Here is a 144,179-nt window from a genome sequence, read left to right on the forward strand (position 1 = left end):
GCATAATGTTAATATGCGAGAGGCTATGGTGTGTGCACAAATCTTTTGTGCCGTTGCTCAATGGCCACCTCGATGAGTGCAACACTAAGCTTATGTAGATGGTAAGAGTGTGAAGGCCACCTAGTTTAGGAGTGTACATTAGGTCATGAGCGCCACATGGAAGGAGGCGGCATAAGGGACACCTAGTTTGTAAGACCCACATGGGTTATGAGGTTGCACAAGTGACTGATTGTGAGCTCCACCTAGTTGAAGGGGTACGAGGGATAGTGTAGAAGAGTCATGCAGATAAAGCAAAAGCTGCTACTTTAGAGGTAACAAAAACATACCTAAAAAGGGGCGAGGGATAGCTATGAGGAGAAAGCGCAATTTGGGATGTTCCAATTTATCTATAGAGCATAAGCGCCAACTAGTTAGTTGTGAAACTACAAAGTCCATCTAGCCGAAGGGGTAAAGGTCACCTAGCAACATGAGGTCTACCTAGATTTTGAGGCTATGAAGCCCACCTATACATGCGAGATGGAAGGCCACATGGTAAATGTAGAAGTGTATTCACACATGAACTTAACCCATTCATAACATGATGTTCACCTAAATGAGCATTCTCCTTGCATGATGGAGGAAGAAGATAAGAGAAAAGAGAAGATACAAGGGTCGGTTTGGGAACATGCACTTAGCCAACCCTGAGAGGGTTAACTCCTTGCCCGCTAGGGCCTCACTCCACCTCCAGTTGTGTCACCCAAGCGGAGCTTTCCTTGAGCTAGGTAGAGAGAAATGAGAGAAGGAGCTATGGAAATATCAACTCCCATCTCAATGCCTTCATGTGTGTGAGAAGGCAGGGAGAGAGATAAGGGAGAAGAAGAAGATGGGGAGAATCACCTACAAGCATACACTCACAATCAAGCAAGCATGCATCAACACATAAGCTTACCACCATAGTCTCAATTGTGATAAGAGGGAAGAAGAAGAAGACTCAATTGTGATAAGGGGATTGTATCCTTTTCATATTTCATTAAGTCACTTATATACATGAGCTCATTTTTTACAATGGTTGGCCGTCCATTAACAATTGGGGGCTCAAAACTGGTTCTCTAGCTCTATGTACACCTAGACTTTGTAGCTAATGGCCAGCATTACACATGTCATAAGCTCAATCATCCCATATCTTTTTACATGAAGCGCTCACCATGATTTTGTAAAAATAAAATAAAATTATTACATGTAACCACGCGTTGATAAAAAATGGTAGGAGTAATGTTAACCATTATGGTTAACATTCCCCTCCCTAATTTAGGTTCATCCTCGGAATTGACAAGAAATCTTAGTAGCAATTGTAGAGGGAGTAGATGTGGAGGAAATCGTATTGCAATTTTGGATATTGGGGGGAACGATGGAGAATTTTTGTAGCTTGTCTAGAATGTTGTCTCCATCATGTCCTCAAAGGTCTAGAGGTGCCAAGTGGTGGGCATCCACCCCACTGGATGTGTTCATAGTGGTCGAATAGTTGCTTGAGTGTGGGGCCTTTGTTGATGTCGAAGGCGAGGCCTTGTGCTCCTTCATCATAGTGGTTCCAAGTCGAGAATTTGGCCAAGATGATTATGATCAGGTTGAAGAAGCAGATAATGGCGGGGGCAGGCACTTGCTCATACTTGGCATTGAATGCATGCATTTGTGTGAACATGCTTTCTTCTTTGTATGTACCACTGGAAGTGGGGGTTGAAACACCGGAAGTTAAAACTGAAGCTTCGGGTTCTACTATTATTCATTGCAGAAAATGTCCCATGCCCATTGCAATGGCGAATGGGGAGATTAGCTCGATTGATGTGGAGGTGGCGTGGGGCCTTGCAGTATTTTGCCGAGATGTGAGACTTGAGGAGGAAGGGGCACTGCCTATTTTCCCATAAGATCAAACATGATGGGCCGAGCATCTGGGTTGGGCCGCACATAGCCTCTGCGTTGTCAATGCAGGTGCTGTCTTTTCCAAGTATCCTACTTGGTGTCAATGTAAAGTCGAAGGACATGAATATCCAAGAAATCAGTGAATTTTGTCAAATACTTTTATTGGAGTTAGCAGCCAAGAAGGATTCGGATTACATATTCGAATTCAGTGTGATCCAAAGGGTCCTACCAATTGAGGGGGTTGAGTGGAGGATCCACCTCATCCTTTTCCTATGGGGGTTGAGGGGGGAGTTTGCCTTCCTCCATGGGAATAGGGGTAGGGAGGGAAGAGGGTTGGGATTCCTAGTGGGAGGGGTTTTTAATGTTGAGGGTGTGGTGCCAAGGGAGGCATCAAGAAGGGTGGGTGGGCATGCTGACAACAATGAAGGTTGGTCATGGGGAAGCAATGACATCAGACCCAATCCAAGATAGAGGAAGGAATGTGGTGAGGGTGACGTCGGAGGGGGTGGCAAGGGTAATGAGGCAGTGTGGTATGTGGTGAGGAATATAAAGTCAAGGAGGATGCCCATGGGATTCACTCACAATAAAGGGGGACGTCACCTGCATGCATAAACATCAAGAAAGCCCCCTATATATGGTTCTCATAAGATGATAACACCCCCCTATTTAAGTTTATAAGAATACCTTTAAAAATTACTATATCATCCCCTCCCTTATATCTATGTTTTTTCTAGCATTTACACACCCCATGTCCCTTATATCTATGTTTTTTCTCTAGCATTTACACACCCCATGTCCCTTATATCTATGTTTTTTCTCTAGCATTTACACACCCCCTGTCCTTAGATTAAAGTATTTACACACCCCATGTCCCTTATATCTATGTTTTTTCTCTAGCATTTACACACCCCCTGTCCTTACACACCCCCTTTCCCTTATATCTATGTTTTTTCTCTAGCTTACACACCCCCTGTCCTTAGATTAAAGTATGTTACTTTGAACCTTATTGAGCGAACATATGACATCCCTCCCAGGCCCCCTCCGCCTAGCTTAAATTTAATTTAGTATTCACCTGAATACATGGAATTACCCCTACCTTATAAGCTTATGCCTCATTTCTAAAAACCCTCCTCTTGTACACTCACGTGATATCATAAGTTTTCTAAGAGTGAATCCCTCGGGGGAGGATGCTGGATGAGGGAAGCTGGTGCTGGAGAGGACTTTGGCATGGAGAGTGGGGGGTTCGAGGGGATGTTCGTGGGCACTAGTTGGCGATGGGGTGGGTGGCAATTTAGAGAGGGAGCCTTTGTGGTTAGGGGATGTTGAAAATACAAGTGAATAGAGTGTGTGCGGGAACAAGCCCTTGGTTAGAGGCTGTAAAAGAGAAGATGTAAATGTGAAAGAACCTGTGAAAAGGTGAGAAGAATCTACTGGGAGAGAATAAAGGGTAGCATGAGAAGATTAAGGAAGTGTGGAGATATTTTGGGAAGTGTGGAGTTATTCAGGGAGATATTCTGGGAAAAGTGAAGAGGTGGAGAGAATCAGGGAAAAGAGGTGGAGTGAATCATGGAGAAGTCAATGGGATTTGATACTTGATGTAAACTCTATAAATTGAGGCATAGTCCTAATGAGAATTTGCTGGTTTTTGAGTATCCATGCCTACATTAAACTATTTGCTAATTATCCACTAATTATATCTTAATTATTATGTAATTATCCACTAATTACATCTTAATTATTTGCTAATCACTTTGTTAATGATGTTGATTTTAGTGTTTGATCCACCATAGCTCATCACAATGCTCAAATTTCAACATGGTATCAGAGCCATGCCTAGAATCCATCAGGTTTATGAGCCCATTATCTAATTAATTAAGATTAGTAGATAATTAAAAAATAATCAAAATTTTAGTTATTTTTCACTTCACCCCTTCACCCCCAGCCAGTGGAGGAGTCCATTCATCTTGCACACTCACAATTAGGGCAAAACCTTCTAGCATATGGTAGCCAACACACTTGGCTTCAAGCCCATCAAAACGGCACAGCAAACCGCCAAGGCATTTAGGAGAAATCGCGAAATTCGCCGATGCCTTTTTTTTCTGAGTGAAATTGACATTGCAGCTTGCACAGATCAAAGGTCTCTAATTCCTCTTAGCCCAAGGTGTATTCAAGCATGCTCTACAAGCTGGTGAAGACAAAATTCAGTTTCATCAAGTCTACAGTGAGATCCAAGCTCTTCATCAAATCTGCAGGTGACTTTGGTAAAACAGAGATTAAGCTTTCAATATTTCGTCAAATCTTATGTTTCTTGGCTTAATCCTCTACTAGACTCATTGCTATTGATGCCTTTGAAAGCATTTGAGCTCATTTGAAGTCAAAGGCACCAGATCTGGACTCCCCGCATACTCTGTTTTTTGCACACAAAACAGAGCATTAATTTGCTAATCAGTGCTAATCACTGTATTTTGGTGCAATTGAGGGTTCAAATTGACCATTAGGTATCTGATACAGATCCCTATAACTTCAGATTGCAATTCGGAGTTTGTTTGATACTCCAACCATTCCGTACAAATTGGTTACCCTTGATTTAGTGTAATTTCTGGTGATTTTATGCTGATAAATTTGTTGTAATCATCTATTAAACACCAGATTGAGTTGTAAAAGGGTAGACACTGTCCTTGAATCTTGAAATTGGATCAAGAGGTAAGACCCCCTTCACATCACCATGAGTTCAGCACAAGAAATAGCCAAATTTAATGAGGAGCAGTTTTATACATGGTAGACAAAAACCATCTATTTGCTCATGAGGAAAAATCGGTGGGGACTAGTGTTGAAGGGAGAGATGAATGCCCAGAGAGAGGAGAAAATGAGTGGAAGAGCAGGAATGAAAAAGCATTGGGACTTATTGCACTCAGTTTAAATGATGAAATCATTCATCACATCACAGGGATACAATGGGCAAAAGATGCATGGGATGAACTCAATAAATTATTTGGTACACAAGCAAAAAATTCAAAGATAAATCTGTTAATGCAATTCTACAAATTGAACATGAAGGAAAGTGAACCTTTAATCACACACTTGAACAAATATAAAAGCATTAAGCAGCTATTGGCAAAAAGGTAGAAGATGATGAACCATTAGCTGTACTTCTGAAGAGTGTGGACAAAGGTGATTATGAAAACATTGTAGCAACACTAAAGAATGTACCTAAATTGAAGCTACACGACGAGATAGAAGAAACTCTACTAGAGCAAGAGAGCAGAGGCAAAGAGAAGAAAGGGCTCGACTCAACAGCAGGAGAGGAAAAAGCATTCTTCACCCGAGGAGGATTCTCTCAAGGACGAGGACGAGGAAGAGGCAAAGAAGGAGGAAGGACCTTCACTTGCCACAAATGTGGAAATCCAGGACACATTGCGAGAGACTGCTACAGCAAACCCACTGGAGAAGGAACGACATCGGCAAACTTCATGGAGGCTCCAAAGGAAGTGGAGTCGGATCATCTTTTCTGAGAGAGAGAGAGAGAGAGAGAGAGAGACCCCACAACCCAATGTAACCTGCCCCAACAAAGTAAAACCACCTCTGAGCCACCGATGATGTAGGCCAAGTGGTAGATGTATGTGTGAGCACTTTAGTCAAGGTCGCGGGCACTTATAGTAGCCTTGGACACATGGAGAGAGAGAGTGTCAAGGACTATGGAGTTTAGGGACTTGAGGCATTGGTCGTGGGCTATCAAGTAAGAGGGAAACTTGGTATAAGGTCCAGGTGTGCTAGGATTATTCACTTGAGGGGAGGTGTTGAAAATACAAGTGAATAGGGTGTGTGCGGGAACAAGCCCTTGGTTAGAGGCTGTAAAAGAGAAGATGTAAATGTGAAAGAACCTGTGAAAAGGTGAGAAGAATCTACTGGGAGAGAATAAAGGGTAGCATGAGAAGATTAAGGAAGTGTGGAGATATTCTGGGAAGTGTGGAGTTATTCAGGGAGATATTCTGGGAAAAGTGAAGAGGTGGAGAGAATCAGGGAAAAGAGGTGGAGTGAATCATGGAGAAATCAATGGGATTTGATACTTGATGTAAACTCTATAAATTGAGGCATAGCCCTAATGAGAATTTGCTGGTTTTTGAGTATCCATGCCTACATTAATCTATTTGCTAATTATCCACTAATTATGTCTTAATTATTTACTAATCACTTTGTTAATGATGTTGATTCTAGTGTTTGATCCACCATAGCTCATCACAATGCTCAAATTTCAACAGGGGAGAGAGGGGCATGGGGGCAAGGTTGATGGGCATGTGGGTCACCACACAAGTGGGGGGATCATTTCTACTATCATCATCGTCATCACTTTCGTCTCTCCATCATTTCCCTCGGGGGCTACAGAGCAAGTCTTTTAGAGAAGAAGGCGGCTTTGGCTTGTCGAGCCTCTTTGATGGTGAAATCTTGGGGAAAAGCCATATGTGAGTCATCAAATTGGATTATGGCGATGGCAGTTATGATTTCTAGTTGATGGTAGATGTTGTTGTATAGTACAACGAGGCCTTAGGGGAAGTATGGTTTGATGGTGAAGTGAAGAAGGGATTTGTAGGCCATGTAGGTATTGGACCATCCTTGTCGCTCCATGTAGGTGAGGACAGTGAGCATATGGGTGCGGATAGAGACGTGGGGGTACGGTGAGCTCGATGGAGGCATCGATATTTGTTGCTTGTCCATACTCCAGGAGATGAGCCTAAGTGGAGAGGTTAGCAGTGAGAGGATGGATGGGGAGGGTGAAGAGGATTGTGGGATCGTCGAAAGAGATTTGGCTCTCGAGTAAGTTAATGGAGGGGGGTGGAATTTTGGTGATGAGGTAGGAGAGGGTAGATGTGGTGATGGGATCATCGAGAAAGATATTATGTTGACCCCTATTATAATAGCAAGAGTGAAGATATCTTACCCGGTTGATATAGTCCTGGATGGATTCTCCCTCCTTCTGCTTCACATTATGTAACTATTCAACCGAACTCCATCGAGTGCCTTGTCTCAAATATCCTACTTTGAAAGCCTCTTTCAAGGCGTCAAAGGTAGCCTTGTCCTATTTTTTTAGTGATCGAAACAATTGTCCCACTTTTCCATCGAGAGTGAGGCCAAAGGTAGCCTTGTCTTATGTTTTTAGTGATCGGGACTATTGTCCCACTTTTCCATCAAGGGTGAGACCAAAGGCACTCACCTTAACCTGATCTTCCACATGGTTGAATGCTTCATAGATCTAGTTAAACATCTCCAGATGAGGTATGGGATACCTTGACCCATCAAACTTAGTGATAAGTTTAGAGAAATGGGCCGATTTGTTCCTTTCTAGTCTTGGCCATTGTATCAGTTGCACGAGTGCTGGTGGTACAATTCCTGAAGTTACCCCCTTCCTATTTCCATGGCTATCCTCAACATTTTGGGCATCAATCCTGCCTAAGCCAGAGTTAGTGTAGGTCAGGAAGTTAATCCTAGAGGGTAGTATCCTATCCATGGCCGTGCCCCAGTGGTGGGCCGGTGTGTGCTCCATAGGGATCCGTATGGTATCTAGGATACACCCCACGAGGTGGATAGTTACTATACATGGGTGCCATGTGTTGGCTGGGGTGCTGCGGGTGGACTCTTTCCCCTTGGTAGGGGGTTTCAGGGCTTTGGTGAGCTGGTTCTCGACATAGGCTTGGCACAGGTCTAAGTTCTTGAAATGAATCTACCGATACGGTAGTCAATATAGCTCCCCAAACTGTTGGATTGGTTTGAATTAGATTATTTGGGCCCTACTCCACCTCCAGTCTCGGATCAATCGTGGTGTGGTAATTCTCCCAGGTTGATGGTCCTCCATGCTCCTTTCTCTGGTATGAGGCTCTTCTAATTGCGTATTTCCCAAGATAAAGTTTCACTCCTCTGTGAATTTTGCAGGGGATCCTAGGGCTTGCTCTTGAGATAATGGTTTTTCCATACAGTGGGTAACCAATCCTCCTGCCTCCAAGTCAGGGATTGCTCTTGAGACAATGGTTTTTCCATACACTGGGTAACCAATCCTCCCGCCTCCAAGTCAGGGGTGGTTTGTCCCGTGCTTGGGTGCTCTTCACTTTCAGTGGTGCTCTCAAAGACCAATACTCTTTGACTCCATGTGGTGTTGACCGACACGTCAGATCTAACAAAAGTGATTGTGCATAGGAGGGTTCCGTATCGTTAAATAAGGGGTTGTTTCGCACCGATTTCCCTGAGCGTAGGTGCATGAATGTGTTGAGTGAAGGTGCATAATCACACTCTAGAATAGGGAGATATTTGCCCTCTAGAAGTTAGGAACGGCTGTTCGTTCTCAGAGGAATGGCCGTTCATCTGTTGTGAGTACAAGCGTGGCTTGACTGGAGTTGTGATCGTCATCTTAGGTAAGGTCATGGACTTGAAACAGGAACGAATGTTCTCTCACAGAGGAACGTGCGTTCATTTGGGAAGCATACGGCCATGGCTAGATAGAAGAGCGGGCATTCTTCCGCAGAGAGGAACGAACGTTCGATTTTGAGAAGCTGCGGCCATGGGTAGTGTGGGGGCTGGTGGGGGAACGGTCGTGGGCTTGTCTAGGTACAGCCGTTCACTTGTGGAAGAACGAACCTTTATTTGTGAAGGTACGGATGTTCACTCACAAATTGGCAGGCAAGTGTCTTAACTACACTAAAACGACGTATCTCTGAGGCAGCCGTCTCTAAATATTCTCTTGAATACTGCACAACATTTATGCTCTTTTAATGCCCATTTATTCTCATTTATGAAAGAGATTCTCCAACTGGAAGTGAACAAGCGTGGCTAAGGAAGATACGGCCATACCTCTGTGAAGTGAACGGCGTTCACTTCTCAGAAATGCAACCCAAGAGTGAGTTGCACGTGGTTTCCTCTTGGGTTTTCCCTAATTTCTTTTCCCCTTGGTGAGGTTTTCTTTTTATGCATAGCTTAGGCTAGTCCCAAGCTACCTATTGTCTAGTTTATCGTAATAACTTAGGATTAATGGTGTAATTAAGCCAACATGCAATTTTTCTATCTACTTGAAGAAAAAACCAAAAATCAATGGAATTAATGGCAAAATTAGAGCAATTACTTATAGCTTTCGCTTTTGATGTAGCCTCTAAAGCTCCTATTTCTCCCAATGCTTCATTGTAACTCCATTGCTCCAAGGAAAACAAAAACAATACAAATCAAACAAGCAACTCATTCCAAACTCCTACAATCATACAACCGGTGAATTTGCATTCCTTAGAAGAGATTGTGAAGGACCCTCATTTAAGTGCTACCCCCGACAATGGCACTAAAGATGTTCACCTAAATGAGCATTTTCCTTGCGTGAGGGAGGAAGAAGAGAAGAGAAAAGATGAGATGCAAGGGTCGGTTTGGGAACATGTACTTAGCCAACCCCAAGAGGATTAACTCCTCGGTGTGAAGCCGCTAGGGGCTCACTCCACCACCACTTGTTGTGTCACCCAAGTGGGTAGAAAGTAATGAGAGAAGGAGCTATGGAAAGCTCAACTCCTATGTCAATGCCTTCATTGTGCAAGAAGGGAGGGAGAGAGAGATAAGGGAGAAGAAGAGAAGATGGGGAGAAGGTGGGGAGCATCAGTTACAAGCACACACTCACAATCAAACAAGCAAGAATGCATCAACACACAAGCTTGCCACCATAGCCACAATAGAGCAAGAGGGAAGAAAAAGAAGACTTAATTGTGATAATAGGATTGATTGTATCATTTTCATATTTCATGAAGTCACTTATATACAACCTATTTTAGTAATGCTGGCCATAAGCAACAACCTACTTATATTCCCTACATGGTATCATGGATGCCTGAAAAGCCCATATTTGTGGCTTTTTCAATCGCACTAGAGGCTTTTACTTAGCTACCCTATCAGTACGGGCAAGAATTATTCAAACACGTACTGCTAGTGGTGCGTAGGAAGTATGCCTTTTGATTGCATTTCTAAGAGGCATGTGTGTCTTCCCCTTTGAACCCCCCATACCCTTGTCTTCGCCAAAAAAACCAGGAGCGCCCGCGATGCGTAAGTGAACCGGAAGGATGGAGGAATGGCAAGCCTCCTCCGCCTTCGCAGAGCGTCTCTGTCCTCTGCTTCTGCATTTGCAAGAAGAAGGCTCGTACTCTCAACACTGCCACCATCATCAGTGTCTTCGTCTTTTTCATCACCATGGCCTTCTTGGCCTTCCTCTGCAGCAACGATGGGGCCAGTAGCAGCATCACAAGCTATGGCAAACAGAGGAGGCAGAAGAAGCTATTGCTCCCTGCGGCCCAACTATCGCTCCCGCTGCATCCACCGGCATTCCCGTACAATCCTGCGCATCATGCACCTGCGCAGCTGGGACGCCACCCTTGAACACGAGCTCTCCACCTCTGGCATAACCCTAACTCAGAACATTGTGGACCAGGTCATCGGATGCATCCCCAGCCCCAAACTGGCCCTGCAGTTCTTCATCTGGGCTGGTGAGCAGATTGGCTTCCCACCGCCCACCTCCAAAGCGACATATGACATCACAGAATGGTATGCTCACAAATCCCAAACCCTTTCATTTCTCAGTATTCTTCGATGCCTCAGGCGCCCCCACTATCACCTATCACCATCGAAGATTAATGTGCTGCTCCAAGGCTATGGATGGGCGGGCATGCTGGACAAAGCATACGACATCCTCTCAGACATGCAGGGCTTCTCCAATGCCATGTTAGTTAACTGTTTCCTTTTCTCCATCATCAAAGAGCATAGATACGACATGGTTTACAATGTGTATATGGAGATGAAGCATTGTGGAACTCCTCTCCATGTATGTTACAACTCTCTCATTTATGGAATGTCGCTGGCTGGCGGTGAGCAGTGGCAGGAGGCAGACGTTCTTTTCAAGCAAATGGTGGACACTGGGCAGGTTCCGCAAGTGGAAACATGCAATGCACTAATTGTCTCAGTAAGCAGAGCAGGAAAACATGACCGAGCCTGTGAGCTTCTATTGGACATGATGGGTCGGAATACTCTTCCTGAGAATGCCACTTGTAATGCCGTGGTTGAGTGTTTATGCCACGCCAGACAGCTGCAGAGAGCATCAAAGCTTATTGAAGAGATGAAGCAACATGGTTGTACTTTGAACTCAAAGATTTACCGTACCTTGCTTGGAACCCTCTAAGACCATCGAAATGCAGAGGAGGTTCATCAGTTGCTGAGTACTAACTCTTGTATCCCTTGCATTCAGAGCCAAAGCTTGAAAAGGGGGTCCCTTATATATTAGACTGATGAAATTGGTGCAATGTCCATGATTAACTCATTAGATGGTCTCTGCACCTCCATTACCTGATGAGTCCTTTGATGAGGTTCTCAGCTTTCAATCATGATGTAATTCGCAAGGTAGCTAACCATTTTGAACAGCATTATAATTTGGGCCTGTTGAGTTACTTATGGTTGTTCTGATCTGCTGGAATTGCTATGCTTGGTATGATCTACTCTCTCTCTCTCTCTCTCTCTCTCTCTCTCTCTCTCTCTTTTCAATCTCTTACATAAGGCCCAAACCCTGTCAAAAGGACAAATTGTATTTGCTTTCCTTTTGAGGCCACTTAGTATTATGTTCTCATGGGTCATATTTGGCCCCTGCGGACGTTAATCTAATCTCTCTCTCTCCTCCACACCCTTCCCCCCTCTTTTCCCCTTCTTCCCTTTTCTTTCCTCTTGCCTTTTTCCTTCCACTTTTTAACCAGCATAGAGGAGGACTAACGAGAAGCATATAATGCTCTATCTAAAGCGTCATTCCTCAAGAACTTGGGCTAACTTGTTTTTCTGGTTGCGGCACTTAAAAAGGAATTTTCGGGGCCTTGCACTTTGTAGTGTTAATGATGGCAGCTTCTCAACCATCATTTTCAGCAGGTTTTTTTTGGAGCAAGGCTTTTGAGGCTATGAAAGGCCACAACAAGTGTCTAGGTCTGAAGCTGTTGGAGAAGGTATTCATTAATAGTAATAATACTTTTTTCTGTTCTAACAGCTTGAACCAGTGTGTTGTGCTAGTGGTGCGCACTCACTACATGCAAAGAATGAGCGAAGCTCTATGTCTGGGCATTGCTGAACTCATGGCAGCTCTTATGTCGACGTGATAGGACATTTAGAGGCACTTTCTCAAGCAATGAGATGCTTGAGTCAGGGAGACAACAAATTGTACTCCCAAAACACTAGCATATGGTCATTTAGGCAGAAGGATGCCCTCTCTCGCACCCAGTATGGGCTTGGCATCATTACACTTGAAGATATTGTACACTGTGCAAGGGAAGAGAACATTCCAGGGCCACTTATTGGACCAGTAGTCAATTATGCCAATGTTGTGATTCTTATGACTCCCTTTATGGAGGCTACCCAGAAGTTGGTTGCTGTCCTAGAACAATCATTCATTCAGTGGGCTAATGATCAATGTATGAAAGACTACAGAATTATGAAAGGGCCTCTCTCAGTGGCACTCTGTTTATACTAGCAAGTGGAAGTGTTGGACACACCTTTAAATACCTTGGTCAAAAGGGTCCTCAAACAGCAACAATACACTAGAGGCAGGCAAAGGGACATACTATGCATTTGAGAATACATGCAATCAGGATAGTACAAAGAGCTCGCCTCGTAAGAACTAACTTTTGTACACTGGTCACACGTGTCTTACATTATGGAGTGAAAGTGTGTGGGGGGCAGCATCTCAGCAACCACCTGGAGAAATCATCAGGATTCAGGTCTTCACAGACTCATCCAAAGTCAAACAACAGATTCCATATTTCCTCTTCAAGTTTGGGAGCCGACCCATCAAGTTCTGAAATGCATGCTCAAACTCTCGCATCACACCTCTTGAAGGTTACCAAAGGTGGCATGGGAAAAGCGTTGTGAAGTGTTGAAAACACTATGCAGTAAGTTCTTGGATGACATAGCATCGCACACCCTATTTCCGCAAAGATATAAAGCTTATGGGTGAGCCTGATCTGTGAGGTGTAGTGGTATTTGGAGCTATTCTGTTTTTTAATGAAGTTTTACTTAATTAATAGAGAGGAAGCACCAAGGTGTGAGGCATCCCATCTATATGGGCACACACAGAACCTTGAAATGCATATTGAGCTGCCGTGGTGTACCCTTAGATTCTATGTTGAGCAGATCTGTCCATTTCTAATTGCACTTCTGTTTTTTAATTTTTGGACTTGCTGAGTTGTCAAAATCAGAGTATCGCAATTTGCTTTGTTGCTGCAAAAAAAGCAAAGCAATAGGCCAAATTTTGATGGCATTTACGAGGCTCTCTTTCTCTCTCTCTCTCTCTCTCTCTCTCTCCCCGGATTGAGCCCATACAGTAGGTTGCACCCCTCGCAAGGCACGGATATTAAGGGTATGCACAACAAGACAAAGGACTATCATTGGATCAGGACATCTAGGACAAGTTTCTTGAGCATCTTTGGTGATCTTGCTCCAGAATTTTTAGTGCCATGTGTACATGGCGGGTCCGCGTGCTTCTTTTCATTTCATTTCCAATATTTTTTGTTTCCATAGTCTCTCTCTCTCTCTCTCTCTCTCCCCTCATAGACCCATCGGGCCTTTTTGGTAGGCTACACATGGAACTTCCATACTCATAGACCCATTGGGCCTTTTTTGAACTAGACCATATGCTCTTCAAACAATTAGGACCACACAAAGATGTCCTTGGGTTGGAAATTGCCCTTGGCTTTATTCAAAGGGATTGATTTTTGTATAGAGGAGTAGTGTCTACGACAAGTATCACTAGTTTTCTTACCCAAAAAAAGGTCATTCTCCAACATCTTTTTTTTTAAAGAATGTGAAACTTGTTTGCCTTGCTCTTGACATTTGTTGATCATGCTAGCTTCTACCCTCGAGAGTGGCTAGCCTTCCACAACCTTATGTTGGGGGCTTCTACCCCTTAACCATCTTGACTACACAGCTCTTGCAAGTTGATCCCTCCTAAACTCCCCAAACTAGCTTGCCTTAGCCCCAAGATCGTCCGGGAGTTACCATTTTTTCACCGCCCATAGGTGCTTTTTATCCACCAGTAAACGATGCCACCAAGGAAGTACTTGGAGGGTTTTGAGCCCAGGACAAGAATGTGAAACTTGTATGCGCTAATCACGTAGACTTCGACCCTCAAGAATGGCTGGCCTTCCACAACCTTATGTTGGGGGCTTCTACCCCTTAACCATCTCGACTACATGGCTCTTGCAAGTTGATCCCTTCTAAACTCCCCAAATTGGCTTGCCTTAAGCCCAAGATCCTCCAATAGTTGCCATTTTTCACCGCCCATAGGTGCTTTTTATCCACCTATAAACGATGCCACCAAGGAAGTACTTGGAAGGGTTTTGAGCCCAGGACCACCTAGTCCTAGGCAAACACCTGCACCATCTAGACTATCATCTCATCGGCTTGCCACCTCCACTTTTAACCTCCTAGCTTTCCACCTTTGTATGTTACGGAGCAATGCCCCCTCAATGACACGACATTATACAAACTAATATGCAGAGATCTTAGAAGAACAGAACAACAACCTTCACTACTAAGTTGACTTGTAAAATGTCACGACAAGCCAACTTTACATCATTCACCAATGGCCAAACAATCCTTGGAACTACTTGAAATTGTTATTACGATCTTCTCTCTTAGTCTTCATTATCATTTAAAGTTGTGTGAAGAAGATTTTAATTTTATTAATGCCTATATATATTATTCACAAATGTGCTTGAAAAAATACTTCTTATTCAATGCATTTGTTAAGAACACATTACTAGCGTGAGAGACTATGGCTAAAGACATGAAATTCTCCACATTTACAGTTTTATTTAAACATTTCTCGAGGATTTAAAAAACAGAATATGCAAAAGCAAGTAATGGTAAAAAGAAAATATTTCCTACTTTTAACTCTCACGGTTAACTTTGATTATTTTCAATCTACTACGCATATTGAATTTGTGGTCTTGTATTTACCATCTTATTTTTTATGCTTAGCTATTTGCCCATAAATGTGGGCTATTGCTCTTGTGACTGCAGATGGGCTACCTTACTAAATACAGATTTGCAGGCATACATAGAGTGAAGCTTATTGAGCAAGAAAACTTTTGTTTGTGTCTTGCTAGCTAGAGAAAGTTATTTTAAAACAACTAGTACACACATTACAAGCTTGTGTGAGACCATGTGTTCAAGGGTATACATGAAGGCAATGACAATTTTAACGTGTATATACGCATGGGGCATACTAGTATAGGTCAAAAACGTTAATCCATCAAAGGGATTAACTTGTTATACATGGACTAGTGTGGTGCTAATTTTCTTTGTATTGGTCCGATTTCTTACACACACTGTTCCATGCGGCTTAAATTATGTACTTGCATCCTCTTGGAAGAGTAAAACAAAGAACTTGGATTATCTTAAAAAGGATGTGCCACATTTTATTTTCCATATTCTACTGATTCACATGAAGTGCACTTTTGCATTCAAAGTTACAAACTTTTAATTGATTGAAACACAAGCAAGATTCTTGAGGGATGGAAAGCTTGGGTGGTACGGTTCAAGGAACAAGGTATAAAGCTTGGGTTACAGTGCACTGGTTGAACTTGGCACAAACAATGGCCACATACATTACTATCTATATTGTAATTTGCATATATTACATACACTAAGACTGGTGTTACATTCCAAATCCAGAAAAGACTCTGAAGACGCAGACAGGACTATGCAGGTCTGCTACAAAGGTGTGTGACTCATCCAAGCAGTGCAGAAAGACGGACTCCCTTGCTGCCTCCACCATTCCGCTTTGAGTTGCATACTCCAATGCCATTTCCATGTCCATCTGCAATACCAAGAATGATGTCATTTAATCTGAGAATGAACTGGGCTATGATAAATGGGTCTAACCAAAGATACTCCCCAAGGTGCCACCACAGACTTGAATTCAAAGCTACCAAACTAGGGCCCAATACCCACCCACCAACCCACTTGACACTAACAACAGTTTCACGAAATATTTAAGGAAAAAATTTGCCATGGAATGTGTCCGCCGTTCATAACACATTGAAGGTTTGGTAATAGGAACCTGGCAGTAATATGCAAGCAATGCCAAGGGGTCCTGCCAACATTGCATCTCAACTTTCCATACACACACAAGCCTTCCCATTAATGTTCACTCATAAAAGCAGTATACAGTTTTTGAATACTATAAAACAGTTCTTATGGATGGATGTAAAAGTAGATTTGTTGCAGGCAGGCACCTGATCTACATGTTGAGTGAGCTTTTGCAAAAGTGTGGCCTCTGTTATATCGCGAGATGCAACCTTCTCAAGAAGCTCATCATATTCTTCTCCATACTTCTGTCTCTTGGACTTGTGAGGTTCAGTAATCGTCATCAACGTATCATATATAGCTCGTGAGACACCCGGTATGTACCTACAGCAATAGAGTACCCCCCCACCCCAAAAAAAAAACAAAAGAAGTAAGAAAAGCTATGAATACCTGAATAGTATGGCTAAAATTTGAAAGCAACACACAAAAAAAGAAACACAAACTACTGTTTCTCAACAAATAAAAACCAATCAATAAATCATATACTTTGCCAGAGTTCTCTTTCTCTCTTGCTTGTCCCATGCAGCTTGTTGCCTCGAAATCTTTACTTTCAGCTGACTGCAGCACTGCTGAATAGCCAACTGCAGGAAATCCCAAAACATCTCTTTGAAATTTGATGGGTGATCCAATACAACCACAATACTGCTAGTCTTTTTTTCCTTCATGCTAGCCTATCTGTCTTGAACCAGAACTGAGAGAAGGTGGAAGGCAGCAAGTGGAAGCAGAGGAGAGACTAGGAGCAGCCAACAATGATCCAACACTTGAGCAAAATGATGAATGAATTAAATGGCAAAAAGCATGTTCTTATATACAGCACAAATAGCCAAGTCGGCCAATAGAAGAAACCCACGATTGGTGCAAAATACCTACAACTGGGAAAAATGCCTAAAAATGTGGGAAAAATTACCCAGGACTGAGTAAATACATTGGTTAAACCAACACAATGGACCGACTCCCATACGGGTCAGAAGCTAATCAATAGAACCTCGAGGAAGAGGTTTAGTGAAGAGGTCAGCTAGGTTGTCCTGAGAGGGACAATACTCTAAAGAAATGATGCCATCAACGACCAGCTCAAGAAAAAAGTGAAAAGGGACCTCAATGTGTTTGGTTCTGCCAAGAAAAGATGACTTTCGAGCCAACGCTAAGGCACTCTAGCTGTCTGTAAGAATGTGAACAGAGGCGTCCGAAAGAATGTCAAGATTACTCAGCATCTGCATCAACCATAACAACTCCCAGCAAGTATCTAAATAGGCCCGGTAGTCAATCTCAGTAGATGAAATTGAGACTGTATCCTGCTTCTTGGATCGCCAAGAAATGAGGCCAAAACCTAAAGTGGACCGCCTGGTATCCTAGTCACCTGCCCAATCAGCATCAGAGTATGCAACAAGCTCAATGCCTCCTCTGAAAGAGAGACCATAGTCCAAGGTACTAGATAAGTGTCGAAGAACCCTGAGAGCGGCATGGCAATGAGAATGTTGAGGAGTGGAAGAGAACTCACTGAAAACACTAACACTTTAAGAAATGTGGGGCCTGGTATAAGTCAAATGAATAAGAGAACCCACAAGCCTTTGGTACTGCGTATTGTCCTCAAAGATGGGAGTAGAATCTTCTCGGGAAAGAGCATGTAGTTAGGATCCATCAGACAGGAAAGAGGACGGTATTATGTCATCCCAAATGTCTCCAGGAGCTGCCGTAGATATCTTTACTGGCTAAGGAAAACTCCATTAGGATTATACACCTCCATATCAAGAAAGTAGTGGAGAAGTCCTAAATCATTCATCTCAAAAGTGAGAGCAAAATCTAACCGGAGCTGTTGAATCATGGCAAGATGAGAGCCAATGATCAACAAATCATCAACATATACGACGATCAAATAGCATCTTGAGCAAAGACATAGAGATTGCTGTTTGCAAAGCATCTTTGGAAGCCAATGGAAAGAAAGAATGTATCAATCTTAGAATACCATGCCTTGGGCGCCTATTTCAAACCATTAAGGGCTTTGTGACACCTTACCCTCGTGTCCAGGAACTTGAAAACCTAGAGGCTGTTCAAGATAGACCTCCTCATGTAAGTCGCCATTGAGAAATGGCAGACTTCCATCTAATAAACCGGCCAGTGAGAATGAGCGGAGAGAGCAAGAACTATCCAGATAGTGGTGTATCTAGATGTAGGGGGAAAAGTTTCTTCGTAGTCAATACCCTCAATTTGAGAATACCCCTTTGCAACTAATCTGGCTTTGTGTTTGTTCAGAGAACCATTGGCATGAACTTGGTCTTAAATGTGAGAATATGTGAATATGAAGCGGAAGTACATAGAGATCACACGAGAGAGCAGCAGCTAAGAGAGATCCAACACTTGAGCCAAGAACTGAAAGTATTCAATGAATATGAAGGCACAATGGCCACGCTTATATACATCATATGAAGGCACAATGGCCACGCTTATATACATCTCATGGAGAGCAGTCCGCTAGTAGCAAAAGGCACACGACTGTAGCAAAAGTGATAAATGCCTAAAAATAAGCTATAAAATAGTGGGAAAATATGGGAAAGTCCCTAATGACATTAGATAAATATCTGGATAAAAAGGGACATAAAATGGAGTAAACGAGAGCTAGAGATGACATGTCCAACACCTCCTCTCAACTCCAGCACGGGGTCCAACTCCCATATGGGTAAGGAGCTGATCAATAGTATCTGGAGGAAGAGGTTTGGTGAAGAGATCAACAACGTTGTCCTGAGAAGGACAATACTCCAGTGTAATGATGCCGTGGGCGACCAGCTCACGAACGAAGTGAAAGTGGACCTCAATATGTTTGGTCTTGCCATAATGAGCCAATGCCAAGGCACTTTGGCTATCCATAAGAATACGGATTGGATAATCCGAGAATACATCAAGTTTGCTCAACATCTAGAACAACCATAAAAGCTCACAGCAGGTATCCAAATAAGCACAGTACTCAGCCTCACTAGAAGATAATGAAACTGTATTCCGCTTCTTGGATCTCTAGGAAATAAGACCAAAACCAAGAGTGAAGCAATAACCAGAAGCGGAGCATCGAGTATCCTGATCACCTGCCCAATATCAGAGTATCCATCAAGCTCAATGCCTCCTCTGAAAGAGATACCATAGTCCAAGGTACCGGCGGATGAGTATCTGAGCACCCTCAAAACAGCTTGCCAATGAGAATGTGGAGGAGCAGAAGAAAACTGACTGGGAACACTGACACTGTAAGAAATGCCGGGCCTAGTGTATCTAGCTGTAGGAGCAAAAGTTTCCTCATAATCCACACCCTCAATCTGAGAGTACCCTTTCGCAACCAATCTGGCTTTGTGTTTGTCCAGAGATCCATCAGCATGAACCTTCGTCTCAAAGACCCACTTGACCCCAATGACCTATCGATGTAGAGACCGGTCCACTAGCTCCCATGTACGATTCCTCTCAATGGAATCAATCGCGGCCTCCATGGTTGCCCGCCACTCAAGAAGAGCAAAAGCTTCTTTAGCTGTAGTAGGCTCATATGACTGTATCACTGTACTCATCACGACAAGGTGACAAGAACAATGAAGCTGTTGTAATCTTTGTGCCCGTGTCAAAAATTGTGCTAAAGAATCAACAAGCTGATGAAGTTCCATATTAGAGAGATGAGAATCATGAACAGTGGTTTCCAACCATCATGGAATCTTTGGGACAATTCTCCCTAGAAAGAGAGAAAAAGATCGGAAGAAGAAAGCATGGTATGGGCCATCTCCTGAACAGTATGGAATCTTTGGCACAATTCTCCCTAGAAAGAGAGAAAAAGATCGGAAGAAGAAAGCATGGTATGGGCCATCTCCTGAACAGTCCTATTTTTATGTTCACCCACACTATTATGCTATGGAGTGCCAGCTATGGAGAACTAACGGCCAATACCTTTCTAGGAACAAAAGTTGTGGAAGGCTTTGGAGATGAATTCTCCTCCATTGTCCAAATGCACTTGTTGAACCTTTTGTGTTCGCACGCCCAAAGCCACCCACTCTTGAAAGCGGGAGAAAGCCTAAGATTTGTCCACCAAGAGATACACTGAAACTTTACGTGAGAAATCATTAGTAATAAGCATGAAGTACCTGGCACCACCCTGGGTAGTAGTTTGCATGGGTCTACACAGTCCATATGTATAAGCTCTAGAATGTGAAGCCTAATGAGTAGCCTCATGAGGGAAAGGCTCTCTGTGTTGCTTGCCATGCAAACAAGCCACACAGTGGGAGGGTTTCAGTTGTGGAAGACCCTCGACCTGCTGAGAAGATGGTTGCTGAAGAGAAGCATAGTTCAAGTGCCTGTAGCGAGCATGCCACAACGTTGTATCCATCAGAGCTACCAAGGCATGATAGCTTTAAAGAAGTTGCAGCAAATGAGACTCTGACTCATTCAAAGAGCCACCAAAGTCCTTCAACTTGTAAAGACCGCCTTCCTGTACACCTATGGCAACAATCTATAAGGTGCTGGTGTTGATGACCTTAAGAACTAAACTGTCAATTTACACATCATAGCCTTTCTCTGCTATTTAGGATCATGGTTTACCCAGATCAGCGGTGCTTGGGCCTCTTCCTACTAGAGCTTCATCGCAACAGAGACTCACTGATTAGGGAGTCGAGACCCCATGGGAAACACCCACCGGACCCCAGGAGACCATCACTCAGTTCTTCCGACCACGAGAGGATGCCCCACCAGCTATGGATGACATACCACAACCTCATCGAGCCACACATTCTTGAGTGCCCGACCCCCCACTAGACCCCACTTTGGCATGACTCTAGACCGAGCCACACCATTACAGCGTGCCCGATTGCCCCGACTCCCTGGACCTCGCCAACAACAACGCAAACATCAGCCCCAACTTGAGGAGATCTTGGAGAGAAACAGAGCCACCTTCCCACACCCGGCGGATCTACAGAGCCTTCTAAAGGCTAACCCCATGCTTGATATCCTTGACGGCCCCCTCCCCCTACCCGAGAGTCAGCTCCATACGTTGTATGATGATGGTCCCATTTTGTATCATATGGCTCGGATTTGACATTCTCAGCTCATAGCTCTAGTCTATGTTTTCTTCTGTACCATGATGAGATTAAATGGACACTATTGTATCACTTTTGGTCTCATAGACCCACTGAGTCTTTTGAAGACGTTTAATATAACTCTCTCTCTCTCAGCTCACCCAAGCTAATGAGCTCAATCCTTGCAGCCAAGCTCAAGGGGAAGCAGAAAATAATACTCTGACATCGGTAGGGGTGGGTGGGAGTGGTACATGACCATGCAAACCCAAAAGGACGCACCATTCTCTGAAAACTCTCCTGCCTCCACTGGAAGCTGGCAGAAGAAGGCATAGCCCACCAAAAACCTCATGGAGGAGGGGTAGTTGGAGAAGCAAGAAACCATGCCGAAAAGTATGCGTGTGGACTGGTTATGCTGAAAATTACTCCCTTTTTCCTCTTCATGAAGTAGGCTAATTCCCATGAAGGGAGGGAGAGGATAAGCCTCTCCTTATGGAGAGTGGGTGGCCATTGGGCCACCTCAACAAGCGCCACACCTCTCCCATAGTGGAGATGGTGCCCAATAAGCTGTCCACAAGCACACTCTTTTACTCAAAAGAGTGTTTGATTTATAAGAGTTTAGCCGGCCGCTATCGAGTAGTAAGTGCCCAAACTCACTTATAACCTGTTTGCCCAATCTTTAATGCCCAAACTCACTTATACGTTGTCCAGTCATACTTTAATGAAGTGTGGACTTGCAAAGCAGCATAATAAGCTAAAATACAAATAAGCTTAAACAAAGAGTTTAGGGTCACACCTACCACCTGTCTACAGCCCACAAGCTAGGTCAAAATATGTCCACAATATGGAGCCTGTCCATAGGTCAGGAAGCATAGAGAATGCCCAACTAGTTACATCCCCCCAGCTTCTAAACAGTTAACCGCAACTAAAAAGCTTCCAAGTATGCTTGTAGGAGTTGTGGATACTCCTCGAAGTATACCTCAGCCATCCATTTAGCATCCATGGGTGAATAATTTTTAAACTTCACAAGGTAGCGTCTTTGAAGTTAGCTACTTGCAAGCTTACGCTCCTTGTGAAACACAATCTGCTCTGGCTATAGCACCTCTTCTAGCTCATCCACTTCAAGTGGATCTTCCATAACCGGCTCTTTAGGCTCCGGTCCCACATATTTGTGCAAGAGGCTTACATGAAATGCATTGTGTATCTTCCAACGATTCGGCAAAGCCAACCAAAAAGTCACTTCATTGATCTGCTCAATGACTTTGAAGGGTCTATAGTACCTGTTAGAGAGCTTAGGACACATTCCATCTTTTCCAAGCCTTCTTCTAAGTCTGGCTTTCTCGAATTTCAGCAATACCTAATCATTCTCTTTAATATCCAATTGCCTTCTATACTTATCAGCAACCTTTTTATGTTTCTCTTGAGAATGCTCAATGACTGTCCACACATGTGGAAAGGCAATATCAAGGTCCTTGACAAATTCATCGGCAGCAAAGATCTCATCCTTTGTACGAAGGATGGGTGGCAATACCACTTTGCTATACATGATCTCAAATGGGACCTTTCCTGTAGAAGCATGCACTGTGTTATTATATGCAAATTCCACAAGTGGCAAATACTTCTCCCAAGAACTTTTCTATCGGCCACATAGCATTTAAGCAAAACTAAAACTGCTGAATTTGCAGCTTCACTTTGTCCATTTGTTTGAGGATGATTTGCTAATGAAAAATTAAGCTTAGTGCCCATATTGTCAAAAAGAGCTCTCCAAAAGAGACTCGTTGTCTTGGGATCTTTGTCCCCCACAATTGACTTGGGCAGACCATGATGCTTAAACACCTGTGACATAAACATTCTGATCATATGCTCAGCTTTTATGCTCTTTTTGACAGGCAAGAAGTGAGCTTGCTTAAAAAACTTGTCCACAATAGTCCATATTGCATCATTGCCATACTGTGTACGAGGCAAGTCCATTATAAAATCCATGGCAATGCTTTCTTATGGCTGGTTTGGAACTGGCAAAGGCTGAAGCAAACCGGGAGACTTTTGCCTATCAAATTTCACCTTTTGACAGATGATATGTGGACGTACATGTGCCTTTATGTCTTTCCGCATACCTAGCCAAAAGAAATATCACTCAATCCTATGTGTGGTAGGCATTATGCCTCTATGAACAACATATGAAAGAGCATGGCACTCATCCAAAACCTTTTGCCTCATGTCTGACACCACACATAGGCAATTATCTTTCATAAGATAACCCTCTTTAATTACATATGAGGCATGTGCATGACCAGCCATCAAATCAGCGCAAATAGTGGCAAAATCAGCATGATACAAATCGCGCATGGCAAACAAGTCCCCATGAGAGGCATACAGCTTTCGTGACGATGCATTTGCCAAAACATTCTTCTTTCCTGGGGTGTGCAAAATCTGAAAATGAAACATAGAGAGGAAATCGGCCATCCTCATATGCTTCTCTGAAAGGTTAGTTTGCGTCAAAAAATATCGCCGCAAACTTTGGTGATCCGTCTTGACTGTAAATTCAACTCCCAATAAGTAGTGTTTGCAGCCAATAGCTCTCTCTCGTGGATGCCAAGAGAAAGCTCGGCATCATTCAATTTTCTTGGGTTAGTAGGTAGAGCAGGTACGGCAAGTACAAGGGTTGGTACAATAAGTACAATGGCTAGAAATCATAATAAAATGATTAAATACCCTTGCCATCAGTATTTCTTCGTGATGGAAGCCTCCAAAACAGTCCCCAACAGCCGGTATTCTTCATGGGCAGCCTTCAAGAGAGAGAGAAAGAGAGTAGCCATCATTATGGCAGCATGTAACGGTGGTAGAGGCTGGTGTGCAGCAAGAGAGCCTCCTTTAATGAAGAGAGAAGGCTCCAATTTATAGATTTGGGCCTCCCATGAGCTAAAATGGCAAAAGAAGGCTATAACGACAAGTGGAGAGCCACACAAAAGCTGAAGTGACAAGTGTGAGGCCACTTGTCTCACTTTGATCCACTTTCTAACAATTGTCAGGCCACTTGTCTCACTTTGGTCCACTTTCTTGCCACATGTCCCAATCTAAGAGATGGGTCCTTCCATAAACTTCATCTTTAAAAATATCCCAATTGCTAGACATTCTGTCATAGACACTTTGCCGACTCTTGGTATCTGCTCATTTCCAGATGTAATGACGCGACAGAATTCCATCGGAGTCGGGCCAAAAATAGCAACTCTCCTAAATTTTAGAAGTGTGGTCCTTTGTATTCCATGATAATCCCCCATTCCCAAAGCTTGTACTTTCCAAAAATTTAGACGGCCTGGAGTCCACCAGAGCCCTTTCATACTGGGAAATGTCCATGTTGGTGACAGCATAAACCAAGGAAACTACGAACTTCATGTATGGATTTAAGTTCCGGCCAATCCTTAATGACTTGGATCTTTGCACCATTCGCACGCCATCTTTTGGCAGTGTGTGTCCAAGATAGTGAATCTCCGAGAGGAAAAATTTACTCTTTTTGCCATTAATCATAAGCTTCTGTTTCCTCAATTCATCAAAGCCCACTTTCAAGTGCGTCTTATGTTGTTGCTCATCTTTCGAAAACACCAAAATGTCATCAAAAAAGACTCCTGTAAATGCTCTATGATTTCTAAAAATCCTATCCATCATTCGGTTAAAGGTAGCCGGAGCATTTGTGAGACCGAATGGCATAACCAAATACTCATAGAGCCCAAAAGATGTACAAAAAGTTGTCTTACGTACATTCTGAGGCACCACTCACTTGATGGTAGCCACTCTTGAGATCAATGCGACTAAAACATATCGAACCATCCAATTTGTCCAAGATAACATGACGAAACCGATTTTTGATGGTTATCTTAGTGAGTGCCTTGTAATCCACGCAGATACGAAATGTTCCATCCTTCTTCTGCACAAGAAGAAGAGGTGAACAAAATGACGAGGAACTTGGTCGCACTAAACCCTTCTCTAAGAGTTCACCAACTTGCTTCATAATTTCCTCTTGTTGGTAAGCATACACACGATATGCCGGCACCAATTCAATACGGTGATCCTCTGGCCATAAAGGAGGCATTTCACTCAGCAATCTATCGGCAAAACAATCTCTATATTCACTTAGAAAATTCAGCCTATCACGAGTAAGAGAATCTACATGCACATTGCTATGTTCCACATCATCGCGTACAAAAACCAAGTACAAAGAAACACTCTTTTTCATTGCTTTATTGATTTGTACATGTGATACAACGGGAATAGTGTCACCCGATTCGCCTGCATCTATAAGATGCTCTCGGCCTTTATACATAAAAGAGAGTTTATTTATTTTGTAGTTCTTGCGGGGTTCAAGGCGTGCATGCCACGGTTTGCCAAGAAACACATCACATCCACTGAGAGGTGCAATAAGGGAGTTCTCATGGTCGAGATAACCCTAGATGTGAATTCTCAGCTTTCCAATGAGAGGAGTAACTTTCACATCCTTCTCGACAAAAGCTGAACATGCATCCATTTGACATTGAGTTGCTCGGAGCCTAAAGCTGAATTTATGAGTTGTTGAAGAGTTTGATTGGGATAAATTTCAAGTGCATTTTGGAGGAAAGGTTGCAGCCCCAACTCAAACTTCCTCTTCATCTATCTTCATGAAGGGAACCACTTCTAATAGTACTTTCCAAAAATTTGATACATAAGAAGTGATTGATTCCCCTTCTTTCTACCCCAACCAATCTTGCTTTGCACGTATATTCTTCGCAAAATTGGGAGGCAAAAACTGAGCATAAAATTTGCTTTTAAATTCAGCCCATGTAGCAATGGTGTTGCCAAAAAGCTTCTCGTCCAAGCACATTGGTCCAACCACCAATGTGCTGCAGTCCCCTTCATTTACATGCTAACATGTCTAAGCTTTGATCCCTCAGTGAACTCTCCCTCATAAAAAGCAATCTCAAACTGGGAGATGAAAGATAAAGCTTTGGTAAAGTCATACTTACCATGGTAGTTCTCAAATTTTATAGATTTGTCTCCTACCTTAAACTCTTTAGCCCTCTTGCTATGATGCACATCCTCCTTACCAATGTGAGCTCTTCTTCTGCCTTTGTCTCCATGAGGAATGTAGGAATCCAATTCCTTCCTTGTGGGAATCGAAACATGAGTCGGTTTCCTACCATCAGTACCTAAAACTGAAGAAGCATACCTGTGAGATGGGATTCCATGAGTAGTAAAGGCATGCCATGAGTACCTAAGAGTGAAGAAGCATGCATGTGAGATGGGATTCCATGAGTAGTAGAGGCATGGCGAAAGGTTCCTGACACCTCTTCCCTCTTGTTGAATTGCAGATTTCAGCTTTGCGGAAGCGGCTCCAAGAGGGTTTGGACAAGGTGGCCTTTTGAACATAAGCTCACCCTCTTTTCCCTCCACCACATCACCTTGATCTATGAGAAAAGAGAGTGCCATCTCTCTTGGTGTGACACCCAATTCAACTCCAACAGTTTCCAATGCATCATCCAATACCTACTTAACTTCCGGATCTTCATGCAAGCTCTTCAATTGGGCATCTTTCTCATGTAGCTGCCTCTTGAGATTTTCCATCTCAGCATATGCATAGCATCGAGTTCATTAGTGTCTTGAACCTTCTCTTTACCCTGGACAGCTACACAATCCCCACGGTCTTTCCCTTTACTACGGGACAGCTGTCCCTCATGTGCATAATCACCACGACATGCATGAGATACATTTTCAGCATAGTGTTCATCATTTGCATGAGTTCCATGGTGCACATCTTCGACAACCTGTTCTCCACAAGCTTGCCTTCTTGAGTATACATTCCCTCCACTACCTCTATGGCTTGTAATAGTGTTTAAAAGCACTAACAATTAGTGTATGCAAGATAGGATCATCTTCCACACAGAAAGCAGCAAGATCCACCAATGTAATAGCCCCAAGTAGGGATGAGCAAAATCTCGTCACACACTTAAACTATTAATACTATTAAACAAGATGAAATGGCACAAACCAAATGAGATAGCAATGCTAAAGTTTAAATGACACTGCAATAGGGCCAAGAAGGGACGACCCCCCTTGTAATATGTTTGTATTATCAAGGATTTCTCAAGATACAAGCTTCATGGGCATCACATGCAAAATTTACAATGACATCCTTTTGATCAAATTGTCGGCAATAGAAATGCTCCAACGCATTTCAGCATGTAGATATCCATGAAATAGCGGTGTGAAAGGACTCGCAAGGGCTGGACAACAATGTAGCACTCATTTGCCGGCCATTCCAAGAGTTGGAGAAGCAAGAAGCCATGCCAAAAAGTATGTGTTATGCTGAAAATTACTCCCTTTTTCCTCCTCATGAAGTAGGCGTCTAATTCCCATGAAGGGAGGGAGAGGATAAGCCTTTCCTTATAGAGAGTGGGTGGCCATTGGGCCACCTCAACAGGAGCCACACCTCTCGCATAAGTGGAGAGGGTACCCAATAAGCTGTCCACACTCTTTTACTCAAAAGAGTGCATGATTTATAAGAGTTTGGCCAGCCACCAACCAGTAAGTGTCCAAACTCACTTATAACATGCCCGCCCAGTCTTTAATGAAGTGTGGATGCCCAAACTCACTTATAAGTTGTTTGGTCGTACTTTAATGAAGTGTGGACCTGCAAAGCAGCACAATGAGCTAAAATACAAATAAGCTTAAACAAAGAGTTTAGGGTCACACCAACAACCTGCCTACAACCCACAAGCTAGGTAAGAATACAGATTCACGCGGACGGTTCACGGGCGGGCGTCCCTTGCCTGTAAACTAGACACAGATCTTGGAGGCAATAAAACATTTCAAGCGAAAACAGTTCCAAGCATGCAAGTATGCCATGCATAAGAATGTATTGGTCAATCTTCCTTTCATTTAGCTTGTAGCAGGCGGTCATTCCGGGCATAGATATTACATCCCCAGGCCAATTGGAATAAGTAAATCTGGACATGGGACTGGACCGAAATCCCCAATCTCTCATATCCAACCTACTGACCCCTGGTGTAGACATCAGTCCCCTAACATGAGGTGCCAATCCACATGACCCTTGGCGTAGACGTAAGTCTCCTGCCAAGGAGGTGTCATGTCCACACTATGGAGCCCTTCCATAGGTCCGAAAGCGTAGAGAATGCCCAACTAGTGACAAATGTAGCTTGGCAAGGACAACTAGCAACTCTGATACCAATTGTCGGCAAGATGGGGTGAGGTTTGCCTACTGCAAGATCACAGCTAGTGGGGAGAAGAGAGAGAGATGATGACCAACAAGATAATCAACACAAGGGCAAAGGGATTGAGGAAGTACAAGAGTAGTGGAAAGCATAAATTCATTATAGACATAGGTCCTTTTATAGGAAAGAAGCTCTTTACATATTCTAAAGCATATGCTTCCACCACATATGCCTTATGCCAAATACGATTCCAAGTGTCCCTAATAGAGGTCCCTTTGCCACACCTCACTACTTTACATAATATCCTTCTAAGAGGTTTTTCCAACACAAAAGACTTATATATACTAGCGGTTGTTCACACATTGGAATCGCTTTATTTAAAGCCTAAATACAATGCTAGTTTACACAACCACCTAGCAATTGTTTATTCCCACATTAATCACTATTAATATTTAACAGGTGTTAGGGGTTATTGTGCTAGGAGATTAGGTTTTATAAGCACACACATATGAATGGTTTATAACCTCAATAGCAGCTCACTTGTCTGTAGGAACACTTGGCACTTGGTTGTTGGACCCCATTAGTCCTTTGTATTAGGGGCCCTTTTTACTTTTGTTAATGACTCTCTCTCTCATAAGCATACACGTGAGAGCTCTTCCACCACCAACTCATCTCTCTGTGTGTCTATTGTGTTCAAGCTTTTCATTGCTATGAACGCCTTCCTCAATGTACTATGAGATACAAGGGAGGTTTCATTGCCCCTTCAGGGAGGGATTTGGCCCATTGTCTTGGATCATTGATTTCCCAGACCAACGCTGTCTAGGACTCTACCTAATGGAGTTGCGTCGCCACAGAGATCTGCTATGCAGAGAGGCATAGAGGCAGCAGACCCCAGATACCTCACAGCCCATCATCACGAGTTTCTTTCATCCAACCCAGTATGAAGCCCTCGTCGGTGACCAAGAGATAGCCTTGACCCGAATGGCCCACTCAACGGACCAATTAGTGCACACTAGCAGCACATGTGCCACAACTGCCACCCCGTCTCCCAGGCGTTTCTCTAGACAGAGGGATCCACGTGTAGCGAGCTAGACGCCCGAGACCCATCCATCAATCCAAGGAGGCTCCACCCAACACCTTCAAATTCAAGAGATCCTCCAGAGATACATACCCCTCCACAGGCAGTGGATATGGAGAGCCTCTATACACTCATAGATGTCGAGGACTCATTTTGATCGCCTCACACCTCACATTGTATCATTCTAGCATTGTACCATTGGCATTTACAAGGCTGTTTTTTTCTTTCAGCTCTAGTTGGCTTTTTTAGTATGTTTTTTCCATGATTTTATGGACACATGGTAACACTCTTGCTCTCAGAGACCCTTTGCCATCTATAGACATTAATAGAACTCTCTCTCTCTCTCTCTCTCTCTCTCTCTCTCTCTCTCTCTCTCCATGGCGTGACGTCGCGCAAGCCCCCCTCCTTGCTCGCGCTACGCGCTGGTGGTCTCTCTCTGTTCGTACCCACCCCCTCGCACTGCGCACCCTTGCTGTGCTGCGCCTAGCGCTGCCCTGTTCGCGCTGTGCTGCGCCTATTCGTACCCACCCGCCCGAGCTGCCCTGCTCGCGCTGCGCACCCTTGCTGTGCTGCACCTGGCGCTGCCCTGCTCGCGCTGTGCTGGCCTGTCTTCCATTGCCAGAAGTACTCTCTCTCTCTCTCTCTCTCTCTCTCTCTCTCTCTCACCTCGTCCTATTGGGGCAGATCATACATACTTGGCATTTTCACTAGCCGGATCACCAGTATCACCAGCCCCCCACATACCGACACCACACACTACCATCTACTTCACACATGACATGGCAGACATATACACTGGCAGAGTAGAGGATGGGCTCCTACTCATGGATCCCCTGGCACCTATGGATACCATTACAGCCCAGCTGGCATCACTCCTACACACGGCTGCATTACAGAGCTTCCCACATCGTGTCCACTCAGGAGAGCCTGCGAGATCTAGGACTATGCCCCAGAACAGATGGTATGATGATGAGTGCAGAGCCCTATACTCACGGCTCCGCAAACAGAGAGCCTTGGGAGCCATCACAGAGCAGGAGTCGAGGAGAGAGATGAGGAGACTTACTCCCCACAAAAGGCGGGCCTTTGCAGAGATACAAGAGCTAGAGATCTTCCATTTCTTCATGAGTAGATATAGCCCTATCTCATGGCGGCACTTCAGAGAGCCCCGGACACCGACACCCATTGCAGACCCACAGACATGGCACACACATGCAGAGGGCCTATACCACGCCCCACAGCAGCCACCCCCACCTATACCTCAACCACAGGAGCCTCGACCTACCACAGCTAGCTTCTTTACCCACTCGATGGTAAAGGAAGCTATCCACCGCCTACAGCATGGACGGGCCGCCGACCATATGGGTCTACAGGGTGAGCATCTCATATATGCAGTAGATTCTTTGGCTCCTTTTCTTGCACACCTGTTTAACAGGGCACTAGCAGAGGGTTTGCCTGCGGAGTGGACGATGCACACCATTGTGCCGATCCATAAAACAGGGGATATGCTCGATCCAAGCAACTACAAGACAGTTATGGTTGGCCACGTGTTGGCCAAACTCTATGGTGCAGTGTTGGAGCAAGAGCTTAGCTTATATGCTGAGCGAGCAGGTTTACGCTCCTCAGGGCAGGAAAGAGCTTTCTCTACCACTGACCATGTATTCACTTTGAGATGTATGATTGATCAAGCCAGAGTGAGGAAGAGAAAGCTCTATTGCTACTTTGTGGATTTCCGCAAGGCATTTGACACAGTACCACGAGAGAGGCTCTTTCAGCGCCTGCAGTCTCTTGGCATACCAGGCTCCAGCAGATATGATATGGGGCATCTATGCATTATATGAGGAGGTTTTTGGGCGAGTCAGATGTCCAGGAGGTATGTCCGAGACTATTGCTAGCACCATTGGTGTGAACCAAGGATGCCCACTTTCCCCCACGTTATTTGGGTTATACATTGATGAGATGGCTGACTTCATTACACGGGGAGGCGGAGATGGAGTTGATCTAGCCGGTACCTCAGTACATATTATGCTTTATGCTAATGATATTGTATTAGTGTCTGAATCTCCAAGAGGTCTACAACAGCATCTACATGCACTCGATGATTTCTGCACACAGAGGGGTCTTACTGTGAACCTTGGGAAAACCAAGGTTATGGTCTTTCATACATCGAGACACAGGGCAGGAGTCAGCTGACATTCACTCTCACAGGATGCCAGGTGGAGGTGGTGACATCATACGTGTACCTAGGGGTTACCTTCTCTCCAGCAGCCATGCGCTTCACCATGGGTTCAGCAGCCAGAGCTAGATTGACACGGGGATATGCAGCATTGGCTATGCTAGAGAGACAGTCCCACCAGGTGCATTTTCAAGAGCCCCGGACGAAGGGGTGGCTATTTGACACATTAGTCACACCGGCACTGATGTATGAAGCAACGGTATGGGCGCCAGGCCTTGCTACCCATTGGTGGACACAGATAGAGAGACCACAGGCCCTCATGATGGCACGCATGATACGCAGCAAACTGTCCGTACCTCATGACATTATCCGAGCAGAGTTTGCTGCGCCTCCTATGATGGTGGAGGCCATATTCCAGTCTATATGCCTGCTAGACAGATTCAGAGAGATGCCACAGGACAGATTGTCATACAGAGCTTTTGAGGCATCTAGACAGCTGGCTGAGGCAAGAGAGAGAGGATCATGGTATGCACAGGTCACACATTGGTTCTCACAGCATGGCCTAGATATGGATCATCTACCACCATTCCAGTATGACAGGGATGCACTACATATCCGTCTCTCATAGTGAGAGGAACAGAGTATTGAGACAGGACCTATGGCAACTCTATAGACGAGAGACATGGATATCGCCTACACAGCCTCTTCCACCGAAGATGCTATACTACAGAGATCACTTCATGAGTATCACTGATGATGGATTTATAGAGAGGCCTAGATACATCGAGGGCTTTTTACCACACGGCTCCTGAGTAGCTATTGGTCAGCTTAGAGTCTCATCACATCAATTGGAGATCGAGACTGGCAGAGTAGCATGGATCCCCCGAGAGGAGAGGGTATGCAGATTGTGCAGAGAGGAGGTGGAGAGTGAGGAGCATTATGTATGCAGATGCAAAGCATATACAACCATCAGAGAGAGATATCCCATTTTATTCAAAGAGTCACATTCCCTACACCAGATCTTTGAGGCAGCAGACCAACGCATACTGGGGAGATTCATTCTAGACATACAGCGTCACAGAGAGACATCATTACAGGCTCAGACAGCTCCAGAGGGGGGACGACAGACACAGATTACTACATTTTTTCAGAGATCCACCCCACTCTCCCAGCCCTACACAGCAGGGAATTACTCTCCAGAGAGCAGAGACACTCAGAGCCCGCAGGAGACAAAGGACACTTGGCTTTCGGACACCACGCCTATACCAGAGAGAGATGACAGAGATCAGAGCTCAGTTTCACAGAGAGGATGCGGAGCGACTGGCTCGCTTTAGAGCAAACCCAGGCATGTTCTTCAGGGAGCTGTGGACACCCCTTCATTGATGTATACCATTTTATACCCCATGTATGGTACAGGATGGAGCTAGCTAGGTTGCATATCATGATTGTATACTCCATGCATATAGCTTTGCATTCTCCTAGTAGTACAGCTCCATCCCCTCCCCCACTCATTGTACTTATTGCACACCCACATTCAGCTTTTTAGTTTAGTACTTTTCATTTTGTTGGGATGACAGAGGATACCCCACACAGGTACACTGATTTGTCTCATAGGCCGAGTTCGGTCTTTTGGAAGACGTTAATAAAATCTTTCTTTCTTTCTTTCTCTCTCTCTCTCTCTCTCTCTACTGCGCTCTCTCTCTCGCTCCTCTCTGCCTGTGGGAAGCGCTGCAAAGTAATCCCGAGGAATGGCTCCGAGTCTCCAAGACAAGCTCGAGGCCCTCCAAACGGCAATTTAGGCACTAATCAAGGAGAACAAGAAGACATCCGATTCCAACGTCAATGAGGTGGAGAACAAATTACACCGGCACATCCTGGCCCTCGAAGTACGGGTCACGGAACTTGAACAAGAGACCACGGCACTCAAGGAGGAGGTGAGTGCATTGAAAGTGGAACTGGTAGCCGTCAAGAACACCAAGAAGGAAGAAGGGGAGATAAATGACAACACTCTCACGGCCATCAAAGAAGAGATCTCCAAGGAGATCACAAAGGACATGGAGGGGAAACTCGAAGCCAAGCAATCACGATGGGTTGAAGTGGTGAAGAAGAACATCCGTAAAGACGTGAGGGAGGAGACTCAAAGGGAAGAACACCAAATCATTCACACCACCATTGAAGAGGAGAAGATGAGGCAGGCCCGCCGCCTCAACATTCGACTCATAGGTATAGCCAAGACACCCGACTCTACTCCCAAGAAAGACGGAAAACTTCTATGCACGAAGCTCGGCTACAGGGAACAGGACCCTCTCCCCTTCACCAAAGCAAGGAGAGCCGGGAAAGACTCAACACGCAAGCGAGCCCTCATCCTACAGTTTCTAGGAGAGACGGAGAGGGCCACCTTCATGAGGAAGAGGGTGATTCTACGAGGATTACAGGGAGATCCCATCTATTTGGATGACGACCTTACGAGGATGCAGATAGAACACAGGAAAACATGCATGCCGAGAGTCCTACAGGCCCGGAAAGAGGGCAAGAGAGCATTCTATCGCAATGCCGTGTCATCATCGATGGCAAGGCCACCGATTAGCGCCAGGTGGCCTATGGGACATCGGCTATGGAGGATCCAGATTCACAGATACACACAGCAGTTTGGAACTACAATGCAGCACTTTCGACACATCCTGGGAGGATGGAGGAGGTCATGGAGGGACAGGACATCACACTACTTACAGAGACGCACCAGAGCCCAGAGGGGGCTACCCAAAGTAGAGGGTTATCAATGGGAGTCTACACACAGGGGGACCACACGACAGAGCACATTGAGAGGATCTGGAGGCATAGCGATACTCTTCAGGCGGCGAGAGATACATGAGCGCCTACGGGTGGTAGCACGTGACCAGGAGGCTAGATACATCTGGATCAGACTGCAGCTCTTGGCAGACAGGGTGTTATACATTGCTCTATGCTACTTCTCTCCTAGAGGATCGAGATATGCCATGACAGCAGAGGAGGACAGTAGAGAGGAGGAGGACACACGGCCATTGGGAGAGTCACCATATGCAGTCCTTTCAGATGAGATCATACACTACTCCAACCTAGGGGAAGTCCTCCTTATGGAGGACTTCAATGCACGGACACAGAGCCGACAGTGCGACATTTATGATTTCGAGCACCCCGAGGTGATGCACACACTAGAGGTGGAGGACACGGGAGCTTGTAGGGTGTCAGAGGACATGGGGCCGGATAACACCAGATATGGTCATCACTTACTTGAGTTGGGAGCCCGACATCATCTCGTTATTTATAACGTGATGAGACAGTGGCAGGATTCAGGAGCACTGACATGCTTTCCATGATCACAGGGGGTAGCACAGTGGACTACATCATGGGGTCCATGGAGACCACACAGGCAGTGACATCTTTCACCATCCCCCCCTGTCCTATTGGTGCGGATCACACGTACCTCTTGCTGTCACTGGCGACCTCCACACCAACACCCACACAGCCCACACAGGCATCGCATACCACTTTCTACTTCACCCATGACCTGGCAAACATATATGAGCATCATGTATATGACGGGCTACCCCAAATGGATCCCCTGTCACCTCTAGACACACTCACCACTCAGCTGTCATCTCTACTACATACGGCCGCCACCCGCAGCTTCCCCCATCATACACACATTGCACACACAGATAGATCTAGGAGCATGCCCCAGAATTGGTGGTATGATTATGAATGCAGAGAGCACTGGGGACCATTACACAGAGACAAGTAAGGCGACAGATAAGGACCCTCACACACCGTAAGAGGCGTGCATATGAGGAGACACAGTACTGGGATATATACCACCTACTCATGAGCAGAGATACAGCCACTACATGGCGCAAGATGAGAGAGCCTCGCCCTCGTACCCCAATTGAGGATCCACACACATGGCACCCATATGCAAAGAGTCTCTACCATATCCCTCAACAACCGCCCCTACCACAGCCACAAGAGCCCCGCCCTACCACCTCTACTTTCTTTACCGCCTCAATGGTAGAGAGAGCTATCCGCCGGTTACAGCATGGGAGATCGACTGACCACACAGCTATACAGAGTGAGCATCTTATTTATGCAGCTGACACACTGGCACCCTTTGTTGCTCACCTCTTTAATAGGACACTAGTGGAGGGCCTACCAGCTGAGCGGACTATGCACACCATCGTGCCTCTCCACAAAGCGAGAGACATGCTAGACCCCAACAACTACAGGACTATCATGATTGGTCATACATTGGCCAAACTTTATGGCGCAGTGCTCGAGGCAGAGTTGAGCTCATATGCAGAGAAGGAGGGACTGAGAGCACCAAGACAGGCTGGATTCCGACGAGCTTTCTCCACTATTGACCATATATTCACTCTGAGATGTCTGATTGATCAGGCTAGGGAGCGGGAGAGAAGATTCTACTGCTGCTTTGTGGATTTCCGCAAAGCATTTGACACGGTGCCACGAGAGAGATTCTTCCAGCGCCTCCAGTCATTGGGGATCCCATGAGAGATGGTTTGGGGCATCTATACTGGCTATTTGATGTTATTGCTAGCACCATAGGTGTGAAGCAAGGATGCACACTCTCTCCTACACTATTTGGGCTATACATCGATGAGGTGGCTGACTTCATTGTTGACAGTGGTGGGGACAGGGTAGACATCTAAGGTACCACAGTCCACATTATGCTATATGCAGATGATATTATTTTGGTCTCTGAGTCGTAGATGGGACTACAGCATCATCTCCATGCACTCGATGACTTCTGCACACAGAGGGGACTTACAGTGAACCTTGGGAAAACCAAGGTCATGATTTTCCACACCTCAAGGCCGGTTCGACGACAGGCCATCTTCACACTAGCAGGAGGACAAGTAGAGGTGGTAGACTCATATGTGTACTTGGGGATTACATTTGCGACTCCGCCAAGAAGATTTACTATGGCATAGGCAGCCAGGGATAGACTCACACGAGGGTATAGAGCTCTGGCCATGCTAGAGAGACAGTGTCACCAGGCACACTTGCAGGAGCCCCGAACGAAGGGGTGGTTGTTTGACACACTAGTCATCCCTGCTTTGATGTATGCTGCAGCAGTATGGGCACCTGGGCTCGCCACCTCCACATTGTCTCAGATAGAGGACCTCAGATTCTCATGCTCTCACGGATGATCCGCAGCAAACCCTCCGTCCCACATGACATTGTCCGGGCGGAGTTTGCTGCACCTCCTATGCTAGTAGAGGCCCTCTTCCAGACGATTTGCTTCATACAGAGGATCAGAGATATGCCTTCAGATCAACTCTCACATAGAGCTTTTGAGGCGTCCAGGCAGCTCGCAGAGAGTGGAGATAGGAGATCATGGTATTCACTGATGATACAATGGCTCACTCAGCATGGTCTCAACATAGATCACCTGCCACCTTTCCAATATGATATACATGCACCACACATCCAACTCTCTCAGAGTGAGAGGAACAAAGTCCTTCGGTAGGATTTATGGCAGCAATACACTCAAGAGACTTGGATTACACCCAGTCAGCCTCCACCGCCGATGATGCTATACTACAGAGATCAGTTTATGCGTATCTCAGCGGATGGATTCATACAGAGACCTGGATACATGGATACATACATGCCACACAAGGTCAGAGTGGCCATTGGTCAGCTTAGAGTATCATCACATCATCTTGAGATACAGGCTAGTCGAGCATCACGCCTCCCCCGCACTGAGAGGATATGCAGACTCTGTCAGGTGGAGACAGAGAGCAAGGAGCACTTTGTATGTAGATGCAGAGCAGACAGCACTGTCCGAGACAAATACCCCACTTTCTTCAGGCAGCCCCACTCATTGTGCCAGATCATGGAGTCGCTATGATGGTCCACTCTCTCATTGATCCTTAGCTTTTCAGTTTTTAGCTTTTCAATTTTTAGCTTTTCAGTTTTTAGCTTTTCAGGTTTGTACCTTGTACCTTTTTCTATTATCTTGATACCCAAAAGACATTGACAGTTGTATATTGTTTTGTCTCATAGGCCGACTTCGGCCTCTAGTAGACGTTAATAAAGCTTTCTTTCTTTCTTTCTTTCTTTCTTTCTTTCTCTTTATTTTTATTCAACTCTCCCATATCCCATCACTTATTGTACCCTATACTCAGCATAGTAGGATCTAGATTTTTCATCTTGTATAATCTCCGAGTCTAAGATCTTAGCTTTCAATTTTCAGTTCTAGTTTACTGTTGCATTTTCTCATTTCATCCATGATGAGATTTCATGGACACTACGTACACATCATTTTGGCCTCATAGACCCTTTGGGTCTTTTGAAGACATTAATATAACTTGCTCTCTCTCTCTCACACACACTCGTTCATCTTGTATTGTGATCAGCTTTGGCATTTCACTTCTTGTTCCTTTCTTTTATTTTATTTCTTTATTTTTTATTTTTTTATTTTTTTATTCAAGTGGCCTTTGGCCCAAGAGTTACCAATTTTTCACCGCCCATAGGGAAGCACCAAGGGGGGTTTTGAACCTAGGACCTCTTGGTCCTAGGCAAACACCTTCACCACTTAGGCTATCGCCTCGTTGGCTCCTTTCTTTTATTTTTAGTACCCATGATGATGTATTCCATGGACATGATAAAATCTTTTGATCTCATAGGTCATTTTGGCCTTTTGTAGACGTTAATATAACTCTCTCTCTCTCTCTCTCTCTCTCTCTCTCTCTCTCTCTCTTGTTGCTGATGTTGCTCTCATGTTTCTATGTTCTTAGTATTCCATGATGAGACAGTTTTGTATCACCCCAATGAGATAGCTATGTTTATGTTTTCTTTCTGTTTTATTTTCCATTCCATGATGAGATATGCCATGGACATTATTGTATCACTTTGGTCTCATAGGCCCATTGGGTCTTTAGTAGACGCTTAATATATCTTTCTTTCTTTCTTTTATCTCTCTCTCTCTCTTCAGGAGGGGCGAGTCGAGACTTCCACAACAAACAAGCCGATCCTCATTCCCCACTTGACAAGGCCTCAGATCATGCAGCTACGCCAAAAGACCATTAGGTTTCTTTCTCCTTGTTTGTCCATTTCTTTTTTGTTTACCTAGGCATGTTAATGACGGCTGGAGAAAAGGCAACACAAAACAAGCATCAAAGTGTGTGACTTGTATCCATGGAGAAAAGGCAACACAAGACAAGCATAAAAAATGTGTGACTTGCAATTCTGCTTGCAACATTCCCAAATGCATGAAATTTCCATGAATGCAATAGATGACTCGGTTGTGGTTATCAGCAGTTCACCATCAGGTTTACTCTTCAAGAAGAACATGGCCGAAACCCATGGCAGTAACAGGATGGTGTTTGCGAATGAGTCTTTGATTGGACCCTTTCAAAACCTTTTGACTACATTCCAAAGAACAACAAGCCTAGGACGTCCTATTAGCTTCCCCTTTCAAAGAAAGCAAGAAGAGTGTAAAGCTCACCTTCACCGCGGATGCAATTTCCTCAATGTCATCTCCAATGTATTCTTTACCCGTCCCCTTGAAGGGTATTTTGGTGCTTACAATGCTGACAAACACACCCACTTTATCCTGGTTCTCTTTGATTTTATAATTGTTCCAGCTGCAACATGAAAGGTGCAAAACAGTCAGTGTTTGTCTGCAAAACAAAAACCCATTCAACCACCTGTAGGGCAACACAAAAAGTGAGACATTGCATGTTAGAACCAAGCATTCAAAAGATCCAAGAAAATGCACTTGATGCGCTTCATTGCTGTGCGTGTCACAACATCACCCCCCTGCTCAAATAGCAAAGGAATCCTATTTGCGAATCGGAATATGTTAAGGCCCTGCATAAAACACTATTAAAGCTTAGAACTTAAACACTTGCTATCAGTTGCACGCATCCGAAAATAAGTGCTGATTAGAACCCATCTCAATACCGGCTTCACATCCCTGCCTCCTAAACTCAATCCGGCTTCAACAATAAAGGGGTGTCCTTCGAATACCTGTGGACTGATGGCAAAAATAACAATAATAACAGAAAAGGTAAGTTAAGCGGGCATTAGGAATAAAATAGCCGAAGCATGTACAAAAGTAATTAAGCCAAAGTAGTCAGCTCATTGAAAGGAAAGATAAGAGAGAAATTGAATTTCCTCCATGATTTAACCATAGCCACAGGACATTACAAAAATTACCTGCCTTGGTGAGTAGCCACCATGTCAGGATGCAATTCCTTCATTATACCAAGTCGCAGGTTGTACTCCCCTGCTGGACTAAGACACTAACGAAAGTTGCCAGTCAACTTACCTGAACAATCATAAAATTCTACGCATGCTAAAGTATGGTCACTTAACAAGCAAACCTTGTGACTGACAAAAGAAAAAAAAGGGCCAAGGGGAGGAGGGAAGAAGGATGAAGGGGTCTTTTTTTGGAGAAAAAGAGAAGCCGGGGGAGGGGGGGGGTCTGTGGGGGAGAGAGAGAGAGAGAGAGAAATGAAATGAAATGAAATGTTATATTAACGTCTTCAAAAGGCCATAATGACCTATGAGACCAAAAGTTACATCATGGTGGATCTGATACAATGTCTGGATTAAAAAAAAACCCAGAAAATGAAAAATAAAGATGATACTACTGGCACCTAGAAAATGAAACTGGAACTGGAAGGTACACTATGGAGGTACCTCCATCTCATAATATGTGCCGCATCGGACACTGGCGGATCTCCTCAATATCCTCTGTGGTCAGCACCCTGACTGGGTGTCTCACATGCCTCGCAAGAATAATCCGAATCTGCCGCTGCAACCTCCGTCTATGCTGGGATGCCCTCCTCCGTGGTCGTGGGCGTCTGGACCACCCAAGCTCAATCGCACGATCAATCAGTGTACCCCTGGTGTGGGCGGTATCCATGTCCTACTGCTGCTGCTGTGGTCCATCTGGCGCAGTGATGGCCGGACTAAAGAAGTCTGTAATGTGCCTCTGAGTCTGGCTCTCTGTGCGCCTAAGCAGGCTATCTCTATGTCTCCGCAGCTCAAGCAAGAACAATCCCAAACACCTCTGGTCCTGGTACCCCATGACTCTGGAAAGTGGTCCAAAACCCTCTCTGAATAAACAGTGGAAACGACCACGTATCTCATAGTATGCAGTACAATGGCATATATAATGCAGCTCTGTCTCTGGCTCCCCATGGCATACTCGGCATATCCTGGCCTCAGCTGGTATACCTCTATATCGGCCAATCTCAATCTCAAGCTGGTGTGAGGATGTGCGAATCTGACCAATAGCACATCGTACTGCATGAGACAAGTGTACATCCATGTAACTGGGTCTGATCACAAAACCATCTGCTGTGAGCTGAAGAAAATGTTCTCTGTAGAAAGCCATCTTCGTGCCCAGCTCCTCAGTCGGCTGTATCCATGTCCTCCTAATGTCCAGCTGAACTAAATCCTGACGGATGAGTCTGGTAATCTCTGTCCGTGTAAGAGTGAGAGAGGGTGCCTCCAGAGAATACTGGAAGGGAGGCAATCTGTCCATGCTAAAACCATGTGCCTGGAACCAAGATGTCATCTGTCCATACCAACAAGCCGTGTCTCCCTGTAAAGCTAACTGTCGGGAGGACTCCAGGGCGAGGCGTGCATATCTGTCTCGGGGGAGATCCCACAAGCCATGTATGTAGGAGACTGATCTCGTAAGAGCCTCAATCACCAGAGGGGCAGCCGCCAGCTCTGCTCGAATAATCTCATGAGGTACCACAGCCTTGGCTCTAATAAGCCTAGCAATCATAGATACCAAAGGCCTCTCCATACCTCTCCACCCGCCTACGCTGTGATGGCCCACTGAAGGTCCCCATATCTGCACTCCATAAAGCATAGCTGATGTCACTAGAGTGTCAAAAAGCCAGAGTTTTGTTCGAGGTTCCTGAAACTGAACCTGCGAACACATCCTCTCCAAACCACCCAGGGCTGCATGTGCTCTAGTCAATCTAGTCTCTGCTGCTCTCCTCATCGAAAACACTGGCCCACTGAATACTACCCCAAGATATGTATATGCATCTGTATACTCCACAATCTCCTGCCCATATGTAAATGTGGGAGCTGATCGCCTAACCCACTGTGGCGTGGTGTTAAACACCATAACCTTGGTTTTGCCAAGGTTGACAGACAATCCACTATCATGTGCAAACTCATGTAAAGCATCCAGATGACGCTGCATACCCTCAGGAGAGTCAGAGATCAACACAATATCATCAGCATATAACAATAGTGGGATCCATGTACCTGCTAGCTGGGCTCCTCTGTCCCCCAATCTCTCAATGTAGTCAGAAGCCTCATCCACATACATACCAAACAGTGAAGGAGATAACGGGCAACCTTGCTTCACTCCTATAGTGGAGTGAACCAAAGTAGAGACCCCCTCTGGGGTGCGTACCTGTCCTGCAACTGATCTGTATAAAGCCATAATTCCCCATATGAGCTCTGTGGGTACCCCCATCTCCTGTAATCGCCTCATCAATCTGGCTCTGGGCACTGTATCAAATGCTTTGCGGAAGTCCACAAAGCTACAATAAATCCGTCGCCCATGCGACCTGCCCTCCTCAATAATGGCCCGGAGAGTCAAGATGTGGTCAAGAGTAGAGAAACCTCTCCTGAACCCTGCCTGTCCCTCTGCTCGAATGCCAGCTCTCTCTGCCCATCTACTCAACTGCTGCTCAAGAATGGATGCATACAATCGTGCTAGTGTGTGACCAATCATAATAGTGCGATAATTCCCTGGCTGCATAGGGTCCCCTGACTTGAAGATAGGCACGATGGTGGACCTACTCCAAGTCTCGGGTAAGCCTTCGCACATAGCACGATTGAACATCACTGCTAGAAGCTCTGCCAGCATGTCTCTCGCATGAATAAAGTGCTCAGCAACCAATCCATCGTGATCATATGCTCTCCCAGTCTTCATCCTATCAATGGCCTTCCTTACCATCTCTGCGGTAAAGAAAGTACATGTCTGTGGGCATGGTGCTGGCGGGTCAGGAAAAGGTGTCTGTCCAGGAACTGTATATAGAGATGCTGCATAACTACCCCAGACCTCTGTAGAAGTGATGGCCAAAGCAGGGGAGGACTCATGAAACAGACGCCAAGCCTCCCTCGAATCCTGGCTCAAGAACAGCTGGTATAATTCCTGCTCTAGCTGAGCAAGGAAGGCCCGCTTCTTCCTTCGCACAAGGCGTCGGAAGGCAATACGTGACTGTCGGTAAGTAGTGACTCCCAAAGCAACCTCCCGCTGCAGTCGGGCTCTGGTCTCTCTGCACTCCTCATCATACCAGCTGTTCTGGGGCATACATCTAGAATGCTGTCTCTGTCCAGGCCGAGTATGTGGATATGCCTCTCTCGCTGCATCATGTAAAGTCTCTGTCAGTATATGGGTCAACTCCTCCAAAGGTCTCCCTGGCTCCTCTGTGTACAGACGTCTATAAATCCCATCTGTGTAGACAGCATCAGTCTCTGAGGTAAAAGTATATCGAGTGTGATCTGCCCCTCGTGTCCTCTGAGCTGTGGTAAAGTGAAAAGAGATAGTCAATGTCAACAATGCATGATCCACTACTACCCCAATGGGCCGAGATCCAACTGTGAAGTCCTCAATGCATGAAACAAAGCTGGGCATAGCCATAACATAATCCACTGTGCTAGCACCATGTCTATGTGGAAAGCAAGTAAATCCAGCTGCTGACGGAAACCTCTGCAAGCCATTAAGTATGGCCAACCCATGCGCAGTCCCCATATCTACCAAATATCTCCCATACTCTGTGCACTCCACATCCTGTGAGCTTCTGTCTAATCCCATATCCAGAGTGTCCAACTCTCTCAGCATCTCCTCCGAGGTATCATAAAAGGCTGTCTGGCGGTTGCCCGTCCGGGCATTAAAGTCCCCTAGCAGGATGATGTCTCCATCCCTAGAGAACTCCCATATGTCATCATCTAGCACAGAGAAAGGAGACTGCCCTCTAGGTGCTGCATATGTCGATGTACTAGGAGCAAAATAGCATATGGCAATATACAGGAATCTGCCTGTGTCGGCCCTCAGTCTCACCCACATATATCTGGCCTGATCATCTCTCCGAACTATGTGTATAAGCGGTTGCAGCTCCTCCCTGAAAAGAACTGCCACCCCTCCTGATCCTCTACTACTGTGTACCGATCTCGTCCCTACTCTGCAAGCTGTCTCCCATCTGTATCCTGTCACCTGTGGCATCATCTGACCAGGGGCCTGGTGAGTCTCCGAGTAGAAGACTATATCTCTATCTGTAAAGCTGTCCTCAAAGGCACCTACATCAAGTCTGAGGGATCCATTGCAGTTCCAGGCTGCCAGCTTTAATTTGGTCCCATAGGTCTCGCACCGTCGTGTAGAGCGTCGCTCCACGATGACCACCCTCCCTTCTCTATAAAATGCTATCTTACCCTTTTCTCTTGCTGCTCTAATCTCTGGCATGACTTCCTTCATATGTGCAAGCTGTGAAAGAGTAAGATCATCACCAAGAAAAATGCCTGTATTCTTTAAAGTGGGTCGTCTTTTCAAGAACTCCTTCTTCGCCTCAATAGAAGGGAAGCGAAGTATGAGAGCTCTTTCCTTTGATGTTTCCCCGTTGCCTCCGCTTTTTTTGCCCACTCTCCAGGCTTTTGCGTGTGTCGGACTGTCAATCCCCATCAACACCATAAGCTCTTTCACCTCCTCTTCAACTTTATCCCCGTCTTTAAGGCCGGTAATCCTCACATGCAAAGCACGTGTACGTCTTCGTTGTTCCTCTTCCAAAGTCATATTAATGATTGTAGGTGTAGGGGTTGTTATCTCCTTACCTTTACCCTTCTTGGCGACCTCTATCCACTTCTCCGCTTCATCCATCTTCTTTTGCGTCTTGGTGATGACCTCCACCCATGAGGAAGTCTTTGCTTCCTGTTGTTTCTCTTCTTCCTTAATTGCCCGTACTTGTTCCTTGATAACCTTGAGCTCTTCTATCATGGATGGCTGAATTTCACCTTCTTCAAGTCCACCATTTGCCTTGGCCTCTGCAAGCTCCCTCTGAAGAGCTGAAATTATGCCTTTGAGCGTGTTGACTTCCCCGTGAAGGTCTTTGACTTCCGCTATGAGGTCCTCCTTCTCCTCTTTCCACCGCTTACCCTCATTGAATACCATTTGGAGAAAGTTTGCTTTCTCCTTCCACCATCCCTCCATCTCTGCCTTCCATTCCTTCATTTCCTTTTCCACATTTGTTATCCTCTTGTTTGTGACCATAAAGGTCGCCTTCGTCGGGTTGCGCAAGGGTGAAGCCATGGAAGAAGTGAGAGAGAGAGAGTTATGCTGCTGCCTTGGGGGCCTGAGCAAGGGTGGGTGGGGAAAGGGCGGCAAAGGGCACACAGCCTAACGGAGAGCAAGGGTGGGTGGGGAAAGGGCGGCAAGGGTGGCCATTGCCAGCAGACCTGTGCGGCGTACAGCGAACAGGTCAGCAGGCGGGGGAAGCGAGCAGGGTGGCGGCGGCGGCGGTGTACAGCGAACAGGGCAGCGGTGGGCAGAGGCACAGGCGAAATGGCGGGGAGGGAGAGGTGGGCAGAGGCACAGGCGAAATGGCGGGGAGGGGGGAAGCGAGGTGGCGGCGGCGGCGGCGTACAGCGAACAGGGAGAGAGAGATGCGAGCGAAACAGGCGGGCAGGCGAAATGGCGGGGAGGGGGGAAGAGAGCAGGGTGGCGGCGGCGGCGGCGGCGGCGTACAGCGAACAGGGAGAGAGGCAGCGTGGAGAGAGAGAGAGAGAGAGAGAGAGAGCGAAAGAAAGATAGATATATTAACGTCTGCGAAAGGCCAAAGTGACCTATGAGACCAAAACATAGTACACAGCTGATGGTGTCTCATCAAAAGTAAGACAAAAAGGACTAAAAAGTCCTAAAACAGTCCTTCACAGCTATGAAAGGAAAAAACTCCTACTGAGATACAACAAAAGTGTATAATATCTACAACTAGCATAAGACCGGTGTAATCTGCTCATCTCAGTATCTCTCTCATGGGGAGCTGTAAGATAGAGAAATTAAAGTGGCGGGGCAATTGTCTCCTGTGGCGGCGGGTGATGATGGCTCTAATCCACTAGTGATGAAGCGTCCGTAGACGAGGTCCTGGTAAGCGTGGGCGTCTCGCTCGACAAAGTGCTATGGCTCTGTCAAGGGTGACTCCTCCTGAAGGACGTCTAAGGGACATCTGGCTCGCCGAGGGGGTAGTGGAGGTCCTGGTTGTATCTGCCGGGGTGGTCCTGGCCCTGAAAAAATCTATCATGGCTCGCTAGCGGGGTGGATCCTGGTGTGCTATCCTGGCTCGTAGGAGAGCCTCTCGATGGCATCTGAGCTCCAATAAGAAAAGCCCCAAACACCTCTGATCCTCAAACTCCATCACATGTCGTAATGGTCCAAAACCCTCTCGGACGAGACACCAGTATCTCCCTCGTATCTCATAGTACACAGTACATCGGCATATGTAGTGCTCCTCTGACTCCACTTCCTGGTGACATGTCACATAGCTGACAAATGCGGTCTTCTGGCTTCATCCCCTCGTATCTGCCAGCCTCTACTCTGAGCTGATGTGATGAAGTGCGGATCTGTCCAATGGCACTGCGAATGCCATGTGAGATGGGTGTCCATGTATGTAGACCGTGTCACAAAGCCATCCGGGGAGAGATGTAGAAAATGGTCCCGATAGTGGGCCATCTTCGTGCCTAGTGGTAGGGGGGGGGCTGGACCATGTCCTTTCTACATCTAGCCTCATGATGTCCATCCTGATCACCCTATTCTGCTCAGAGCGTCTAAGGTCCAAGAAGGGGCAGTCCAGGCTGTAATCATATGGAGGGAGTGTATCAATCGTCATGCCATGTAATCTCAGCTAGGTACACATCTAGGTGTACCAACATCGTGTATCGCCGTCTGCTGCTAACTGCCTCGAAGAGATAAGTGCTAGGTGTGGGTATCTCTGTGTGGGGAGCTCCCATATCCTATGCAAAAATGTCACTGACTGGAACAGGGCTTCGATAACCACTGGTGCGGCTCCTATCTCTGCCCTGACAATGTACCGATGGTTTGCTCTGAATCATGCGTGCGATCATAGTCACCAGTGGTTTCTCTAGTACCTGCCAACCATCATAGAAATCTCTCTATGGTCCGACCTGGTCAACAAGCGGCTCCCTCCTCGTGTGTGTGTGTGTGTGTGTGTGAGAGAGAGAGAGAGAGGTTGCATAAACGTCTACAAGAGACCCGAACGGTCTATGATACCAAAGAGATGTTACAAATGATCCATGAGTAAACTGGATGTGAAGAGCACATGAAAAAGAAAAACCCAGCTGCCAAAAGAAAGACACGGCCAGCTTACTACACAGGCCCTATGGAGTCAGCGGAGAAACCCTCTCCTATGACTCTGTATGTGGAAGCAATGTCCACTGTCTGTGGGGGAGCCGTTCATTGGTACTAGAGAATGTCCCGGATCTACAGCTGACGAGTAGAGGAGGGTATGGATCTCTGGAGGCAGGGGTGTGTGGCTCTCTTAAGGGCCTGTTTTCTTCTAATTTCACAACCTAGCCAGCATACCACATATGATCTGTATGAGGGCACCAAAGTGCAGGGATGGGACTTGAACCCAGGATCTCTCGCTGAGGAGCTCAATGAATGAAAGGCTACACCAGTCCTCCACACACACACATAGTTGCGGGTAGACCCATGATACCAGAAATAACATATGATTGAGTGGTAGTGCTGTGATGGAAGATGCATAAGGCATCTCCAAACTCCTCCCATAAAACATTAAAAAGAAAAGGAAACTCTAAAATCATTAGAATCTCAAATCAGATGAGGGATTCTATCATCCATCTCAAACTGATAAACATAGTCGTCTGACAATCTCCTCTAGATGCCCAGTGAGATCAAAAACGGGTTCTTAGTGCTCGTGGGTTGTTCAACTCTGATTGAGGTGTCTTGACAGGGGGTCATCCTTTGCCAGGTCTCAGGTCTCTGACTAGCACTCTAGGCACTTGCCATCTAGATGTCACAATAAGGGTGCCCTATGGTTATGGTTTCTCTAGCCATGCTCTGGTTGAGTGACTTTGTGGCATATTCTGATCCTCTTCAAGGGCCTCTCCAGCTCTGCATATCTTGCGCTCTGAACAAAGAGAGAGAAAGAAAAGAAGGAAAGAAAGTCATATAAACATCTTCAAAAGACCCAAAGGGTCTATGAGACCAAAGTGTACATAGTGTCCATGTCACCAGCCTGGACATTTCCAGGTGTGAAAGGGGTCTGGTGGACTCAAAGACGTCTAAATATTTGGAAAGTACAAGCTTTGGGAATGGGGGATTATCATGAAATACAAAGGACCACACTCCTAAATTTTAGGAGAGTTGCTATTTTTGGCTCGACTCTCATGGAAATTCTGTTCGCGTCACTACGTTTGGAATTGAGCAGATACCAAGAGTTGCAAAAGTACCTATGACAAATGGGCTACTAGTTGAGATATTTTTAGAGGTAAAGATTATGGGAGAACCCATCTCTTAGATTGGGACATATGGCAAGAAAGTGAATCAAAGTGAGACAAGTGGCCTCACACTTGTCAGAAAGTGGATCAAAGTGAGACAAGTGGCCTCACACTTGTCACTTCAACTATTGTGTGGCTCCCCACTTGTCATTATAGCCTTCTCTTGCCATTTTAGCTCATGGGAGGCCCAAATCTATAAATTGGAGCCCCCTCTCTTCATTAAAGGAGGCTCTCTTGCTGAACACTAGCCTCTACCACCGTTACAGGCTGCCCTAATGATGGCTAACTCCCTCTCCTTCTCTCTTGAAGGCTGCCCATGAAGTATACCGGCTGTTGGTGGGGACTGTTTTGGAGGCTTCCATCGTCAAGAAATACTGACGGCAAGGGTATTTAATCATTTATTATGATTTGTAGCCATTGTAATTGCTATACCAACCCTTGTACTTCCTGTACCTGCTGTACCAGCCACTGTACTGTTTGTACCAACCCTTGTACTTGCTGTACCAGCCACTGTTTTGGCTGTACCAGCCCTTGTACTTGCTGTACCAGCCACTGTTCTGGCTGTACCAGCCCTTGTACCTACTATACCAGCCATTGTACTTGTTGTACCGGCTGAATGGAGAGCTAAACCTGTTGTACCAGCTCTATTGCATGAAGACCTGTGGTTTTTGGGGAAGAATCAATACCCACACGGAGGTATATGGATTATATTATTGGCCCGGCATTTCTACAGCCTGTGTTCTGGCTTGGTTGCCTTGTGTTGGGCTGTGTTATGGCATTTGTATATGGATAATCTGTCATCTCCTTTGGGGAGAGTAAGGCCCGCAAAGCTTGTACATGATATTATTCTCCTTGGGTAATAAAATACTCCAAGGGGGGTGTCACCATTTGGTCCATCTCCATTTCTGGAGCCACTTCTATGGGATTGTCACTCCATAGAGCGGCCAGATTTGTGCCATGTTCACATCGAGCCAGCTGGTGTCCCATGTGAAAGGGCCTATCTTTTGGTGTCACATGGATGGGAGCCAGATTCGTGCCACTCGTCTGTGACCAGTACTACGTTGCACAGACAGGAACCAATTTTGTGTCACCCGTGTGTGACCTGCTTCGTGCTGTATGGACGGGAGCTTGTTGGTGCCACCCGTGTATGGCCAAGATGGCGTCTTACCTATGGGATTGTCACTCCATAGGAAGACCAGGACATATATTCATATTTCTGTCGTGCCAGTTTTGTGCCCTACAGGGACTTTTTGTACAAGTTTCATGAAAGGGAGATTTTGTCCATTACATGTGCACATGCATTTATGACTGCATGCATAAACTTGTTTTCGCATGATTTGTTTGCGTGTGTGCCTGTTTTGCCATGCCAGTACACTGGATGGGGACGCCCCCAGTGTACCTTGGGAGTGCTGCTTCTGACACACTGAGGTGATGTGTGAACAAGTGGTAGCCCTTTTAAAATGTTAAATCCATAAGCTATGGTTAACTTTAATGTTTATAAGCTAATGTGTTCACACACATTTAAAATTTGGGCTAGACATTTTCTTTGGACAGTGCCCATAAGTATTAAATATATATTAAAGCTTTATAACCTTTAAATTAAAGGTTTTGCATGGAACATTTTTATTTTTCCCCACGTGGGTGGTGGCCGACTACCTTCTCTCCATCGCCTTCTCTACCTCAACTGTACCCGCCTCCAACCTTGTACCCGACTGTTGTACCTTGTCCCTGCTGCTGTACCTTGTACTCGACTGCTCTACAAGCCTGCAGCTGCTGCCCGTGTGCTGTACCTGCTGTTGCACATGCCCTATACCTGCCTACAAACTCCACTTGTACCTGATGTACCAGATTGTACTTGTTGTACCAGATATGTACCGGTTGTACCAAACTATACCAAGCTGTACTTACCATACCAATCTGTACCAACATGTACCCTGCTATACCAAATTATACCTTGATGTACCTGAATGTACCATGTTGTACCTGAACTGTACCAAGCATGTACTTGCTGTACAAGGACCTATACTTGCTGTAACAGATCTGAACTTGCTGTACCAGGACCTGTACTTATTGTACTAGGTGGACCTGACTGCATGGTGATAGGAATGCATATCCATTGACTCCTGCTACAAGCTATACCAGGTGCCTTGTATTTCTTATTTGTGTAAAACTAAAATTTGCTAAATTAAGCTCAAAGATTTCTTTAAGTTTTGTGCAGAGCAAGAAAAAAGCATGTTTATGCTAACCATACTCAGGAAGCTTTCCTAGTTTGGTTAGTTTTTTCTTGAGTGGTAGTGCTAACTGCGCCCTCAGAATTTCTGAGAGCTAGTGAAGGTTATAAACACTCGGGAATCCGGGAGCAAAGCTTATCTGGGATAACCAGGCAATGTTTCCTCCGCGGTGTACCCATTTGCCTGAGCTAGTACAAGCGTGCTTGTTTGGTGCACGGTCCCAGAAGACCAGTGAAACGCGGGTGTGCGCCCAGTGAAGGTGGGAGTGTGCCTGTGATTTTCAAGAGGCCAGTCTAGTGCTTCTCGTGATTCTGATGCATTGCTTGGAAGGCACAAGCCTCTTGAGAGAGGTTATGACAGTGCATTCATGGGACAGCCATCCCGTGGAAAAGAGCCTATGCATGAGAATGAGCCCAATGCCTTGAGGGTTGAATTGGAGCACATGAAGAAGTTTTTGCAGGCAAAGGAGCAAGAGCTGAAATTTCTGCATGAAGATCCCCATGTACAAAGTGTCATTGAAGCAAGGAAAGCTGATGCTATGGTGGATATGACCTTTGAGTTCATGGCTCGGGAAGTGGGCAAGAAGCCAAGGAAGTTGGCACTCTCCTATCTCATCCGCAAGGGTGATCTCAAGAAAGGAGAGGATGGAGAGCTAGTATTCAACAATCCACCTCATTTGAAGCAAGGAGACCCAGCATCTCAACGGTTGAGGTCTTTATTACACAAGGAAGAGGTATCAATCACTTTTCGCCATGCATCTACTCCTCATGGAACAAGAGGCAACAAGTATGTGCATGTTGGAGCCAATGGGCCACATGATGGCCTTGTGGATTCAAAGAATGTATATCATGGAGAGAGTGGTCGGCATGCAAGCCGAAAGACTTTGCCCATTGAGTTGTCTCGTAGTGAGACATTGCATCATTTGGGGAGGTCACATGCATCAGGACCACAGATTCATAATGCACATGCCACCGTGCCTCTTGAAACATCTTTGATTGCCCATAAAGCCCATGCAGAGAGGGCTGCCCCGTTGGATAAGGGGAAGAGAAAAAGAGAAGAACATATACCACATCCCAAGAAGCTCAAGGAGTTCAAAGCGAGGGACAAGTCCGTGAAATTTGATGCCTTTCATGGAGAGTATGATACCTCTAAGGTGCTAGCTTTTGTGGCACAATTTGACATTGCTTTTAGTGATGAGAATTCATTGAGAAGTTCAAAATTCGTCATGCAAGCATGTTCTTGAAGGGGACAGCTGCCCATTGGTGGATCACTGAAAAGACCACCAAAGATCCCATTTGCACTTGGAAAGAGTTTAAGGATAGATTTTATGCCCAATTTTTGCCTCCTAATGCGGAGCAAACTCTCACCCAAAAGTGGAATAGACTTGAGCAAAAAGACAATGAAAGTGTGCAGCAGTATGTCAATAAGTTTTGGAAAGTGTTGCTTGAGGCAACTCCCTTTATAGATGAAAGGAAGAGGAAGTTTCACTCCGGATTGCAACCAGCTTGTCGTTTGGGCATTGAATTGCACCCGAAACACACTATTCAGCAGCTCATAGCATATACTCTTGCTACGGAGCAATTGGTGCTTAAAATTAATCAAGATCAGGGAGGTACCAAAGGCAAAGAGAGGACTGTCCCAAACCTACAAAAAGGTGGACAGCCACCTAAAAAGAGCTTCCAGGAAGCCCAAAAGGGTAGTAAAGCTGAAAGAACCCCATCCAAAGACATTGCACCAAACAAGAACAAGTTTGGCTTGACCCCCGAGCAAAGGGAGCAACATGCCAAAGAGGGGAAATGCTTTTCTTGTGGTAGTAAAGTGCACATGTTTAGGCAATGCCCTACCCACAAGCAAAAGCAGGTTAATGAGCTCTTAGAAAAGGATTTGGTTCAGCCAAGCTCCTCACCTTTTTGTTCTCCCGTACTTCTTGTGCAAAAGAAGGATGGATCTTTCCACATGTGCATGGATTATCGAGCTCTAAACAAGCTCACCATCAAGAACAGGTTTCCAATCCCACACATAGATGACATCTTGGATAAGCTTGACGGTTCGGCTTGTTTCAGCCGTATATGAAGAGTGGTTACCACCAGATTCGTGTGGTACCCCAGGATGTCCATAAGACTACATTCAGGGCAGCTTCTGGATTGTATGAATTCTTGGTAATGCCTTTTGGCCTTACCAATGCCCCGACAACATTCAGCCGTATGATGGACAGGATATTTCGACCCCATCGTAAGTTCACAGGTGTATTCTTTGATGACACCTTGGTTTTCTCCAAGAATGAGGAGGAGCATAAGACTCATTTTGCTACAGTGTTTGAAGAGTTGCGAAAGCATAACTCTTCATAAATGCTAAGAAAAGTGAGTTCTTCCTCTCAGAGATACACTATTTGGGACACATCATATCCAAAGAGGGTGTAAGAATGGATCCTGCTAAAATTGAAACCATTCGAAATTGGCCAGAGTTGCAAAATGCACATCAAGTGCGTAGCTTTCTGGGGTTATGTTCATACTATAGGCGATTCATCAGGCATTTTGCCAACATTGCCTCGCCATTGCATGATCTTACAAAGAAGAAAGCCACCTTCAAATGGACTTCGAATGAGCAAGATATCTGCCTTCTTGAAACTCAAAAATGCTATCATTTATGGGCCCGTGTATATTGTTCCCCATTCGCAAAAGCCATTCACGATGGAATGTGATGCATGTGGGAATTGTATAGGGGCTGTCCTAAATCAAGAGGGTCATGCAGTTGCTTATGAAAGCCGTCGATTGCATAATGCCGAGATCCATATGGACATTTATGAAAAAGAGCTCTTGGCTGTAATTCATGCCTTAAAGATATGGAAGCATTATCTTCTTGGGGCTGAATTTGTAGTCAACACAAATCATCAAAGCTTGAGATATTTTCTATCTCAAACAAAGCTTTCAGAGAAGCAAATGAGAATGGCAAACTTTCTTTCCATGTTTCATTTTCAGATATTGTACACACTCCGGGAAAGAAGAATGTAGTGTCAGATGCTTTGTCCAGGAAGCTTTATATAGCTGCAGTTTCAGTGCCCTCTCATGGGAACTTATCTGCCATGCGTGATTTGTATCATTTGGATGCTAATTTTTCCCATATGTGGACTAATTTGATGGCTGGTCACTCGCATGCCTCTTATGTGATCAAAGAGGGTTATCTTATGAAGGATAACTGCTTATGTGTGGTGAAGAATATGCACCCAAAGGTTATGGAGGAGTGTAACGCTCCACCTTATACTGGTCATAGAGGTATTTTACCTACGACACGCATAATCAAAAGATATTTCTTTTGGCCAAGCATGCGTAAAGACATTGAGGCATACGTACGTGCATGTATTACTTGCGCCAAAAGGAGAAATTTGATAGGCAAAAGCCTCTAGGTTTGCTTCAGCCATTGCCTATTCCCTCACAGCCATGGGAAAGCATTACTATGGACATCATTATGGATTTGCCTAGATCCCAACATGGGAATGATGCTATTTGGACCATAGTTGAAAGGTTTAGCAAGCAAGCTCACTCCTTGCCTGTCAAGAAAACCATTAAAGTTGATCATATGGTGAAGCTTTTTCTTACTCACATCTTCAAGCATCATGGCATGCCTAAGTCCATTGTTGGGGATAGAGATCTCAAGACTACGAGCCTCTTTTGGAGGGCTTTATTTGATAACATGGGCACTAAGCTTGAGTTCTCATCCGCTTATCACCCCCAAACAGATGGTCAAAGTGAGGCTACAAATTCTGCTGTATTGGATTTGTTTAAGTGTTATGTGGCAGATCAAAAGAGTGCTTGGGAGAAGTATCTTCCACTTGTAGAGTTTGCCTACAATAACACAGTACATACCTCCACGGGAAAGACCCCGTTTGAGATTATTTATGGCAAAGTGGTATTGCCACCCATCCTTCGTACAAAGGATGAGATTTTTGCAGCCGATGAGTATGTGCGTGACTTGGATGTAGCCTTTGCTCAGGTGCGGACAGCCATTGCAAGGTCACAAAACAAGCATAAGAGGGCTGCTGACAAGCATAGAAGGGACATGCAAGTCAAGGAAGGTGATTGGGTATTGCTGAAATTTGAGAAAGCTAGGCTTCGGAAAAGGCCAGGACGAGAGGGATCATATCCAAAGCTTTCTACCCGATATTATGGACCCTTCAAAGTGGTTGACAAGATCAATGAAGTGTCCTACAGGCTTGCTTTACCCAGTCATTGAAAGATTCACAATGCTTTTCACGTAAGTCTTTTGTGGAAGTATGTGGGGCCAGATCCAGAAGAGCTTGTCACAGAAGACCCGCCCGAGATTGATGAGCTTGAGGAGATCCTCCAGCCAGAGCAGATTCTATTTCACAAGGAAAGAAAGTTACCACATGGGAAGCTACCTTGTGAAATTTGAAAATTATTTGCCCATTGATGCAAAGTGGGTAGAAAAGGATTATTTTGTTGACTACCCTCAGTTTTTGCAGGCATATCTTGAGGCTTTTCAGTTGAGGACAACTGTTTAGAAGCCCGGGGGGATGTCACCTCCATTTCTGAAGCCACTTCTATGGGATTGTCACTCTATAGAGCGGCCAGATTTGTGCCATGTTCACATGGAGCCAAGCCGGTGTCCCATGTGAAAGGGCCAATATTTTGGTGTCACATGGATGGGAGCCAGATTTGTGCCACCCATGTGTGACCAGTACTACGTCACATGGAGGGGAACCAGTTTTGTGCCACCCGTGTGTGACCTGCTTCGTGCTGTATGGACGAGAGCCTGTTGGTGCCACCCGTGTATGGCCAGGATGGCGTCTTACCTATGGGATTGTCACTCCATAAGAAGACCAGGACATATATTCATATTTCACTCGTGCCAATTTTGTGCCCTATAGGGACTTTTTGTACAAGTTTCATGAAAGGGAGATTTCGTCCATTACATGTGCACATGCATTTATGACTCCATGCATAAACTTGTTTTCGCATGATTTGTTAGCATGTGTTGCCTGTTTTGCCATGCCAGTACACTGGACAAGGACGCCCCAGTGTACCGTGGGAGTGCTCCTTGCTAACACATTGGTGTGGCGTGTGAACAAGTGGTAAGTATTGTCATTTTGGTCCTTTTAAAATGTAAAATCCATAAGCTATGGTTAACTTTAGTGTTTATAAGCTAATGTATTCACATACATTTAAAATTTGGGCTGGACATTTTCCTTGGACAATGCTCATAAGTATTAAATATATATTAAAGCTTTATAACCTTTAAATTAAAGGTTTTGCATGGAACATTTTTTAGTTTTTCCCACGTGAGTGGTGGCCGACTACCTTCTCTCCATCGCCTGCTCTACCTCAGCTGTACCCGTCTCCAACCTTGTACCCAATTGTTGTACCTTGTACCTGTTGCTGTACCTTGTACCCGACAACTGTACAAGCCTGCAACTGCTGGCCGTGTTGTACCTGCCCTGTACCTACCTACAGACTACACTTGTACCTGATGTACCAAATTGTACTTGCTAGACCAGATCTGTACCTACTGTACTAGACTGTACCAAGCTGTACTTGCCATACTAGCTTGTACCAGCCTGTACCAAATTGTACCCTGCTAGCTGTACCTTGTTGTACCTAATTGTACCCTGTTATACCTGAATTGTACCAAGCTTGTACTTGTTGCACCAAGACCTGTACTTGCTATACTAGACTTGAACTTGCTGTACAAGGACCTGTACTTATTGTACTAGGTGGACTTGACTGCATGGTGATAGGAATGCATCTCCATTGACTCCCGCTACAAGCTATACCAGGTGCCTTGTATTTCTTATTTGTGTAAAACTAAAATTTGCTAAATTAAGTTCACAGATTTCTTTAAGTTTTGTGTAGAGAAGGAACAAAGCATATTTATGCTAACCATACTCAGGAAGCTTTCCTAGTTTGGTTAGTTTTTTCTTTAGTGGTAGTGCTAACCGCGCCCTCAAAATTTCTGAGAGCCAGTAAAGGTTAGAAACACTAGGGAATCCGAAAGCAAAGCTTATCTCGGAGAACCAGGCAATGTTTCCTCCGCGGTGTACCCCTTTGCCTGAGCTAGTATAGGCGTGCAAATTGGTGCACGGTCCCGGAAGACCAATGAAAGGCGGGTATGCACCCACTGAAGGTGGGAGTGTGCCTGTGATTTGGGACTTCTTCGACTATCCAAACTTCATTGACAAGTACCCAATTGTTTGAGTTGTATTCACTCCATGTGAGGAGAAATCTGGCCTATTGGCCCGTGACACTTGTACATATAAATACTCCAAGATATACAAATGTATTGAGGGGGGGGGAGGGGCCCTTTCCAACCCCAGTGTTGGTGTCAAGTGTTATTGGTCATTTTCAATTTTAATGTTGCTAATAATGTCCATTGCTGGTATTAGTTAAGTGCTCTAAAAATGTGTATTTTGTCTTCCGATTTGTAGGCCTCCTGTAAGAGCGGTCACAGGGGGGGTCAGCCCATTCCGGCCTCTATGCGATGTCACATGTGCAAGCTCCATTTTTAGGATTTGTGGATGTTTTGTCCAACTTTTATGTTTTATGCAAAGTGATGATGGATATGTACTAAGACTGTGGCCACGTTCAAATGTTTTAATATGCATCAATGGTATCAACAAGTGTGTCAAAGGCCCTAGTCCCCCGGCCACCGCGAGTTACAGTCCATGAAATCTTGTCATGGATGAAATAAGAAAAAACAACAGTAAACTAAAACTGAAAACTGAAAGCTAAGAACTCAAACTCTATACCTAATTCAAGCTTCAAATCTTTTACAATAAGTAGTAAAATCAACTCTTCAAAGTCTAGAGGATCACCACTTCTCATAGTGATAGAGGTGTCAAATGATTTGTACTCCTTGCCCAAACCTTTTAATGTAACAACAACCAAATCATCATCATCCATCAGTGCATTCATAGGTGCCAATGCATCTGCACATGCTTTGATCTCCTACACAATCATGCTATACAATACATATCCTACTATGCCAGGTTTAGGGTATAATAAGTGATGGGATATGGGAGAGCTAAATAAAAACAGTCAATCAACCCTGTATGCCAGGCAAGGACCCATCCACGATGTTCATCATGGGTGATACAAGAAGGCTAGGATGCTGTGAGGATGAGGCTGCTTGATGGCGGGCCAAGATCTCCTGAATCCGGGAAATCCAGAGATGTGAAGCATAAGAAGAAGTTATGGGTAGAATGGATTAGGCATGAAGCACAGTTATTGAGGTGAAGCAGGGGTGATTAAGAAAATACAAGCGATGGGTCGTACCATTGACCAAGCGTGCGCCCACCATGGTCCCCCCATGCAGAGATGTACCCGGATGGCTGTCGATGATGAGGCTTCGTGCGGTGTGTGCGCATAGGACAGAGCCCAGTGACAATTGCAGGTCTTGTGCATAGGTGAGAGCAAAAGGTATGCCCGTGGTCCTAATCACCTAGAGACTCTCTTGTGCCATGGGAGCCAAATAATGGAGTTGCCATCATTGAATCCTTAGGCATCTAAGAGGCGCTTGGGCACCCATCGTTGCCGAGTGATGAAGGTCCTTGGTTGTCTTAGTTTTTGGTCTACGAGGCTTTGAGCTAGGAATAGGTTGTCGACGCTAAGGATAGGCTTTTGTTTGTGGCTTTGCGAGCCACAGATGTGTGTTGCCTTCATGGAAGCCTTGAGCTTTGAGCACATTGGTAGGCACCCAACGTTGTTGGCTTCGTTGTGCTTGGGGTTAACTAACCGGCAGCCGTGGGGCCCTTTGTCGCAGCTTCCTAGGGAGTTGTGGTGGCTGAACACAGGCAACGTTCATGGGGAGCCAAAGGCGAGTGTTGCCTTCATAGTAGCCTTGTGCTCGTAATAGGCGGTCGGGGACTAACCAGCATTGATGTTTTGGCTTGGAGTTGGTTTTGGTTGGCTTAGTTGGCTTCTTGCGCTTGGGTTTTTGGGATGGCCGTTTTGAGATCCAGAGTTCTATGTAGCCACCGTAGAACCTTGGAGCTGCAAGAAGATTCTTGGGCACCCACCATTGATTGTCATGATAAAGATAAGAGGTCGGGGTGCTTGCGGTGTGGGTGGTCGAGGATTTAGAGTTGAGGGGGAATGTCCACGCCAAGGCTTGATTGTGATGGTTGAAGGGTGTCGACATTGCCCTTTCAACCGGTGTTGGTGAGGCATGGGGTGTGGGAGCAGGGGAGACTACCGGTGATGACGATGGGGCGTGAGGGAAAAGGGAAGTCGAGGGTGAGGGTGTGGGAATGATTTCCTCTTGGGGACACGTGGATAGTGGCCTTTTTGCCGTTGATTTCCATTGTGATCGTTTCTTCGCGCCAATTGATTTGACAGTGAGTGGTATCAATCCACTCTTTTCCAATGATTATCCGGCCTTGGAGTACTCTTGCACCTATGACATGTAATCTACATTCCATGTCATGTGCACCCATGCACTCTGGTACACGGTGACAAACTAGCTCATCAACAGTGCAAGATTCATGTTCAGAAGTAGTACCTTTTAGGTTTATTTGTTGTATGCCGTGACCCCTTTATGAGCCCAGTCCGGGACATGTCAGGCACGAGCTACGTAGGTCAATCTCCCAGCCTTAAGAGTGTCAGGTCAGTCCTCTTAACCCACTGTGGAGAATTCAGCAAGCATTCTTCATTCAAGAGCATGTAGAGGTTAGTGATAGAATGCACAGTGGAAGAAGGGAAAGTGGAAACAAGGGAGAGAGAAATGAAATGAAATGAAATGTTATATTAACGTCTTCAAAAGGCCAAAGTGACCTATGAGACCAAAGTTACAACCATGTGACATCTGATACACTGTCTGGAAAAGAAAAGAAAGAACTGAAGGTAAGTATCTAGCCCTACAATACATCAGTAGGGAGCATCCGGAAGCAGCAACTAGGGAGAGTGGGAAGCTAATGCTACTAGTCAAAATGGGGTACATGAGTACATGGATACATGGATACATAGTACAAAAGGGACAGTGAGTACAAAAGGGACAGTGAGTACAACAGTATATGGGGGAGTACAAAAGGGACAGTGAGTACAACAGTATATGGCTGGAGTGGTAATCATCCTAGGAGCTCTAGCAGTGGTAATCATCCTAGAGAGAGAGAGAGAGAGAGAGGAAACACAAGTCAATATCATCAACCAAGAAAAGATGTCCATCATCTCCTTGTTTCTGGCTTCCTATTTGGTGTTCTATTTTAGCCTCTAGGGCTGACCATGTTAGCTAGAGGGGCTGGTCACCCCTCACTTATTTTTCGCCTATTTTGTCCTCATTTTTATGGAGTCTTAGGGCACTTTTCCCTAGTCGTGGAGGATCTTTTCCCTGGTCGGCTACCTTCATGTTGGCATACATATAGTTGGCTCACCTCCCTGATTCCTCACTGATTGCTTAGCATTGTTTGTTGCAGTCCCTTACATACAAGGTCGTCTCCCCTCTTGCTCTGCCTAACAGTTAGCCCTACCAATAGTTGCATTACATGTAGAAGGGGGCCAGTCCCAAGGCAGCCCAAGTGATGGCTAGCCTTGCAAGGGGTAGTTAAGCCCCTAACCTTGCTCACATGACCCAGTTGGCAGCCCTACATGGGCTTGGGGATCCAATCGGCCAGGCCAGACTGTGTCAGCCCGACCAGGTACATCAGCAGCCCGACCAAGCTTATCAGCCAGCCGACTGTGCATCTAAGGCATTTAATGGCATTTGCAACAGTCGTGAGCATGTCCAGCAGGCCTACAGCCCCCTCAGGCAGCCAACCAGCACCTTGTTGGGGTAAAGGCATTATGCCCACCCTTATAGTGTGTACAAGCCCATAAGTTATAGTACACTTAGTACACTTAGTACTTTTAATGTACTAAGTGCACTATGGGTACTAGTGCAATATACATGTGTGATAGGGGAGTCACACACTCATAATATCATGAGTTGACTTATCCCCACAACTCTCTCTCTCTCTCCCCCTTGTTCTTCTCTGTGTATGTCTCCCACACATGAATTAACCTAACCCTAATTCTTCTCTCTCCCACTCAACTGGTATCAGAGCCTTCAACTGGAGCCATGGTCATTCTGCTGGTCGTACCCTGTGCAAGTTGTACCTTGTGTTGACTGCTATCAGCTGGCTGTCACCCTCATTAGTCTACAGCGCTCATGTGTTGGGCGCAGCCTGTGTGTAAAGAGGAGAAGCGACCAGCTAGGCAGGCGCAGCAGGTAGCCTACGCTGCCCAACAGGCAGCAACCAGCGCTGCCCAGCTTTTCAGGTCCAGCCAGGTGTCGACTGGCTGCTGGGCGTGAAGCGAAGGCTACCACAGCCGAATAGTAGGCGAAGGCGTAATCACTGGCGCCAGGCGTGAGCGAAGAAGCGTTGAGCGAAGGCGAGAACCTACCATAAGGCAGCGAAGTGCAGGCGAAGGCGACACACCATGGTGCGGTGAGCGTGGAACTCACGCGGGCTACAGCCGGGCAGAAACCCAACTCGTCACTGGCGCTCACCCATAACACGTAAAAGCAGCGCCATTCAACTGTCAGCGCTGAGCAGCAGGCGCACTTCAGCGCTGGGTAGCACACGTCTATACTCAGGCGTAAAGCCACGAAGCAGATTCGTTGGCTTCATCGACTAGCCCCTTCTCCTCTACGGCAAGCAAGCTCCACGTCACCTTCTCCTCTACGTCAAACATCACCAGCAGCAGCATCACTAATACAGCAGCAGCATCATCACCCCTTTTTCCTGCAACAACAAAATTCAGCCTGCAAATTGAAGAAAAATCAGAAATTACAAGGTATTTTCCTCAATTTTTTTTTTGGGATTTGCAATTGAGCAAGTACAATCAACAATTGAGCAGGTACAGGTGTCGAATTGCTCAATTTTGAGCAAAATTGGCAAAATTGGGTGACATTGGTCACAATCAGGATCAATTTGCAGGAAATTGGTCACAATCAGGATCAATTTGCAGGAAATTGAATGTCGAAATTTGGGGTTTTTGATGTAATTGTGCAATTAAGCACTCATACATGCTGTATGATGTGAGAAATCGCACATTTGGGCAAAATTGCAGCAAATTGCAGTGCAAATCAAGGGGCTTTTGTGCCGATTGGGTTGATTTGCAAGCAGGCGATCGCATTTGATGCTGTGGATAATGTGTTGATGCCTTACAAGCACTCAATGTGCCTGTAAATCAAGGGGCTTTCATGTATTTGATGTATATGTGGCCAGGGGGAAGCATCGTGAACACTCTGGATGCCTTCATGTGCGTCAATGTACCATGTATGATCAGAAATTGATCATAAATCAAGGGGCTTTTCAAGTTCGTATGCTTGTTGAGCTTGGCAAAGCAGCAGGCAAGACATTTATGCCTTGAATCCTCAAAAATCAGCTTGCAGTCAAGGGGCTTTTGCCTAATTTCTGTTCGGGACTGTTGTATGCAGTGTACGGGACTGTAAAAGTCTGATTTTCACTCATTTGGACAGCCAAGAGAGCATTTATTGCTATTGTACCTGCTGGTACAGATTTGGCACAGCTTTGTGCAAGTTTTGGCATGGCTGTACACTGTTTTGAGTGACCAAAAGGTTCAATTTCAGCTGCTGTACTTGTCGGTACAGGTTTGGTACATCATTGGTGAGCGCTTGGTACTGCTGTACAGTACTTTGGAAGGGCAACAGAGCACATTTAAGGTGCTGTCCAAAATCTGCAGCAACCAGATTTTGGTGATTTCATCACATAAAGTGGGAGAAAAGTTGCATTTGTGCTTCCGCAGTGGGAGATATACTTTGGGAGAAAAACTGTGAGCACTTTGTGTGCTTTTGGTGCAGTGTTTGCACATTTTGCAGGGAGTCAGGCATTGACAGGTTGCATATTGCTATGGCAACCACAGGTGAGAGCTCTTCATTGCTTCACATCAAGAAGCTTGAAGGCTCGCATAATTATGATATTTGGCAAACCCAGTGCTACAATGTGTTGCTCCAGAAAAAGCAGCACAAGCCTATCAAAGAAAGGGGTGTAATGCCCGCTTCTCTTACTGCTGAAGAGTGGGAAGATATGGATGAGCTGGCAAGATCTACTATCATGTTGTCTGTGTCAGACTCATTACTTTTCAGCATTCGTGAAGAGAAGACAGCTTGGGGAATGTGGCAGAGATTGCAGGACTTGTATGCCCAACAAAGTGCCTCAAGCAAAGTGTATTGGTTGAAGAAACTCATAGGTCTTCAGATGAAGGAAGGGGCGTCTATGACAGCCCATCTAAATGAGTTTAATGGTATTGTCAGCCAGGTCATTAATCAAAAGTTGGCAATGGACGATGAGTTCAAAGCCACTTTTCTGTTATGCACTTTGCCAGAGAGTTGGGACACATTCAGGACAGCCACTAGCAATTCGCATGCTATGCTGTCATATGCAGATGTTGAGGGTGCTCTTCTTCAAGAAGAGATGAACAGGAAAAACAACTCTGTTGGAAAGTCCAATGCAATGAATGCACGTGGGAGATCCCAACAAAGGGGAAAAAGCCAAGAACGGGGAAGGAGCAAGTCTCGCTCCAAAAAGGATTTGGAATGCCATTATTGTGGCAAGAAGGGACACATTAAAAAGCAATGCTACAAATGGAAAAATGATCAAAAGGAAAAGGGAAAAGGCAAAGACAAAGAGAAAGATGAAGCCAAAGATGTAAAGCCAAAGGGCAAAAGTGGAGTCAAGATTGAAGAAATCAATGTGTCACATGCAGGTGGCACTGAGGATGAGATCCTATTTACGTCTTCACTTGATGCCCATTCACTTCTTATAGGTGGTCATGGTATGCACTCATGGATCATTGATTCAGGTGCCTCCTTTCATGTCACAGGTTGCAGAGACTTGTTTGTCAGGTATACTGCTGGCAATAAAGGAGTGGTTTATTTGGGTGATAACCATGCATGCAAGATTCTTGGCAGAGGTGATGTGAGGCTTGTGTTTTCAGATGGCTCACAGCTTATGCTCCATGATGTCAGGCATGTGCCTGAGATCAAGAAGAACCTGCTTTCTACTGGACAGCTTGATGATGCTGATTATGTTACCACATTTGGTCGTGGAAAGTGGAAGATTAGTAAGGGCTCACTGGTTGTTGCCAGAGGCTCTAAGGTGGACACTCTTTATTTCATGCATGCAGGTGTTTGTCACCATGCTAATGTAAATGCAACCGAGCTGCCGGAAATCTCTATGTGGCATAGCCAGTTGGGACACATGAGTGTCAAAGGAATGGAGCAATTGTCTCGTTTGGGTTACTTGCCTTCTCTAAAGTTTTCAAGTTTTCAGTTTTGTGAGCATTGTATATATGGTAGGCAACTACAGTGCCCCCACAAGAAAGCTCTTGGACAGAAAGATGCTCAGTTAGAGCTTGTGCATACAGATGTATGTGAGATGCCTCAGCTTTCTTTGGGAGGGGCAAAATATTTTGTGTCTTTTATAGATGATGCCACACGCAAGGTGTGGGTTTATCCTCTTCGTTTGAAGAGTGATACATTCTCAGTATTTCAGAAGTTTGTTGCTCATGTTGAGAATCAAACTAGCAAAACACTAAAGGCTTTGCGTTCCGACAATGGTGGAGAGTATATGTCCAAACAGTTTCAGGACTTTTGTGATGCTAAAGGCATCAAGAGGGAGCTCTCTACTCCTTATGATCCTCCACAAAACGGGACAACAGAGAGGATGAACAAGACCATTCAGGAGAAGGTCCGTTCTATGTTGTCACATGCTGCATTACCTCATGGTTTTTGGGCTGAAGCTGTTATGACAGCCGTTCACCTTATAAACAGGTCACCTAACACGAGGCTTGGTGGGAAAGTGCCAGAGGAAGTATGGACAGGGAAGCCTCCGTCATACAAGCACTTGAGAGTGTTTGGTTGCGTTGCGTACGTGCACATACGCAGGGAAATGCGCACCAAACTTGATCCTAAGTCTCACAAATGCATATTCCTAGGATATGGTGACAGAGGTGAAATGGGGTATAGACTTTGGGATCCCGTGAATAGAAAGATTATATGCAGCAATGATGTCATTTTTGATGAAACATGCATGTATAAGGAGCCTGCAAGGCAACAGGAGCCTGGCAGAGTCATCTTTGATGATGATGGACATCATGGACAACAACAAAGGGCTGTAAATCAGCCATTACAGCAACAAAACCAGCCCTTAAATGGTGCTGAAAATGGTCCAAATGGACAGCCAGAGATGGCAGAAGATATCCCTATGGATATACCACAGTTAGAGGAGATACCGGGCATTATATTTCAGCCTTATGGCATGGAACAGGAGCCACCAATAGGTGATATGCAGGCTGGACACCAACCTGCAAATGATGGTCATTGGGTACGGAGGTCCACAAGACCCTCCAGAGCCCCTGACAGGTTTGTTCCAGGGGTTGACTACTTGATGCTTACTGACTGTGGGGAGCCCTCATGTTATAAAGAGGCTTTACAAAGGCAGACAAAGCTCTTTGGGAGCGTGCCATGAAGTCAGAGATGGATTCATGGAAGTTGGTGCATTTGCCTGCAGGCAAGAAGGTTTTGCCATGCAAATGGGTTTACAGGCTCAAAGTTGCACCTGATGCAAAGCCAAGATACAAAGCCAGGTTAGTGGCTAAGGGCTTCAAGCAGGAATATGGTGTGGACTTTGATGAGATCTTCTCTCCAGTGGTCAAAATGACCACACTGAGCTGTGTTAGCTTTGGTTGCACATGATGATCTGGACTTGATTCAGATGGATGTGAAGAATGCTTTTCTTCACGGTGATCTCCATGAGGAGATATATATGCAGCAGCCAGAGGGTTATGCAGTAAGTGGAAAGGAGAAGCTTGTATGCAAGCTGAAAAAGAGTCTTTATGGGCTCAAACAGGCACCAAGAGAATGGTATCATAAATTTGATACATTCATGAAATCTCAGAAATTCAGGAGAAGTGACATAGATCACTGCTTGTACACCAAAAAAGCTTTGGATGGCAGTCTATTGATCCTCATCTTGTATGTTGATGATATGTTGATTGCCAGGAAATCTCGTAAAGAGATGGATACCTTGAAGCAGAGGCTGCATCAAACCTTTGATATGAAGGATTTGGGTGATGCAAATCACATTTTGGGTATGCGGATACTTCGGAACAGAAATCAGCATGTGTTGTATTTGTCTCAGAAGGAATACATTGGCAAAGTATTGCAGAGGTTCAATATGGACGGGGGGAAGAAGACTAGTACTCCTTTGCCTCCATATGTGAAACTCGGTGCTATGGACAACCCACAGTCAGATAGAGACAGGGCTGATATGGCCAAGATTCCGTATGCTTCAGCTTGTGGCAGTCTCATGTATGCCATGGTTGCTACTAGGCCGGACATTGCATTTGCAGTGGGAGTGGTTTCTAGATACATGGCCAACCCTGGCAAGAAGCATTGGGAAGCAGTGAAAGGTGTCATGAGATACCTGAAGGGCACACAGGATATGTGCATTTGCTTTGGCAAACAGGATGCATTAGTGCATGGTTACACGGATTCGGATTATGCCGGTCATCCAGATAACTGGAAGTCTACTACCGGTTATGTGTTTACATTCACAGGAGGTGCTGTGTCATGGATATCCAGGATGCAGAAGTGCACAGCCTTATCTTCTACAGAGGCCGAGTATATTGCAGCCACAGAGGCTTGCAAGGAGGCATTATGGCTATCTCGGTTAGTGGTTGATTTGGGTTATACAGGGGATATTCCATTGTTGCATTGTGACAGTCAGAGTGCCATCCAGTTGGCAAAGAACCCTGTCTTTCATGCAAAGACGAAGCATGTGGATGTGAAGTATCACTTCATCAGAGAGGTGATAGAGAACAAGCAAATTCAGCTTGTTAAGATTCATACGGATGACAACCCGGCTGATCTGTTGACAAAGAGTTTGCCTCCGGAGCGGTTTGCTCATTGCAGACACTTGATGGGCATTGGATGAGGCCAGTTTCAGCCTTGATATGGCCTTGTATATTATCATGTACATGCTGATTTTTCTTTTCCTTCATTTAAGGGCACTTTGCCTTTAAGTGGGAGGTTGTTGGGGTAAAGGCATTATGCCCACCCTTATAGTGTGTACAAGCCCATAAGTTATAGTACATAGTACACTTAGTACTTTTAATGTACTAAGTGCACTATGTGTACTAGTGCAATATACATGTGTGATAGGGGAGTCACACACTCATAATATCATGAGTTGACTTATCCCCACAACTCTCTCTCTCTCTCTCTCCCTTGTTCTTCTCTATGTATGTCTCCCACACATGAATTAACCTAACCCTAATTCTTCTCTCTCCCACTCACACCTATGGACCATATAAAAAGGCAAGAGCAAATTCAGTCCCACATATTCAGTCATAAAATCAGAGTTCAGCATCAGCAGTCAAGCATGTATGCTTAGGCCTGTGCCTCTGCATACTTTCAGCCTACTTGTGCTCTCAGCCCAAGGCATAGAAGCTCAGTCTCTTCAGGAGTTTGCAGCACACCTTCCCTCAGTCCTAGGGCCGTTGTATTACTCTTGAAGATAGTTTCACGGACGCGTAAAGCTTACGCACAGTTCTGCCCAGCATTTGGTCGTTTTGTCCTTGCGTTTGGCGGTCAGTCAATCAGTTTGTCCGCTCAGTGTTGCGGACACAATTCAGCTTGTTTACACTTCTCCAGTTGTGAAGTTTTCGTTCGAGTTGCGTCAATTGATATTGTGCTTATTCTTTCTATCTTTAGGGGTGCATTTGCCATATCAACTACTTATTTGTTGTACTAATTCTTTCTATTTGCTACTTCCCTTAGTGCTAGGCTTCATATGGCTGAGTCTGCCCTGCATCTCCGGAGGTTTGACAGAAACTCAGTACGAAGGGCTTTGTGTGAATATATGCTCTTATGCGCGCGCGCGCGTGTGTGTGTGTGTGGAGTGTGTGTGTGAGAGCATATCTTGATACAAAGTTCTACACCCACTATTGGGCACTGATGACGTTAGTGGGGATGTCGTAGTATCTAGTCCATACTATGCATAATGGAGTTGATAGTGATATAGTCTTGTGGGTTGACTACCATGAGTATATAACATGCACGTTCCTAAAAGGTGAATTTGGACATTTTCCTGGATTCATCTAGGTATATATATATATATATATATATATATATATATATATATATATATATATATATATATATATATAAATAAAGCAAATATTCCTGTTTGCGGTTGGGGGGGGGGGGGGGAGGGGGAGAGAAGGGGGTCTTCAGTGGGTATTTCGGGACCCCATCTGGTGTCGACTCTTATACATCTATTTTTTAGTTTCGTGCATGCTGTTTTAAAGGATTGCTAAACTCACTAGACTCGGGTTTAAAGAAAAGGCCCCGTTGTTTCACATGGTCCTAGCTCAGCCCATGCTACATTGGTATCAGCGCTTGGGACGTGATTCAACCAGGCAACCTAGGGTGAGGGCATCTGTTGGATGGTAAAGCTGAGATCGGGAAAAACCACTCGCCCATCCACAATGGCATCAGGTTCCGAAGACATCAAAAAAGAAGAACAACCAATTGAAGAAACGCTTCTGCAAAAAGAAGACGAAGACACCCAGAAGCTAAAGGAGCAGATACGGCAACTCCAGATTCAACTCGAAAAAGTGCAGATGGAAAAAAAACTGGTAGAATTACAGGGAACCTTGGCCCAACAGAAGACACCTAAAAAACAAGGTTCCTCAATGTAACACTGGTGTCGTTGGATGACTGAAAAGGAGGAGCGAGACCGTGAAGCAAGTCTGGCCAAACAGCTAGCCGAGAAAGCAAAACGCAAGGCCAAAGAGGAGCAATTCCAGCCGGAGCTCGAAGCGAAGGCATACCACGAGCAACAGGCCCGAGAAACCTTGCGAGAACAGTTCCAACATATGCTTCGGACTCTGGTAACTTCTTTCCACCGTGCCCAATCCTCCACAACCCCAGCCTTAGCCTCAACAATAGTTATCCGTGCGTCACCGAACATCACCAAGTACGACAGCAACTGCGACCATTTGGTTGTGACTCAGTTTATTCACCAGTTTGTTGCCCACTTTCCTCTTTCAAAGATCACAGAAACCCAGGACTAAGTCCACTGGCGGCTCCACACCTCACGGGTGATGTCCTCACTTGGTGGCAACATTAGCCCCGTTTGCATACAAATCCTTACACTGGATTACCGGACTATGATTGGGAAACTTTTGTGTCAGATTTGAAGACCAAGTTTCTTCCTCCCAGTGAGAATTGCAGGTCTTGTGCATGGGTGGGGGAAAAAGGTATGCCCATGATCCTAATCACCTAGAGACTGCATGCCCAGGCCACACAAAAGGCTATTGACTCCTGTCGACTGCTGCTAACTCCACAGAGATGGCTGTCGACTGGGTCTATATGATGGCTAAAGGTATTTAATAACTTTTGCAAGGCTGCCCCCTCCTTGGGGCTGGCTTTGGCGAGCCCCTACTACATGGATGCAACTAACATGCCTTTGATGCATTCTAGGCTAACATCTACATGCACCTACATGAGGACTACTTGCTAAATTCTCCAAATTGGGTTAAGAGGACTCACCTGACAGACCTCTATGGCTAGGAGATTGACCTACATAGCTCGTGCCTGACATGTCATGGACTCGGGCTCACAAAGGGGTCACAGCATACAACAAAATATCCTATCAAGGTACTAATTCTGTACATGTTTCTTGCACTATTCATGAGCCAGTGTGTCATTGTGTACCACAGTGCATGGGTGCATGTGACATTCCATCCTACTTAGGTTGGCGGCATGTTGATGGCTTCGAGGTAGTCCGCCAATAACTGTGGATACTCAAGGAATAACTCTTCATCTAGCCAAACGGTTTTATGGGTCCCTCGATCTTTGAACTTGATATAAAATTGGCGAAGTCATCGTCTGGAACCGTGCTTCCAACACTGTAGAAGGATCTGCTCGGGCTCTATCACTTCTACTTCATCAACCATTTCTCGCTACTGCTCTTCTGGGACATTCTGTAATGAAGGTCCGATATAAGGCTTTAACCAAGCGACGTGGAAGACGTTGTGCATCGTCCAACTGTCTAGCAATCTGACTTGCACCACGACATCACTTAACTTCTTGATGATGGAAAAAGGACCAAAACTATGCTTGCCTACTTGGTTGAGTCTTTGTTTCAAGATACCCAATCATCCTCTTTGAAGTTGACATCTCTCCGTGACTTAATTGCATGTCTAGCATCATGAGCTTTGGTAAGGCACTGTTAAGCTCACCCTAACGTGTCGTGGAAAGTTGTTGATCCGCCGAGCTAGAGGTAGGCTCAGCAGCTCCACCATAGCCGCTCGTCACTGTCGTCCTCCCGCACTCGTTATTACACCGAGGCAGTTGCTCTAATCCAACGGGTGGTGCAACCTCTCTCGCGAAGATCGTGTGGGATCTCCGCAGAAGACGATCGCATTGGTAGCCTGATCACTCAAGCAAGAGGGAGAGAAGCAGCTACAGGGAAGCACGAGAGAACAAGTGATTAGCACTAATCACTTCCAAACCCTAAACCTAAGCACACCACACATGCTAGCATAGAGTTGCAAGAGAGAGGGAGGGAGAACACTCCCCTTCTATTGCACAAATGGGAGAATGAGTTACAGACGAGAAATTCGATTTTATAGTTGCAAGGCTTTTCCCACTAGGCCACCCGAGAGTAAGTGACCCAGGGCGCCCAAAACATAGTTACAAGGCTTTTCTCTATGATTTGGCTATCTGACCAAGATCCTCTTGTGTGTCCATCGAAGCTCAATACTTGGGAGCGTCTTTAGGACGTTTCCCTTATCTCATTTTCTTTTTGTGGGTTGTCATCTTCTATCATTGTAGCTCATGGAACTGGGATCCTGTGTTGATAGGAGTGGTAGTCGATGGTGACGATCCAAAGATGTGGAGCATAAGAAAAAGTTTTGGGTAAGATGGATTAGGCATGAAGCACAATTATTGTGATAAAGCGGGGGTGATAAAGAAGATCCAGGCAATGGGTCGTACCACTGACCAAGCTTGCGTCCACCATGGTCGCCCCATCCAAAGATGTACCTAGATGGCTGTCAATCACGAGGCTTCATGCATGTATGTGCCCAGTAGTTCTCTTCATTTGTTTTTGGTGTTGTTTTTCTTTTTTGTCGCCTTTGCGGCTGGATATCCTCTTTAGAGGAGTCAAAGTACTTGAGTGAGTAGACTAGCAGGGAATACTTAATGACTAGTATCCAAGTAGGAGGTGGTATTATTAAGAGGGGGTTTATAAAACAATGGTGATAGTAAACAAGTGGCGAGGGGGGAATTCCGAGAGACAGGGAGGCAATGCGCATGGAAACTCCTTCCACTCCGAGATGCTATATGTCGATCGAAATGTTCATTAAGCTCTAGCATCTTTGTCAAGACACCGAAATGGGTATCTTGGCTCCCGTGGATGTTGAGTTATCGGGTTGCGGTGTTCTTATGCTCGGAAAGAGAATGAGTTATACCGACTTTGCTTAGGACCGAACTGCAAGGATGCCTGGAGAAAACTCCGAGAACATCGCCCTCCACACCTATCACCTACCCAGACACATGGCACTCCTATGCGCGCTCCCTCTATCATATCCCCCATTAGCCACCCCTACCCCCACCACCAGATCCACGTTCCACCACCTCCACCTTCTTCACAAAGGGCATGGTCCTCAAGGCCATTCGAAGACTACACAATGGGCGAGCCCAGGATCATGAGGAACTCACTGCCCAGTACATCTCGCATGCCGATGATACCCTGGCGCCCCTACTAGCCTACATGTTCAATAGAGCCCTTCGTGAAGGATTTCCACCCTCTTGGTCCACCAACACCATCATCCCCATCCTCAAATCCAGAGATCCACTTGATCCTAATAACTCCTGGACGATCATGATTGGCCACACATTGGCCAAACTCTATTGATCAGTGCTAGAGACGGAGCTCAGTTCATTTGCAGAGAGCCAGGGATGCAGAGCCTCAGGACAAGCTGGCTTTCGGAGGAGCTACTCTACCCTTGACCACATCTTCACCCTCCGTGCGATCATCGAGGAGGGTAGAGCACGACATCAGAGGATTTATTGTTGCTTTGTGGATTTCCGCAAAGCTTTTGATATTGTACCCCAAGCCTGCCTCCTACACAGTATACAGGAGATCGGAGTCCCATCTGACATGGTTTGGAGCATCATCGCCCTCTATGAGTTCGTCACCGGACGAGTGAGAGCCCCAGGAGGTACATCACAGAAGATTTCCAGCACTATTGGGATGAAACAGGGCTACTATCACCAACTCTTTTCGGCCTCTACATTGATGAGATCTCGAGCTTCATTGATGGATTAGGCAGGGCTGGTCCCACACTGGTAGGCATATTGATCCCCATACTACTTTATGCAGATGACATCGTCCTCCTCTCAGACTCAACCGAAGGGCTTCAAAGATAGTTGGACGCCTTACATGACTTTCGCACTCAGCGGGACCTCTCTGTTAACCTTGGTTAAACCAAGGTAATGGTCTTCAATACCTCTCGCCCCTTCACATCCAGATTGAGCTTCACATATAGAGGGGATCCTGTGAGATTGTCTCATCCTATGTCTACCTTGGTGTCACTTTCAGTGGCCCATGCTTTAACATGGTTCCCGCAGCACATGCCAGTGTGGCGCGGGGATATGCAGCCTTGAGCTTACTTGAGCGCGGCAGTGCTTCCAAGCACATTTCCAGGAGCCTAGGACGAAGGGTTGGCTTTTTGACACCCTCGTCACACCAGCCTTGATGTATGGAGCAGCCTTTTGGGGGCCAGATTTATCCGATGAGGATTGGCAGCGAGTTGAGAGGCCCCAAATCATGATATTCTCCCGTATAATCCGCAGCAAACCATCAGTCCCACACCAGATTATCCAGGTAGAGTTTGCTGCAGTCCCGATGGTAGTGGATGCACTCTTCCAGACAGTCACGTACCTCCATCGCATCAGTCACATGGATCCCCACAGGTACCCGAGGCTTGCCCTAGAGTCCTCCAGACAGCTAGCACTTGAGGGCCACTCTGGAGTATGGTATGCATTAGTTTCCACTTGGTTCTCAGTATATGGGCTTTGCATGGACTCCCCTTTTCTCCGGCTGTCTCACGAGGATACCAACCGGGTTATCCGGTTAGATCTTCTCAAGCCTCTACACACATTGCACATCGATCACAACTCCGGAGCTCCCCACGAAGATGCACTTCTACAGAAATCACTTCCTCGCACTCACTGAGGATGGATTCATCCAGCAGCCGGGCAACTTAAGTGTTCACATGTCCCATGCCATGCGGATTGCGATTGGCCAGATACAGGTTTCATCCCACCCCCTCAGAGTGGAGACAAGTAGAGCTGAGCGCATCTTCAAAGCCGGGAAGCTCGTACGGAGACCCAGAGAGGAGAGGATCTGCCGACTATGCCACATAGAGGTCGAGACAAAGGAGCATTACATATGCCGCTGCCCAGAATACTATGCGATCCGCGAGAGGTTTCACTGTCTATTTCGTGAGGGATTCGGTCCACTCTCCAGGATCATTGACTTCCAGGACCAACGTTGCCTAGGCCTCTTCCTACTTGAGCTCTGCAAACACAAGGACACCACCTTGAAAGAGCCTCGCGGCCCTAGCCACCCCGCCCCCTCCCCCCTCGCCAGCCAACCGTCACCAGTTTCTTCTGGGCCCAGGAGGTGGAGGACACCGACATAGTGGATCTTGTGGACCCTCCACGAGCTGCTCTAGACCTACCTCGCCCGAGAGGAGTTACCTCCGACCGAGCCTCTGCACTCCAGCGTGCCCGACGCCCTCAGCCCCCCCCCGTCAACCACGATCACCTCATCAGCTCTAGATCCAGGACATGCTCCACTGCCATCGAGCTACCTTTCCACATGACATAGCTGAGGGAGACCTCTCAGCCATACTCATTAGCCCCACGCTTGATATTTTGGAGAGTGGTATACCATCTACTCGGAGCTGATGTTGCTCTCATGTTTCTATGTTCTTAGTATTCCATGCTGAGTTTCCATGGACAGTTTTGTATCACCCCAGTGAGATAGCTATGTTTATGTTTTCTTTCTGTTTTATTTTCCAGTCCATGTGAGATATGCCATGGACATTATTGTATCAATTTGGTCTCATAGGCCCATTGGGTCTTTAGTAGACACTTAATATATCTTTCTTTCTTTCTCGTTTTCTTTTTGTGGGTTGTCTTCTTCTGTCCTTGTAGCTCATGGAACTAGGATCCTGTGTTGATAGAAGTGGTAGTTGATGGCGAGGATCCAGAGATGTGCAGCATTAGAAGAAGTTATGGGTAGGATGGACTAGGCATGAAGCACAGTTATTGAGGTGAAGCGGGGGTGATTAAGAAGATACAGGCGATGGGTCGTACCATTGACCAAGCTTGCGCCCACCATGGTCCCCCCATCCAGAGATGTACCTGGATGGCTATCGATGATGAGGCTTCGTGCGGTGTGTGTGCATAGAACAGAGCCCAGTGACAATTGCAGGTCTTGTGCATGGGCGAGGACAAAGGTATGCCCGTGGTCCTAATCACCTAGAGACTCTTTTTTTTGGGGGGTCCTAATGTGGGGGAAGACTTACATGTACTTATTGGTCAGCACCCCTAAAGAGGGTTTTGTAGTGATTAGTACATTGGGCAAGATTTGTAAGCTTACCCTTGAGTGTATCTTTGAGTGATTGGATAAGCTCTGCCATTTATAGCACGGCTCCTTGGTTTGGTGACGAAGTCGAGAGGCAAGATGGAGCGTCGAGTACAAGGCTCCTATGGTTGTAAGGACTGGGCAATTTGAGCTTTTGAGTGCTTATGGGTTGGACACGGGCAAGTCCAAAAGATGTAGTTGAAGAAGAGAGGACTTGTCTTCCCGTTGGTCGCCAAACCATATTCGTCGCTTGGATAGGTACCAGCTTGGTTGGTGTGGTTTGAGCGAACTCCTGAGGGTTTTGCCATGGGACCCAAATAATGGAGTTGCTATCATTGAAGCCTTAAGCATCTAAGAGGCGCTTGGAAGTTGGGCACCCATCGTTGCCGAGTGATGAAGGTCCATGGTTGTCGAGGCTTCTTAGTTTTTGGTCTACGAGGCTTTGAGCTAGGAGTAGGTTGTCGACGCTGAGGATAGGCTTTTGTTTGTGGCTTTGAGAGCCACAGATGTGTGTTGCCTTCATGGAAGCCTTGAGCTTTGAGCACATTGGTAGGCACCCAGCGTTGTTGGCTTCGTTGTGCTTGGGGTTGCCAAACCGGCGGCCGTGGGGCCCTTTGTCGCAGCTTCCCAGGGAGTTGTGGTGGATGAGCACAGGCAGCGTTCTTGGGAGCCAAAGGCGAGTGTTGCCTTCATAGTAGCCTTGTGCTCGTAATAGGCGGTCGAGGACTCTAGCCAACATTGAAGTTTTGGCTTGGAGTTAGTTTTGGTTGGCTAAGTTGGCTTCCTGCGCTTGGGTTGTTGGGATAGCCGTTTTGAGATCCAGAGTTCTGTGTAGCCATCGTAGAACCTTAGAGCTGCAAGAAGATTCTTGGGCACCCACCATTGATTGTCATGATAAAGATAAGAGGTCGGGGGCCACGTAGCCTGCGAATACCATCTCTCCTCCTGTGAGGGCCGGCTATCTCAAAGAAGTTTCCAGTAACTCTGTCACCGGCCTGAGTCCAGAATGAGGCCCTCGCATGGTATCTAAACTCCACCCTCCTCTCCTCAATGGACTGAATCTCCATGCGGGCAGCAGCGATCTGACTCTCAATCCACGGGCTGTCCAGGAAACTCTCCTGAAGACGCTGTAAAGAGGCTAGGCCCCTTCTCAAACTCCTCTCCTACGCCCAAAATCGCTCCAATCTCCTCTGGGCTGTCTCCTGTAAGAAAATACTGACCTCCCCAAGGCCCTCATCCAAAGTGCACGCTGCAGATCTTGAGGAAAAATCTAGACCCGCCCATATCTGAGAACAATCCGGCTACAAATCTTGGGATCCTGAATAAGGCTCTCTAGAATCTTGGAGCTCACATGTCTGTCATGCCTCCATGGGTCCTCTAGCGACATAATAACTGGGGCATGATCTGAAAATGTAGTGCCTGCCAGAATACCGACCATGCCTCCATGGCTGCAAACCCACTCGTCAACATAAAACCTGTCCATCCGAGAGAGGTTGGGGCCAGTGCTCTGCCTATCAGATCGAAAAAAGCTAAGACTCCCAGGGCTGCGCCCCCAAACTCTAGAAGATGCCAAGGGTCCTGTCCCCTAAGAATCTGTATCATCTCCTCCCATGTAGAGTACTCCACCCCTAAGACAGTGGCCGTGCCACCTCCAAGCCTGTCCTCTGCTGCCTCTATCATGTTGAATTCACCGCCCATGCACCAAAAATCAGCTTGGGAAAGGGCCTATCGGACAGTGCTCCAAAAGATAGCTCCACCTGCAGCCGCATTCGGGGCATAAATGTTGAGGAAGCCAACGTTATCCTCTCCAATCAGAATGGTAACCCACTGAGCACGTCCTGGAACTATGAATCCTGATCCTGTCACAGACGGCAAGCTGCTCACTGACAGAGAGAGACACTCCTCCTTGCGTCCCTGAAGGGCGGAAGGATGGAGACAAAAAGTATGACTCCGTCACTCCTGCTTGGTAGAATCTTCCCGTAGCGACGAGTATGTCCCTTCAGTAAGATGGTGCTCTTGAAGGAAAAGAATGTCGATAGATCCCCCCACCATAGCTCGATGCAACTCTCCTCTAAGGACGCCTCGTCTCTGAAAGCACTGAGGCCCCCCTAAGCCCTGAATGTTCCATGAGACAATCCTCATATCAATCTCTGTGTGAGGCGGAACTACCGGAAATGCCCTCCACTCGAAGAGTCTTGGGCGCGGGCTTAGACAGGGAGTCACAATCTGTCTTGGTGCGGAGCCGCGCCAAGTGGGCGTGGATCCTGCCCTCCATGTACTGCCACTCTGCCCGAGCACAAAGTATGCATACTCCGTGCTCTATCAATCACAATTGAGGTATCTGTAAGAAGGGGGAGAGATACTGCGAGAGAGGTATGCATGAACACAAAGAGCAACACCTCCAAGCTGGAGGTCACCATCTCCCCTCCCTGGTCTCTATGGGCTGATCCACCAAGCTCCATCCTCGCCAAAGGCCATAGATGAGTAAGAGCGTCGGTGATCCAAAGATGATGCGATAGCTCAACTGCCTGATCCTCTATGGTAGCGGCCACCGACTCTAGATCCCACTTTGTCTCGGGAGCTGCGCTCAAGGGAAAAGAGAAGATCATCGTGCCATTCTCTGGCGTAGAGGGTCTGGAGTGGTGGAAGACCAGACATACCCAAATAGGGGTTACGGTCTCCTCGAACCTGTATGTCCCTTCCTTCGGAAGACACCGGAAGAAACTATAATCCACAGGGTGCCGCAAGATCCTGGGGGGCCCGCCTCGAGACTCAGGTGGGAGAGCCCTCACTGGTGAAGCCACAATAGTCATCTCCACCGGCTTTGAGAAACGATGAATCAAGCAGCTAGGGGGAGAAGGCGAGGGGGAGTGGGAGTGGGAAGGCGAAGAGGGATGCTACTGAGAGGTATCCATCGGAGAGGAAGGCTACTGGGGAAGGCTCCACGAAGCGAGGGTGGGGTCAACTTGTGCCACTGGGCACTGAAGGCCAGAGAAGAAGTCGCGGCAAGGAATCGGCCGCCACCTCGGGGGGGGGGGGGGGGGGGGGGGGGGGGGGGGGGGGGGGGGGGGTGTTGGTCCAAGGGGACCCTCTCCATGACTAGGGGGAGCCCGCCATCTACGGGCGGGTGCTGTGATAAGTGCTCGAAACGGTTCTCTGACAGAACCAAATCCTCCTACATGTTGCCAGCCTGGCGGCGGGCGCGCACGGCGGCGACGCTCAGCTCTAGTGCTCGGCTGGCAATCGGGGAGGGGACCAACCATCTGCCACTCTGCAGCTGATGGATCATCCATGGTCGGAACCTGGTGCTCCACGGCCTGGGAACCTGCTCCTCCCTCGGCCCTTTAATGAGGATCTGAGTGGGAAGTAGGAGGGGGAACCACCGAGGACGGTCGCCTAGTCTGACGCCGAGGGCAAACTCTAGCCAGATGACCCATCTGTCTGCAAATAAAGCATTGGCCTGGAAGGCCGGAATACTCCACTCGCTGCATAATGGGATCGCCCCGCAGATTGGGAATAGATATCATGTGAGGCACAGAATCCGGCAAGGCAATACAAATGCGGAGAGATGGAATCCCCGCTGCTCGCAGTGGGGGGGGGGGGGGGGGGGGGGGGATTCCATCACTCTCCCAATGGCACCACCAATCACTGGGAGAAGAGGAAGGTATTCCTTCCTGAGGCCTGGAAAGCAGACTGTCACGGGAAAGCCTGAAACTCCAGCTAATGGGTCAGATGCCAGGTCAAAGCCGTGCTGCCACCGTGCAAAGAAAGCCTGGGCCGTACGCAATGCAATGGGGCTCAACTGCATGACAAGATCAGACGCCGTTGGTGAGTCGAACTCAACCTAGTAGTAGACGCACCCCAAAGGATGAATATCTGCAATCTTTGCTGGCGCACCTAGGAGGCTAGCCTGAAGAAGATCTCTGAGCATACCAGGCTCCACACGCGGGCCGGCTACCGAGAATCTTGCATACCAGAGTGGAGGCCTCTAGGGATGCGACAATCGTAGCAAGAAGCTGTAGGTCCGCTTCGGAAAACGAAAGGCAAGTAACGGCAGCCTAGGTCGGGGGAGACGGAGCGACTGTCATGGAGTCCTCCTGAGGGCGAAGACCAAAAAGAAAAAGCGGGCAAACAGAGACCCGAGGGGGGGGCACACGGAGAGGGGGTGGGAAGGGCAAGCGAAATGAAACGGGAGAGAGGGGTCGGTGCTAAGAGAGGGGGGGGGGGCAGGCACAGCTGCGAAGAAGGGGCAGAAGCAGCAATTGGGGGGGGGGGGGGGGGGCAAGGTCGCGCTACTACTTGGGGAGACCGGACTTCAGGGGTTGCGCCTTCCCCTCCACACACAGGAGGAGTTGCTAGACTCAGAGTTTGCAGACGACACAGCAACCTACCTTGCTGGAGATGTTGGGAATCTCCAGAGATTCGCGGAGGCGATAGAGATTCTTTGTCGTGCATCAGGAGCACAGATCAACTGGCACAAGTCGTGTGGTTTTTGGGTAGGCTCAACACCCACCCCAACTTGGCGACCAGTTGAGGCTTTCCAGTCGATCTCGAGGGGCACTCCAGTCCGAAACCTCGGCTACCAGGTTGGCATTGATCTCTCTCCCAAGCAGCAGCTCGCTCCGCTTCTTCTGAGTATTCGGAAAAAGCTTCTATATTGGAGCTCGAGCCTCGGCAAGGCTATCCCTTGTAGGTAGAGTGGTGGTGGCGAACCAGGTACTCCTTGCCACCATGTGGTACATCACCTCGTGTTGGGCCTTTTCTTGGGCTTGTATTGGCCAGGTACAGCGTTTGATCCGAAACTTCTTGTGGGCCGGAAGTGATGGGAGGCCAGCCAAGGCCAAGGTGGCATGGAGAGTGATCATTCAGCCACATAGCAGAGGGAGGCTAGGTCTCATTGATCCAGCTATACAGAGTCGTGCCCTGTTGGGCAAGTTGATTGTCAGAGGACTCCAACCGAGTGGTGAGCCTTGGAAGGATTTCCTCTTGGCCCAAATTTCAACCCGCACCACGAGCCTTGGAGGCCCGAGGCCACAGAATACTAGATAGATCTTCACAGAGATGCGAGCCCGTGGTTTTAGTCCTGCCCTTGAGGACAGATTCGCAGCCAGTCTACTTCGTGCTTGGGATCATCTCAGGCCAGCCCTCAGACAGATTGTTCCAATGGCCTCAGAGGAGCATCTTCGGTAGCCTTTGATCTAGATCCCCCTGATCCGTTTACCCAGTGGCCACATGCTAGGGGCCCAACCGCACATATCCTGGGGCGCCTTGAGCATGGGACCAGCCAGGTCTCCTGGAGATTGGGTTGCACACAGGGAGCTACCTCAAGAGGAGCAAGAGAGAGGCCTGACAAGGATCCGGAGTAGAGACAGGCTCGACATCGACATTGACTCAGCTATTCCTCCGGAGTGGCTGACTCCTATTACAGACCCAAACCCCCTGATATGGCTGGGCGTGTTCACCAAACAATATTCTCGTGGCGGTCTATGGAGCAGATGAGGACAGTTGCCTGCTCACTTTTTCTAGTGGATTACATGACAGATTAGAGAGATCAGAGCACCCCTTGGAGGATTTCAAAGGCTGCACCTTGCAGAGAGTGAGGGTGATTGGTTTTCGGGCACGTGCATGGCACATAGATCCAGCACTGGCCAAGGTGGCCAGGGAGAGATTATGGCAATATGGATTTGGGAGTGCTGTTCTCTCACGCGGTTGCAGTGGGACCCTGGAGAGTGGACATGGCATGATCCCACAGATCGAGTGGAGACTCTGGATGCCCCTTTCTTTGCATATATAGCGAGGCTCGGCCGCAGGATCCAGATGTCAAAGATATATGGCACACCGGCAACAGCAGCACACTGGCAGTCTCAGGGCCTATCACAACGTTTCCTTTCAGATTTTTGGAAGAGGCTTTGGGACAGCTTTCGGCCGAGGAAGATTACTCTCTTCCTCTAGTTGAGAGCACACAGGAGTCTGGCAGTGGGTACTTGGCTGGTAGTCGGAGGGCGGCCAACAGCTTGCCCGAGGTGCGGCCACCCCCAAGAGTCTCAGCGACATTGCCTTTGGGATTGCCCAAAGGCTCAACAGATTTGGCAGCAGATTCTCCGCATCTTTGCTATGGACAAGGCAGCGACCCGGATTATCACTTGGGGTACTGTCGCTTGGGCCACCGAGGCTAGAGTGGTCAAGACTTATGAGGAGGATGGGGAAGGCCATGCCCTTTAGGTCTCCCACCATCGTATTGCAATAGTACCAATCACAGCCCCACCTGCAGGTGTTTGGCATCCAGGCTCATGCCAGCGCTGGGAGATTTGCAGTAGCATGGCAGCCTGGCACATCTGGCGTGCTAGATGTAGCGAGACCATCGAGGAGCATATGGCTCAACATCATTCACACCCTCCGCGGCCAGTGGAGGAAGCTGCAGGGAGGTTCTGACCGCATGCGGAAGCGGCGGGAAGCCTTCTTGAGACTTTGGAGGCCTGGCCCTTTCCTCACAGATAGAGGCGGTGACCCCATTTGGCACTACACACCACCTTTGTGGTTGTTCCCCGCCCCCCCCCCCCCCCCTTTCCCCTATATGAGATAGCCTTCTCCTCATAGAGCGGCCAGCCGGAGGAGAAGCATCTCTCCCCCTTATGATCACTTGTTTCCTGCCCTTATATGAGACGAGTTTGTATTTAGTCCTCCGTGGTTGTACTTTCCCTTTGTGGTTGTTTTCTCTTTAACTAATTGAAGGATCTTTTTCTTTGGGGGGGGAGGGGAAAGCGCCAAAGATGTTAAGCTCACCCTAACGTGTCGTGGGAAGTTGCCGATCCGCCAAGCTCGAGCTAGGCTCCAGAGCTCCACCGTAGCCACTCGTCACCGCCATCCTCCCGCACTTGTTGTCACACTGAGGCGGTTGCTCTAATCCAACGGGTGGTGCAATCTCTCTCACAAAGCTCATGTGGATCTCCACGGAAAACAATCGCATTGGTAGCATGATCACTCAAGCAAGAGGGAGAGAAGAAGCAAGAGAGAAGCATGAGAGAACAAGTGATCACTCCCAAACCCTAACCCTAAGCACACCACACATCCTAGATTAGAGTTGCAAGAGAGAGGGAGAGAGAACACTCTGCTTCTATTGCACAAATAGAAGAATGAGTTACAAACAAGAGAAATTGGCTTTTATAGTTCCAAGCCTTTTCCCACTAGGCCGCCCGAGAGTAAGTGACCCGGGGCGCCCAAAACATAGTTGCAAGGCTTTTCTCTATGGTTTGGCCAACTGACCAAGATCCTCTTGTCTGTCCATTTAATACTTGGGAGCATCTTTAGGACATTTCCCTCATCAAATAACGGGATTTACAATATAGTACCGATGCCCATTACATAAAGTGTGCGGACATAGTTGGTAGAAATGTGCTAACCAATATGTGGTTAACATGCGCTCTTTGACTGACTCAATGATGGCTGAAAATGTTTCTGATGTCTTGTTGGCTTCCAAAGAAGGAGATATCATCCATGTGAGAAGGGATGAAAATCTTCGACTAAAGGCTGCCTCATAAGAAGTTCGGCCAACACTTGATGAGTGTGTCATTGAGAATTGCCTGCACCAACGGGAGATGAAGCTCCCACTTTGACTACTAATCATGGCAGTACGCTTTAAGCACATCAAAAGCCAACTGGTTGTAAATCTCCGTTTGGCCATTGGTCTGGGGATGGAATGCACTGGACAATTGCAATTTGGTACCAAAGTTATCGAACAGAGCTCACTAGAATTGAGATGTAAACTTTGGATCCCGATATGAAGTAATGGTCCGTAGCAAACCACATACTGGATAACAATGTCCGAGAAATAACCGGGCTATATCTTCTGTTGTGGCCGTCTGTTTGCATGATATAAGCATACAAAATTTACTGAATTGAAAAAAACATCGAGCGTGAGCTAGAGTTGCCCCTTCGCTAACCTCTGCCCTCCCCCCTATCCCCTTTGCGCTGCCCCCGCCTCTCCCCTCTTTGCCCTTCCGCGCCTACCTGCGCCCTCATCCTCGCTCCCCCCTCCCCCAAGGCATTTTCTTCGTTCCCGCTCCCTGCCCCTTGTTATCTAGGCTCTCCAGCAACTCTCCCTCTCTTCCCCTTCTCCTGCACTCTCCCCCCCCCATGCTTTTTTGCCTTTCCGCCTCCTACCCTTCTTCCGCCCATGTTTTTTTTGTTCTTCGCCAGTTGCTCCATTTCCTCCTTTGCCTTCATTTCGTCTCACACCCTACAGCCCTTCCGCTTCACCCTTCTCTCTGTCTTCTCCCACCTTCCCAACCCCCACCCCCCCCCCTTCCCGTGTCTCTTCCTCCCCCCTCCTCCAACTTCTTTTCCCCCTCTGTCCTAATCAAGCAACTTTCTCAGTTCTTGGGGCGTTCTCCATTCGGCAGTCTCAACATTTTCTGGTCTTCACTCTCAAGAGGACTCCATTGCAGCCACTCCATCAACCTCAATCGAGTCTGCCGTTACTTGCTTATCTTTCTCTGAAGCGGACACACTGACTATTGCATCATTAGAGGCCTCCACTTTGGTATGCAAGATTGTCAATAGTCACCGCCGTGCGCGCGGACAACTCATAGATCTTTTCCAGGCGAGCCTCATCCGTGGACCTGCTAAGATCATAGACATTCATCCTCTGGGGCGTGGCTACTACCAAGTTGAGTTTGACTCACCAAGGGAGTCAAATGGAGTCATGCAACTGAGCATCGTTGCACTACGTACGGCCTAGGCCTTCTTTGCACGGTGGTAGCACTACTTGGACCCCGCATCCCTCTGGCTGGCATATCGGGCTTCCTTGTGACAATTTGCTTCCCAAGCCTTGGGAAGGACTTCCGCGCCAATGTTTCATTTGCAGGTAGATAGGCCACCTCGCCAGAGCTTGCCCTCGACGCCAGTCCACGAGACCGCCTCCGGTGACCCTGCTGCCAGAGTGGCGGACCATTGGCCCGCACCCGAGCTGTCAGTCGACTACCAAAGCCGAGCGCCACCGCTGCGCGCGCTAGGCTGGCAGAGTACAGGAGGATTCAGCTCTGTCAGAGAACCGTTTCGAGCGTTTATCACAACACCCACCCATCAACGATGGGCCCCCTCCAATCACGACGAGGGTCTCTCCAACCCCTTCGGTTTGGCGGCCACTTCCCCGCCAAGATTTCTCCTCTGGCTCTCAGCTTCCCAGTGAGGCCAGCTGGCCCCACTGAACCCCTACAAGCCCCTCCCAGCAACCTCCCTCTTTGATGGATTACTCCCAGCCGCTCCCTTCTCCTTCCTCTCCGCCTCCCCACCCCCCTCCGCCCCCTCCCCCCTCCTCCTCCTCCATCCTCGCCTCCGACTCTTCCCACATTAATCCCCTCTACCCCGTCCTCCTCCTCTGAGCCAACATTCCCTCCTCCAGAGCACTCCTGTCACCGTCCAGCAGCACCAGACCCGGAGCAGAGGCAACCGGCAAGCTCTATTCACCCCTTGACTCATCAATTCTCGGAGCAGGTAGAGATGACCATCGCCGCTTCCCCGGGCTCTCCCACCAGAGTCCCCAGGTGGGCCGGGTCACGACGTACGACAAATATCATCCTACTGGGTTCTAATAATGTACAAATGTTACACTGCTGATGATGAGCCATCTTGTCACCATGCACTGAGTGCAAAGTGCATGTGACACCACCGTGAAGGAGTCCTCTAACAATCAGCTTGCTCAACAGGGCATGGCTCTGAATAGCAGGGTCAATGATGTCTAGGCCCCCTCTACATCGTGGATGAATGATCACTCTCCATGCCACCTTGGCCCTAGCAAGCCTCCTGTCAGTGCTGGCCCATAAGAAGTTCCGGATCAATTGTTGTACTTGACCAATACATGCTCGGAAGAAGGCCCAGCAAGAAGTAATGTACCACATGGTGGCAAGAAGGACCTTGTTCGCCACCACCACTCTACCAGCTAGGGAGAGCCTCACAGAACTCTAGTACAAAAGCTTCTTTCGAATGCTCAGAAGAAGAGGGGCGAGCTGCTACGCCGGAGAGATATCAATGCCCACCTAGACATCCAAGATAGCGAATTGGAGTGCCCCTCGAGATCCATTGGAAAGTCTCAACTAGGCGCCAAGTCGGGGTGGGTGGAGAGCCTACCTAGAAACCACACGACTTGTGCCAATTGATTTGCGCTCCTAATGTGCGACAAAAGGCAACGAATCTCTGTAGATTCCCCACATATCATGATAGTTAAGCTGCTCTGTCATCTGCAATCTTTGAGTCCGGCAGCTCCTCCTGAGTGCCAACGAGGGGGAGACGCAATCCCTGGAGCCCCGTCTCTTGAGCAGAGAGAAAACTGCTCATGGCCTCAGCAATGAATAGGAAAAGGTAAGGTGCCAGAGGACAGCCCTACGAGACCGAGCAGGAGAGGGGGAATCTGTCACCACGGGCTTCTTGAATGAGAACCTGATTGTGAGAGGCTGAGTAAAGTCCTAAAACACTATGGATCCACTCCATAGGGAACCCCATCTGGCTCATCGTGCCCTCCAGAAAGCTCCAATCAAGCACTATGTCGCATCCTGGCTGAAGCTGTTGCCTCCCAGAAGGTGAAGATGATGTTCAAAATGCTCCGATCTTAAACAAAATCTGTCTGAGTGTCATGGATCAAGTAAGGGCGGAAAGGCTGATCTTGCTGATGGCCTTGGCTAAGATCTTTTAGGCGGTCCCAAGAAGGGTGATGGGTCTCCATTGCCAGATCTCCAATCTGTCACCACCCTCCTTACGTATCAAGTGTATCAAACCCTCTAAAAACCTCTTTGGCACAGCACCTGTGATCATAATCTCATTGAAGGCAGCTTGAAGGCCGCCTTGCATGACGTCCTAGTGGCGAAGAGAGAAAGAAACTGGTAACCCATCTGCCCCTGTGCATTTGCCCTTAGGAAGAGCCGTCAATACCTCTGCCAGCTCCTTTGCAGTGAAGGGAGTCAATAAGAAGGACCAAAGAGGGGGGCTAGACCCTCTCGCGTGTGTCCATCACCTGTGGGGATAATGGGGCACCCGCGAGGAGAGATTGGAAGAATCAATGGCAATGGCTCTCACATGGGGGGGGGCCAGAAACAATAGCTGCGAATACCATCTCTCCTCTTGTGGGGGACGGCCATCTCAAAGAAGTCCCTTGTGACTCTATTGCTGGTCTTGGTCCAGAAGGAAGCTTTGGCATGGTACATGTACTCCACCCTCCTCTCCTCGATGGATCGGATCTCCGTACGGACGGCAACAAACTGACACTCAATCCAAGGGCTATCAGGGAACTCTCCTTAAGCTACTGAAGAGAAGCAAGACCCCCCCTCAAACTCCTCTCTTGCTCACGAAATCCCTCCAATGATGCAAGTTGAGAGAAAGGCTAACTGATGATCAGTTATTGCCTTGTTTCCATAGAGGAGTCCGAGATCACATTCATATGCCTGTGCATCATTTAGAACATCCCAGAAGCCTTAGGGAATTTACTAGGATTTATCTGGTATTTTCCCCATATTTTGTGGTATTTATTTAGCATTTGATGTCATTTATAAACATAAAGTTTATTAAATTATGACCAGCCAACTTGACCAACCCCTATCTAGTATAAATAGGCTTGCATAGGGCTTAGTTTCCCATTCAGTCTTCAGTGTGCTAAGAGCTTTCCTCCTCAGCCCTAGGAGTACCCTTGCCTTCAGCCCTAGACTAGTCTCATCCAACCCTTAAAGTACTTGAGTTTTGCTTCAGCCAGCCTTGGTTCTCCAACGCAGCAGTTCAGCAGTCCCTACAGCCATAGGCGCAGCCATACAGCACATCCACAGGTCTACAGCCGTGTACAGTTCAGCCAGGCTTCCGATCCTTCGAGATCTTGCGTTTGGCTTATCTACAGTCCACAGTCATTCTCTCTAAAGTAATAAAGCAAATACTATCTCGTTATCGGGATAGGGGGCCCTTCACTGGGTAATTTGGGACCCAATCTGGTGTAAAGTTCTCATATATCTCTCTCTCATCTCTTTAAAGTTTTAAGTATTAAAGTGGATCGCTAAACTCACGAAACTCAGGATGCAGAAGACGATGTGAGCATTTGTGTGACAGGATCTTCCAATACAAAGACTTCCGCTGCATATCATATTTGGTGAGCCTTCGAAGGACTTCCTCTTGGCCCAGATTTCAGCCCGCACCCCGAGTCTAGGGGACCCTTGGCTGCAAAGTACTAGATGGATGTTCACAGAGATGCGAGCTTGCGGATTTAGCCCAACTTTTGAGGACAGACTTGCAGCTAGTTTACTCCGAGCTTGGGATCATGTCAGGCCGGCCCTTAGGCAGTTAACTCCGGTTGCCTCAGAGGAGTGTCTTCGGCACCCATTTATCTGGAACCCCTTGATCGGTTTACCCAGTGGCCATATGTTGGGGGCCCAACCTCATGTATCATGGGGCGCATTGAGCATAGAACCTACCAGATCCCTTGGAGATTGGCTTGCACACAGGCAATTACCCCCGGAGCTTCACGAGAGAGGGCTGGCAAGGATCCGGGGTAGAGACAGGCTCAGCATCGACTTTGACTCTGCTATTCTTCAAGAGTGGCTGACACCTATCCTAGACCCGACCCCCCCACTGTGGCTAGGTGTGTTTACTAGGCATGATATTCTTTTGGCAGCCCACGGAGCAGATGAGGACAGTGGTTTGCTCACTTTTATTGGTCCCTAATGGCAGATTAGAGAGATCCGAGCCCCCCCTTGGAGGATTTCAGTGGCTGCACCTTACAGCGGCTATGGATATGCGAGAGCTGACCTCCAGTGGAACCCGGGAGAGTGGACTTGGCGTGATCCTGCTGGTCGGGAGGAGACTCTGGATGCCGCCTTCTTTGCATATACAGCGCAGCTTAGGCCGCAAGATACAAATGCCAAAGTTTGATGGCGCTCCGACAACAACAGTACATTGGCAGTCACACAGGGCACCTCCCGGCGTTTCCTCTCGGATGTTTGGAAGAGGCTCTGGGACAGTTTTCAATCTCGAAAGATACTCTCTTTCTTTGGATGATGGCACACAGGAAGCTTGGCAATTGCCAGATGGTTGGCCATTGGAGATCGACTACCAACTTGCACGAGGTGCGGCCACCCTCAAGAGTCTCAGGGACATTGTCTTTGGGATTGCCCGAAGGCTCAACAGGTTTGGCAGTAGATTCTCCACATCTTCACAATGAATAGGACCTTGACCGATCATTACATGGGGCACCGTCGCTTGGGCCACAGAGGCTAAGGTTGTTAGGGCTTTTGAGGAAGATGGTGGGGGGCTAGCCCTTCAGGTTTCTCGCCTCCGCATTTCGGCAGTACCAGTCACAGCCCCATCTACTAACCACTGGAAACCGGGCTCATGCCAGAGATGGGAGATTTGTAGTAGCATTGCAGCCTGGCACATATGGCGAGCTAGATGCAACGAAGCCATTGAGGGTACCCACACTCTGCCTGCTGAGTCCATCGGGAGCATTTGGCTTGACATCATCCATACCCTCCGTGGTCGGTTGGGGAAGTTGCAGGGTGGCTCTGAACGCATGCGAAAGCAACGGGAAGCTTTCTTGAGGCTCTGGCGGCCTGGCCCTTTTCTCACCGATAGAGGTGGTGATCCCACTTGGCGTTACAGAACACCTATGTGGTTATCCCCCCTCCCCCTATATGAGATAGCCTTCTCCTCATAGAGCGGCCAGCTGGAGGGGAAGTGCATCTTTCTCCACCTTTTGAATATTTGATCCCCACCCTATACATGAGGCGAGTTTGTATCTAGCCCTTCGTGGTTGTATTTAGCCCATCGTGGCTGGTTTTTCATTAACTAATAGAAGGATCTTTTTCCCCAAAAAAAAAATTTATTGAATCTATCAACTATCGTCACACACTAAGTGTTTCGAGATCCAGTGGATGGGGGAAGTGGTACAACGAAATCCATCGAAATGTCGTGAAAAGGACCCTCAAGAACGGGCAATGGCTGAAGCAACCCTGCCTAGTTGGTGTGAGTTACCTTCACTTTCTGACATATGGGACATGCGGAAACATAGTTGTATACATCCCTACGCATCTTCAGCCAATAAAATGATCTTTCTAACTTCTCCAAAGTACTAATGATCCCGCGATGACCACCGAGTGAATCATGGACATCATGGAGGAGCTCCGGACTCTTCTCCCTGAGAACACATAGTCAACTCTTATAAAAGAGCCAACCGTCCTCAATGGTATAATGAACCGGTTTTGAATAAAGGGCCATACTGTAAGGAGTGCCAAATTCTGGACAATCTACATACTGTGTCTTCATACTATCTAAGTCCTTTTCTTGTATCTCCACCACAGTGAACTCCTGAACTATCTGAATACTACCTTTCCGACTAAGAGCATCTGCTACAGGGTTGTGCTTACCCGCGGTACATACTCAATCATTCCACCAAACTGATGGAACGGTGTTCTGTTCGAAAGGCCGTCTTTCGGATATCGGCTTTAAAGATTCTGACTTGATGATAGCCGCTTTTGTACTTAGCACCGTTGAGTCTTTCGAGGATGTACTCTTAACCTTGGCACAGGGAACTTGTTCTTGATCGTTAACTTGTAAAAGGCTTGGTAATCCACACAAAAACATGCGGTCTTATCTTTCTTCTGCACAAAAAGAATCGGTGCAGCAAATGGAGAGAATGAAGGCCTAATGAAACCAGATCTAAGCAACTAAGCGAGCTACATCTCCAACTCAGCTTCCAACGCCTTGGACAGACGATACGGAAACTTACTGGGTGGCTCAGCTCTAGGTACCAAATCGATACGAGGTCTTTAGGACGAGAGGGTGGAGGTCGGGTGGGAGATCATCCCGCAACATGATGTCCTAAAACTGCAAGAGAAGTCCTATCATCTGTGGCTCTAATGGAGTCGCCGTGGATGTTGATATCTACTGTGGGTGGACATAGATCATCGCACACTCTGGTCCCTTTCTAATAGCTCTACTAGCTTCGAGGTGGGAAACAAGCGGAATACCTTGAATGCTTCGATCCTCGTGGATGATAGTAGGCTCAGGCAAACTTTCGACGATCATGAAGGTGTCCCGCCTCCAATCAAGAATGAGTGCATACTAGCGAAACCACTGAATCCCTAGGATCATGTTGCACCCGAGGAGGGGCAAGACAATGAAATCCCTCTGAAACTGGGCCCTCTGGACTATGAAGGCGGAGTTCACTGCACAGTGGTGTGGGAATTCAAAGCCCTTTGTTGTTCAGGGTGGCATTGTGTTTTGAAGAGACAGGTTGGCAACTGCATCTTCCACGGTGTATTCAGTAACTGGCCGGTATTGGCGTGTCCATGGTTGCATCTTCTTCATCAGTTTTCTTCTTCCGACATTTGCACACTATGAGCTGCAGAGGGGGTGTTAAAATATCTGCATCTCATGTGTGGGAACGGGTGCTTGTATTGAGGTGTGGGTGTTTTCTCTCGGTCATGGGTTGATTTACAGTCGTGTGTCCTTCATGATGTGAGTAGGGTAACTCTCACTATGCCTATATAAAGGCCTCTCTCCCACTGTTGTAATCATCTATTCCTAGCGCATTTGTACTGACACCCATCTGCTGGTTGTACTACCCCGTGTAAACCCCATGCGATAATAGAACTTGATCATTGTCTGCACTCTCTCTCTCTCTCTCTCTCTCTCTCTCTCTCTCTCTCTCTCTCTCCTTTCTCTTATCTAGCTTCCGCATGTGCACACTCTAATAACACTAGACACCTCCTCAGATAGTCCTGCCGGGCATCTCACCCTGCCAATAATTGACTCATATAAGGCAATGATAGCCCAAATCATGTCAAACGGGACCCCGAAACGTTGTAAGCACTGTAGGAGACAGGCTCGAGGTGCTGTATCAAAAGCTTTGCCGAAGTCCAGAAAGCAGCAGTATAGTCAGCAGCCATCTGCCTTGGTCTACTCAACGATAGCCCGAAGTGTGAATATGTGATCCAGCTTGGAGAAAGTCCTCCTGAATCCTGCCTGCCCTGGTGCCCCATATCCCTCTCTCTGCCAGTGTGCTGGGCTCAGACTCAAGTATAGATCCATAGAAGATATGGCCTGGTTCTGTGGTTATTAGGGTCCATGGGATCTCCCACTTTATGGATAGGCGCACTAATGTGTGATGACCAGGTGGGGGGAAAGCCCTCTGAGAGGGCCCTATTAAACATAGGGGCTACTCAATTTCTTTCTTCACTACTGGAGCCCACCCTCATTCAATCTCCCTTTTGATCTCCACAATGTCCTCCTAAAGCTTCACCTTGAGGTTTGCAACTTGAGAGAGGATGGGGAGACTGATTTCTCCTTCCTTCTTGCAGTCATCTATTTCTCTATTCAGCTTGGCAATCTCTTTCTCCATTCCATCTAACTGTCTAGCATGTTGTTCTTTCATCTCAGCCATCTCCTCTCATATTTCTGCCATCTCCCGTTCACAGTGATCTTCCTAGATAGTCATCAAAATTTCTTTCACCAGCTGTAGGCAATCTCTGGTAAGCACACTGCGTCCATTTGGTTGTATACTTGCATTGACCTGGGCATCAATCTTGTCAAGCGCTTTTTTCAATTTCCCTTGCAATCCATCCCACCAAGTCAATCTGGTCATTTTTGGCTTGGGCTACTTCTTGCCTTTCTCAAGTTAGGCTCAAGGACACTTGAAGACAGGAGCCGGTCCGACGTGCAATGAAGGGTGGGAGTGGCTTCTGGTTGATGGTTCCACCATTAGTCCGGGGTTGGGATACACAGTATATACCATTAGTCCACGGTTGAGAGAGAGAGAGAGAGAGAGAGATAGACAGACAGACAGACAGACAGAGAGAGAGAGAGAGAGAGAGAGAGAGAGAGAGAGAGAGAGAGAGAGAGAGAGTTTAGCTTACCTCCCCACTAGGTTCATCAAATTTAGCTTGTCGAAACAGTTGATGAATGCGAACAATCTGCTGATCTGTCAGGGATTTAACAGATGTCTTGGGGGAGAATTCAGAACCCATCTCTCCTGCAGTAAGTACGTATGACCAGCCACACAAAAAAGCTAATTAAAAGGTTTGTCTACTATTGAAAAACTCTTATAGAACTTATGTTCATATGGTACCGATGAGGCGTTCAGCATATGACTTGCTGATACTGGTGAAGTCATGCTGGAGGAATTGGATGAGGTTCTGTTTTGATGTTTCCGAAATGAGGCGCTTTATGAGGAGGAGATCAACTGCAGATGGATGATATTTGGTCTCGTCTGGTGCAGGAGGCATAACATTCGTCCGTCGAGTAAAATGAATGGTCATGTTCTTGCTGCCACAAGCACATTGGGACAGCCATAGATTTTCACAAACTGTGCAGTAGAGAATAGTAATAAAAGAGAAAGCAGCAAAAAAATTCACTGCATTAGTTGGCAGTGCCCAAGTGTCGTGCTGCCCAGAAGAGAGTGACAGGTGTAAATTCAATCCTAATGCATACATAAACATGCATATAATGCTTTTAAAAATATAATGAAAAAACAGTGGTCATAAATAATCAAAATCACAGCTTACTCTGAAGTTTCTGTGATGTATCTGAAAAGAAACTCGGCATATGGTGTAATGACGGCCATTTGCCGCATGTAGCTGATGATTTTTGACTGGAAAAATGTGTAAATGGGAAAAACAAGTGAAGGTTTTAAGCTAATTGGGTAGATTTTAAGGAGAGGAATTGAATAATTGAAAAGAAATTTACACGATATGTTGTCCAGTTGCCTTCAATAGTAACTTGGATTTCAGCCCCATGCCATCTCGGAGCATTCTCTTTCTTCTCATGCAGATGGACATGCGGGATATTCCTAAATATTATCCAAACAACATCCTCAGTGGTGAAAGAAAAATAATATCAGTAGCACGCCAAACAATTTATAAAAAGCTTCCCACACACACACACCTACCCACACACATTTACACACTACAAATATATATGTATATATCTGTGTGTGTGTGTGTGTGTGTGTGTGTATGTACATACATACATACAGACACACATGGGGGGGAGGTGTGTGTGTGTGTGTGTGTGTGTGTGAACGTATGATGCAGGCATGTATAGTAGTCTATTGATCATGCACTTAGCTGGTCTTAGTCACACATACTTGTGAATATCAATGTCCAGGATGCAATGCGAAACGAAATTCTGTCCTTGTGTTGAAGCCGTGACGTCAATGGGTAAGCCTGTACTCATTTTGGCCCAAATCAAAGCCTGTATGATGAGATAAGTCAGCACTTAGTTATGTATGTATGTATGCATGCATGCATGCACGGATGTGAAATGTATGTATACATTATGTATACATTATGTATGCACGTTTGTCATTACCATCTTAGCACCTAGTCCAAACTTCCCTCGAGTCTGCCTCAGTCCATACTTTGTACCGGAAAGAACTGCATCCAATTAGACAAAAGCTATCACCAGAATCCTTTTTTTTGTGAGTAACACCTACATGGGATCTTGGCGAAGGAAGAGTTCGTGATGCAGTCACAAATATGTAAGATGGCACAGAGTTCAACATAAGGGGTTTCATAAAACTGTTTTTAAATGAATCCACAGAAATATATTTACACCAGGGGTATTTTTATATGATTTTGAGGGAAAAATATTCGTAAGTGTGTGAAGAGAAAGAGGTCATTTTATAGGGCCAAAACTCACAGAGACCAGTTTAAAAAAAATCCTTTGAACACACATGATATATAGGGTTTCTGAGTGCTGAACCCACCTAAACCACATCCCCCCCCCCCCCCCCCCCCCCGAGTTCAACATAAGGGGTTTCATTAAAACTGTTTTTGAATGAATCCACAGAAATATATTTACACCAGGGGGATTTTTATGTGGATTTTGTGGAAAAAATGTTTGAAGAGAAAGAGGTCATTTTATAGGGCCAAAACTCACAGAGCGGTTTTACAAAAACCCTTTGAAAACACATGATATATAGGATTTTTGAGTGGTGAACACCCCCTCCCCAAAAAAAAAAAAAAGCGTGAGATGAGCATTACCTCTACCAAGCATATTTGGAATGTCATCATGCGGCATGCCTCTTCCATTATCCTGCATTGTAAAAAGCGTGGACACTTACAGAGTGAATGCGACTATGTACTTCGGGACCCTTTCGTAATTTTAAAAAACTGCTTATTAGCGGACACCATAAGTGATTTACCAACCTTTTAAACATCCAAAGGTCCAAGACCATATTGAGGGTTGCTATACTAATGGCTCTCAACCAAATTCACTCAGCATGGTGCAATGGTTTTGATAAAAGAAAAAGAACACACCTTACAAGTCACTTTGAAAAGGGAGGATTCTCCGCGAGATTTAAAGGCCTTTTTGGCAATCGTTTCTTTTATCTTTTTACCAGCTGCCACATTTTTCGCTTGTTTCTCTTGCTCCTTGGCCTCTTTAGCAAGCCGCTTCTGCACATTTTTTTTTTGAAATTCTGGGTGAATTTTTAGTTTTCATGAGTAATAAAACTTGGAAACGCCCAAGCCCCCACAGCCCTCCCACCCCCACCCCCCCCCCCACCCCGCCCCCCCAAAAAAAAAAAGCTTTAAAATTAATCATGTGCATGGTTTTAAAACCAACTTGTATAGATAAGATTTTGACCCACTTCTCGTGCTTTCTCAGTCTCGTAATCATCATAGAGTTCCGCATCAATGCGCTCCCGATCTATGAGGCCAATTAAAGTATTGAACTTTGATCTGCTGATCTCCTCACTGCCCATTAAAGTTTGTTCCAAAAGACAAAAACTTGTCAGAGGATTTGAGAAACAAGAAGCAATCAAAGGCATCAACACCACTGCCCCCGTCCCCCCCCCCCCTCAAAACCAAAAAAAAAAAATATAACTTTTATTTTTTTAACATATTTTTTATTTGAAATAAGTGGGATAAAGCTTACATTGCTACTTCAATCAGAGGGAGTTCTGCAATAGACTCAGCAGAATCGAGGGCATTTTCCACAAGTTCTCTTACTGTTGTATACAGACTCTTTCCTGGCTGTAAGAGCATAAACAGTCAATCTCAATAGTTACAGCAATCTAGTGCATTTAAATTGATAGAAACTTGTGCATATGTGATTGCCTACTGCTTTGCTTCTACACCCATGTAACACTGATACCAGAGCATCAAGCCTTCAAGCCACCAACTCTGGATATCCAGCAATGCAAGGTGATCATTTAGGTGGTGGTCTAAGAGCCACAAAGTTTCTTTGTTCTTGTAACGGGGCAGAGTTTGTTACTTGGAATCAATTAACGGTAAACAAGATTAAACACTAATCATGGCACAACCCCAAACGATTGAAATAAACTATAAACCACACCAGGGGCCGGAATGATGGGCCGAACCCACCCTTAAGGTATTTATTAACAAAAGGAGACTACTCCCAAGTACAAGATCATGGGTGCCTGGGAATCATTACCAGTTTGCACCTAATTGTTCAAGTACATGTAATGAATACATATCAAGCCATAGGCCCCTGTGGTTCCCAACCACAAAGCTCACTAGTCCATTAGTCCTGCTCTTGAGATCCTTCCGCCTTGCATAAAGATCCAAGGCTATTCTCTTTATCTCTCCCGCCTTGTGTGAAAGGTCAAGCTTCTCGCAGTCCACACCGTACGTGGAGTCTTCGTTCCTTGCCCGAAGTCTTCATTGGTATTTTCACACACACACACACACACACACACACCACAAGTGCGCAACAACCCGAAAGCTCTTTCATGGGATTGAAAATCTGAAAAATGCTTTTAGGGTTTCACCGACTACCAAATCTGCAAATCCCTTGCGTAGAACACAATTTCACACGAGAAGAACCTATCACAAGCTTGGGTTTCTGTTGAAATTTGGGTTTTTGGTGTTTTTTAGGGTTTTTGCTGAAAAAAGGCTTTTTTATAGTAATTTAGGGCTTTCTGCAGTAGATTAGGGTTTCTGGCAGCAAGTCCGCCTTGTCCGCACACTATCATACATATTACCGTCTGTCAGTACAATTCATCCAGATAACACGTGGTGGCAATCTATACAGAGCCTCGTCATACAGCTCCAAGTGATGGAGTGAGAGAAAGAAAGGAAGAAAGATATATTAAGCGTCTACTAAAGACCCAATGGGCCTATGAGACCAAAGTGATACAATAATGTCCATGGCATATCTCATCATGGAATAGAAAATAAAATAGAAACAAAACATAGCTATCTCACTGGGGTGATACAAAACTGTCCATGGAAACTCATCATGGAATACCAAACAAGCCTTTAAATATGGCTTGCCCACTATTGGGCTGATGACGTTAGTGGGGATGTCGTAGTATCTAGTCCATACTACGCATAATGGAGTTGATAGTTATATAGTCTTGTGGGTTGACTACCATGAGTATATAACATGCACATTCCTAAAAGGTGAATTTGGGCATGTTCCTGGATTCATCTAGGTATATAATTCAGCCGTATTAGCGGACACGCAAATTTCACATTGTGAAGTTTTCATCCAAGTTGCGGCCAGTTGATATTGTGCTTATTCTTTCTATCTTTAGCGGTGCATTTGCCCTATCAACTACTTATTTGCTGTACTAATTCTTTCTATTTGCTACTTCCCTTAGTACTAGGCTTCATTATGGCTGAGTCTACCCTACATCTCCGGAGGTTTGACAGAAACTCAATACGAAGGCCTTTGTGTGAATATATGCTCGTGTGTGTGTGTGTGTGTGTGTGTGTGTGGAGTGCGTGTGAGAGCATATCTTGATACAGAGTTCTACACCCACTATTGGGCACTGATGACATTAGTGGGGATGTCGTAGTATCTAGTCCATACTATGCATAATGGAGTTGATAGTTTTATAGTCTTGTAGGTTGACTACCATGAGTATATAACATGCACATTCCTAAAAGGTGAATTTGGACATGTTTCTGGATTCATCTAGGTATATATATATATATATATATATATGGCTTGCCCTTACCTACACATACAAATGTTAGGCGCAATAAACCATAATGATGTAAATTGAGTAGTTTAGTGCATACTTACTACCTGCAAAACCCATAAGACCACTGCTTTAGGCCCAAACAAGTGTGCACAGATGCATCCACAAGGGTACCTAGGCATCCCTAGTCCCATAGACATTCACATACAAAATACCAAGCATTGTCCAAGCAAACCAAACAATGTCACACAAATAAAATAAGTGTCAAACACGCATATGAATGCATTACGCACATGTAAACTTAGAGAATCACCCATATGCTTTCTTGTACTTCCAAGAATTATGCGTGCCATCTCAATACCCCATGTGCAGATGGTCGGAATCATTACTAGAACCATGTGTACATGTGTACATGGCCGGAATCCATTCTAGTACCATGGATATCCCCTAGAGTCCTCATAAGTCCTGATAACCACCTTGGCACCGCCCAAAACCTCTTCAGACATCCACACCAAAGCACAAGTTGTCGATCCCCCTAAGTCCAAATACTCCGAGAAATTAGGGATTTGTGACAACCCCTAGCTTATAGTTAGTTGACCGCAACTGAGAAGAATCCAAGTGATGAACACACCCCATGTATCTCCTTGGGCTCTCAGAATCTTCACATGCTCTTAGCCTTGCTTAGGATAATTCTAGTATAACTCAGGTACATGTGACCATCAATCACACTACCCTCAAATTTATAAAGCAGTACCACTCGAAGTGGAACTGCGCTTGGAGTGAATGAGCTCGCGCTGCTGCTGCTAACCCCCGCTCTACCCTGCTGCCCCCTGCCTCTACCCTGCTGCCTCCTGCTGCCCCCGCCTCGGCCCTGCTGCCTCTCTGCCCCCGCCCTGCTGCCCCCCGCCCTGCTGCCCCTCTGCCCTCCACCTTGCTGTCTCCTGCTGACCCCATCTCAGCCCTGCTGCCGCCCTCTGCCCCTGCCTCTGCCTCCTGCTGCCCCCGCCTCAGCCCTGCTTCCCCTGCAGCCTCTGTCTCCCTCTCTACTCCTTCAGCAGCTGTTTTTAATCGCATTCAAGTCGGCCGCCCACCTGGCCCTATGGCTTCCGCCACAACCAATCCATCTTCACCCCCACAAGCCAAGAGAATCATCAATTTTTCGCAAGACGAGCTCACCTCTCTCCAACATGACATTGGCATTGAGGTCCAGACCACCCTTATCGCGAGGGTTTATGGCTCCCATCCCTCTCGCTCGTCGCAAGCCCGTGAATGGCTTCTAGCAACTCCCCCTTCAAAGTTCAAAGCTGATCGTGCACTTCCAGGACACACGTCTGCTTGGTCGAGGCTTCTTCCAGGTGGACTTTCTTTCTCCAAAAGCTACTTCTCAGGTGTTGGCTGGCAGTCCCTTTCCTCTTGGCCTTGGGAAGATCTTCTTCTTTCAGTACCAAGTGGGCTTTGATCTAGTGGTGGAGGATCAACATTGTAGTTCCCTGATCCTCCTCGGTCTTATTGGAAGCTCTTAGCTTCCATAGGGGCATCCTTTGGCCACGTTTTAGAGGTACGGGCCCTTCCGGGCTCTCCTACCTCAGCTTCAGAGCTGTTACCACCACTTTTGATGGAGTACCCCGGGTTTTTGTGTTGGTTCCTGATGCATCAAATATTGACGATCAATATCAAGTCGGCCGCCCACCTAGCCCTATGGCTTCCGCCACAACCAAGCCATCTTCACCCCCACAAGCCAAGAGAATCATCAATTTTTCGCAAGACGAGCTCACCTCTCTCCAACATGACATTGGCATTGAGGTCCAGACCACCCTTATCGCGAGGGTTTATGGCTCCCATCCCTCTCGCTCGTCGCAAGCCCGTGAATGGCTTCTAGCAACTCTCCCTTCAAAGTTCAAAGCTGATCTGCACTTCCAGGACACACGTCTACTTGGTCGAGGCTTCTTCCAGGTGGACTTTCTTTCTCCAAAAGCTACTTCTCAAGTGTTGGCTGGCAGTCCCTTTCCTCTTGGCCTTGGGAAGATCTTCTTCTTTCAGTACCAAGTGGGCTTTGATCTAGTGGTGGAGGATCAACATTGTAGTTCCCTGCTCCTCCTCGGTCTTATTGGAAGCTCTTAGCTTCCATAGGGGCATCCTTTGGCCACGTTTTAGAGGTACGGGCCCTTCCGGGCTCTCCTACCTCAGCTTCTGAGCTGTTACCACCACTTTTGATGGAGTACCCCGGGTTTTTGTGTTGGTTCCTGATGCATCGAATATTGACGATCATATCATCCTTCAAAGACCTGGCAGCTCTCATTTCTGCCAGAGGATGGAGATTGCAAGCAAACCTGACCAGTGTCGGATTTGTCGTCCCAACAGGGCGTCGTGGTCTTACCCAACAGATGCCTCCTACAGTTGCCCAGACTTCAATTGCCCCTATGCCCCAACAGACCACACAACGTTGGGTTGTGGTTAGAGATGGCAGGCGCCCTCAAACCCCCATACCTACCAGATGCACCCCAACCCTTATGCAGCTCTTGCACCACAGGATGTGGATCCTTCTTTGGAGGATGAAGCTCTGCAAGCACAGGATTTGGATCCCTCACAGGAGGATGTTGCATTACAGTTACAAGATAATTGCACCCTCGAGGATGATGTTGCGCAATCGCATTGTCATGGTACCTCTTCTGCAAGGTGTTACACGCATTGGTATTCTTAACCTCTATGCTCCTAACCATAGTGAGAGGATTGTCTTTTGGAAATCTCTCACTACGTTGATGCCTCATGCTGACCATTGAATTATTGGTGGGGATTTTAACATGGTTAAGATGCCAATTGATAAAAGAGGTGGACATGAGAGCTTGGTGCAACCTCTTGAGAGAGCATCTTGGAAGAAGGATAGGCGTACCTCTGGTCATTGCTCTCTCGAGCCAAGCCAGGAGGCTACAGATTGCATCCTCTATTCTATCATGCCTAGATGGAGATTGAGGAGATGTAGCATGGAGGGATCATCCAAGATACCAGGCTTAGTCCAGTGAGGATTGTTGGTCGTTCGGGGAAGCACTGGTTCATTAATCCTTCTCCTCAGATAGTGACTCCTAGCTCTTGGTGTTTGTGGCTGTATGGTGACAGTCCTATCAGATATCTTCAGTGGATCCAAGTAAGTGGGACTGGATTGATGCCTTCAATCCATTGAAAAGCCTTCCTTTTTTCAGTTTCAAGGTCCAGAATGCCAGGCTTCTCTCATCACTCGACAGATGCATAAGATCCCTACTCTCAAGCCTCATTGGGAGAGTTATGACATCTCTCCAGTGATACATCACAAATATTGGCATAGGCTTTGGCATTCATACAAAAGGAGCCAGATCTCTCATTTCTTTTGGTTATTCTTACATGGTGGTCTCCCCACCAATCAATGGAGATCGTTTTCGGTGTAGCACCTACCTGCCCGAGATGTGCGGCAAATTCTGAGACTGTACAGCATTGTTTATGGGGATGTAGCAGTGCACATCATATGGGCTAATTGAGTGGCCACAATGTATGTTACTTGGGGGGCAATTTCTTGGCTTTCCTAGTCTGGTCTGTAGCTTTTTTACAAGGGCAATGATAAAAACATTGCTATTTTCATTTTTAGAAGTATTGCCCAGCATGGTTTGTTGCAAGATGTCCCTTACTCACATTATACACCCCCCAAACAGAGGATTGACACCAGTTGAGAGATTGTTGCCAGTATTACAGCATGGAAGATCTGGAGAGCTAGATGCATGGAGGCTATTGAGGGTATCCAGATTTTTGAGTGTCTGTGCATCAGCACTATATGGGGTGATATCATCCATACTCTCATGGCTACTTGGGATCGTATTCAGGGGTCCTCTCGTTCCGCGCAAGCAAAGCGTGTTGTGTTTATGTGGGAGTAGGACCATGGCATTGTGTAAACCGGCCTCGATCTTCAGACAAAAACCAAAGGGCGGTGCAAAAACAAACTTGCACACAAAACACTTCAACACCTTTGAGGACCAAGAAAAGGAAAACAAACAAGGGAAGCTAGAGTGCTCCTGCAAACAGTACACAGACACCGATTGGCCCCAAAACGCAGTGGTGCCCCTTGCAGTATTCCTTTAATTGATTATAAGAGAGCTTTGATTACAATAAGGCTGGAAACTCAACCGTCACAGTAGAACTCCTAAAGCCTGCAAAGACCCTACATCATGGCTTCATATCCACTCGGCATCCACAAACAAATCCAGCCATTGTTCACATCAAAAGACTCTTTTACATGAGTCTTGTATACAGAAGCTTTCTCCCATGATCAGGGCTGCCACAACCATCCATAACCTCTCACCCTATGAACAGCATCACACCCTGACACATCCAGTGCTCCTACATCACAACAAAGACTCCAAAACTGTCTCTCAAAAGAGAACTCGCATCACAGCAGAGCATACCATACAGTCAACACACCTGTACCAACCTCTCTGCCTTTCAAGGGTACTATCCATCTCAGTCATGGATTCCCGAACCCCTATCCAATCAGCAACAAGGCTGTACCAAACATGTGTCCATTCATGTACCCTCTGCCTGCATGTGACCTATCTCTTGGAGAAACCCAAAAAAATGTTTCCACATGAAACAAAGACCTGTTTCAGCAAACATCACGTGACCTGTTTCCCCATTAAACATCTGGTCTGGCCCAGCATCCTGTAGCGCAACACAGCAGCCAACCTTCACTCTCCAAAAAGCATGCATAAGGAAGTATTCAGCTGCGCCTGTGCACAGTTCATACCAACTCGCCTGCAACTCCTTCCAAAAAGTATGATATGACCAGTAGCGCAGACGCGCCAGCCACACTGTTTTTCCAAAAGCATGAGATGAAGCACTGCCCACCAGCAGCCCTTTCCCAAAAAGCCAGAGAGAGAAAGAGAGGCGTGTCTCCAAAAGTGGTGTAGCCTCCATAATTAGCCTAGGGGCCACTAAAGGTTTTAAAACCTTTTAAACTTTAATTCTCTTTGTCCCCTTCACACTTGGGGTTGTCCACACATGGGATTATCAACATTAATTCCCTTTTCAACCCCAAGAGTTGTACCAATCTGTCCATGAAGCAATTTGCCCCAAACTGATGCCATTCACACTGTCCACCATGTCCCCGTGCACGTCTGCATACTGGCAAGAGAAAAACACAGGGTCGTGACACATTGTCTTTTCCCTAGTCCCACAGGTCTTTCATGGCACCATGATGCTCCTCAGTGGTTGAATTCACCTTACATGTTGGGGTGATTCTATTCTATTCTGGCTTATAGCCGTGATTGTTGTATGCCTTTTTCATACTTAATAGAAGTCTCTTTCCTAAAAAGAAAAAAATCCATAGTCCGAAGTCATAAGCTCTTGATTGCATCTACGATCATCCATACCATGATTTTCCAATCCACAAAACCAAAATGACCACTTGCCTTGTCTTGTTGTACCTGTTCCAGATACATAGCCAATTCATACCACAATTTTCTTTTCCAAGCATCAACATCACCAGTCTCACAAAATCTGTAAAAAGTCGTCATGGTAACTACATGCATATTCCATGAATGCTAACCATTATGTTCCATGAATGCTAACCATTATGTTCTAATCTCAAGATGGAATAACAGCCACACCTCAAGATACGGGTTCTAGACCAAAATTTTACAAAACATGATGTATCCCTTGCCTGAAAATATCTTCTTCATAACAAAAGTGTCACATGCACCCATGCACTGAGGTGCAGTGTGACACACTAGTCCATGGGCTGGCCCATGTACCTACACCTCTACATGATGTTATATGCCTTGTGTATGCACCTCAAGGACTGACTTCTCATGCCCTAACCTGAGATGACCTAAATGTTTGTTCTCCGATTGGGTTAAGGGACTGACCCTAACACCTAAGGCCAGGAGATTGAACTACATAGCTCGTGCATGACATGTCCCGGACTGGAACTAGGACTCACAATGGGGTCATGGCATACGACAAATGTTCCTTAAAAACATATTACTTTCAGTATAAGTGTAGCACTGATGAGCAGCCCTATCTCTAGTTGGCAGCCTTGATGGGCATAGAGCAGCAGTCAGACAGCATGGGCAATGTCAGCCAGCAACAAAGGCAGCCGACTCACACATGTGAAAGGCACCAGCATTTAATGCTATTTCCAGCCAGTCGTGAGCATTTAAATCTGGCCGACATCAGCATATGTCAGCCGACCAGCAGCATGTGTCACCATATAAGCAGACCCATATATCCCTTGCATAAATCATCTCATTTTTCATTCATTCAGCAGTAGAACATGTGTGCCTAAGACTTTGGTCTTTTGCATGCATAAATCTCAACCAAGCACTTAGTGCTTCAGTCCATAGGCAGCCCCGAAGTTTGCTTCAGCATCCAGACTTTAGTAGTGCATCTCCCTCAGTAGATCTAGGTGCGCATAAGGCTTTCTGAAGTGGCTTCCAAGTTGTCTTCAACCCGCGGTTCAACAGATGTCCAGTCTACAACATCATTGTGTTTGGCAGTCTCCGTTAGTCATACTCAGTAAGCTCTCTGCATTGTAACAATTCTCCAAAGTAATAAAGCAAATACTCCTATTTGCGGGAGGGAGCCCTTCAGTGGGTATATTGGGACCCAATCTGATGTCGTCTCTACTCTCTCTCTCTCTCTTTCTCTTCAACTCTACCTCTTGTATATAAAGATAAAAGTGGATTTCTTTATGCTCACTAACATAAAGGTATAAAGAAGGTCTTGAAGTGTGTTACACAATCAAACCAATTGCATGTTACATTGGTATCAGAGCTTCTGGTTGTCACCCAGCTTGACTACCTAAGTAAGAGCAAGTCCATGAATAGTAAAACTGAGGTCAGGAAAAACCACCCAGCCATTCACCATGTCAGGAGAAGAAGAAAGAAGCTACCAAACAGAAGCAAGTGTCCACGAAGACACCGGTGCAAAAGAAAGTGTCCACGAAGACGCAAGAAAATAAGAAAAGCTTCCGCAAAGCACAAATATACTCCTTGAAGAGCAAATGGAGCCAACAGGTTACTCAAGCTACAACTACAACAAGCAAAAGAAGCAAAAGGAAAAAAAGAGCAACCTAAAGAGCAGTTTAAACTTTATAAAGTAGGGTTCCCAAAATGTTCTGCACATGTTTCTTTTCATGTCACATGCAGAAGCTTTGGGAGTCTTCTTTCAGCCCTAAACACCATCCTGGAACAAGCTGATGCAAAATGCAAGCAAGAGAGATGGAGAGAAGAGAGAGAGAGAGAGAGCTGAGTTTTAGTATATTCATATAGTACAAAAAGGTGTACAGCCCTTGGCTGCCATCAAAAGGCGGTAATCACCTAGTCTATATCTAGTCTAAGGACCCTACTCCCTAGAGGAGTGAGTGATTCAAGCAATGAGCAACATGCACCTTATATAGGCCTTGGGAAAACCTCATGGACTGGCTGACCTGCTGTCGGCCAGGTCCATGGACAATAAATCCACCAAAGCTGCAGCCGACAGGAGTACAGCCCTTGGCTGCCATCAAAAGATGGTAATCACCTAGTCTATATGTAGTCTAAGGACCCTACTCCCTAGAGGAGTGAGTGATTCAAGCAATGAGTAACATGCGCCTTATATAGGCCTTGGGAAAGCCTCATGGACTGGTAGACCTGCTGTCGGCCAGGTCCATGGACAATAAATCCACCAAAGCTGCAGCCGACAGGAGTATGTCACCTTCATGCGCTGGCCGACAGCAACCTGAGTCCTCCACAAGGCTTCCCTAGCCATACAAGCAGCACAGCTCCTATATCTGGTTCTAATCTGGTTCTTTATCTGTTGCCCTTCAAGGATCAGCCCTAGGATTAGCATGTACATGTGCATGCACATGACATCGTGGAGCAACAAAGACGATGGTAACTTGATAAGGCACCAGATAGAGGAAGCCAAACGCAAGGAGTCTAAAGACCATGCCAAGTAAAACGCGCAGCATTGGAATATCAACATAAGCTCGATCAAGAAGCCATGCAGCTCCAGCATCAACAGTTGCTAGCAACCCTACAAGCGATTCTTATGGCAATGCTTCCCACATTTGGCACCTAGTCCAAGTTCCTCATCGGCTCCATCAACCACCATCATACGAGCTCAACCAAACTTCAATACGTATGATGGTAAGTGATCATTCTGCAATTACACAGTTTACTCACCAATTCGTTGCATATTTTCCTTTAGCTAAAATTTCAAATCCACAAGACAAAGTCCATCTAGCGGCTCCACCCCTCATGGACAGAGTCACTAGAAAATGTTTCACATCAAAACAGGGCAGGAAACAGTGAAACGTTTCACCCCTCAACAAGTGCTTACTGAAACGCTCGACCAAAACGGCTATACACACACACACCCAACATACATACATACACATACACACATACATACATTCATACAGATACATATAAATATAAATATATGTATATACATATGTATTTATTTATGTATATATGTACGTGCGTGTGTACGTATGTATGTAATAGTCTCTACGCACACGCAAGAGAGAGAGAGAGAGAGAGAGAGAGAGAGAGAGAGAGAGAGACTTGAAACTACGAACAGGAAACGGTGTTTCAGAAATGGCGTTTCAAGGTTTCACGAAATGCATTTCAGCGTTTCAAGGTTTCAACCGAGCTGAAATGCGTTTCATGGTGACCATGCTCACGAAAGAAGCCGTTACTTAGTGACAACATTGGTGAGGTCTCCATATACCTTAGTTCCATATCATCTGGATGTGGACGGGTTTACACCCACATTTCTCAGAAGGCACAGCAGTTTGCCTTTGATGTTCAAAAGGCCTCATTCCAGCGAGATTTCATTGTCTCTCCTCTTTTTGGGATGTGACATGATCTTAGGAATCCAGTGGTTTCGTCGGTATGAACCTATTCCCAATTGGGGACAAGACACCTTTATTATCTCTAAAGGTTTTCCTGAGCCTGTCATGATTCGGGGAGATAGGAGCATTCTTGGCATTCCTATCATTTGTCATCTCCAGGCCCGACAAGCTATCCGCAAGGGAGCAGAAGGAGCAATGATTTATGCTCAGACAGCTTCTATCTCATTGATAACCGCTGTCTCATCTTCTTCACTCCCTTAGTTGGCAAATCTCCTTTCTTATTCAGACATTTTAAAGGATGATCTCCCACCCAGTATCCCACTCTCTCGTCCTGTGGATCATCATATCGATTTGGTCCCTAGGGCAGAACCTTCTAGCAAGTTTCCCTCTTGTCTTTCCAAGACTTTCAAGGACAAGCTAGAACAGCAATCAGTTCTCAAAAAATTGAATCTTGTTCCTTATGGACGCATTTTCACAGTCACCACAGACCACCAAGCACTTAAGTGGCTCCCGACGATGCCAAGTGCCCAATGGAGTGATCAGCACACTAGACAGGGTCAACTCTTCCAACAGTTGGGATGAATGATTCAATATATCCCTGGTCAGCATAACCTAGTAGCAGATGTTCCTAGTAGAAAGACCAACATCTAGACCAGTCAGGAGTCTACCATTCTCAACATCTCTGGAAAAGACTTAAATAACATAGAAGATCAGTATGTCGATTCCGCAAAGTTTGGTACTCAACCCAATTTGGCCCTCAATTTTAAGCCTGGCCATTATTCAATTCACAGACAGGCAAGTAAGTTTAGACGAGATGTCCACTTCAAGGAAGGGGATTGGGTCTATCTACGTTTCATGAAACAAAGATTGAAACAAACGTTGTCCCAAGCTTTCATTCCGTAGTTTTGGCCCTTTTCCAATAGTTAAGAAGTTAAGTGATGTCTCCATGAAGTTAAAATTGCCTACCAGTTGGACAATGCATGATGTTTTCCATGTTTCTTGGCTGAAACCATATGTTGGACCAGAAGTGTTATGTTTCAGATGAACAGCTGCCAGACGTGGTAGACGAAGCAGAAGTTATCGAGCCCAAGCAGATCCTTCTTCATCGTTGGAAGCATGGTTCCGGTCAACGGATACGTCAGTTCTATACGAAATTCCAAGATTGAGGTACCCACGAAGCCGTATGGCTAGATGAGGAGTTCTTTCAAGAGTACCCCCAGTTGTTTGGCGGACTACTTGGAAGCCATGAACCTACCGCCAAGCTAAGCAGGAGGGAATGTCACATGCACTCTGCACTGTAGTGCATGGTGATAAACTGGCTCATCATCAACAGTGCAGCATCTGTACATTATTAGAACCCAGTAGGATGATATTTGTCGTATGCCATGACCCCATTGTATATCCTCAGTCCAGGATAAGTCAGGCACGAGCTACGTAGGTCATTCTCAACCATAGTCAGTCAGTCAGTCAGTCAGTCTAAGTCCCTTAACCCACTTAAAGAGACGCATTCATGCATATACAATCAGTAGAAACCTTAGGGTTTGCATCAAAAAGCATCCTGCATATTGCACATCATTCATGCATAGCATCTAGACCATTGCAGGAACCCCAGATAGCATCCAATATTTATCTAGGAATTTTCTGGTATTTTTCCCAACATTTTATACATCATTTAGATATTTTATTTGGACATGTGCAGTCGGCCAGCACTGTAGCCGGCTGACTAGCACATCTTGCCCATATAAATAGAGCCTTTGCATAATCATTCCATCCTTCATCATATTCAGCAAGAGAACCATCAAGCGCTTGTCATCCTCAGCCTCAAGAGCATAAGCAATTGCAGTTTCAGCCCTCTCTCCTCGGCGTTTGTCTCCTACAGCCCTAGGCGCCTCAAACGCATGAGCATTCAGCCATCTACATTAGTCAAACGCATCAGTTCAGCATTCAGCCAGCATTCAGCCTTGCGTTTTCTGCATCCACACAGTTTTCAGCATTCATCATATCATCGTTTTGCTCCAGCCTCTCGGTGAAGGTAAAACGTAGCATTCTCATTCATTTACAACATTCATATACAGTCTAGAACAGTCCCAAACAGCCCCTCTCTCAACCCTAGCTTTGCATCCCTCCCTCATACCATTGGGAAGAGTGCATAGGCTCGAGATTGGACATCTTTGGTGCTTCTACAGCAGTGCATAGTTCAGCCCAACACTTGGTCTTCAGAGGTCTTGTGTTTGGCTTATCGTCAGTCACACCGTCAATCTCTTTAAAGATAATAAAGCAAATACTATCTCGGTAACGGGATAGGGGGCCCTTCAGTGGGTAATTCAGGACCCCATACGGTGTACACTTCTCATCTCTCTCTCTCTTATATCTCTCTGAAGTTTGAAGTATTAAAGTGGATTGCTAAACTCGCGAAACTCAGGATACAGAAGACGGTGTGAGCATTTGTGTGACACGATCCTCCAATACGAAGACTTCCGCTGCATGTTACATAGGGGGGCCCTCGCCACAGAGCACCAGATGGATCTTCACAAAGATGCGGGCCCGCGGCTTCAACCCAACTTTAGAGGACAGATATGCAGCCAGCCTACTCCGAGCTTGGGATCACCTCAGGCCTGTTAGAATTTATGCATCATAGTGTATTTGTGTTGTACCATTTATTTGGTATTTTATGTAATTTTCTCCTATTTATTTGTCTTGTGCCAATCGGCCAGCTCACACATGGACTATATAAGGAGTTCCCCCATTATTCACTAAATCATCCACTTCCCTTGCACAAGTTCAGCATTCTCTTGCTAGCCAATTGCCATTGTAAAGCTTGAAGCTAATATAAAAGGCAATCTTGTCCACAAGCTCTCTCTCGTCTTGTTTATGCTTTCGCCTATGCATTCTCCAACATGGCATCACTCACTTAGGTTCAGGCTGCTCCATCTTCTGCAAATGTTTTCTGTCCTAGCTCCTCCTTGCTCAGATCAGTCCTGAACAGTGGCTGCGTTTTCTGGTCCAGCCAGCCCTTCCCTTGCTGCCGGCCAGTTTGGTGGCTGCGTTTTCTCCTACAGAGGCCAGCCAGCCAGGTACTTGGCTGCGTTTTCTTCTACAGAGGCAAGCGTTGGAGTTTTGGCTGCGAATTCTGCATCGGCATCAGTTGTTGGTGAGTTCTCTTGCATGTGGAGTTGCCAGACAAGTGGCTATATGTTTCCTTCTTCCTCCACGAGTCCCTACCCTTCCGGTAGGAGGTTCCCGGTGGTTTCTTGGACTGTTTTGCTGCTGACCAACCTCCTCCTCTCTCAAGTTTGAGAGGGGGCTGATTGGTTCTGGAGCCTCGCTTCGTTGGAAAGCACTTGAGAGAAGTGTTTGAGAGTTGAGATCTGTGTTTCTTGTTGCTGTGGATATGGCTCCACCCTATACGAACAAGGATGACAAGTTAAAAGGACCCAACTATGCCCGTTGGAAGCTTCAGATGCGGATCTGGTTCATCCACAAGGGTTTGTGGCATATTGTTCAGGGCACTGAAAGGAAGCCCAAGCGTCCTCAAAACTCTAGGCGGTGGACACAAGATCAGGAGGATGAATTTGACACAGAATTACAAGACTGGGAGAATCGGGACTTGAAAGCGCATTCTGTGCTTGTGCGGACCATCACAGATGAGGTCTCACCGACAGTGCAAACTCTCACCAGTGCTCATCCTAAATTGGAGCATCTCTTTGCTCGAGATTCGTCGATAAGGGCAGTTACCTTGCAAGGGCAGCTCTACAGTTTGTTATTTCCTAAAGGTAGTTGCATGCAGTCGTTCCTCATGAAGGCCAAGGTTATCCATGACCAGTTACTAGCTATGGGTGCTGCTTTGTCCTCTTCTCAACTGGTTGCACTTATCCTCACCAAGCTTCCCCTGGACTATGATGTGATTTCTCGATCTTTGCGGTGCAGGTCACATCCACTCAGTTGGATTTTGATGATCTTAGCTCCCTACTTTTGGAGGAGGAGTCCGTTCTCGTTTCACAGGGTAAGTTGAAGGTGTCAGTCAACAATTCTGACCACGCACTTTCCTCAGTTCAGAAGAAAGGTCGGAGTCGCTACTTCTCTTGTGAGAAAAGAGGACATCTGTCCAAGGATTGTTTGTCCAAGACGAAGGACAAGACCAAGGGCAAGGACACAACACAAGATAGTGATACAGATTCTAGTACCACTTCTAGGGCTCCCACAGCACTTCCGGCTCAGGAGAACCCAGACAATGTACTTCTCTAGTACACATGCAGTTTTCCCCCATGTGCTTCCAACCAGAGGTGGCTTGTGGGTGCCAGAGGAGGCGATTGCAGCTCCACTTACTGGTGCATGAGGACCGTGATTCGGAGTTCCAAGCATTAGACATCTCGCAAGACATGGTTATCTTTTGTGTAGCAGAGATTATGAACTGGATCTATTCCGAGTTCATTGTTCGAGGCTTTTGGGACGTGATGTGTTCTGTCCACTGTTGGAGATTATGGACGCGGTGTGTCCAGTAGCTCATCATCTATTCTTGGAGTTCACTACACACTTGTGTAGGTATACGGCCAAGCAAAGTTCCTTGTTGTTCGTGGTGGCATTTTGTTTAGAGGAAACAGGTTGGTGGATGCTCTCTCCGAGGTGATTCCAATATTCGCGATGCTGGAGAGTCCATGGTTGCATCTTCATCGGCTTATCTTCTTCTGACTCTTGCACACTATGAGCTGCAGAGGGGGTGTTAGAATTTATGCATCTCAATGTATTTGGATTATACCATTTATTTGGTATTTTATGTAATTTTCTCCTATTTATTTGTCTTGTGCCTATCGGCCAGCCCTAGAGGTAGTCGATCAGCTCACACATGGACTATATAAGGAGTTCCCTCATTATTCACTAAATCATCCACTTCCCTTGCACAAGTTCAACGTTCTCTTACTGGCCAATTGCCATTGCAAAGCTTCAAGCTAATATAAAAGGTGATCTTGTCCACAAGCTCTCTCTACTCTCTCTCGTCTTGTTTATGCTTTCGCCTGTGCATTCTCCAACAAGGCCGACCCTCCAACGGTCGACTCCGGTAGCCTCGGAAGAGCGTCTTCAGCAGCCCTTGATCTGAAACCCCCTGATCCGCTTACCTAGTGGCCACATGTTGGGGCCTGACCTCATGTTTCTATAAAAAGAGAGGAATCCTCACCATGTATGGCTAGCTTAACCCTAATTATTGTGATTAAGAAATACTAATCTTCTGATGGATGCAACCTAATTAACAACATAGTGATAATGAAAAGATTATGCTAGCTAAGCATAGGACTCGAGCACAATAAGGTTACAAGATTGAGACTTGTACTCATAAAAAGGCTTGAGAGCTTGGTTCATTTTTCATTGCTTGAAATAGTCCCCTTTTATACGAGGAGGTACACTTTTGGGCTTGTACATCAATGTGGGATAAGTCTCCACTCTTCTCTCTAGCTCACATGTCACCTCAAATCTCAACACCCCCCCTTGATAGCGACTTGACCTATCTTTGAGGCCTAGAGGTCAGAGTGAGGTCCCCTCCTTGATAGAGACTTGACCTATCTTTTGAGGTCTAGAGGTCTCTTCTAAGAGTAGGGTTACAAATTTTGGCTATTTCTTCTACCTTGGCTACATCATCGGTGCCAGAGGGTAGGACATACAATGTTTTAGAGGATATTTTTGAAGCTAGAGGGATCATTTTCTACCACAAAGTGACCATCTTCCACATAGTTGTTTTTTTTTATTCTATTTGGAGTAGCAATGTTCTTCCAAGTGCCCAATCTTTCCACATACACTACAAATTCTTTTTGGTTTATTTTTAAAACGATAATTTGCAAAGATGTGACCAAGCTTGCCACAGTGATTACATCTTGGAAGTTGAGATGTTAATTCATAAGGTTCTTTGTCAACACTTTTTAACAATACGGCAATAGATTCATCTTTCTCAATGACTTTCTTTAATACACTAAGTTGTTGTTTGATACCTTTGAATTTACTGATGTGTTATGCCATGGTCTCAGTCTCCTTCTTGTCGAGCTTGTAAAACTGCATGAGAAGGTTAATCTTTGAGCTCTTTGAGTCGGTGCCAAAATTCTTGTTGAGCTCTTCCCATGCCAGCTTGGCATCCTTGTTGCTAGAAATGTGACTAATCACATCATCAAGATTTTGAGCGATAAGACCCAATGCTTTGTTGTTTTAAAGTGGCTCAATCTCCACTTGTTCATCCTCAATAAGGTGCCAAAGCCCCTTACGCATAAGCAAGTACATGGTCTTGCTTTGCCATGTGAAAAAACCATCGACATTAAATCTTGAAACAACTTCAACACGCTCCATACTGAGAAGGTCTTACTAACAAGCTTTAATTTTGCTTTGTTATCAGTATCTAATCTCATACAAATTTGTAGTGATAAAGTCGGGAAGGTCTTTGCAATGTGCATGTGATAATGATTTACGGCCAGTGTCTAGTCCCAGTACAAGAATGGCAATGAAAAATTCTCTTCGATTGAGTAATGCAAGAGAATGCAATGAATTTTGATGTGAAAGAGAACTTCCCATAGTGAATTTATATCCCAATTTTCCAATTTTGGATTTTAATTAGCCCAATTTCTGCTAACACAACACTAATGATAGTGATTAGTATCTAATTTTAGTGATTAAGAGAGCTGAATCTTGAAGCTTCCAATTGAGCTTGTGAAAGTGGTTATTGAAGGGGATTTTTATACTAGCTTGATGCCCTTGATGAGGACAAGAGTCCTATGAAGAAATATTAGCTCAAACCTTCAAAAAATGAGCGAAATTCGCAGATTTAAGCGACTGGTATCTAGCTTGCCCCGGCCGATATACTACACCATTTGAAGAACTCTTTGGTCAAGTTATAGCTTATACCATTGTCTACCTTGGGCTAGAAGGGCTTGGTCCAATTTGATGCGCAGACAGAGGGCCTTAGGTGCCGGCCGATTTAGACAGTCCTCTATCTGATGTGAATCACCTTCTCAACTTTGTTTTGGTGATTCAAAGGAGAACGGGTGCAATAACCAGTCGCGCTACAAGCGCCGATTGCGGGCAGATTAGAGCAAATTTGTTCAAACCCTCTCGGCTGTGGTTTAGCCTAGGGTTGAGCAACAAGCATGCAAATTATCTTGACTAATGAAAGAGTGAATGAGCAATGGTAAGCATTTGAAATTTGGACCACAAATAGAAGAGTTGGATAAGATTGAGATTAGTAGATAATTAGGTGATTAATGAAGAGATTAGACTAATGTGAGCTAAGGCTAAGCTAATGGAGAGGGGTGACTCTGATACCCTGTAAAAAGAGAAGAACCCTCACCATGTATGGCTAGCTTAACCCTAATTATTGTGATTAAAGAACACTAATCTTATGGTGGGTGCAACCTAATTAACAACGTAATGATGATGAAAAGATTATGCTAACTAAGCATAAGACTCAAGCACAATTAGGTTACAAGATTGAGACTTGTACTCATAAAGAGGCTTGAGAGCTTGCTTCATTTTTCATTGCTTGAAACGGTCCCCTTTTATATGAGGAGGTACACTTTTGGGCTTGTACATCAATGTGGGATAAGTCTCCACACTTCTCTCTAGCTCACATGTCACCTCAAATCTCAACAGTTTCATGGGGAGCGTTGAGCATAAGACCTGCCAAGTCCCAAAAAGGTTGGCTTGCATTCAGACAACTTGCCTTGGAGGCTCAAGAGAGAGGCCTGGCTGGGATCCGGGGTAGAGACAGACTCAGCCTCGACATCGACTCTGTTATTCCCAGGAGTGGCTGACCCCTATCCCCGACCCCCCCCCCAAGTGGTGGCTGAGCGTGTTTACTAGGCATGATATTCTCTTCGCAGTTCATGGTGCGGATGAGAGTTGTGCTTTGCTCATGTTTTCTATCGGACCCCATGGCAGATTAGAGAGATCAGAGCCCCCTCTGGATGACTTCAGTGGCTACACCTTACAGAGGGTGAGTGTGATTGGATTTCAGGCACATGAGTGTGGCACATTGACCCCCCGCCAGCTAACGTGGCCAGGGAGAGACTGGCGGTTATGGATTTGGGAGAGTCGGCCCCTCCGCTCCAGGGGGAGTGGACTTGGAGTGATCCTGCTCAGCATTCTCTCTCTGATTTTTGCAAGAGGCTCTGGGACAATTTTCGGCCTCAAAAGATCACCCTATTTCTTTGGTTGCTGGCACACAGGAATTTGGTGGTCGGCACGTGGTTGGCCATTGGTGGTCAACGAGCTACTTATCCAAGGTGTGGCCACTGTCAGGAGTCTCAGCAACATTGTCTCTGGGATTGCCCGAAGGCTCAGCAAGTTTGGCAGCGATTTCTTCACATTTTCACAATGGACAGAACCTCGACCCGCATCATTTCATGGGACACTGTCACTTGGGCCACTGGGGTTGAGCTTGTCATGGCCTATGAGGAGAAAGGTGGGGAACTATTCCTTCAAGTCTCTCACCTTCACATGTCAACAGTATCAATCCCATCCCCATCTACTAATCATTGGACTCCGGGTTCGTGCCAAAGATGGGAGATCTGTAGCAGCATTGCAGCTTGGCACATCTAGCGAGCTAGATGCAACGAAGCCATCGAAGGCACCCACACTCTACGTGCGGAGTCCATCAAGGGCATTTGGCTTGATATCATTCATACCCTCAGCAGAAGTTGCATGGTGGCGCCAAAGAGGTGATAGTCCAAGTGGTAAAGTGTTTGCCTAGGACCGAAAGGTCTTGGGTTCAAACCCTGCTTGGACCCCTCGGCGGCACCTCTCATCCGCGCTCTCCATAAGCTTCCCTTTCGGCGTCGATCGTGTTCTGGCCGTCTTTCCCAGGAGGACTCCAGTGTAGCCCCTCCGCTCTCTGTGGTCGAGTGTGCTCGTCGCCCTCTTCAGAGGGCCGCGTAGATGGTCTTGTAGCTCACGACACCAGCGTGGCTGGGACGTTGAGCGAGTTGTAATGTTAACTATTAGTAGGATCTCTCTCCCGGAAAAAAAAAAGAAGTTGCATGGTGGCTCTGACCGCATGCGGAAGCGACGGGAAGCCTTCATGAGGCTCTGGCGACCTAGCCTGTTACATCTTCATTCTCAGTCATCTTTTCTACTTGAAGTACAATTGTAACACTTCTTCCTTGTACATAATTCAGATCAATAGTTTAGAACTCTGGTGTGTTCTGAATGTGTGACTCTCAGTACAGTTATAACACTTCTTTCTTGTACATAATACAAGTGGTTTAGGACTCTTGTGTGAGTTGTATGTATGAGCCCACCACACTCTTTTCTATCTCTGAAAACCCTAGCACATAGGCACGAGCGTTCTACAACCAACTATAGATTCCTGATGATCACCTACCATAAAGTCCACAAAATATCTATAAGTCTTGGTCGTAAGTTCCTAATGGCCACTTGCCATCTACTATTCTATGGGCTACCAACCAAAGCCCTTGAAATGGCCTTTAATGTTCCTTGGTAATGCATGAGATGCTGAGTATCACAAAGCTTCAAAACCCACCAAGCACCTACAAATGAAAGGAAATGACAAACCAACATGGATGTCATGCATATACATATGAAAGGGAACAACAAACCAACATGGACACGATGCATATACATGGCTTAAGGAGTTGGGACATTGATAATGAGCAGCCATATGCAAGAGTCTTGGAAGTGTTTGATAAGCTTCCATGCAATGTCAACCTTCTAGCCATAAGTGTGATAAGCTCCCATGTGTTGTCATGCTCCTATGGCTAAGTTTGTTAAGCACACAATTCGTGCTTCATGTCATGATGCTATGGGTAAGTTTGTTAGGCACCCATTTGATGCATCATGACATGCTTAAGGGAAAGCATGCAACTCCGAACAGCTATGTTTCACAGGCCACCAGCGTGGCCCCCTTGCTAGGTTTGAACCCGGGTTGTGTCAAGAGCAAGGATTCTTATCACTCAAGCTAGAGACCCCTAGCTTGGTAAACCCATTAAAGACATACCATTTGAATGTCAAATGGTTGCTCCATCTCCGTAGGGCCAGGAATATTGACACTATGTACCCTAAGGCTGGGGAGGATGACACGTGAGGTCTCCTTAACTCATCGATTCATTAGACATGCAAGGCAGACCCGTTATCAGGTCTTTCATTTTTCCCATGTCTTATGATATTGGTTTACACATGGATCATGTGTACCACATTTTTGGTCTCATCAGCATCATCATCTCTCTCTCTCTCTCTCTCTCTCTCTCTCTCTCTCTCTCGTGTGTGTGTGGGGGGGGGGGGGGGGGGGGCGGGGGGGCATGCGCATTGCTGAGAGAAAAAGTGAGGGATCGCTTACATTATCAAAACCCGCAATATTTTTGTTCTCTGAGAAGAACTCCGCTGGGGACTCTGCAGGAGTAGCCAATCATTTTTAAATTTTTTTAACACACACACACGCACACGCACACGCACACGCACACAACCTCAATTGAGTAAGAATTTTGTAATCTTTTAAAGCTTTTACTCTGCTTGAGAGACGCTTCCCGAGCAGTTCCTCCTTTGCCAACCTTGGCTTTCACCTTCGCTTCGCCCTCCATTGATTCCCTCTCTGCCCTCCCACTTTCAAACAGCCTTAAATTTGCACTTGCTGCTTGCTTTCAAACTTGTTAGTTCGTGTCCTGTCACCCCGGACGGCCCTTGCAACAGTCCGTTTTCAAACGCCCGCCAAGATTAAGGGGTTCTTCATGGGAGCCGTGTAACAGGGCTAAACTATTGAAAGCCAAGATTTTTTATCCAACTTTGCATGGTATTTTCCTAAACATCTTTTTGACAAGAGTTTACTACAAAAAAAAACAAGTCTAGTAACTCCAAGATTTTAAAATGTAACCAAATGGTCAGTTTGTAGGAAGAGAGAGACCTCTCTTTTGCGTTGATGCTACAGAGGTTAGTGAATTGAATGTCATCGGGTAGGTTCAAACCCACACCTCCCCTTAAGAGGTCGGAGCGGCTAGTGAGACCTCTCTTGGTAGAATCAATATTGAGGCAAGCATTTTTTCCTTTTACAGTGTGCCTATAGCCAACTTTTAGAGTGCACCTATAGACAACTTTTAGAGGGCACCTATAGCCAACATTTAACTTTTTAAAATTCACGCTAGTTATGGTGGAGAAACACATGACTTCTAGACCTAGCTTATCCATGCCTCTCAACTTTTCCAATTTACTTCTCTAGTTCAAAATCCCCATAAATAGTGGAGATCTGTATTTATCTATTTATTTATTTACTTTCCCACAATTTTGCATGCCTACCCACGGATTCAAGGCACATGCCTCATAAAATAGACCACTTCCCACAATTTTGCATGCCTACCCATGGATTCAAGGCACACACCTCGTAAAATAGACCACTTTCTCTTCATGTACACTTCAATCTATGCACACCATGGGACTTTCAAGTTCAAATGCCCCTTTCAATTGAAATAGTGGTCAAACCCATGCAATGCACTTGAGGCAACAAAGTACAAAAGAAAAAATAAGTAAACTTTTGTAAATAAACAATGAAAGTATTCTTACATTAAGAAAGAGATTACCTATATGAATTTTTATAAAGCTAACTCAAGACTAGTGTTGAACTATATAAGTCAAAAACCACGTGTGATTGCAACATTCTATGCCTTGCAAGCGGAGGAAGTTGAGAATTTGAGTGAAAAGAACCTTAGATCGAATTGAAGCATGTATCAAACCTTGAACCTCTAACGTTATTACATCCAAAGGAGGAATTGCTCCTGTTTGATATGGATTTTTACCCGATGCAACCTTCCTAATTTTTTAAGGAACACTATCATACTAGTGTAATGCTCATATAGAAAATAATCAACAAAATATATGCCTAAAAGAAGTCTGTGCAAAGGAAAAAAGAACCATATACAAAGGGAGCCAATGAAAAAGGAAAAGAACATCATGAAATTAATGACTACAAAACTAAGCAAATCAATGAATTCAACATACCATATAAAAAGGGTGAAAGTAGTTACATAAAACTAAACGAAACTCATAAGGAAGACAAGGCAAGAAATTATGATCTTTGGGAGAATCTTAAGAAAATGAGGCTTAATATGAACTTGGACCAGTTGCTTACATTGGTGCAAACCTTTAGAGACTAGTTGTTAACATCAATTATTAGGGCGAAATCCAACTCCTATCACCATGGTAGAAGAGAGCAACCAGATGGTCCAAAGTATGGCTCAACATAACAAGGTGCATAGAGGATGTACCATAAATAATTAGAAATATGTGTACTGACAGAAGCTATTTCCTATTGTGATGCGGCTATACAAAAAGTAAACAGTAAGAATCTGGAACCATAAAAATTTTGGTGTTTTAATAAATGGAAAATCAGGTGTAAATATCCTTTCTGAGACAAGTATATGTAGTAGTTCAACTTGGTGAAGCTTCTCCACCCAGCTCCATTCTTAGTGAAGATGGCAAATCAAATAAGGAGAAGAAGAAGATGAAGAAGAAATCCTCAAGGAAAGTCTAGATTTGAAGCGGAAGCGGATAAAATTATAACCAAATACCGGCCCAGACTTTTTCACTATGAAGAATAATCTAGCCAGAAGATCTAAAAACTAGCAATCTAACTATGGAGTTTGAGAGTATCAATGCAATGATTGCAACCAAAGGCAGCCTATAAAAGGTACATGTAGTAGATGATCATAGTAAAAGAAGATAAGTTACAAGGTCTTATCATTGGTGATGAAGACAACCCCTGCATGCGTGAAGATATGTGAAAAATGAATAGGTGAATGGAAACAAAAGTTGTAGGAGATTTACTAACTAAATACAAAGATGTGTTTACATGGAGCAATATAGATATGAAAGGTATGGACCCCACATTCTACCACAACAAAGAATAAATCTCAGGAGGATGCCCTACTACTTCACTAGTAGAGGTATTGAATGAACCCTACTTCACTAGTAGAGGTATAATTATGTTGAGTAGGTCAAAGAGGAGATAGATAAGCTTCTAACAATTGGATTTATTCATCTAGTGGAAAAAGCAGAGTGGTTAATCAAATGAACACATAACCAAGAAATCTATACATAAATAATCACCATGACCAAGAGCCCACCCAAGCTCTGATACCATGTTAAACAATCCTAAAATGGGATTGATCATGGTGATAGACATAGATTAAGCAACATAATTAAGGTGGGTTATACCACACTAAGAACTCCATAAGAGAGAGAGGAGAGAGGGAGAGATTTCACACTCAAGAGAGAGAGGAGAGAGGGAGAGATTTCACACTCAAGACTCAATTCTATTGCATATCTCAATTGAACCATATAATGATATACAATGATACATGCCTTCTAACCTTATCCCACTTTACATGTCATCATCCATGTGGCAACTCCTTTTCCACTCTTTCGGTCAACACTCACACACCATTCAATATTACATGTGGCATTCTTATCTTACCACAATATCTTGTACCTCTAGGGTGCTTTCCCACATACACAACACCGTGATTACATCTCTCAACACCCCCTCTGAATCGAGGTGTTCCACAACTCACCCATCACACATATCAATGTAGCACTGCATAACCGCGATCGCTACCTCTCAACACTCCCCCTCAATGATACATTGGAGTGTCCATCAACCAAATATGTGTGCACGTGTCCCCCATCTTAGACACCTAGTCCATTTTAAGCCAACTCGCTCACAGCAGAACCACTGAGTCTGATTTGAACATAGAAGTTTGGGTGAGAACCAACCCATGCACATGCACCTTGCACGTGCATCGCTTATGCACACATTACAATAACCATTTTGAGCTTCTCAGTGAGCTCGGGCAAGGCAACCCTCATACCAATGGGTGATTACAAAATTTTATCGTTTTGAGCTTCAAGCTCGGGTACGGTTACCCATCATAAATTGTGGGTGAGAACAAAAAATACATATCCATTTTATGCATGCAAGCAAGGGCATGGAACCCATTCAATGTGATTAAAAAAATACCACAGCTTTTGTAGAGTTGACGTTCGCCCGATTTTTTTTTAAAGGCTAAGCAGGGATTTTCAAAACCTTCCCAAAAAACTGTATGTGAGTTGCATGTTTAACGTCCTTTTATGAGCATGCTTTTGTAACATGTGGATGGGGGCTACATTACATTTCTTTACACCACAAAAAATGAGATATCTTTGTATTTCTATCCACACATAAGGATCACCCTTATTTGAAGGTTCTTTTAAACCACAACCGCCTTATCTTCTAATCCTTAACCCTTAATAATTCATCGTTCCTTTGCTCTTAGCTGGCGATGGTGGCCGCGTAAGCTAGTGGGCCTAATTGTACTCTCTCTTTATTGCGCATCTGTTTGTCGGCCTCCTCCCGGCCATACTTGCACAGTCTACCTCACTTTGGCTGTGCTGGGAACGCCATCCTCTTTGACGGCTAGCATCGCAGATAAACATATACCACACCAGCGATGAAGAAATAGCATCACATTTCACCTCACTTTCTCTCAACAAAGCTTTAATCAAGCTTTCATGGCGACTTGATACACAGCCCTGTCTACTGTGTTCCTGTCCTCGCCGTTAATGGTGTTGGACTCTTGTTGCTATGTGCCCATGAGGTACTGTTGAGCTCATTTATGAGCTCCATGGTTGATGATGACGTTATGCAACGCAACCACCTACACTGCCTCCTTCAGCTTCATCTCCGCTACTACTCTGTAGGAGCCTTGAGTTGCATTCCTTTTCTCTCTACACACGGACTTCTCTTTTTCATGGTGACCATTCAGTCTTTCGTGATGTGTGCTACTTGTTGTTTGTGAAACGTTTTAGACTGTGGTTGCACTTCTCCGCCTTTTGGTTGTTCATGAAATCATCATGCCTTCAACTAATTTTATCCTCAAGGATCCTTGATGCCGAGCTGCATACTATTTCTTGAGGGCTTTTCTACTTGTACTTCTTGCAAGTTCCTTTGCATGCAGCACCTACGCTTTGTGGTAAAGTGCCTCATCTTAACAAACCTTTTACATAAGTGATCATAACCACTTACATGACCTTCATGAGCTCAAAAACTTTCATGTTCTTCCTGACATGCCCCCATCTCCTCTTTCACAAATAGTTCTTACCTCAGTAATCAAACCCCCTTCATGAGGTTTGTACATCCATCAATATGAATACTATGGCTCAATATTGAGCCCTTAACATGCATGCTTTTGATCTTTGCCTCCTTAAACCTCCAAGTAGAGGTATATCCATAGCCATCAACATGGCCACATGAGCTCACTAGTGCTTCAACATAGATTTCTCGCAAGAAACCATAGGTGATATACCTTGCTTCCACGGAATATTGCTCATCTTTCATGAGAAAATCAGCACATCCCTCCATTTGATGTGCACATTCATGGGCTCCTTTTCTTGCCCACAATGCTCGTCCCTTGTTTGGACAAACCTTGCACCTCTACACGTGGTCTTTGCGCCAATATGCAAGATCCATGGGATTCACTCATCCCATACATTAGCAACCCTTCTTTACATTGAGCATTCTTCCATGCTCAAACCAAAACATTAACGAGGAAAAATCCAAAATACCTTCACAAATCTTTTCTTGGTAGCTTCTTCTTCTTGATGAAAACTCGATTTCGCATCCCCCATGATGCAAATCTTCACTTCAATCTTGATGATGGTGGCTCCATTGTTACCCATCATAAATTGTGGGTGAGAATAAAAAATACATATCCATTTTATGCATGTAAGCAAGGGCAGGGAACCCATTCAATGAGACATAAAAAAAATACCACGGCTTTTGTAGAGCTGATGTCCGCCATTTTTTTTTAAAAAAGGCTGAGGAGGGATTTTCAAAACCTTCCCAAAAAATTGTATGTGAGTTGCATGTGAATGTCCTTTTATAAGCCTGATTTTTGCAACATGTGAATGGGGGCTACCTTACATTTCTTTACACCATAAAAATGAGATATCTTTGTATCACTATCCACACATAAGGATCACCCTTATTAAAAGGTTCTTTTAAATCACAACCGCCTTATCTTCTAACCCTTAGTCCTTAATAATTCATCGTTCCATTGCTCTCACCTGGCGATGGTGGGGCCACGTAAGCTACTTGTGCCTGATTGCACTCTCTCTTTGCTACGCATCTGTTTGTGGGCTTCCTGCTGGCCATACTTAAACATTCCGCCTCACTTTGGCTGTGCTGGGAACGCCATCCTCTTTGATGGCTAGCGTCATAGAGATAAACATATATCACAGTAACGATGAAGAAATAGCATCACATTCTGCCTCACTTTCTCTGAGCAAAGCTTTAATCAAGCTTTCATGGTGACCTGATACACAGCCCTGTCTACTGTGTTCTTGCTGCTATCAATGGTGCTGGACTATTGTTTCTCTGCTGTGCGCATGAGCTACTGTTGAGCTCATTTATGAGATCCATGGTTGATGATGATGTTATGCAATGCAGTCGCCTATAATTCCTCCTTCAGCTTCATCTCAGCTACTACTCTGTAGGAACCTTGAGATGCATTTCTTCTCTCTCTACATGGACTTCTCTTTTTCATGGTGGTGACCATTTAGTCTTTCGTGATGTGTGCTACTTGCTGTTTGTGAAACTTTTTAGACTCTGGTTGCACTTCTCCACCTTCTAGTTGTTCATGAAATCAGCATGCCTTCAACTAATTTTCTCGTCAAGGCTCCTTGATGACAAGCTGCATACTATTTCTTAACGGCTTTTCTACTTGCACTTCTTGCAAGTTCCTTTGCATGCAGCACCTACGCTTTGTTGTAAAGTGCCTCATCTTAGCAAACCTTTTACATAAGCGATCGTAACCACTAACATGACCTTCATGAGCTAAAAAACTTTCATGTTCTTCTTCTTGACATGCACCCATCTCCTCTTTCACAACTTATGTGTTTCCAACTTCTTACCTCAGCAATCAAACCCCCTTCATGAGGTTTGTACAGCCATCAATATGGATACTATGGCTCAAAATTGAGCCCTTAACATGCATGCTTTTGATCTTTGCCTCCTTAAACCTCCAAGTAAAGGTATATCAGTAGCCATCAACATGGCCACATGAGCTCACCATTGAGCTCCAATATGCATGCCCTTCTTTGCGTGCATCCATTTCCAAGGGTGCTTCAACATAGATTTCTCGTCGCAAGAAACCATAGGTGATATACCTTGTTAAATCTTCCTCTTGCTTCCACCAAACATTGCTCATCTTTCATGAGCGAATCAACACATCCCTCCATTTAATGTGCACAATCATTGGCTCCTTTTCTTGCCCACAATGCTTGTCCCTTGCTTGGACAAGCCTTTCACTTCCAAACATGCTCTTTGTCAACAAGCAATATCCATGGGATTCACTCATCCCATAAATCAGTAACCCTTCTTTACATTGAGCATTCTTCCATGCTCAAACCAAAAAATTAATGAGGCAAAATCCAAAATACCTTCACAAATCTTTTCTTGGCAGCTTCTTCTTGATGATGAAAACTCGATTTTGCATCCCCTATGATGGAAATCTTCACTTCAATCTTGATGATGGTGGCTCCATTGCATCTCCCTTGTGTTGAAATATACAAGTGAATAGGGTGTGTGCGGGAACAAGCCCTTAGCAAGAGGCTGTAAAAGAGAATCTGTAAATGAGAGAGAAGCTATGAAAAGGTGAGAGGTATCTACTAGCCGAGAATAAAGGGTAGCATGAGAAGATTTAGGATGTGTGGAGATATTATGGGAAGAGGTGGAGAGAATCAAGCAAAAGAGGTGGAGTGAATCAAAGAGAGATTAGTGGGATTAGATGCTTGGATGTAAACTCTATAAATTGAGGCATTGGCCTAATGAGAATTTGCTGGTTTTTTGATTATTCATGCCTATATTAAGCTATCAGTTAATTGCTAATCGCATCTTAATCATCGTCTAATCTCTTTGTTAATCATGTTGATTCTTGCATTTGATCCACCATAGCTCATCACATTGCTACAAATTTAACATGGTATCAGAGCCTAGCTTAGAATCCATCAAATTTATGAGCCCATTATCTTACTAATCACCCAGTTAATTAGGATTAGTAGATAATCAAATTTTTAGTCATTTTTCCACAAGCCTCCTGTATCCACAGCTGGTGGAGGGGCTTGATCTCCCTCCAGGCTTAACATTAGGCTTCAAGACTCTAGCCCCACGTAACCAAGACTCCCACGCATAAGCCCATCTATTCAACACGTCAAACCGCCGGTGCATGTGCATATTTTTGTGATTTCTGAGGCGCCTTCTTTCTGAAGCAAAATTGAGATCTTCTCTTCCACAAATACAATTGGTCTAATTCCTCTTGGCCCTAGGGGTTTTTAAGGGTACTCTACATGCTGGTGATGTCAGATTTGTGAAATTCCTCAAGGAGAAGTAAAATCAAGCTCTACATCAAATCTGCAGGTGACTTTAGTAAAATAGAGATTAAACATTCAATGTTTGGTCAAATCTTGTGTTTCTTGGCTTAATTCTCTACTAGACTAACTGTTATTGATGGCTTTGAAAGGAGTTGAGCTCATTTGAACTCTAAGGCCCGAGATCTGGTCTCCCCGCGCATACTCTATTTTTTTCACACAAAACAGAGGATTATTTTGCTAAAATCAGTTATTAATCAGCACTAATCATCACCGTATTTTGGTGCAATTGAGGGTTCAAATTAACCATTAGGTATCTGATACAGATCCGTATAACTTCAGATTGCAATTCGGAGATGGTTTGATACTCCAACCATTCAGTACAGATTTGTTACCCTTTGCTTTATGTAATTTCTAGTGAATTTATGTTGATAAATCTGTTGTAATCATCACCTAAACACCAGATTGAGTTGTAAAAGGGTAGACACTGCCCTTGAATCTTGAAATTAGATCAAGAGGTAAGACCCCCTTCACATCATCATGAGCACAGCACAAGAGATAGCCAAATTTAATGGAGAGCAGTTTTATACATGGCAAACAAAAACCATATATTTACTCATGAGGAAAAATCTGTGGGGGCTAGTTGAGGGAAGAGATGAATGCCCAGAGGTGAGTGGGAAAAATGAGTGGAAGAGCAAGAATGAGAAAGCATTAGGACTCATCGCACTCAGTTGAAATGATGAAATCATTCATCACATCACAGGGATACAATGGGCAAAAGATGCATGGGATGAACTCAATAAATTATTTGGCACTCAAGCAAAAAATTCAAAGAAAAATCTGTTAATGCAATTCTACAAACTTGATATGAAGGAAAGTGAACCTTTAATCACACACTTGAACAAATACAAATGCATTAAGCAACAACTGGCAGCCATTGGCAAAAAGGTAGAAGATGATGAGGCACTAGCAGTGCTTCTGAAGAGTGTGGACAAAGGTGAATATGAAAACATTGTAGCAACCTTAAAGAATGTACCTAAACTGAAGCTGTATGAGATAGAAGGAGCTCTACTAGAGCAAGAGACCAATGTCAAAGAGAAGAAATGGCTGAACTCAATAGCTAGAGAAGAAAAAGCATTCTTCACCCAAGGAGGATTCTCATGAGGACGAGGACGAGGAAGAGGTAGAGTAGGAGGAAGGACCTTCACTTTGCCATAACTGTGGAAAGCTAGGACACACGGCAAGAGACTGCTACAGCAAACCCAGTGGAGAAGGAACGACATCGGCAAACTTCATGGAGGCTCCTAAGGAAGTGGAGTCAGATCATCTTTTCTGAGAGAGAGAGAGAGAGAGAGAGAGAGAGAGAGAGAGAGAGAGAGAGAGAGAGAGAGAGAGAGAGAGAAACCCCACAACCCAATGTAACCTGCCCCAACAGAGTAAAACCACCTATGAGCCATCGTTGATCTAGGCCATGTGGTAGATGTATGTGTGAGCACTTTAGTCAAGGTCACGGGCACTTGTAGTAGCCTTGGACACATAGAGAGAGAGAGAGTGTGTCAAGGACTATGAGTTAAGGGACTTGAGGCATTGGTTGCAGACTACCAAGTAAGAGGGAAACTTGGTATAGAGTCCAGGTGTGCTAGGATTATTCATTTGAGGGAGGTGTTGAAATATACAAGTGAATAGGGTGTGTGCGGGAACAAGCCCTTAGCAAGAGGCTGTAAAAGAGAATCTCTAAATGAGAGAGAAGCTGTGAAAAGGTGAGAGGTATCTACTGGGAGAGTATAAAGGGTAGCATGAGAAGATTTAGGATGTGTGGAGATATTCTGGGAAGAGGTGGAGAGAATCAAGCAAAAGAGGTGGAGTGAATCAAGGAGAGATCAGTGTAAACTCTATAAATTGAGGCATTGGCCTAATGAGAATTTGCTGGTTTTTTATTATTCATGTCTACATTAAGCTATCAATTAATTACTCACTAATCATATCTTAATTGCATCGTCTAATCTCTTTATTAATCATGTTGATTCTTGCATTTGATCCACCATAGCTCATCACATTGCTGCAAATTTAACACCTTGATATAGTCTTCAATTGGAAGCTTCTAGTCTCCATTTTCTAATAAAATCTCTCTCAAATGCTCACAAATGCAAATATAAATGATAATATGTGTGCATATATTTTTTTCATAATAAACTAAAAATAATGCTTAATCGAATGAACACATAACCAAGAAATCTATACATAAATAATCACCATGACCAAGAGCCCACCCAAGCTCTGACACCATGTTAAACAATTCTGAAATGGGATTGATCATGGTGATAGACATAGATTAAGCAACATAATTAAGGTGGGTTATAACACACTAAGAACTCCATAAGAGAGAGAGAGAGAGAGAGAGAGAGAGAGAGAGAGAGAGAGAGAGAGAGAGAGAGATGTTAACAACCCAAAAATGGGATTGTCATGGTGATAGATAATGATTAAGCAACATAATTAAGGTGGGTTACCACACTAAAAACTCCATGAGAGAGAGAGAGAGAGAGAGAGAGAGAGAGAGAGAGAGAGAGAGATCGCACACTCAAAAATAGCTCTATTGCATATCACAAATGAACCATACAATGATATAGGCTTTCTAGCCTTATCCCACTTTACATGTCATCATCCATGTGGCAACTCCTTTTTCACTCTTTTGGTCAACACTCACACACCATACAATATTACATGTGGCGTTCTTATCTTGCCACAATATCTTGCACCTTTAGGGTGCTTTCCCACATACACACAACACCACGATTACATTTCTCAACACCCCCTCTTAATCGAGGTATTCCACAACTCACCCATCATCCATCACCCATATCAATGTAGCATTGCACAAAGGCAATCGCTACCTCTCAACACTCCCTCTCAATGATACAATGGAGTGTCCATCAACCAAACATGTGTGCGCATGTCTACCATCTTAGACACCAAGTCCATTTTGAGCCGACTCGCTCACAGTGGAACCACTAAGTTTGATTTGAACATAGAAGTTCGGGTGGGAACCAACCCATGCGCATGGGTGAAACAAAAAAATACAACACGTTTTGGTCGAAGCTGGGTAGTGAACCCAAGTGTGTGAATATCTTCTTGAAAAACTCTGAAAATTTGGTTGTGTGTGAATGCTTGATTAAGGGTTCAAATGAACACTTTAAAGGAAAAACAAACGAATATTCCATCTCTTTAAGATTTAAAATTTAAAGCTTTATCTTTCTTCAATGCCCTATACACACACTGAATCCGCCACTCCTATTTCACACAGCCATGCATTGAATGCATTGCTGCCAAAATTGACCCACGCTCCCATTTTTTTTCTGTTGCTCACCAGACTTTACAATTGGCTGGGACCCATGCACACGATCATCCTCTTCGTGGCGCTGTGATATCAAGTTTGTCATCATCAATTTGCGCTTGAGCTATGAGCTTCATGAACTTGCCAAGGGCGGCGTTCTTCTCTTCCAGCTCCAGCTAGTCCATCTTCTTGTAGTTAGAAAAACTGCCACGTACGTTGCTGTGTTGTTTGCTTTAGCACCCTTTTATGAGTGTCCCTACAAATGCTGCCGCCGCTGCTCACAATATCTATGAGCAGGCCTGTTTCTCTTCAAATGTTTCCGCTTCTCACTCTACCGTCCCTCGTAGTCTCACTCTACCGTCCCTCGTAGTCTTCATCAGCCGCCTGACACCATCATTTCTCACCACATAGCTCACTTTGCTTGCTTTGTTTTTCGTTGCTTACTTGATTTTGCTGCCAGAGCTCATCCCAACTATCATGGAAACCTTAGACTTAGCTTTGCATTGCTAAGTGCTCTAAGTGTTGCATCCAACTTCATTGCTTTCTCTTTAGGGCTCCATATGCCCAAGCTTAGCTTGTACACCGATTACATTTCTCAACGAGAGAGAGAGAGAGAGAGAGAGAGAGAGAGAGAGAGAGAGAGAGAGATTGCACACTCAAGACTCAATTCTATTGCATATCTCAATTGAACCATATAATGATATAGGCCTTCTAGCCTTATCCAACTTTACATGTCATCATCCATGTGGCAACTCCTTTTCCACTCTTTTGGTCAACACTCACACACCATTCAATATTACATGTGGCATTCTTATCTTACCACAATATCTTGCACCTCTAGGGTGCTTTCCCACATACACATAACACCGCGATTATATCTCTCAACACCCCCACTTAATCAAGGTGTTCCACAACTCACCCATCACCCATATAAATGGGGCATTGCATAACCGCAATCGCTACCTCTCAACACTCCCCCTCAATGATACACTGGAGTGTCCATCAACCATACATGTGTGTGCGTGTCTGCCATCTTAGACACGTAGTCCATTCTGAGCCGACTTGCTTACAGCAGAACCGTTGAGTCCAATTTGAACATAGAAGTTCGGGTGGGAACCAACCCATGCGCATGCACGTTACATGTGTGTCGCTCATGCACACATTTATGACAACCATTTTTGAGCTTCTCGGTGAGCTCAGGCAAAGCAACCCTTATACCAATGGGTGATTACAAAATTTAATTGTTTTGAGCTTCAAGATCGGGTACGGTTACCCATCATAAATTGTGGGTGAGAACAAAAAATACATATCCATTTTATGCATGCAAGCAAGGGTAAGGTACCCATTCAATCTGATTTAAAAAAAACGACGACTTTTGTAGAGCTGATGTTCGCACGATTTTTTTTAAAAAAAATGCTATTGAGGGATTTTCAAAACCTTCCCAAAAAAGTGTATGTGAGTTGCATGTGAACGTCTTTTTATAATCCTGCTTTTGCAACATGTGAATGGGGGCTACCTTACATTTCTTTACACCACAAAAAATGAGATATCTTTGTATTGCTATCCACACATAAGGATCACCCTTATTTGAGGGTTCTTTTAAACCACAACCGCCTTATCTTGCAACCCTTAACCCTTAATAATTCATCGTTCCTTTGCTCTCACCTGGTGATGGTGGCCACATAAGCTACTGGCACCACCTGATTGTACTCTCTCTTTGCTGCGCATCTGTTTGTCAGCTTCCTCTTGGCCATACTTGCACATTCCGACTCACTTTAGCTGTGTTGGGAATGCCATCCTCTTTGACGGCTAGCATCACAGATAAACATATACCACATCAGCAATGAAGAAATAGCATCACATTCTGCCTCGCTTCCATGAGCAAAGCTTTAATCAAGCTTTCATGGCAACCTAATACACAACCCTGTTTACTGTGTTCTTGCCACCGTCGATGGTGTTGGACTGTTTGTTGCTCTATGCCCATGAGCTACTATTGAGCTCATTTATGAGCTTTATGGTTGATGGTGACGTTATGCAACGCAACCACCTACACTTCCTCCTTCAGCTTCATCTCAGCTACTACTCTGTAGGAACCTTGAGCTGCATTCCTTCTATCTCTACATTGACTTCTCTTTTTCATGGCAACCATTCACTCTTTCGTGATGTGTGTTGCTTACTATTTGTGAAACTTTTTAGACTCTGGTTGCACTTCTCCGCCTTCTAGTTATTCTCATGAAATCAGCATGCCTTCAACTAATTTTCTCTTCAAGGCTCCTTGATGACAAGCTGCATACTATTTCTTGACGGCTTTTCTACTTGCACTTCTTGCAAGTTCCTTTGCATGCAGCACCTTCGATTTTTTGTAAAGTGCTTCATCTTAACAAACCTTTTACATAAGCGTAATAACCACTAACATGACCTTCATGAGCTAAAAAACTTTCATGTTCTTCTTCCTGACATGCACCCATCTCCTCTTTCACAACTTATGTGTTTCCAACTTCTTACCTCAGCAATCAAACCCCCTTCATGAGGTTTGTACAGCCATCAATATGGATACTATGGCTCAATATTGAGCCCTTAACATGCATGCTTTTGATCTTTACCTCCTTAAACCTCCAAGTTGAGGTATATCCATAGCCATCAACATGCCACATAAGCTCACCATTGAGCTCCAATATGCATGCTCTTCTTTGCCTGTATCCATTTCCAAGGGTGATATACCTTGTGAAATCTTCCTCTTGCTTCCATCGAACATTGCTCATCTTTCATGAGCAAATCAGCACATCCCTCCATTTGATGTGCACATTCATGGGCTCCTTTTCTTGCCCACAATGCTTGTTCCTTGCTTGGACAAGCCTTTCACCTCTACACATGCTCTTTGCCAACATGCAAAAGCCATGGGATTCACTCATCCCATAAATCGGCAACCCTTCTTTACATTGAGCATTCTTCCATGCTTAAACCAAAAAGTTAATGAGGCAAAATCCAAAATACCTTCACAAATCTTTTCTTGGCAGCTTCCTCTTCTTCATGAAAACTCGATTTCGCATCCCCCATGATGCAAATCTTCACTTTAATCTTGGTGATGGTGGCTCCATTGCATCTCCCTTGATGTAATATTCAATTGGCAACTTCTAGTCTCCATTTTGTAATGAAAATCTCTCTCAAATCCTCACAAATGCAAATATAAATGATAATATGAGTGTGCATATTTTTTTTTCATAATAAATTGAAAATAATGCTTAATCAAATGAACACATAACCAAGAAATCTATACATAAATAATCATCATGTCCAAGAGCCTACCCAAACTCTAATACCATGTTAAACAATCCTAAAATAGCATTGATCATGGTGATAGACATAGATTAAGCAACATAATTAAGGTGGGTTATACCACACTAAGAACTCCATTAGAGAGAGAGAGAGAGAGAGAGAGAGAGAGAGAGATTGCACATTCAAGACTCAATTCTATTGCATATGACAATTGAATTATACAATGATATAGGCCTTCTAGTCTTATCCCACTTTACATGTCATCATCCATGTGGCAACTCCTTTTCCACTATTTTGGTCAACACTCACACACCATTCAATATTCCATGTGGCATTCTTATCTTACCACAATATCTTGCACCTCTAGGGTCCTTTCCCACATACACACAACACCGCAATTGCATCTCTCAACACCCCCTCTTAATCGAGGTGTTCCACAAGTCACCCATCACCCATATCAATGTAGCATTGCATAACTGCAATCGCTACCTCTCAACATTCTTAGCATGACATGATTGTATGCCTCGAGCTTATACCGTGATGCCTAGAGATTATGCTTCTTCGTGGTGGCGAATATGTCCACTAGGGCAAGGTTGTGTGTGTTGAACTAGAGTCGAAGTAGAGGTTGCGTACATTAGAGGTATGTAAAAACTATAGGGTTCTCCAAGTGTGGATCATGCCATGGGCTAGTAGGCTTGCACCCACCATGGCCCCTCTATCTAGAGATGTGCCTGGAGGGTTGACGTTGACAAGGTTAGTTTACAGGTGCATGTGTTCATGCATACCGTAAGATGCAAGATGTTTTAAAAAAAGGTGATGCTGCCCATAGTGAAGTATGCAAGTGACATGTATGGGAGATGGGTGGAAGTTGAGCCATGTGTGTGTACTCCTCCAACCACAAAGATTTCTCAAACTCAATACTTTCTTTGACATTTACTCGACATCCCTTTTCTTGGGGAGTTAAGATCGTTCTATTGTTGATGCATGATAGCAAACTTTTCCCATAACTACAATGGAGTTAGGTGACCTGTGTGGCTCAAGAGATTTGACATTGGAGAGCACTGAGGATAAAGGCAATGTGGATCAATGGGTGGTGAGGCCGAATTAGTGTCCACAAAAGGTTTGTGTTGATATAAGGAAGGTCTATGCGATGGGTCGTACTATAGGCATCCACCATGGTCCCTCCCATCTAGAAATGTACTTGGACGCCTATCGACGATAAGGCTTTATGTAGGTGCTTGAGATAGCAGTGCCTATTGATGTGTCTATTAGATGTAGAGCCCATGTGTATATTGTAGGTGAAGGGGAGTACATGGGAGTGCCCACCTGTAAAAGCTCCTTCCAACAAAAACTCCAACACACTAGTTTCTTTGACACTTATTTTTTTGGTTTGACTCTTACACATGGTTTAGGAATTGATTGTTGATGTGTAATGTGGTTGGTCGATAAGTTAGCTAAGAATGAGTTTGGGTTGTCCATGTGAGAATGGAAAAATTAAGGACACCCAGTATGGCAAGTACGTTGGTAAACCGTGAGCTATGGGTGACTTGCCGAACAAGGCCAAATGGATCATCTGAGGGCTTCTTGAACCTCTTCTTTATGTGTTGTTGGTTAATCGTACCTATAGCATAAAGTATGTGATGTTGATGGAAAGACGTGAAGCAAAGTGGCATGGGGGAAAAAATTTAGAATGCACGATAATGCCAATCGTGGTGTGTGGCTTCGCATTGAACCCCTTAGGCATCTTTACCTCTTGATTAACATGCTTGCATGTAGGTTTTTGGTGCCTTGGAGGAATGTAGAGCCCAATTGATTCTTGGGCTTTTTTTGGCTTCGGTTGCATTGCTAGCTCCTTTCCTCAGTTAGTTTTTCTTCCTTGTTCTCTTCTCAAGGAGGGATTTTCTTGCTCTCTCTCTCACCCTCTTTCTCTTTCTCTATCTTTCCTCTTTCTCACACTCTCGTTTTCATTTTCTTTCTCTCTTTTTCCCCTTCCCTTTCTCTTCGCTTTGTAATAAAAAATAACAAATATATGTGTACATATATTGTTATCATTATTTAAGGTGCCATGTGGCAACACAACTCTACATTTTTATCTTATTTTTTTCAAGAATTAATTAAAGGTGCCACATAGCACATGTGGCCTTCATTGCCATGTGGCTCTTATTTTTTTAAGGCGCTATGTGGCACACGGGTTGCATTGCCACCATGGTGATGTAACCCTTTTTTAAAAGATTTTTTTTTTTGAGGTGCCACATGGCAACACAACCCCTTTTTTCAAGTTATTATTTTTAAGGGGGGGACAAAATTTTGTGAGAGGGGGAGTTGAAGGGCCAAAGAGGGGAAGTTCTTCAGAAGGGGAGGAATGGGGGAGGGTTTTTCAAAAACTTAGGAGGGGACTTTCCAAAAATTTGGTGAGGTGTTTCAAAAAGTTATGAGGGGAGTTTCAAAAAATTAGGAGGGGTGTTTCAAAAAGTTATGAGGGGTGTTTCAAAAAAGTTAGGAGGGGAGTTTAAAAAAAATTGAGGGAAGGCTGTGTGTACACGTGTGTATGTGCATATATTATGATGTGTGTGTGTAGGGGTACATCTACGTGTGGGTATGTATGTAGGTGATTGTGGGTGCACATGTGTGTAGAGAGTGTGAATGTACGGGTGTGCAGGTGTGTGGAGAGTGTGTATGTACGGGTGTGGGGGTGGTATGTGTTGTGTATGCATATATGCATGTGTGTGTTTTTAGTTTTTTTTATGATCTCAATCCCCATAATGTCCATGCTCTTCCATAACACCAAATAACCACCAACGCATCAATCCAAACACAAGTATGCCTCTTACATAAGGCATGTCAAAAGAGTGGGCATTTAATACTTCCATGTACATGCATATTGAGCATTCACATAAGCATATCATATGCTATTCCAAAGTATTGATTCATGTTTCCATCATGTAGAATAGCTCCCATCAATCAAACAAGCACATCCAAGCATGTGATTATGGCATTCAGTATGATTGGAGCATGTAATTCCAACATATTCTATTCAAATGGCATAGAGTTGGCCATGACTATCGTATATTGCATCCAAATGGCACAAGGAAGCAAGATCCCTCGCATTGTTGCTCTAGGGTTTACTCAATGGCTCATATGAGTGCTTGCCATTGCAAATTGTATCAATTAAAGCGCTCAATGCCAAAAAGGCCATACAATTTTTCCTCTATGGTCCGGTCACACAAATTAAGTGGGAATCGGGATGTTGTATGTTCAAACTAGAAACAATTGTGACAGGACTGCCAAAGTTTAAAGTTGAAAGTATGCAGAAAATATGTGAAGCATGCCAATTTGGAAAGCAAACAAAGCATGTATTTTCACGTAACAGAAATGTGAGCAGAAATGCACTAGATGTTGTGCATTCAGATGTATGGGGTCCTACAAAGACCATGTCTATGGGAGGCTGCAGGTATGTGACATTTATTGATGACCACACAAGGAAAGTGTGGGTATACTTCATGAAGGAGAAGGGTGAGGTGTTCACTCACTTTCAAAATTTCAGAGTTATGGTTGAAAAGCAAACAGGGAAATATGTAAAGTGCCTAAGGTCAGATGGAGGGGGAGAGTACTTCTCTAATGAGTTCTTTGAATTTTTGAAGAAGAATGGTATTCGGAGACAGTTTACATGCAGATACACTCCGCAGCAAAATGGAGTTGCTGAGCAGAAAAACAGGCACATTGCTCAGATTGCGCGAGCATTGATGGAAGAGAAGAATATGCCACAGCTATTGGGCTGAGGTTGTTTCTATAGCAATTTACATCATGAACAGGACTCCAACTGCAGCCATACATGATGTAACTCTAGAGGAGAGGTTTACTGGCAGAAAACTTGATTTGTCTCATCTAAAAGTTTTTGGATGCATTGCATATGTGCATGTGCCAGATGAGCTGAGAACTAAGCTGGATCCAAAAGCTAAAAATGTGTGTTTATTGAATATTCCCTTGAGCAAAAGGGATACAGGTGTTATAACCCTGCTACACGTGAGTTGAGGGTAAGCAGGGATATTGTTTTTGATGAGATGAGCAGTTGGTATGCTGCTGAAAAAGAAGCTGTTGGGGCTGATGTGAGTGGAAATGTGGTTGCACAAAATGCAAGTCAGCAATCACAGTCTTTGAGTAGACTAGGAGAGTCCTCATCTAGTGGTTCAGTTGATAGACCATGGAGTGGCAGGCTACGTTATAATACCAGTCCTGCAAATGTGATTAGTACATCACATAAAGGGAAAGAGAAAGTGGTTGAGCCCCTTAGTATGCCTGACATTTCTGCAGGACATTCTTGTTGAAATTTGAGCATAATGATGAGCTATGGTGGATCAAACACTAGAATCAACATCATTAACAAAGTGATTAGCAAATAATTAAGATGTAATTAGTGGGTAATTAGTAAATAGATTAATGTAGGCATGGATACTCAAAAACTAGCAAATTCTCATTAGGGCTATGCCTCAATTTATAGAGTTTACATCAAGCATCAAATCCCATTGATTTCTCCATGATTCACTCCATGATTCACTCCCTAAATATCTCCACCTCTTGCCTGATTCTCTCCACCTCTTCTCTTTTCCTTGAATATCTCCCAGAATAACTCCACACTCCTAAATTCTCTCATGCTACCCTTTATTCTCTCCCAGTAGAGTCTTCTCACCTTTTCACAGGTTCTTTCACAATTACATCTCCTCTTTTACAGCCTCTATCCAAGAGCTTGTTCCCGCACACACCTTATTCACTTGTATATTTCAACACCTCCCCTCAAGTGAATAATCCTAGCACACCTGGACCCTATATCAAGTTTCCCTCAGCCAACCAGCGACCAGTGCCTCAAGTCCCTAAACTCCATAGTCCTTGACACTCTCTCTCTCTATGTGTCCAAGGCTACTATAAGTGCCCGCGACCTTGACTAAAGTGCTCACACATACATCTACCACGTGGCCTACATCATCGGTGGTTCAGAGGTGGTTTTACTTTGTTGGGGTAGGTAACATTGGGTTGTGGGGTCTCTCTCTCTCTCTCTCTCTCTCTCTCTCTCTCTCTCTCTCTCATAAAAGATGATCCGACTCCACTTCCTTTGGAGCCTCCATGAAGTTTGCCGATGTCGTTCCTTCTTCACTGGGTTTGCTGTAGCAGTCTCTCGCCATGTGTCCCGGCTTTCCACATTTGTGGCAAGTGAAGGTCCTTCCTCCTACTCTGCCTCTTCCTCGTCCTCATCCTCGAGAGAGAGGTCCTTCCTCTCTCTCGAGCAAAGGAAGGTCCTTCCTCCTACTCGTCCTCTTCCTCATCCTCGTCCTCGTCCTCGTCCTTGAGAGAATCCTCCTCGGGTGAAGAATGCTTTTTCCTCTCTTGCTATTGAGTCGAGCCCTTTCTTCTCTTTGCCTCTGCTCTCTTGCTCTAGTAGAGCTGCTTCTATCTCGTGTATCTTCAATTCAGGTACATTCTTTAGTGTTGCTACAATGTTTTCATAATCTCCTTTGTCCACACTCTTCAGAAGTACAGCTAATGCTTCATCATCTTCTACCTTTTTGCCAATAGCTGCTAGTTGTTGCTTAATGCTTTTATATTTGTTCAAGTGTGTGATTAAAGGTTCACTTTCCTTCATGTCCAATTTGTAGAATTGCATTAACAGATTTATCTTTGAATTTTTTGCTTGTGTACCAAATAATTTATTGAGTTCATCCCATGCATCTTTTGCCCACTGTATCCCTGTGATGTGATGAATGATTTCATCATTTATACTGAGTGTAATAAGTCCCAATGCTTTTTCATTCCTGCTCTTCCACTCATTTTTCCCTCTCTCTGGGCATTCATCTCTCCCTTCAACTAATCCCCACAGATTTTTCCTCATCAGCAAATACATGGTTTTTGTCTGCCATGTATAAAACTGTTCCCCATTAAATTTGGCTATTTCCTATGCTGAACTCATGGTGATGTGAAGGGGGTCTTACCTCTTGATCCAATTTCAAGATTCAAGGGCAGTGTCTACCCTTTTACAACTCAATCTGGTGTTTAATAGGTGATTACAATAATTTTATCAGCATAAAATCACCAGAAATTACATTAAATTAAGGGTAACCAATTTGTACGGGATGGTTGGAGTATCAAACCAACTCCGATTTGCAATCTGAAGCTATAGGGATCTGTATCAGATACCTAATGGTTAATTTGAACCCTCAATTACACCAAAAAATAGTGATTAGCACTGGTTAATCTCACTAATTAGCAAATTAATGCTCTGTTTTGTGTGCAAAAAATAGAGTATACGAGGAGATCTGGTGCCTTAGACTTCAAATGAGCTCAAATGCTTTCAAAGGCATCAATAGCAATGAGTCTAGTAGAGGATTAAGCCAAGAAACACAAGATTTGACAAAATATTGAAATCTTAATCTCTATTTTACCAAAGTCACCTGCAGATTTGATGAAGAGCTTGGATCTCACTGTAGACTTGATGAAATTGAATTCTGTCTTCACCAGCTTGTAGAGCATGCTTGAATACACCTTGGGCTAGGAGGAATTAGAAGCATTTGATTTGATGAAGGAGAAATCTGCAAATTACTCAGAAAAAAACGCGCAGACAAAATCGTCGATTTCTCCTGAATTCCTTCGCGGTTTGCTGTGCCGTCTTGATGAGCTTGAAGCCAAGGATGTTGACCATGTTGCTAGAAGCACAAGACCTAATTTAGAGTGTACAAGCTGAATGGAGTCCTCCACTGGCTGAGGGTGAAGGGGAGAAGTGAAAACTAACTAAAATTTTGATTATTTGCTAATTATCTACTAATCTTAATTAATTAGATAATGGGCTCATAAACCTAATTGATTCTAGGCATGGCTCTGATACCATGTTGAAATTTGAGATGAGCTATGGTGGATCAAACACTAGAATCAACATCATTAACAAAGTGATTAGTAAATAATTAAAATTAGTGACAAATAGACTAATGTAGGCATGGATACTCAAAAACCAGCAAATTCTCATTAGGGCTATGCCTCAATTTATAGAGTTTACATCAAGCATCAAATCCCATTGATTTCTCCATGATTCACTCCCAAAATATCTCCACCTCTTGCTTGATTCTCTCCACCTCTTCTCTTTTCCCTGAATATCTCCCAGAATAACTCCACACTCCTAAATTCTCTCATGCTACCCTTTATTCTCTCCTAGTAGATTCTTCTCACCTTTTCACAGGTTCTTTCACAATTACATCTCCTCTTTTACAGCCTCTATCCAAGAGCTTGTTCCCGCACACACCCTATTCACTTGTATATTTCAACAATTCTCATGTTGATGGAGAGTCCCCAGTGGCTCAGAGATGAGCCTTGATGAGGAGCTTGGGATACCAGCTATGAGAACACCTGGTGTAAAGAAGGCTATGGAAGCCATGAATGTAAAGCTGCGAAGATCTAGAAGAGTGAAGGACCCTGTTGTGTAGAGGTTTACCTATGATGGTTATGTGGCACATCACTATGCATACATGGCAAAGGTTGTGCAGGTTGTAGAGCCCACATGCATTGATGAGGCTGTTGGAAATGTGTGTTGGGAGAAAGCTATGGATGAGGAGATGGATGCACTATATGGAAATGAGACTTGGGATTTAGTGCAATTGCCTGAAGGCAAGAAAGTCATTGGATGCAAGTGGGTGTACAAACTAAAACATAACAGTGATGGAAGCATAAGCACGTACAAGGCTAGATTGGTAGCCAAAGGATATGCGCAGACATATGGCATTGATTATGAGGAAACTTTCAGCCCAGTTGCCAAGATGGCAACAGTGAGAGTTGTGATAGCAGTGGCTATGTCAAAGAAATGGTCTTTACATCAGATGGATGTAAAGAATGCATTCTTGCATGGGGATTTGCAGGAAGAGGTATATATGTTGCAATTACCTGGTTATGAGGATGCGAGTCACCCCGAGCATGTGTGCAGGTTGAAGAAAGCCTTGTATGGCTTAAAACAAGCACCAAGAGCATGGTCTGACAAGATTTTTGAATATCTTATCACTATGGCTTTCATGTAGCCAATGCAGATTTCTCACTGTATGTGAGACATAGTGATAGAGGGGTTGTTCTTGTTGCCATCTATGTAGATGACTTGATCATTACAGGGGACCATGATGCAAAGATCTTTGATGTAAAGATCTTGCTTAGATAGAAGTTTGAGATGAAGGATCTGGGGGAGCTCATATATTTCTTGGGCATTGAGGTGATTAGGTCACCACATGGTATTGGATTACTGCAGAGACAGCATGGCTTGGACATGTTGTCCAAGTATGGTATGACAGGCTGTAAGCCTATCTCAGTGCCATTGGATCGGAATGGCAAGTTGAGTGCAGATTCAGGAGAGATTTTGGAGGATCCTACTATGTGTAGGCGCATAGTAGGAAGCTTGATCTACATGATGATCACCAAGCTAGATTTGAGCTATGCTATTGGGTTGGTGAGTCAGTTTATGCAGGTTCCTCGGAAGCCGTATTTGGATGCATTGAGACGCATACTGAGGTATGTGAGGTCTACTTTGCATTGTGGACTATTTTATGAAACTGGGACAGAGATATGTGTACATGGATACACAGATGCTGATTGGGCTGGTAGTATCTCAGATAGAAGATCTACTAGTGGCTTCATGTTTTCTTTGGGGAGTGCTGCTGTGACTTGGAGCAGTAGCAAGAAGCAGCCTACGGTTGCTCTATCTAGTACAGAGGCCGAGTACAGAGGTGCTGCTATGGCAGCACCTCTGTACATGGATACACAGATGCTGATTGGGCTGGTAGTATCTCAGATAGAAGATCTACTAGTGGCTTCATGTTTTCTTTGGGGAGTACTGCTGTGACTTGGAGCAGTAGCAAGAAGCAGCCTACGGTTGCTCTATCCAGTATAGAGGCCGAGTAGTTCAGAGGTGCTCCTATGGCAGCATGTGAGGTAGCTTGGTTGAGAAAGCTACTTGCAGATTTGGGTCTATCAGTGGATAGACAAGTTCTCTATCTAGTACAGAGGTGCTGCTCTATCCAGTACAGAGGTGCTGCTATGGCAGCATGTGAGGTAGCTTGGTTGAGAAAGCTACTTACAGATTTGGGTCTATCAGTGGATAGACAAGTTCTCATTTTCTGTGACAACATTAGTAGTATACAGTTGGCCACCAGGAACCCAATTTTTCATGCTCGCACGAAGCATATAGAGGTCCACTACCATTTTGTCAGAGAGAAGGTCTTGGCAGGAGACGTTGACCTTGTTTATGTCAGCACACAGGATCAGGTAGCTGACATCTTCACCAAAGCATTGGGTACAGAGAAGCTCCGCACATTCAGGGCTTCGCTAGTGTACATGAGATGGAGTTGAGCTTGAGGGGGAGTGTTGAGATATTGAGCTCATCTAGTGAGGTGGTGGACACTGATGACCCGCCTGGGGGATAGGCCCCACACTTACACCACTGGCATGGTTGGTGAGATCATGGGTGATATGCGGCCAGTGGGATGACAGGCTGTGTGACAACCATTCTAGAGACTGGCATAGTTATAGCGCCAGCTCATTTAGTTGGGTTCACACTATGGAGAACCCTAGTATGTATTTGGTTGAGTACCTTTTCATATGTGTGTACTCTTATCTTTGTATATAGTGTGTTGAGTGTTGAGGGAAGAAGAAGAAGATTTTCAGCCTCTTACCTTGTGTGTTCTCTTTTAGGGTTTTGTGAGTGTGTGTGTGTGCTTGCAAGAGCTCAAGCTCTCTTCTCCCCTGCATCTTTTCAGAGGTAAGCTCTGCCATATCTCCTTTCCTCTTTTCTCCTTACCCACTGCTACAATGCACCATTGGAGCTTGGTGTGCAAAGTTGATGCCCCTAGCTTCACCACAAGAGGGGATTGTCATCATTGATAGCTAGAGAAAGTCCCAAAATTGACCATTGTGTTTTCCCTTTTCCTCCCATCATGCAAAGCACTATATTGTTTCCATTTTGGTGAACATTGGTGTTGTCACCAAGGCATTAATTTCAAAATTTCTGTAATATAGATACTACTTCAAAAGTTCTTCTAGATACTACAAAAGTTCTTCTAGATACTATTTCAAAATTTCTCCAGACATTGTCAACTTGCAGGACCATCTCACATAGAGCTTTCCATTGTTTTGTAAAGAATATGTTATTGTGGGTCTTCCCATATGATTTCAATTATTAAAGCCCTAATTAGCCAAACCTAGATCAAATTTAAGTTTCCTTGTGTCACCCAAAAGATCTTGTGTCCAGTAAACCATTTCTTGTGTACGTACATTTTATAGCTAATTATCAACCCACTTCCAAAGAGGATTAGTACACCAGCAATCCCAAAAGAGATGAAAGATTTCTTCACACATAGTTTTATTAAATGGAGACAATTAAAGAGCTTGCAATGAAGAACTCTCCATAGTAGGAGATTAAAGCGAGCTATTAGAGTTGCTTTCCAATGTAGAGGTGCATCTCTTCCTAGCAAAGGTAGAGCAACAAGTTTGTTAATTCAAAGCCAATTTTTTCATCCATATAGACTCTTTGATACCATCTTCAATCTCCCAATCATTGGCTTTAAGTTTGACCAAACTTAAAAGCTTGCCTTAGGATTGAAATTAATTTGTGAAACCACTTTTTTCTAGATACAATAATATAAGTGGACCACTCCATTATGGAAGGATCTATTAATTCCCTTAAGAAGGAATATTCATCAATGTAGAGGTTATACTTAATCTTTGTAGAGTCCATCCACTTCTAAGATTAACGTCCCATATGTCATGCCATGTTCTGAATCCTTTTTTATGGAGTTTCCTAGCATTATTAATGTTGCAAAATACTTACCTTCCCTTTCTAATAATAATCTTGGTAGAGTCCATCCACTTCTAAGATTAATGTCCCATATGTCATGCTATGTTTTGAATCCTTTTTTATGGAGTTTCCTAGCCTTATTGATGTTGTAAAAGGCTAGAGGCTTACCTTCCCTTTCTTTTATAGGGGATCACCAAATAAATTTACCAAGTGACACGTCACCCATTGTCCCTTTTACTGCACTTCTTTAGTGCCTCCTTCTATACCTTGTACTAAAAAGGACTACTAGATTTTTCATGAGGCCAAAGAGAACAATATGTCTCTCCAATTAAGTCCCTCCTATTTTCTTAGAAGCCTTCTAATCTAGTCGTGCATTCCTTAACAATGTAGCTCTAGAGTTCACCGTCTTCCAATTGTGTAATCCATTTACATACAAGACCTTTAGCCTTTAACTAGATATTTGAGAGTCCTACTCTCCCTTAGACACCTCATTTGTTCCCTGGAAGTGGAGTGTCTCTTGTTTCCATTTTTTGTTGCACAAATAAAGTTATCAAAAAGTCACCAGCAAACACATTACAACCTTGGACTAGTGGCTTTTTCCAAACATGAAAATGGAAGTTACAAGAACAATGGATGCTATGAGAATATGTTTTATCACAATGTGTTGGCACCACCCAACAGACATTGATACATAGTCTCACTTTTTACCAATGTAATCAATATATCTTGTATAAGTGGAAATTTTCACCACTTATATTTGAATAGACATTATTACAATGTCAGCCTGGTACAACTGGCACAATCTTGTAACAGTTGGGCCACACAAGGTATAAGTGGTCATCCCTATATTGGGCCACACAAGGTATAAGTTTTCATCCCTATAATGGGGATGCCTTTGGGGATTCTTATAAGGATGTTTCTAAGGATGATTCTAGGTTGTTTCTTCTCTGTTGTGTTCAAAAACCAAGTTTCACAGTTGTGAGGACTTTTTACTATTTGATCTTATCTTGAAGGTTTGTGTGCAATTATTATTGATGTCCATTCTATAAAATCTGTCTTGAAGTAGTCTTCATTTCTCTTTTGCATTTTGCTATAATCATAGGCATTAAGTAGTCTTTACGTGTGGTATTAAGTGTGATTACATTTTACTGTAATCATAGGCATTGAGTAGTCTTCAGTTTCTCTCTTGTATTTTACTATAATTATTGTAATCAGCATTAAGAAGTCTTCAATTTCTTTCTTGCATTTTACTTATAATCATAGGCATTAAGTAGTCTTCAGTTAATTTCTTGCGTTTTATTATAAAGAAAGACATTAAGTAGTCTTCAGTTTATTTCTTGCATTTTACTATAATCATAGACATTAAGTAGTCTTCAGTTTATTTCTTGCATTTTACTATAATCATAGACATTAAGTAGTCTTCAATTTCTCTCTTGCCTTTTACTATAACCATAGGTATTATGTTCATACAAGCATATGTTGTCAGGGTAGTAACACATTTATTAGTGATCTTGCTAGCCTTACTCAAAAGAGTTTATAAGGGCACAACCATCTAATGTGGTTCATTTATTACTCCCATATAGCATATAGCATATATTTTGATAACTTTATAGTTCTTTTGTTGTGAGTGGAATGCCTAGGTATAATGACCTAGAAGCCAAAGAAGAACTTAACAACCTCCAAACTCTACAAGATGAAAAGGGCTATAATCAATAGCATCCAAAACATGGCTACTATATGGAATTGGCAGCAATAGACATGTTGAAAAAAATGATACAAACTATTGCCAAAAGCACTCAGAATTCTAGCAAATAAGCAACACTAGGTAGGGGAACAAGACAATAATCACTTCTGCTATAATCAATAGCATTCAAAACATGGCTACTATATGGAATTGGCAGCAATAGACATGTTGAAAAAAATGATACAAACTATTGCCAAAAGCACTCAGAATTCTAGCAAATAAGCAACACTAGGTAGGGGAACAAGACAATAATCACTTCATTGAGGAATAAGCAATTAAGGTTGCATGAACTTGGTAAACGAACCTTGTCTTTCACCATCTAGAACCACTACAACCATAAGTAAAATAGGCTCTTCGCTCGATCCTCCCCACCATCTGGTACTATTGTTACCTCCTCTGCTGCCACATAACATAGCATAACAATAGTACCTCAACATGAAATACCCCCAATTCAATGGGAATATCTAGACATGCATGTGGCACAATTCGAAAACATAGCATAAAAGCACTACCTTAATGAAATACCCTAAATTTAATGGGAAGAAAGGGGAAGGTCTAAACACGCATGAGGCACAATTTGAAAACATATGGTCGACCAATGGAATGAAGCCCATAGCTTAAAAAGAATGGAAAAAATAAGCTTTCCATAGAATCTAAGGCAAAAGGCCATTGAATGGTTGTCATAATATGATTAAAATCATTTCCTCACATATGGTGACCTCAAAGAAGCTTTCTTACTCACATTCTATATGGATTGATAAAACATCTTCTTGACTGCTAGATAAGTTGTGCAATCTATAGAAAAAGCATCTACCTATGGAGAAGGCTATGCCATGAAGTTTCATACCCTTTCGGCTTTCTTGGAAATGGAGGATAGGCCGACATTAGCAACTTTGGGAGAACCGTTTGTCAGAGTTATGAAAAAATAACATAAGCTGGTTAATGGTAGAATGCACCACTACCAGTATGATCATTACTATAGCAAAAGCATCTACCTATAGAGAAGGCTATGCCATGAAGTTTTGTACCCTTTTGGCTTTCTTGAAAACAGAGTATAGGCCAACATAAGAAACTTTGGGAGAATGGTTTGTCAAAGGTATGTAAAAATAACATAAGCTGGTTTGTCAAAGGTATGTAAAAATAACATAAGCTGGTTAATGGTAGAATGCACCAATACCAGTATGATCATTACAAGCAACCACCTATGTGCAACAAATAGTAGTTTAGGTACAGTAGCAAAGGCATCCTTATGGTCAAGGAGGGGTAAGATAAGATGCTACAACATTAGAAGGATAATACTAGTGCTACTAATATAGGTACATAACACACAAAAAATTGGAATACCCACTATGGCAAAAGCATCAGTAGAAATTGTAACAAGGGTAGACAAAAATGCAAAATAATTCCCTACACCCCTATAGTGAACTTGGTATAAATTGCAAACTTGCTGGAGAAGCAAGTAAAAATGCCAAAGGTGCTGGATATCATAAGGTCCATGGGGCCTACCAACAACCAGATTCAAGAAAACTTTGAGAAGGCACAGCAGAAGCCCATTAAGTGGGAGGAACGATAAAAGGTCAGAGATCAAGTGACAAAAAGGTGCAAGAAACATAATGTCAAATCTAAAAGAACTAAAAGGTTGCTACTTACATCCTGGTGGAAAAAGTACGGAATATAGGAAAACATACTAAAGTTGGATGAAATCTCCTAAGGAAAAACGATCATGGAAACAAGTGCAAAATAAAGTGAACAACAAGAAGAGGAGGTGTTAGTGGTGCAAGAAACATAAGGTCAAATCTAAAAGAACCAGATGGTTGCTATCACATCCTAGTGGAAAAAGCCCAAAACATAGGAAAACACACTTAAGTTTGTTGCATTGCCCATAGGAAG

At 45.0% G+C, this 144,179-nt stretch overlaps 2 protein-coding genes across 3 annotated transcripts; one reads left to right on the top strand and one right to left on the bottom strand.

The window, feature by feature from the left end:
* The first annotated feature begins 9,880 nt into the window (after positions 1–9,880).
* Positions 9,881–13,088, top strand: LOC147632848 (uncharacterized). The gene is made up of 2 exons (XM_086807713.1): positions 9,881–11,383; positions 11,927–13,088. Exon 1 carries the CDS (start codon positions 9,980–9,982, stop codon positions 11,078–11,080), a length of 1,101 nt encoding a protein of 366 aa, XP_086663839.1. The 5' UTR covers positions 9,881–9,979; the 3' UTR covers positions 11,081–11,383; positions 11,927–13,088.
* Positions 13,089–15,390: 2,302 nt separating this feature from the next.
* On the bottom strand, positions 15,391–115,685 carry TOP6B (topoisomerase 6 subunit B). Of its 2 annotated transcripts, none has more exons than XM_086807714.1 (19): positions 115,246–115,685; positions 115,078–115,130; positions 93,883–93,980; positions 93,596–93,701; positions 93,264–93,401; positions 92,988–93,039; positions 92,314–92,378; positions 92,090–92,196; positions 91,690–91,792; positions 91,509–91,594; positions 91,073–91,269; positions 90,861–90,976; positions 39,721–39,806; positions 39,466–39,538; positions 39,281–39,372; positions 39,008–39,146; positions 16,510–16,604; positions 16,173–16,347; positions 15,391–15,754 (listed from the first exon to the last, which is right to left on the bottom strand). In XM_086807714.1, exons 1-19 carry the CDS (start codon positions 115,316–115,318, stop codon positions 15,593–15,595), a joined length of 2,016 nt encoding a protein of 671 aa, XP_086663840.1. In that variant the 5' UTR covers positions 115,319–115,685; the 3' UTR covers positions 15,391–15,592. The 2 variants fall into 2 exon arrangements, with proteins under 2 accessions (XP_086663840.1, XP_086663841.1); XM_086807715.1 differs by having other exon boundaries at positions 93,571–93,701; positions 115,246–115,507.
* Between the last annotated feature and the right edge of the window lie 28,494 nt (positions 115,686–144,179).

The sequence above is a fragment of the Cibotium barometz genome, chromosome 13 (assembly GCF_041138505.1).
Source record: "Cibotium barometz isolate CiBa-2024 chromosome 13, ASM4113850v1, whole genome shotgun sequence".
Lineage (NCBI taxonomy): Eukaryota > Viridiplantae > Streptophyta > Polypodiopsida > Cyatheales > Cibotiaceae > Cibotium > Cibotium barometz.

Coding starts and splice junctions, on each gene's coding strand:
- LOC147632848 (XM_086807713.1), top strand. CDS start 9,980: ATGGCAAGCCTCCTCCGCCTTCGCAGAGCGTCTCTGTCCTCTGCTTCT.
- TOP6B (XM_086807714.1), bottom strand. CDS start 115,318: ATGGAGGGCGAAGCGAAGGTGAAAGCCAAGGTTGGCAAAGGAGGAACT. Junction 91,595..91,689: donor GCAACTGGACAACATATCGT/GTAAATTTCTTT, acceptor ACATTTTTCCAG/TCAAAAATCATCAGCTACAT. Junction 16,605..39,007: donor AAATTGCATCCGCGGTGAAG/GTGAGCTTTACA, acceptor GATTTCCTGCAG/TTGGCTATTCAGCAGTGCTG.